The 137,229-nt window shown below is 43.8% G+C and overlaps 3 long non-coding RNA genes and 1 other non-coding gene across 6 annotated transcripts; 1 reads left to right on the forward strand and 3 right to left on the reverse strand.

Annotated features, from left to right (window-relative positions):
- The first annotated feature begins 3,595 nt into the window (after positions 1–3,595).
- Positions 3,596–103,199, forward strand: LOC140621608 (uncharacterized). 3 transcript variants are annotated; one of them, XR_012021355.1, is made up of 3 exons: positions 3,596–3,709; positions 101,975–102,757; positions 102,957–103,199. It is a non-coding gene; the product is annotated as an uncharacterized lncRNA (long non-coding RNA). The 3 variants fall into 3 exon arrangements; XR_012021356.1 differs by having other exon boundaries at positions 102,980–103,199; XR_012021357.1 differs by lacking the exon at positions 3,596–3,709 and adding an exon at positions 35,385–35,845.
- Positions 17,184–25,054, reverse strand: LOC140621375 (uncharacterized). Its single transcript, XR_012021086.1, has 3 exons — positions 24,764–25,054; positions 19,584–19,698; positions 17,184–17,313 (listed from the first exon to the last, which is right to left on the reverse strand). It is a non-coding gene; the product is annotated as an uncharacterized lncRNA (long non-coding RNA).
- LOC140621607 (uncharacterized) lies at positions 99,879–108,143 on the reverse strand. Its single transcript, XR_012021353.1, has 3 exons — positions 107,698–108,143; positions 102,030–103,083; positions 99,879–101,448 (listed from the first exon to the last, which is right to left on the reverse strand). It is a non-coding gene; the product is annotated as an uncharacterized lncRNA (long non-coding RNA).
- Positions 108,144–117,385: 9,242 nt separating this feature from the next.
- On the reverse strand, positions 117,386–117,490 carry LOC140621875 (U6 spliceosomal RNA). The gene has a single exon (XR_012021594.1). It is a non-coding gene; the product is annotated as a U6 spliceosomal RNA (small nuclear RNA).
- Between the last annotated feature and the right edge of the window lie 19,739 nt (positions 117,491–137,229).

Genomic DNA, 137,229 nt, shown 5'->3' on the forward strand with positions numbered 1-137,229 from the left:
GAAAGAAGGCTCAGCCCATGCCCTGTGGAGACTCCTGAATTTGTGTCATCCCCACGTCTGAGCCACTCCCAGCACCTGACACATTTTCTTTCCTTTATTTTCAGAACATTCCCTTTGAAGTTCTGTCCCTTCTTGTCATTGTTCTGTCTCCCGACTTTCTCAATCCCCACCCTGCAGTGCAGCATCTTGCTTAAAACAACTTCAAGAAGAACAACTTTGAGGTGTCTCCCTTTATGTTTTATTTTTTTTTAAGATTTATTTATTTATTCATGAGAGACACAGAGAGAGGCAGTGACATAGGCAGAGGGAGAAGCAGGCTCCCCGCAGGGAGCCTGATGTGGGACTCGATCCCAGGACCCCGGGATCATGACCTGAGCCAAAGGCAGAGGCTCAACCCCTGAGCCACCCAGGCGTCCCTCCCTTTTTGTTTTAATGCTCAAACTGGCCCCTTGTCTTCCTCACCTCACCAGTCCCCAACAGAGCCCAAACCAGCTAGTGTTTGTTTTTCTTTTTTTTTTTTTAAGATCTTATTTATTTACTTGAGAGAGAGCAAGAGAGGGAGAGAGAAAGAGAGTACAGAGGGAGAGGGAGAAGTAGACTGCCCGCTGCGCAGAGAGCCCAACTCCACTCCCAGGACCCCAAGATCATGACCTGAGCTGAAGGCAGATGCTTAACTGACTGAGCCACTCAGGTGCCCCCCACCCAGTGTTTTTTATTGGTCATTTATCTTTTGCTTAATTACATCAGCTAACATTTTTTGAGCTCAGACTCTGTTTCTAGCACATGCATCACTTAGCTTAATTCTGACAGCAGCCCAACGAAGTAGGTGCCTCAATAAACCCAACTGTTGAGATGAGCAAATTGACTCCTGGCAGGAGCCTGAAGCCTGAGGCCCCACGTGAAAGGAAGGTGGAAGATGGCAACTCAGGCCACCTGGATCCCTGTCTGAGCGAGTGAGTCCTCTGGGGAGCCTGCACCAACATTTTTAAAACTTCTAATCCTACCATTCAGCATTTTTGGTGGTTTTTACCATCCCTCACCTTCTGTCTGCAAGGACAGACCATGGTGGAGCTCCCTGGTGCTGGGGTGTAGGTTGACATCACAAAGCCCCCTGTCCTCACCAATATGTGGCCCAAGGAATAGCACAGAGGGCATCAAAGAATAAGATGTTGAACTTGCTCAGACGTTTCTGTGCAGATATCACACCTAACCCTCGGCTGGGTAATTTTATTATTAGTCCCATTACAGTTTTTAAATTGAGGCAAAATTCATACGACCTAAAATTAGCCATTTGAAAGTGAGCATTTCAGCAGCATTTAGTACATCCACACTGTCATGTAACCACCACCTCTGTTTCTTTCCAAAACATTTTCATCACCCCCAAGAGAAAGCCCGTATTCATTTAAGCTGGTTACACCCCAGCCCCTGGAAACCACCAACCACTTCCTGTGTCTATAGATTCATCTCTACTGAATACGTCATATAAATGGAATCCTACAACATGTGGCCTTTTGTGTCTGCCTTCTTTCACCTAGGATCATGCTTTTGAGGTTCATCCATGTTGTAGGATGTTTCAGTACTGTTCCTTTTTTTTTTCCTAGTACTGTTCCTTTTTATGGCTGAGTAATATTCCGTGGTATGCATACCCACATTCTGTTTATGTATCTGTTCATCTTGGATGGCCACTTGGGGTTCCTCCACCATTGGGCTATGGTGAATAGCGCTGCTATGAACAGTTGTGTACTGAGTATCTGTTTTGAGCACCTGTTTCCAAGTTCTTCTAGGTGTATACCTGGTAGTGGATTTGGGTCATATGGTCATTTCTTTACTTCTTGAGGAACCGACCTGTGCCATTCTCAAAGCAGGGAATCTGAGGCTGAACGAAATGATGAATTGTCCAAGGTCAGGTGACTGCAGATGACAGAACCAGCGCTAGGACCCAGAAGCTCACACTGCTGTCTGCAGGTGAGGACACACCTGCAGACTGCAGGGAACATCATTCATTCACTCACCAAACATTCATCCAGAGCCAGAGCTTGGCTTTGTGGCAGATTTAGCGATAAGTTCCAGAAAGGAGCTTCCTAATGCCAGAAACTTCGGAAGCAAACAAAACAAGGGTAGTATTTTTAATCATAAGTCAACATGCCCAGCTCACACATAAATTCCATTAAGCCAACAGTCTGAGCACAGTGATGTTCTTCTTACATCTTGCTGCATGTTTTTATGCCAGTGTGGCGAGTTCATGCTGATCCTCCAAGAGCCCTGAGAGGTCTCCTCTCCCTTTTTCTGATTGTCTTTCACTGTCTGCATTTCTTGATTGACCCTGGGGACGGGCCATTGCATGCTCAAAGGCTTCAACACCAGGGTCTGGAAGGAAGACTTTAAAGGGAAGGGAAGGGGGTGGGGAACGGAGGGAGAGCTGGAGGGGGGCGCAGGCAGCAGGATTTAAGCACCCGGAATCTTATTTTCCTGTGGTTTCTAGGGGAATTTTCTTATGAAGAGGCAAATTCTCGTGTCTACCCCTGACCGTTCCCGGCTCACTGGAGCATTTTCTGTGTCGAAAGGTGACATCCAAAGGCTTCACTGAGCTGGCTTTGATAACAGGCTTGGGCTCCTCCTGGCTCCCCCCCCCTCCCCCCCCCCCCGCCCCACTGCCCGGCCTCCCGTCCCTGGCCCCGCTGGCCTGATTAATCAGAACCCTGCCAAGCCCACTGAGGAGGGCTCCCTGGCTAATCTAATCGCCGTCCCCACGCGGGACAGACACCCCCGCTCGGCCAATGAGACGCGATTGTGCAAGCTCTGCAGGCCGGTGGAAATTTCCATGCGCCCGCGGCGGCTGCGGCGGCCCCTGGCGGCGTCGTGCGCTCCGCATTCCGCTGCGGTCCCCGAGCCGGTCCCCACGCCGGGTCCCCGAGCTGCGCGGCCCCGCTGCCAGGCGCTTCACCCGAGCCGCCGCGCAACAAGCTGGTGGCTTTTTCCCCCCCCCCTTGTTCTCCCCACCTCTCTGCAAGAAAAGCTTTCAATTCTGCAAATGCACGAAAAGCTGGCGATGCCCGCGCGTGACGGGGGGTGGGGGGCGGGGAGAGAGAGAGAGAGAGAGAGAGAGAGAGAGAGAGAGAGAGAGAGAAAGAGAGGAGAGCACGGTCCTCAGCTCCCGTCTGGCACAAGCAAGCTGTTAAGTCCTGCCTGGGTTTCTCCTCCAAGTTCCCGCACCGGGCTTTGCAACTCAGTGCGTGTAGGGAGAATGAATGAACTGGCCACCTTTCTAGATCTCTCCTTCCGAGGACTCTGGCGACCTTTTTGAGAAGTGGCCGGTGGGTCCTAGAGAGCGAAAGATGAGGAGTTAGCGAAGGTGTATTTCTAACGAAGGTGTGGAGGGAGATGGAGAGGGCACCCAGGACCCCAGGCAGTAAGATCAGTGCCATCGCCCAGAGCCGCACAGACAATTCCAAGGCCACAAAGAAGGGACATCTTGCTCAGCTGCCAGTGCGGAGGAGGAGGAGGAGGAGGAGGAGGAGGAGGAGGAGGAGGAGGAGGAGGAGGAGGAGGAGTTGCAGATCCCAGATAGGAGGAGAGGAGTTGGCCAGACAGAGAAGGGGGAGGCGCTGGGGAGCCTGTGTTCCAGCCCTGGAGTGAGGCTGCTGGGCAGCCGGCTGCATTTCCACGAAGCTGGGCTGTGTTACCAGATCCCTATCTGTCTTTACTCCAGGTGAATTATTGCATTAAATCCACGTTATTCGGGGGGATCCGGGCCTGTTTCTGCTCCTTGCAATGTGAAAGGACCGACCTAGTGAACAGAGTCCAAAAATTAGAATGCAACCTTGCGGGAGAGCTGGTTCTGCCAAAAGACAATCACAATGGCTTCTTCTGGGATTGGAAGCGGGGGAGGGGGACCATGCGCCCTGAGCTATCTGCGAGGAAGGAAAGGGGGAAAATACAGGTTTTTCTTCCTAAAGGAGAGTATGAAGCTTCAGGAAGATCCAGGGAACAGAAAGAAGGGGCCACCCCCCTTCCAAAAGCCTGAGATGGGTGAACCAAGCCAAACATAGGGAGATAGAAAAGGTGGATGCCCCAGTTCCGCTAGGGGCCAGCTAGAGGTCCTGGAAAATCTGACTTTTATGAGTTTTCACCTCTGTAAAATCAGGAGAATAACAATTCCTGAAACTAAACTAAAATGAAATGATATCTGTGAAACTGCTCGTGGAGAAATATGTGGAAATTTTTACCCACGTATGCAAACAATATATAATCTATGTCTTTTTAGTTGAACCAACTGTGACAGAGAGCCATGGCTAAACTAATAGAGCAGTGCCTATATTAATGTATTCAGTAAATATTTACTGAGCACCTAACATTTTATGGGCATTGTTCTATGCCTGGGGAGACAACCCTGAAAGAAACAGCTATATCTGCTCTTGGGAAACTCAGATTGTGATGGGAAAGACAGGTCATAAAACAGATAAAGTTATAGACTATTTGAGGTGGTGCAGTGGCTAGCAGGAAAGAGGGGTAGGGACATAGAAAGTAGGGGAGTGATTTTATTTTATTATTATTTTATTTTTGGATAAAGAGTGCACATGCATGTGGTGGGGAGGATTGGGCAGGGGCAGAGGGATAGTCTGAAGTGGACTCCTTGCTGAGCTCGGAGTCCCATGTGAGGGTTGATCTCACTACCCTGAGATCATGACCTGAGCTGAAATTAAGAGTCAGATGCTTAACCCTGAGCTACCCAGGTGCCCTGGGGAGTGACTTTGAATTGGGTGAGTAGAGAAGAGCTCACTGAAATGTTCATCTTTGAGCAGAGACCTGACAAAGAGGCAAAGGGGGTAAGCCCCATGGATTTCTGGGGGAAGAACATTCCAGGTGTATGTGTGTGTGTGTGTGTGTGTGTGTGTGTGTGCAGGAGAGCCAGTGATTCAACAACGGGAATTGGGACTGTGACCCTCCCAGCTGGAGCAAACAGAAGGCAGGTACTGTCCTGGGAGGAGGAGGACGAGTGGGTGATGGGGATGAGGTGAGTGTTCAGACAGGCAGTGGACAGCTCTGCTGAAGATTTCCCCTTGGGTCTTCAGAGACTGTAAAGCAGCTCCATTTCTAGCTTGGAGACTGGAGAGCAAGCAGTGAGCCTTAACCGAAAGCCTTGCTATGTGTTCGAGTGTATGCTGGGGGCTCTGGAGAACACAAGGGAATTTAAATCAGACCCTTGCTCCGTGGGAGCCTGTGGTTTTGTCTGGAATAAAGTTGAGTGGCAAAAAGTAGTTAGTGACTGATACAAAAGAGTTCCTCACACTTGCTGAGTTGTGCAGATGGGCCCCAAAAGGAGGAAGAAACTGCAAGCTTTGGGAACCCCAGAGGTACCCTGGATTGTGAAGGGAACCTAGCAGGTGCTCAGTGACTGTGGATCAAGGGAGTGCCTGAAGTGAAGCAGAGAAAGTTTTGTGGCTAATTGTCTCCTCTCAGGTTGGGATGGCCTGCAGCTTCTGGCAGCCACTCCCAGGCACCCAGCCAGTGTTTCCAGACCACGGCTGGGGCTGCTGTGGATGGTCCTCCAGCCACGCAGTGATGAAAGGCCTCGTGAAGAAGGAAATGACCTTGGTGGTTGCTGGATGGAATGTTTCCCCTGGAGAAATCACAAAATCAATCAGGTGTCCAGGCCTCAGCCTCACTCCTTTCCTGGGCCAGCCCAGGGTCCTGGGGTCAGCTCCTGGGGGGAGGTGGCTTCCTCTGACAGGCTAGTTTCCTTTCCAGGTCTCTGACTCTCCTTTGATTTTGTAATCCTGTTCCGAGGTGTCTCACCAGGCAGAGAGGGTGATCAGGGAGAGAGAAGTTTGATGAAATTGGTTCAGAAAACCCCACAGTGCCGTGCCACTCAGAGCCCTTTGCAGGCCTGGCCAGCTGGCCCAGGGCTGACTCTCAGCAGCTCTAGAATGCAGCAGTGGTGGCCCCTCAGAGGCCACCCAGGAACCGGCTTCCTCACACAGGGGCCTAAGGCTCCTTTCTGAAATCAGAATCCTCACCGCAGAGTCTCCTAGCACTGGGCTTCCAGCTCTAGAATCACCCTTGACCTCCCTGAACAGGCCTGAGCAAGTCCTCAGACTTGCAGGGACTCACCCACCCCGGCTCTGTGCAACCAAGACAGCCACACATGCTTGTTGCTAAGCTCAGCCCAGTGGGAGCCAGGCTGCTCTGGTGACAGGGGAGGGAAAGAGAGGGGGCATTGCCCCATGCTTCCTTCTCATAGCTAAGCATTTATTTATTTCACATTTTGAGTAGGAAATATATCATATGATTCAAAAAACTAACAAATACAAAACTTGACACAGTGGAAAGTACCCTTTCCCATCAGCTCATTTCTCATCCCTCACCTCAAAAAGGTAGCCACTGTTCTTAATTTGTTTATCTCTAGATCTTTCTTTTTCTCTATTTTTTACACATACAAGCAAATTGAATATATATGCTTCTCCCCTTTCCAACTCTTTCTACTTGCTCCGTTAGTATAAGAGCTGCTGTTCTTTTATTGTTTTTAAGGATTTTATTTATTTATTTGTAAGAGAAACACAGAGAGAGGCAGAGACCTAAGCAGAGGGAGAAGCAGGCTCCCTGTAGAGTCTAATGTGGGCCTCTATCTCAGGACCCCGGGATCACAATCTGAGCTAGAGGCAGACACTCAACCACTGAGCCACCCAGGTGCCCTGCCACCTGCTGTTCTGTACCTTATTTTTTTCAGTTAACTCTGCCCTAGAGATCTTTCCATTGTGGTACATAGAGCACATCATTTTTCTTCTTAACTGATGCTTGCTTACTAAACAAAATGTGCCCCAACACATTTGTCCTCTATATGGACATTTAAGTTGTCTTTTGCCTTCACACAGTGCTGCCATGGATAACTTTCTAGTTCACGTTGCGCATGATTATGTGTATGCGGAAGGTAAATTCCTAGAAGTAAAATGGCTGAGTCAAAGGGTAAGTGCATCTCTAATGTGGACAACTGTTGCCAGATTACCCTCTACAGGGGGTATACCAACCTCTGCTCCCAGGAACAGCTCAGGAGAGAGAGTGTCTGTGTCTCCAGAGCTCCCCAACAGTGTATTTTCAAGTTTTTGGATTTTTGCCATTCTGATACATTTTTTAAAAATCAGTATGGTTTTAATGTGTATAATTCTTGTTATGATTGACACAGAGCCTATTTTCACATGTTTAGGGACCAAGTGTATTTCCTGCAAACTGTTCATATCCACACCCATTGGTCTTTGTCTCATCGGCTTGCAGGAGCTCTTTACGTACTGGGGAAATAAACCCTCTGTGATATGAGTTGCACATAGTTCTCACTTTGTCATTTACTTACGGGTTTGCTTAGGGTGTTTTTAAAAATTTGCTTGCTTTCTGCTGTGCAGAAGTTTTTGATTTTCATGTAGTTGAAATTGTCAACCATTTGTTTCATGGCTTCTAGATTCTGAGTCATGGTTAGCAAGACTTTCTTATCTCCCCTTTTTGTCTTAGTTTGTTTGATGTGTTTTAAATTTTAATATTTAAAGTATATGCAGTTGGGATTTATTCTAACATAGATATGAAGTCTATATATATAAAATGTTTATCAAGGCACCTGTATGTTCAGTTGGCTAAGCATCTGACTTCATCTCAGGTCATGATCTCAGGGTCCTGGAATCAAGCTCAAAATTGGGCATCCTGCTCAGTAGGGAGCCTGCTTCTCCCTCTTCCTCTGTGTACACTCTCTCTCATTCTCTCAAACGAATACATAAATAAATGATCTTAAAGAAATTACCTTGAATCAGTAAAAAAATTTCTTTTTATATTTTTATTGGAATAATATTTGCAAATTAACACTTGTAAGTTAAGGGAAACTGACATAAGGCAAAGTCTTCCTGTCTCAGGACATGATATGTCTTCTAATCTATTCAAGTCTTATACTTTTTTTCTCTGCTTTTCTTTGGGGGGGGATAGGGGGTTCACTTATGAGTGTTTAAAAGATTATGTAGGTCTTGTATGTATCCTGTGAGGCTTACTTTTAATTATTTTATCTTTTTTATTGTAAGTGAAGTATTTTCTTACATTATATTGCCTAACTGATTTGTTTGTATAAACAAAAGCTATTGACTTCTGTAGATTAATTTTACATATCCTACTATCCTACTGTATTCTCTTATTGATTGTAGTAGTTTTCACACATTTCTCTTGGGGTTTCAAAGAATAATACAAATCCCCTGCGAAGAGTGGTAGTTGTACCTAATTTTGCTCAATTTTTATACTTTCAATTGTGTTCTTTTTCTAGTTGTGTTGGCTAGTACCTCTAATACAAAATTAAATAACAGTGCAATAGTGAGCAAACACTTGTCTTATTCCTGACGCAAGGGCAAAGACTAGTATGTTTTGATTGAGTGTGTTTTTGGTTTTGAGGTTCAGATATATATTTAAAACATATCTATTTATTTATCATGCTATTGCCCTTGAAAAATAAAGGATGAATTGTCAAATTTTGTCACATTCTATTTGAACATGTATGAAGATGATGACATAATTTTCTCCCTCGAATTAAGTGGATTTCCATAATATTGAATCATCTTTGGATTCTTGGAATAAGCCCCATATGGTCCTGTTGTGCATTATTATCTTCACTCACTAATAAATTGTCTGATAGTGTATTTGTTAACATTTTTAATGATAGTAAAAGTGCACAAAACTTAAGTATATAAATAGATAAATTAGTGCAGGTGCATATGTAGTGGGTATATATGTATATATGCAGTATATGCATAATAATCTGCACATAAAAGTATGAAAAACTAATAGATGAGAAAAATGAATAGTAAAATATGTGATTAATCCTCAAAAAGGCAGAAAATGAATGAAGGAGTAGAACAGATGGAAAATAAAAAACAAATAGCAACATGGCAGGATTTAATGTGACTATATTGGTAATTAGTTGAAATGTACATGTAAAACACTCCAATTAAAAGAATAAAGCAGTCAGACTGAATAAAAAGAGTTGAGACCCAGGCATATAATGTTTCCAGTGAGAGCAACTCAAATATAAGGGCAAGATTAGGATGAAAGTAGAGTATGAAAAGGTTATACCACACAATACTAGCAAAAAGAATTTTGATTGGCTGACTTAATAATTAACTACACTTGAGGCAAGAAGTATTAGTAGAGAGAAAGCAGATGTTTCATTATGATAAAAAGGTCAATTCAACAAAAAACCCAAGATTCTAAAATTTATATAAATTTAAAGCACTGAAAGAAAAAAACTATCAAACTAGGATTTTATATCCAGCAAAAGTCCTTGATAACATAATTTCAAAATAGAAATTAACAGAATTAAAGAAATAAATCAAAAACCAGAGCTGAGAATTAAGCATGTATTTTCCTATTCCATTTTATCATCCATTAGCTTTTTTTGTTTTAAGTTTTTATTTACTCACTTAAGTAATCTCTACACGCAATGTAATGCTTGAATTCACAACCCCTGAGATCGAGAGTCACATACTCTTCCAACTGAGCCAGGCACCCTATCTTTACTTAGCTTTTTGATTATACTTCTTTGGGGAGTCATTGGCCTAAAGATTTCATTATGCATCTCTGACTTATTATCTTTGACCTTAAATTGGTACATTTTTTTTTAAGAGAGGGAGGTGGGAAGAGGGGCAGAGGGAGAGAGAGAATCTTAAGCAGGCTCCATGCCCAGCATGAAGTCATACATGGGACTCCATCTCACAACCCTGAGTTCATGAGCTGAGTGGAAATCAAGATTCAAATGCTTAATGGACAGAGCCACCCAGTGCCCTTAAATTGGTACTTTTAGGTACTTTTATCTCTTCATTAATAGCATAGTAATCTTACAACAGCATAAGTCCATTTACTCCATCCTGCACTTTTGGGTCTTGTTGTATAATTTTATGCATATGTTATAAAGCTCAGAGGATCTTATTATTATTATTTTGGCTTCAAACAGAAAATATCCTTTCTCTTTTCCTGTGTATTTATTCTTTTCACTGTTCTTTATTCCTCTCTGAAGTTTTGTGCTTTCAACTGGGAACATTTTTCCTTTACTCAAAAAAATGTCCTTTAGTATTTCACGTAGTGCTTCTCCACAGGGGATGAGTAATTTCAGGGTTTGTTTGTTTGTTTGATGCCTGAAAAATTTTTATTTTGCCTTTATCTGAAGGACTTTTACTGGATATAGAATCCTAGTTTGATAGCTTTTTTTTTCTTTCAGTGCTTTAAATTTATCATTCCATTGTCTCATAGCTTTCACAGTTTCTCCCAAAAAAGTTAATCATCAGTTTTGCTGTTGTCCCATTGAAGGTCACGTGCATTTTTTTTCTGGGTGCCTTTAAGATTTTCTCTTTGTCATTGATCTCCATTGCTTCACTTAGATGTGTCTAGATGCATTTTTCTTTTTATTTATCTTCTTGGGGTTCACTGACACTCTGGATCAATGAGTTGACATCTTTCATCAATATTAGAGAATTGTTGGCCATTGTCTCTTAAAATTTTGCTTCTGCCCTTATTTCTTTCCTCTCATGACTCCAATTATACATGTAATAGATCTTGAGACTGTGCCTCATGTATCACTTGTGCTCTATTCTCTTTGTGCTTTATATTAACTTTTCTATTAATCTATTTTTGAGTTTACCAATCCTATCTTCTGCTGTATACAGTCTTCTTTTAAAACCAAGCTCTTAAAAAACAACAACAACAACAAAAAAAAAACCAAAAAAAAACCAAGCTCTTAATTTTAGCTCTTGTATTTTCGGTGGTAGAATGTCCATCTGATTATCTTCACAGATTCCATTTATTTCCTTTAACACATGTATCATATGATTTTAGAAGCACAGAGGCTACAAGTGATATCTTCCAGAAGTGAGAGTTGCCTTTTCTTTCTGGTGAAAAGCAGATTTCTGTAGTCTGATCAGAGACTGAGGTGGGTTGGGGCTGGATTCCAGTTTAGGAAGATGCATTCCACCACTGGTTTGAAAGTCTTGCCTTTTGGAGGTTTGAGCTAAGCAACCACTTCAAGCAGGTTAAAATTTGGCTAATGTCTTGAGGGAAAGACTGGTCGCATGTCTGGCAGTCTCCATTTGATGGGACTGTTACCTAAACACCTATAAGACTGCAGGATATTTCTTTCTGCCTTTCTAGCCCAGCCTCCAGCTTTCTGGGCATCCCTGCCCTCCCTTAGAACTTAGCGAATGTCTCATAAGTTAAATTAGCCTTGTGTTTTGGACTTTATTTTTTTAAGATTTTATTTATTTATTTGAGAGAGGCAGAGCATGAAGAGGAGGGACCAGCAGACTCCCCCCTGAACAGAGCTCAATCTCAGGACCCTGAAATTATGACCTGAGCTGGAGGCAGATGCTTAACTGACTGAGCCAGCTAGGCACCCAGCAGGTAAAATTATTTTTAAAAATATTTTATTTATCCAAATATATATCAAATATTATCATTATAAATATTATCAACATATGATCAATGAAAATTATTAGTGAAATATTCTTTTTTTTCTCTTCATAAGTCTTCAATATCTGGTGTGTATTTTATACTGACAGTGCATCCAAGCTTAGACTGGCCACATTTTAAGTGCTCAGTTTCCATGTGTGGCTAGTTGCTGCTGTATTGGAGAGCTCAGCTCTAGAACACTGTCCTTTTCATCCATGTTTTCAAATGTATTTGAAAAATTGTTTTTATAACACTGGACAAACTACTTTTTAGATGATTTGTTTAATTTCCATGGTTTTTCCAGTTGTTGGATCCATTTCATCTTATTTCATATATTTGCCCTTTCTCTCCTCTTGATTTCATGAGCCATAAATTTGTACATTTTATTATTTTGTTTTTCCAAAAAACCCAACTTTTGAATTTATTAACTAGTTATATAATCTTCTGTTTGGTAATCATTATATTTTAACTTTTTATTAATTTTAATTAATTTAATCCTATCCTTCAGGTTATTTGATTGTTTTTTTCTAACTTATTTATTGTTATTTCCTTCACTTATTTTTATTTTTTGTTTGTTAATAAACCTATATAAGGCATATGCATTTTCATTGCATACTGCTTTAGCTGTATTGCTGTAAGTGCTCACAGTTGAGTCTTCCTTATTACCATCTTCTCTTGTTCTGTGCTATCAGTTTGTATTTTTTTCCTTTGACTCCACAGTTGTTTGAGAAAGTGTTTAAAATTTTCCAGTAAGTAAGGGTTTTTTGTCTTCAGATTTTTGACATTAATTTCTACATTGTCATTAAAGAATGTTTTCTGTTCTGTTTTTGTCTTTTGGAAATTTTGAGGTTTGTTCTGTGGTCACTTGAAAAGGAGATGTTCTCTATTTCTCTAATTTATTATATGATTTAGTTCTCCTTTAGCCTTGTTCATTTTTTTCCCACTTGCCTTGTAAAGCTTTAAAGATTGATTTTTCTCTTTGTCTTTGGTATTCTATAGTTTCACTATGAAGCGTGTAGGAATGGATTTATTTTAATTATCATTCTTAGATTGTGGTATACTAATTTAACTGAGGGTTCATATCTTACTCCTGTATTCAAGATCTATGCCTTATGTCTTTGAAAGTTGCTCAGTCCTTTCCTATATGTATTGAAAATTTCTCTTAAATATCCGTTGGTTTTTCCCATTTAAATGATCACATTTCTCAATTTCTCTCTCACATTTTCCATCTCTTTATTTTTTTGAGGCGTGTTGGGTAATTTCCTCTAATCTTTTGGTTTACTGATATTTTCCTCATCTGTGGCAGATATACCACATCAATTCCAGTTTCCCATAGGAAGTTTATATGTTTTCTTTCTCAAACTTCTATCGGATCCTTTGGCCATCTTCCCATTCTATTTTCATTCTGGGCTTATGTTAATGTTTTCTTCCTTTATATGTTTAAATATGTTAGGTATTTCTTTTATATCGTCCTATTATCTTTGGTTCTTGATATTCAGCTTTTCCCAACTGTTGCATCTGTGATTTTTCCCTCATGGCCGTTCATTTCCTCATGCAGTTTATTATTTCTGTTTATCTTCAATGTGGCTCATATTTTTATGGTAAGTCCCAGTTCCCTGAGTTTGAGGAGGACCACCTCTACAGGACAGTTTCAATTTTTCTTCCACCAGGACCCTTATGGATTTCTTTAGTAACTGAACAACTTTTGACATTGATGTGGCTTAGGACCACTGTGCTAGGCATATGGTGTGAATTTATACTTGTCAACAGTGCCAGCCTGGGTGTCTGATTTCTACTATTTTCTCTTTCTTCCTCAAAGTCCAAATAGATGACAGTTGTCCTTGTCCCTTCTCAGACTGGTGGGGAGAATGTTTCTAATCCTTGGTGCTCATTTCATGTCTGGAGCAGTATTCTGTGAAACCCAACCCTGAGTTTTAGATCAGCAACTCTGTATGAACATTGAATCTGTACCTCTCAGCCGGTATCAAGTCCTGGTTTCCAGAAGTATCTCATCTTGAGTTCCCTCTATCACTTCAACTTTTCTTGCCTGGGAACCTGACTATGAATAAATCTTTTTCTTGTTAAGTTTCATCTGGAAATTTTTATCCATTTAAAGTGGGAGTGAGGGATTTACCAAGATAGTGACCAGAATTTCACAAACAAAATTTGAAGAGAAAATTAGTTTTTATAATAAGTTAAGGACAATGGTGGAATAGAATTCAAAATTTTCTTGAATTTTTAAGATATTCTGCACACTAAAGAAGTTTTGCTTGAGGCAGAGATTTGGGCCAATTTCCTTCATCCCTTGAGGTTACGTGTTTGTTCTGTTTTGTCATCAGGGGTACTTCTGTGGAAAAGTCTGAGAAGCATTGCCCTGAGATGACCTTGACTGCTAAAATGGAAATCACTCTGTGGGCAAGTCCCTGACATGTAAATTAACACCCAAGCTGCAGAGCACTTGCCTGGCTCAGTGGTCTGCATCTATTGTTTTGCCTAGGCCTGCCCTAAAATGTCAGGAAGGAGATCTTTAAAAATTATTATTATTATTCATGACAAAAAATTAAAACATTACAAAAGACTGTAAAGTAGAAAGAAAAAGAGCCCCAACCAGTCACCCCTCCCTCTCCCTCCAAATCCCTAAAGACTGCACTGCTTACAGCTTCTCATGGACTTTCCAGAAATGTTATGTGCACATGGGTTCTTTTTTGTTTTTAGCACAAATAGGATCATAGTATACTTGCTCTGTATATTTATTTAGTTCTGTTACTTATTGCTACCTTTTGAATGTGTTTTCCTATGAGCACATGTAGCTGTACCTCATGTTTTCAGCAGCCGTAGGGATTTCCCATACATCGATGATCCTCCATTCATAGACAGTGGGCTTACATCCCATAGTTTTGCTATTTCCAACAACACTTCAGGAAGCGTACTTATGCAGACATCTTTTTGTATGTGTGTGAGCAGAACCTAGAAGAGAAATGTGGGCCAGAGTTTGGTGCATTTAAGCCTTTGATGGACAGGCTTTCCCAAAGTGCAATGCACACTTGAACTGTCACCAATGGTGGGAGATCTGCCTGGTGGTCAGGACTTTAAGGAGCTGCCAGATTTGTACCCTTGACTTGGCATTCCCAGAGAGTTTAGGGATGTTGCCCCCAATTGAGGACAAAAATATGGTTATTGATACCAAGATCAGATGCTTCTCGTTTTTGAAAAATGTGGTTGCTAGAGTTGCTTTTGGGATTCCCCAAATGGAGAGCAGACACGGGTCAAAGGCCAGAAGGGCAGCATAAAGGACAGTGGATGAAGAGTTCTTATCACTGAACTCTTCAACTGTATTATTGGTTTTGATAAGTAACATATTTCACTACACAAAAAAGTGGAAAACGTGAAAACACGCAAAGGAGTTAATAGGCTGCTAATGTATGAGCAATGAAATAATACTATTTAAATAATTATTTAATCTGTTAAATAAGTAAAACTACCTTGTGGGGGAGGTAGTTGGCACACAAAATAGGTCATGAAAATAATTCTAGCACTGAGACAAACTATATTTGGGGATATGGCCCTTCATTCTTGGAAAGTAGTTGCTAAACATTTTAAATATTTCTTCTGTGTGTATTGTATGTGTGTGAAATTTGAGTGTAAAGATAATGCAAAGTTGGTTTTTGCAAATGGTCACCAAAATTTGCACTTGAACTTGATGATTTCTAATTCTTTTAACTTAACTCTGATGAATTTTTTTTTTTGCATTAGTTTTTGGTGCCTGGGCAGTATGGAAGGGATGTGCCATCATTCATTTAGCTAATCCAAATACCATTAGACATTTTGGTAATTTCCAGCATTGCAATTTCCAGCACTATGGTGAATATTCATGAGTGCAGTACTGCTTTGCACACTTCTTTGATTATTTCCTTAGGAAACGTTTTTGAATGTGGAATCACTGGTTCAGAGGTCATGTACGTGTTTAAGTCTTTTTGCTCTATTTTGCCAAACTGACCTCTGGAAAGATAGCATGAATTTATATTGCGACTAGCAGTGCATAACAGCAGCAGTGCCCCATTTGGTATTTGTTGACCATTTTATGAAGAGAAAAACAAAACAAAACAAAACAAAAAAAGAAAAAATGAGTCTCATTTTTTAACTTTACTTTTTTATGATTAGTGAGTGGTAACATTTTTATATGTTGTAAATTTTATGTCCTTTATGTATGTGTTCACTTAAATAAATTGGTCTGTAAGGGTTCATAATAAAATAAGGATAATCAAACCCTGACCATATAGGTTGCAGATATCCTATATTTTTCAGGGAATTTCTTGATTATTTTTTGAAAGAGATTTGACATAGAGTCAGGTCTGTCTCTTCCCTCTCTATCCCATGAGCCAGCTACAGGTTAGCAGCTGTATTTCTGCACAGGATCTGGAAGCCCAGAAGCTGAGAAATGCTGGTGGGGTTCTGGGGACAAGGCTCTGTTAGCAGAGTCTGGTCATGGACAACTGTCATTCCATAGGATCACAAGGCAATGGGAGCTCTGGGTAAGGTTTGCTTTACCTCTGCCTGCATTGCTTGTTGAGTGTCTTGCTGTGATTCCCCTCGAACCTAGTGATCCAGGATGGAGGCTGCCCTGAATGCCCTGGGATGTGGAGCATATTGTTTCCACATTCCAAGCTGGCCGCTGTGATATTGAGCCTCCTTCTTTGTCCTTGGTGGATGCAGGGCCAGCAGGCTGTCTTTTCTTGGTTTGTCAAATGTTTCCCTGCACCTAAATGTCACTTTGGGCACTGGGACCTTGGATGTTGTCCTCATTCAAAACCCATTCATCTTTAGTCAGCAGTACTTGAGTGGCATGGAATGCAAAGGCAGCTGTTTTCTTGGTGGGGGTCATTATTAGAATGCCTAGAATTCCTGCAGCCGTCTTGATACCAGACAGAGAATGAAGCCCACACCAAAAGCAGAGAGAGAAAAGAACTGGGTTCTTGTTGACATTCTTGAACCACTTATTCAACTGGCCCTGAAGCTCCCTACAGGGAATATTTATGATATAAAATAATACATTCCCATATTGATTATGCTGGTTCCAGTGAGGGTTTCTTTTATTTGCGGCTAGAACCTCCCAGAGGATGGAGTAGTTATAATGCCAAAACCCCATAAAGCCCACAGCTTCTTAGCGTGTCCCAGGAGCAGTATCTGAAAATGCACAGTGGCATTATTCATTTGCAAATCTTCTCTGAGATGAAATTTTGTTCACTTTCTCCTCTTGTGAACCAGTGCTCCCACCTCTGCTAGCTTCTTTTTTTCTATTCTCCTGGCTCCCACTCTTCTAGGAAAGTCCAGAAGACCCTTCCAACAAGTGGATGTCTCCCCCTCAGGTTCCTGTTTGTGAGGAAGGATGAATCACTGCTTGTTAGTTGGTCCCAACTCACTATAGTGGGGCGGGGGGGGGGGTGCGAGGGAGAAGCTCACTACGGGGTGGATGGCTCAGTAGTGGAGGTGACTTATCCCCTCAGGGGATGGCTCGCTAGTGGAGGGGTAACTCATTGGTGGGAGGGATGGCTCACTAGTAGAGGGGGATGGCTCACTAGTTGAGAGGGTCACACACTAGTTAGGAAGTGACTTATTATTGGGAGAGATGGCTCATTGGCTGGGGAGTAGCTCACTAGTGGGAGGGGCAGCTCACTAGTGGAGGGGCAAAGATTTCCAGCTGGAGAAGACTTGAAGAAAACCAGTCACATTGAGTGTATCCGGTTGGCAACATGGATGGTATTGTTCTCCAGGACCCAGTTTCTTTCCTTCTCTATGCCTTGTCATCCTTGGAAATTGGCCTCATCCTCCAGCTGTTTTCAAGATGGCAGCATCAACCTGAGAAATAGCATATTGAGGAATGGGGGACATTTTTCCTATGGCTTTCCCTCAGGGGAGAGGACCTTCCCATCCTGCTTTACTGTACCCCCAGCTGCAGGTTCTGTTCATGTCTTACTGGCCACCAGTGTGTTGCAAGGTCATCATGAGGAAATCACTCCACTAGAATGGAGGGCTGCTTCCTGAGGAGGCCCAGCCTTGGGCTCACAGCTACATGGGAGTGGGGCAGATGTCTGAACACAATGGGCATACTTTTCAGAGGGAGGATGGGAATAATAGATACTGTGACAGTCCAGGGTGCCGTCTATAAATATGATTTGCAGAGTTTCACTATGTTCCAGGACTTGATCTACAATATTTCTAACACCCACCTCAACCCCATGAGGTTGTAGCATTACCTCATTTTACAGAGGCGTAGACTGTGCTCGGAGGTTAAGATCTTTTTTTTTTTTTTTTTTTTTTTTGATAGTGTTAACCAACCCTTTTTCTAAAATGCTGTGGTAATAGAGTTTGTGAGTGGGCAGTTCAGGGTATAATTTCCCAGGTGGTGAGTGGAGATCAGCCAAGTGCAGTGTGATGCTCTCCCACCCTTTAGTCAAGTCAGGAACTCCCGGGGAGCAGGCTCTCCCCTGGATGCTCCTCACCACGAACCGTTGAAAACCACTGTCAGGCAAGACAGGCCTGTTCATAATAATGGGAAGGCTTGCCAGGTACAGGACAAAATTACATCGGAGAACAAGTCAGGCACAAACCTTTCTAGATTGACATGTCTCTCCACCCCCACTCCAGCCCACTCAGGGCCACCCAACAAATGATGCCCTGGGGCCTTGGCATGCAATTAAAAGTGAAGAAATGCTTAATCAAATCATGCCACTTGAAGTGAGTTGGGCTGGAAAGAGAATGCTGTGGAGCGTTGGCCACAGTGGAAATTTACCAGGCCCAAGCCGACACCAAATACTCCCAGGTTGTTTTGAAACAGATACCGTTGTGTTCTGTAAAGTTCTGAGATCCTTTTGCAAATATTTAAAAACCTTTCTATTAACAACGATTGCTTTAGGAGATCACACACAGACATATACACACGCATCTGCACACACACCTCACTCCCCCTGCTCCAAAGGTTTCTACTGTGTGCATGGGGAAAGCAGAAACCCACAGCAGGCACTGCAGGCACCCCGAGCATCTCTTCAAACTGGCTGAAACCCATGAATCCCCTCTATCATCTGTTGAGACAGCTCCATTAAAAAAAAAAAAAAGTTTATTTATATTTTCCCCCCTCAAAAATGTCATGACTAACTTTCCATTCATTATCAAAATATTCTTTTGCCACTAATTTCCCTTCTTGGTTAAAATAAACAAAGAAGCAAACCCTGTTGGCATTGCATCTTAGGATGCACTCTGCTGTAAACAAGAGAAACTTTTCTTAACAGATCTTGAAGAGCCCTCCCGTGAGAATTTCCTCTGTTTATCAGCTTCATGTGGCACAGAGGGCAAGCAACCATCATGAAGTGCAGGGGAGAGGGGAAGCTGTCTCGAACATGCCAGGACTCAGCATCTCCTCCTTCAAGGTGATGCTCTAGTTTCTCAGGTCAGGTGCTTCCTGCCCCCGTGTCCAGCTAAGGGCGCAGAATTGAGGGACCTGGACCTTGGGACTGGCTATTGTATATCCTCGGGCAGTCCTTTCACCTCTCTGCCACTCACTTTTCTTACCCATAAAATGAAGCTGTAGGATCTTATGATCCCCAAGCCCCCTCTAGCACTGAAACTTTAGGATTCTAATCCAGCAATGTCTGCATGAAAAGAAGGGGGGACTCTTGACAAAAACAACAACAGCAAAATCTTAGTTTTTAGGATTCTGGAACATGCAGTGAAGAATCCTATGTGAAATTGAAACATTTCATTTTTGAAAGGCGGAATACAAGAGAAGAAGAGAAGTCAAAAAACTAACTCACCCAAGGCTTCCTTTCCAACAACACAGCTGAAAGCCTGCCCCAATGCCCCAAGGATACCCTGCTATGCACACTTGAACTGTCACCAATGGTGGGAGATTAAAAAAAATCTGCAAATGGAGGAAGAGGAAGGGGGTACAGAACACCCCTTTTTAACTGCCCTGAGCCAGGAGGGCAGTTCTCAACCCTTTAGCTTCACTTCTATTCCATGACCTAATCTGAATGCCTACCTGTGAGGCTTCTAGAGAAATGTTGAGGGGTCTGAGCGTGGGATGACTCTCTTGACCGTAGAGAAGAGCAGAGGTCTAAGGAGGGACTTACCTTAAGGGAAACCAAGACAAACCATTGAGTCTTTCTGTGGTAGATGTGACTGTTGGTAGATGAGACCCTGCTCAGCATCCATTAGGGTCTTCTGGGCTGGTCTCCTGGACTTGTTCTACATGGAAGGGATGTGGGGGAGAAAGAGGGGCCACTGTTAGAAAAAGTAGGGGCTTTTCAAGATTGGCCAAAGGGAGATGTTGTTGTCTCTGCTGAGGAAAGTCCCTCTTGGGGTGTGATGGCAGCAGTGATGTATATGGCCATGCTTATTGGAGACCCCCGATGTATTGTGAGATCCTGTAATGGGATTAGGTCCTGCAGCTACAGCAGTGAATGTGAGATGCCCTGGGGGCATTTAGAAATGCGAAGGGACTTGAGGTGGTGGAGGCTTGGATTTCTGTAGTACTACCAGGTGGGAGCTATCATAGTCATCCCCCTAAATCAGGGTAGTGTAGAGAAATAAAGATGAGACTGATGATGCTCTAACAGCCATGCCTCAGTCATGGCTTCCAGTTCAGGCCAGGAGATGGATGCTTGTGCCAGTTTCAAGGGAAATGAGAACAATGAGGATGATACAGTGCTGTCTTCCATAAATCTAAATTCATTTAATTTAAAAGACTGTTCTCTATTTTGAGATTATGTCTTCTCCAATTTTGGTATTTAAAATGTCCTTTCTTTTTTGAAGTGATGGCACTAGGTGATAGTTTTTTTAGAAATGTCCTTATTTGACAAAATAAAGAATTGGCAAATCCAGCTGATGCCTGTGGCCAATTCTACTGGTTTTTCTCTAAGTATTGGTTTTCCCTTTTTCCATGCCAAAAGAAATGTAAGGGGGCATGCGACCACCCAGAATAAAGCCTACAGTTCCCAGTTTTCTTTGGAGCTAGGTGTGGCCAGCTATTGAAGTTATGGCTAACGGGATGTTTGCAGAAGTGATGCCTGCAATTTCTGGGTAGTGTCCTTAAAGAAGGGACTTGTCTGCTCCCTGCTACTTTACCTCCTCCTGAAGCCTGGAATATAGGCATGGGGTTATCTGGGACTATGCAGATGAATGCATTGAGAGTGGCAGAAGAACCGGACGGAAGGAGCCTAGATGCCCCCAAACCATAGCATTACCATTTCAGCTCAGGATGCTTATGTAATGTGAGAGAAATGGACTTATATTTCATATCTCTGCAGATAAAATGAATCAGCATTTACATGATATTTGCAATAATGAGAATAGATGAAATTATCCAGGAATAGAGAGTAGAGGGAGAAATAAAAGAGCCTAGAATGGAGCCTTAAAGAAGCATAGTAGTTATATACAGGAGGAAGAACCCTTAAGGGGACTGAAAAGGGAAAGCCAGAGAACTACGAAAGGAAAATGGTGGAGAAGAGGCAGTGAAAGAATATATTTCGGGGAGGAAAGAGTTCCAATTCCAGTGATGCTGAGAGGTCAAGGAAGAAGAGGCCCAACATAGCCATTCTGTTTAAAATAGAAGTAATTGGTGGTTTTATCAAGGATTGTTTCATTGAAGTGGTGAGATGAGAGCCAGGGGGAGGGAGTGAGGAGTCAGCAGGGTGAGAGAGAGAAAACGTGCTCAGAAAGTGTGGCCATGAAGGAAAAAGCAAGAGGGTAGGAGCTGAGAAGAGAGGAAGGGACTTCTTTTGTTTCTCTTGTTTTCTTCTCTCCTCTCCTTACCTTACCTCATCTTACCTTTCCTTTCTTTTTTTATTTTTTTCCTTTTAAAAACTGCAGAATCCAGGGCACTTACCTACAGATGGGAAGGACCCAGAACAGAGAAGAGATGGAAGGAACAGGAAAATAATACCTACAAACAGTTCCAGGGTAGATGGGAAGCAGGGGAGGCAGGGAGCATCTGCAGAGGAACTGGCCCTCAGCAGGAGGACAGAGAGTTGGGTGCAAACTCAGCAATGGATGTTAGGCAGTTCATTCTCTTTTTTCAGTGCAGTAGAATCCAAGGTGGTCCATGCATCTGTGGGATTTGCCTCCAGCAGCACTCTGCTGGCTGGGGGTGGGGGGCAGGTGGAGAAGATGGATGCTCATGTTCATCCAGGGTTGGAATTTTGCTAGATGGGTGGGATGTGAGGACAGAGGAATAAGAGAATACATAGTATTTGGAAAAGAGTAATTAAACGAGTAGACCATTGAATCTAAGCAAGATAGAATGGAACCTGAAGAGAGTGGAAACAATGGACAAGGAATATCTGTAGAGGTCATTGATCAAAAGACGCCAGTGGAGTTGAGTAACAGATGTAGTAGGATTATGGAATTGAGGGGAAAGTTAGGATATGAGGCTACAGAGAGCGGGAGCACTTGGGTTTGAGATTCAGAGGTGGAAGAGCCTCGAGTGTCAGTCAAATCCAGAAGAGCATGGGAATGGGAGCTGAGGAGGAGGAAGGAGGAGGTTACTGGAGATGAGAGGACAAGAAGCCAAGAGGCTAGGATTGAGGCTGGGCCAACTGTCAGGATTCTGAAGCAGCAACATGAATGGGGGTGGAGAAAGTTGTGAATCATTTGCTAAATATTGGTTGGATGAAGAAATGTACCAAACAAAGTGCAGAAATGACCTAGACTAAGGCAAGGAAAAGACCTGAATGACCTTAGCCTCAGTTGAGCAAGAATTTGTAAAATCATGAAAGAAATGTTCTGGAAGTGACAATGCAGAGCAAGGAAGATATGAGCCCAACTCCTAGTCCCAAGGTCAAGAGATAAGAATAAACAGTTTCCATTTGGAAAGTAGATAAAGTATCTCTCTCTGGGTCAGCCAGCAGCAGCCAGCTTAGTCACCTTAGCACTTCCTAGGAAGCCTTTAAAATGCAGATTCCAGGGCCCCATCCAGGCTAATTAAATCTGAATGTTTAGGGAAAGTGCCTGGGCCTAGAGCTGCCTTCATAGGCACAAGTCCCACTAGGCCCAGCATTCAGAAGAGCCCCATGCTTAGTTTAATGCAATCTTGAAATTCTTAATAACTTTTGAACAGGAAACCCTGTGATTTCATTTTACACTGGGCCTCCCAAATTTAGGTAATCAGGCCTATTTGGGTAGCAGTATCCTTTAGAAATCTCCTCAAGGGAGGGGCACCTGGTTGGCTCAGTTGATAGAGCCTGTGACTCTTGATATTGGTGCTCTAAGTTCGAACCCCACATTGGATGTAGAGATTACTTAAAAATAGAATCTCCCAACAAATTGAAACCACAATGAGATACCACCTCACACCTGTCACAATGGTTAAAATTAACAACTCAGGAAACAACAGATGTTGGGGAGGATGCAGAGAAAGGAGAACCTTCTTACTCTCTTACACTGTTGGTGGGAATGCAAACTGGCACAGCCACTCCGGAAAACAGAATGCAAATTCCTCAAAAAGTTAAAAATAGAACTACCCTGCAACCCAGCAATTGCACTACTAGGTATTTATCTGCAGAATACAAACATAGTGATTCGAAGGGGCACCTGCACCCCAAAGTTTATAGCAGCAATATCCACAATAGCCAAACTATGGAAAGTGCCCAGATGTCCATCAACAGATGAACGGATAAAGAAGAAGTGGTCTATATATATATATGATGGAATATTACTGAGTCATCAAAAAGAATGAAATCTTGCCATTTGCAACAACGTGGACAGAACTAGAGGGTATTATGCTAAGCAAAATTAGTCAGAGACAGACAAACACCATATAGATTTCACTTATATGTAGAGTTTAAGAAACAAAACAGATGAACATAGGGAAAGGGAAGGGAAAATAAAATAAGAGAAACAGGGAGGGGGGCATCCATAAGCGATGCTGAACTCCAGGAAACAAACTGAGGGTGGCTTGAGGGAAGGTGAGTGGGGAGATGGGGTGACTGGGTGATGGGCATTAAGGAAGGCCCTTGATGCAATGAGCACTGGGTGTTTATGCAACCGATGAATCACTGGATTCTACCTCTGAAACTAATAATACACTATATGTTAACTAACTTGAATTTAAATAATAAAATAAAATAAGATCCCCCTCCCCCAAAGATAGAAAGAAGACCCCTCAAGGGATTCTAATGTGTGGCTACAGTTGAGAATCCCCAAGTTAAGCCAAGAGTTGGAGGGAACACATGAAGAAATGTATAGGGTGCAGAGTATAGGGTATAGGGTGGCAGACTGAGTGGAAGGAAGGTGGCAGAGGGTATGAGGAGGAGGGCGCATGTGTACAGAGATTCCAACACTAGAGTTATGCTTGGTTCCTTGAAGAAGGGTGGGTGCTGGAGCCTACCAACTTTGTCACGGCCTGAAAGAGGCACGCTGGTGGGGTATGGGGCTGGACAACCTTTGCCTTGCTGTCTTCTGGGGAGTGCATGGGCAGCTGGGGAGGGGGGCAGTGGATAGAAGAGCCTATGTAGGGGTAGCGACAGGTGTGAACAAGCTGAGCTGAGGCACTGTATGACTGTCTGGGGTGCTGGGGCCGGGTGGGTGCAGACTGTCCAGGGCTCCTCAAAGCTGCGAGACCCAAGATGTTTGGCTGGAGGTCTAGGTTCCGGAGCCGCCATCACATAGATGGAACATGGAGCAAGGCCAGACTCAAGTTTCGAGCACTCACAGTACTCAGGGAGCCTTACAGAGACGGGGCATGTCCATGAGAATCTTGCTTTCCCCTGGGAGTCTGAGAGGAAGTGAGCAGAGCTATGTAAACCGAGACAGGGCTCTGGGAAGAGGAGGCTCCCCAGAGAAACGAGCCACGAACACAGGCGCCACGGGGTCACTTGTCAATGAGATGTTGGTTGTTTTTCTAAACTACAAGAGATAAGAGGTGGTGAAATCTCTCAGCTTCAGCCCTTTAGTATAAATATTTCCTTCAAAATCAACCCAGACAAGGCTGGGTCTCAAGGAGAAGCCAGGTACATGAGCCCCATTGTCCCATCTCTGGGAGCTCTGTCCGGGGCTGGCCAGGTGCATCTGAGGCTCCTGAGGCCCCTCCAGAAAGGATGCTGACCTAAGGGCAAAGGAGAAGCTGCCAGAGCAAAGCTTTTATCAGTGGTCATGGCAGCAGCAGACACCATTGTCACTCTGCCCAACTCAAACATGGCTGGGGAGCGGGAGGGGTTGGGAAAGGTCGTCTGAGTGGAATATCTACAGATTTGCCAGAGCAAAGCTAAGCACTTGATCCTTTAGGAACGGCTGAGGCATGAGGGCAGCTTCTCACCTGGATACTTTTCTATCCACCTTGGCCTCATGAGAGCCTAGCCCTTCCTGCTCGCTGGCCGTCGGCGTCTTGTGGTCCAGGGGGATCTGTTCCAGGAGCAGCTGTGGTTCCTCTCCAGGGGTAAGGTTGAGTTGACCCCAAGTGTAGTCGGGCTGATGGGTGGCTGTCCAAGCGGTGAAAGTCCACCTGCCTGTTCTCATCCAACAACAGAATCAGGCAGCCACGTAGGGAAGACCCAGAGCATGCTGGAGAAGGAGGTGTAGTTTCCAGGGACACAGGCCACTGTGAATATTCCACTCTCCACGGAAAGGTCCTAAAATTATAGGGGGCCACTGAGAACTGCTCTGAAGTCTGACTCTGTATTTTAACTTGGCCAGGGATAAAATGGTCAGGACAGTCTACCCTACTAGTGGGTTGGTTGGGTGGTTGGCAAGGGTGATACCCTTTGGCTAACCCTCCTTAGTACTGAAATTTCCTTAAACCACTGTTGGAGAGGATGGGCTCTCCCTGCCTCTGCCAGGTAAACCTAGACACAGCACGATGAATAAGGTTCCATCTGCTCTCGACTTCAGGCTGACGCTATCACATACCTAAGCGTGCGGTGTCCAAGAACTTGGGTGTCGTGCTTCTCATGCAGCTGATTCATCCCTGTGTACACGAAGGAGTGTTGTGTGGGGAGTGGGCTCATACCTCCTGAGCATCTCCAGGGACTTCACTTGTGACCCATCCCCTACTTCTCACACATTCTCCTGTTACCCCCAAGTCCCATAACTTTATCCCTTCCTGAAATCTCTCTCCATTTTTTTTTGCCTGACAACCTTGCCCTAACCTCTTTGCTCCAAAGAGCTTCTTGCTTTGCTGGCTCTTTCCCACCTAATTCTGCCTTTGAGTTAGAGGAACGTGGGGGGCTTCAGATTAGGAAGTTGGGGAAAGAAAAGAAGGTTCTGGATTCTGGAAAAGAGTAGACTGTCCCCCACCAGCCACCTCCTGACACACGCACTCAACTGTGGGTGCTGAAACGTCCTGCTCTTCAATGTTAATTTGCTGAGATTTGCTGAGCTCAGGAGGCCCATACTTCTCAAGAATGTGTCTCCTCACTGACCTTGAAATGCATTAAAAGGTCACTTTCTGCTCTCTGAGGATTTTTCCCCTTCACTGCAACAGGTAGGGGGAAGCCATCCTGACAAGTTCTTTTCCAGGTGGAAAGCTTCGTGGCTTTGCAGCGTTGAGAACTGGCTCCCTCCTCTTTTGTGCGTGGGTCAGTATGGCTGTGTGGCGCGCCTGTGCACATGGGGAAGTCCTCTCTGGTTCTGACCATTGTGTGTCCCTTCCTGGCAGGCAGTGTCAGTCCTCCTGCCAAGCACACAGAGTCCTTCCCTGATCTGGGGAACTAGAGCACTTTATCCCTGGGGCATTTCCTGGTTCAGAACACCTCTGATGTCTCCACTGCATCTGTTTCTGCCTCAGGGTCAGATATCGGGGCTCCAGCACCTCTGGTCTGGGTGTGGGTGTTGTCCTATGTCTATCTGCAGCCCTTGTCCTAAGCCAACAGTTTCCAAACTTTGCCCTAAGTCAACAGTTTCCAAACTTTTCTGATTATGTCCCCGTTTAGTAAAAAGTTGGAGGGGAGGTACATATTCTCCATATGTTTACTTATAAGCCACGCACTCTGTAGATTATAAAACACATAAAGTTGAGGTTAAAAGAAGGAACAAGATGACATAAACACGGTTTTAAGTGTTGTTACTTGCGGTGGCTTTGTATTACCATGAGTTATTACCTCAAGGCAGAATATGAATCTAGATTTAGGAGTTCTTGTTAACAAAAAGGGATATAAATGCACAATTAGAATAGTCTTCTTGTTGATTCAGAGTCATTTTTGACCAGCCTCCTGTCAGTTCTGATCAACTCCCCAGGGTTTTTATGGTGCCATGGGTGAGGGGGGTCCACCTGTAGGGGACAAGTCAGCTCTGCTTGACCCTTTGTTCCCTGTCCATGCAGCCTCAACAGTATTTCCAGTCAGGTTTTTTTTTTGGTAGTAATCCTAAAACTATTCATTCACTTTGTGAGAATCGATTCCCTCACAATGAGATGATCCAAGTCACAAATCCACTTCACTGGATGCAGGCAGAGTGTTCCTAGTCTCATTCCGCCCAGGAGCTAGCTCCTCCATCAGGAGGCCTCAGATCCTACATGTGAGGGACTAAAGTCAGAGACCTATGCCCACCTTGATATTAAATATTAGAACATTAGCTTGCTAGAGTTGCTGTCACAAAGCACCGCGGATTGAGTGGCTTGAACAATAGAAGTTTACTGTGTCACAATTTTAGAGGCTGCAAGTTTGAGATGAAGGTGTCAGTAGGGTTGGTTCTTCCTGAAGGATGTGAAGGAGCATCTGTTCCTAGCCTCTCTCCTGGCTTCTGGCGGTTGCCAACAGTCTTTTGGTGTTCCTTGGCTTGTAGGCACATAACCCTGATGTGTCTTCATCTTCACATGGCAGTGGGTGTGTGTCCAAATTTCTCCTTTCTGTAAGGAGAATTAAGACCAACCTTAACAACTTCATCTTAACCTGATGAGCTCTGTAAAGACCCTGTCTTCAAATAAGATCATGTTCTGAGATGCTCGGGGTTAGGGCTCTAACCTATCTTTTCTGGGAGCAACATCATTCAATCCATAATGATTAGTAAAACTCCTTATTTTCTTGCTTTTAGGTAAAAATAAATAGAAGTAGAAGTTCTAATGGCTTCTTGGATGTTATCCCAGTGGATTATGCTCTGGTGCACCCCTGAGGTGTGTGTACTTTTCTTTGGAGACCACTGCCTCATGAGTTTGGTACCTCCTCCTCTTTTCTTCATGATCATTCACCCCCAGTTCTCACTGGGGGCAAAGAGAGTGTGAGTGTGTAGAAGACAGGCCTTGAAGAGAGCCATTTGGAATTATACAGATTAGTTTAATGATGGACTTCTGGCATCAGGATGGCCAAGTGAGCCACCAGCAAGCCTCGTCTCCCTTCTTCCAAACCTCAGAAATAATAATAAAGACAGTTTTAATGCAGGCATAACTTCATTCAAAAGCAAAAAGACAGAAAGCAGTTTAGTGGTTCTTCAAAATGTTAAACCATGTGACTCAGCTATTCCACAACTAGGTATATGCCCCAAAGAGTTGAAAATGTTTTCAAACAAAAACGTGCATGTGAATATTTATAACAGCACTATTCGCAATAGCTAAAAGGTGGAAATGACCCAAATGTCCATCAGCTGGCGAATGGATAAACAGAATGGGTCGATCCATACAGTGGAATATTACTCCACCATAACAAAGATTGAAGTACTGGTACCTCTCATATCACAGAGAAACTTTGAAAAACATGTTGAGTGAAACAAGCCAGACAGAAAACGTTGCATATTGTATGATTCCATTTAAATGAAATGTCTGGAATACTTCTATGGGGGTAGAAAGCAGATTAGTGGTTGCCAGGGGCTGGGGGCAGGTGTTGTTGGGAAGAATGGGGGGTAGTTGCTTAATGGAAGGGGTTTCTTTTATGGCCATGAATGTGTTTCACAACCAGATAGAAGTGATGGTTGCAAAATATTGTGAATCACTGAATGGTGTACTTTAGAGGGGTTGGTTTTGTGTTATATGAACTTACCTCAATTAAAAAAAATTAAAATCAAGAAGGGGACGTCTTGGGGGAATCCTTAACCATAAAGGGCTTGAAAGGCACTGTGGGGACCCTCTGGTTACAGGTGAACAACAGCCCCAGGAGGAAGCACTGAGTGATACCTTCCAGTGTAGTGACAACCCTGCAATTCATTGGCCAGGACAGCCTCTACCAAACTGTCCATGGGAAAAGCCTAGCAACAACATGGAATTTTTTTTTTTTCAAATCAAATGACTTAGTATTGTCTGCTGTTCAGAGATCTAGAACAATGTCAATGTATTAGTAACCATGACTTATACGACCCCTTCATGTCTTCTCTATCTCACTCCCAAACCTTAAAATCTTGTATTGTTAAGTTCCTCCTGTTTTCTTTGGAATGCAGTTCATTGACTTGGAATGACTATAATCTCCGGTGGAGAATAACATGCTTACTGGGTAAATAGCTCCTTCTCAAAAGAGCTGCAAAAAGCAGATTATGTGCAAATTCAGAGAATGCTTTTTGGTGCCAAGCTCTGGTTGGATTTGAAAGGTCCTGTCAAGTTTCAGATTCACAGCTTGACATTTACATGGTTATTTGTGCCACTTATTAACTGTGGTGTGTTAGTAGCAATCTAATTATGACTGCCATCTTCATTTGTCTTGTGAATGACAAGAGGAGATTGCTTTGAGACAAGAGTTCACCCTGGGATGTTCTTCTTGAACACATCTGGGAAAGGCTGGGGGTCAAAAGGGCTGATGGCTTTGGCATGAGTTCCTTTTTGGTCTGTTACGTTCTTGAAGCTTTTGCCCCAAGAACCCTGGTTGCTGGGCATTTCTGCTGTTCTGGGTCCAGGAAGAGGCAGAAAGATATGCTCTTGGGACCTGAGAAGCTGCTCCAAGTGCAATGTCTTGAATAGCCTTTGTTTCTAGGAGATTCTGAAGCACACAGATGGAAGCTCTGCCTTTCTTTAAGGTGGTTCAGAAAGCCAGCCTAAGTAGGGAATTGTGAGGAGCCAATATCCTGCTTTTTGAGAAATTTGTTCTAAGTTTTTACATTCTGACATTAAAAAAAGATCTTGAGCTGTGATTCCCAGCTTTGTGCCTGCAGTGCAAAGGGAATCTGCTCTGTTCTAAAGGGGCCTGGCCTCTCCAAGCTTCCGGTTATAACGGTTGCCTTCCCTCCACCTTCCCCACTCTGTGGGGCTGTAGGCTGAAATGGTTCCTGAAAGGTGGGGGGACGACTCAGTGGTGGGATGAGAGAGAGAGCACAGGCCAGCAGAAGAGAAGATCTATGGGATCTTGGCTCAGAATGAACTTCCTCCAGCTCCAGGTGAGCTTCTCAAAAACAGATTGAATCCTGACACTTTGCAAGAGAATCAAAAGAATAAGGAAAGCATATCAGAAAGTAAATAAGGGACCTTGGACCATATGAGTTTCTAGACCTGACACCAAAAGCATGATCATAAAAGGAAAAATTGATAAATGTTGCCTCCTTAAAGTTAAAGCACTTGTCTCATTGGGTCATAAGACCCTCTATAAAAGATGCATCCATCCTGTTACTGCTGGCTGGGAATGGCTTTGTCTCACACCCATGTGATTTCACTGCGTCCCTCACAGCCCTTGGAAGCCTTTGGGGAAGACTGTAGGGAAGGGAAAATTGGAATTGACTCACATTTTGCCACCTTCTTGGAAAGAGACCTATCCTCCTAGTATCCATTTTTGTAAAATCAAATTAAGTTGCTGATTGATACTTCCCCTTCCCTAAACCATCTTCATTGTTTGCTGTCCTTAAGTTCGGATGCCATTTGCCACACCCCTGATGTGGTGTGGCACTGGGTGAGAGTTTGGAGCAATGACCACCTACCTATCTAGAGTCTCTGAGACTTCAGATATGTGCAGCCATTTGCATTTCTGCCAGGCAAGGAGTTTCTAAAAAGAAAAAAAAAAAAAAAAATAGGCAAGACAAAAGTCAACTGAATGCCCACACAAATACATCAAACTGGGTTTTGACAAAGGAGCAAAAGCAGTTCAATGGAGGAAGGATGGCTTCAAAAAATGGTGCTGGAGCACTTGCTGTCCACAAGCAAAAATACCAAAACCAAGACCAAAACCTCCAACCTCTACCTAAACCTTACACATCAGGACTCATTATTGTTACTCTTACTCATTATCACATCTCATACATGTTTACACAAAAAAATCACTCATAATGGACATGGGCTTAAATTTACAATGTAAAAAACAAAGCAAAATAAAAAACCTTCTAGGAAAGAAAAAGGAGATCATAGGGACCTAGGGCTAGACAAAGAGCTTTTTGGACTTGATGTCAGAAGCATAATCTGTAAAAGGAAAAATTAATAAAATCCTCAAAATTAAAACCTTTTCCCTGTAAGGAGAATGGAAAGACAAGGTATGCCTGTAAGAAAATACTTGCAAAATGTATATCCGACAAAGGACTTATATCTAGAATATATAAAGAACTCTCAAAACTCAATAATAATAATAAAAAAAAAACCCCTAAACAACCCCATTAGAAAATGGGCAAGGACATGAACAGACGTTTCACTAGAGAAGATATGCAGAAAGCAAATAAGCAGAGGAAAAAATGTTTAACATCGTTAGCCATTGGGAAAATGGAAATTAAAATTAAAACCATAATGAGATATCACTATCACCTTTTAGAATGGCTAAAATAAAAACCAGTGATAACACCAGTTGCTGGCAAAGATGGGGAGAAACTGGATCTTTCACACATTGCTGATGGGAATATAAATGGCATAGCCACTCTGCAAAAGTCTGGCAGTTTCTTACAAAACTAAACATGCACTCACCATATGACCCAGCAATCACACTCTTGGACATTATCCCGGAGAAATGAAAACTTATGTTCACACACACACACACACACACACACAAAACCCTCTACGAAAACCTTCATAGCAGCTCTATTTGTAATAGCTTCAAGCTGGAAGCAACCCAAAAGTCCTTCAATGGGTGAATGGTTAAATAAACTGGTACATCCATATCTCTGTCAATTTCCTGCTTGTGATAATATATTATAGTTATGCAAGATGATGTTATCATTGAGAGAAACAGGGTGAAGGGATCTTCTTGAATGATTTCTTACAACTGCATGTAAATCTACAATGATCTTAAGTCAGTTTTTTTTTTTTTAAATGTTATATTGAGAAGTCAAGTGGATCAGATCCTAAGAACTAGAGAGCCGTGGCACCAGGACTGGACTCTCCGAAGCTCTCATGAGGCAGACCGCAGAAGATCCGGGAGCTAAGGAGGAGGAGCCTTTGCTTGAAAAGTGCAATTAATAATAGCATTGCCTCTTAGGATCCACCAGTTATTCTCCTTAGTATTTACTTAAATGAGTAAAAGAGCTTAAGTCCATACAAAAACCTACACACGGATGTTTATAACAGCTTTGTTCATGATTGCTAACACTTGGAAGCCAGCACGGTGTCTTTCAGTGGGTGAATGGATAAATAAACTGTGGTATATCCATACAATGAAATATTAAACATTGCAAAGAAAAGAGCTATCAAGCCGTAAAAAGACATAGGGGAATTTTAAAGTGCATATTATTAGATAAAAGCCTCGTTCTGAAAAGGCTAGATACTGTATGGTTTCAACTGTGTGACATTCTGGAAAAGGAGAGACTGTGAGACTGGAAAAAGATGAGTGATTGCCAGGGATTAGGGAGAAGGGAGAGGAGGATAAAGAAGCAAAGTGCAGAGGATTTTTAGGACAGTGAAACTACTCCCTGTGGTACTCTAATGGTAGATACATGTCATTATACATTTGTCCAAACCCACAGAATGCACACCACCAAAAGTGAACTTTAGTGTAAACTATGGACTCTGGGTGCTAATCACATGTCCATGTAGGTTCATTGATTGTAATAAGCATAAAACGTCTAAAAAATAAAGCCTATTAAAGATAATAACAGCACTGCCTTTATTAACATCTTCACACAATTCAAGGTGCTTTTAGGAACATTTTCTCCTTTTAAGGACCATCCTCAAGACCGTGCTGTGGGGTGAGTGGAAGGCAGAGGATGTAAAGTGAGAGTAAATGCTGTGCAGAGCACACCAGCAAGGGGCCAGGCAGTGGGCAGGAGGTGCTGATGGGGCCGGGGACACACCTGGCCTCCTAAAGGCAGGGATGGGTGAGGAGAAGACTCCCTGGGGCTCACTGGTAGGGTGAGCGGTGGATGGGGTCCTTGAAGCTCCAGTACAGGCAAACCAGATGGAGGCAAGGAAGAGAGGTGTGTGTGGTTCAAGAGAGGGAGGACCAGGGTGGAGAAGTGATAGGGGTCTACTAGGATTCTCTTTCTGTCACTGAATGCCGTGCTAGCATGTCAGTGGGACTGTGCAGTTTACCCAGATTAGGAAGGGGAAAGGGAAAAGCAGAAAAGGGAATTAGGAGTGGGGTCAGTCCAAATTCAAAATGGAAAGGGTAGGAGTCGGAAATCTCCGATGGATCCATTAATTAACCCAAAACTTCTGTGTACTCTGGAGACTTCATATATTGCCAGCGAATGGGAGAGAACATGGTGGGAGGGATTTTTTTCTTGGCGTCATGACTTCTAGGGTTGTATGCCTGCTGATTTCCCTTATGCATGCCTTCTTAAATGATCTCTTTCCAAGCACTTGTTTGGGGCACACGGTTGGGTACACAGGCCTGCCAGCTCTTCGTCCTGGCAGAGAAAGCTGTCTCCCTCTTGTGGTCCCTTGGGGAAACCACTCCTGGCATCTGGGACCTTTGGAGCTGGAAGGGCCCGGCTGGTACTTCCAAGCAAGAGGCACAGGCAAGTGGACACTGAAGTCCCAGCTTGGCCCTTGGCTATTTTAACCCAAAGTAGACTCAGAGGAGGCCTGAAAATCAGGGGAAGTGGAGACGAAAATGAAGCAATGGCAGAGGGGCAGAAGATTCTAGAGCCTCATGGGCTGAGCAGGTGCTGCTGCTTGGTAACAGGGGGAGCAATGTTTGGAAAGAGGAATGCTTTTGTCCTCCAAGTCCTCTTTTTGTGGGTAACCCCAGCGCTCCCCCAACCCAAGATGACTACAAGCATCCTCCTGTACAGTGGGGCAGCAGATGCCCACGCTTTTGTGATCATAATGGTCTTCCTTTATGGGGACAGTCACAAAGATTTGAAAAGGCAATGACACCCCAAAGACCTGTGGTTGTATCGCCCCTTCTAATCTTGGATCTCAGTGATGTCTGTTGAACTGAGGTCTCCTGAGCAGACCTGTTGACTTGGGGTCACGTGGCATGGGTGGCCAAGGGCCCAGCCCTCCTGCCTCTGGGGGCAACCCACTGCCAGCCTCCTCCTTATCAATCACTGCAAAGCAAATCGGAGGTTAAAGAAGGAAAGAAGGTGCTGATGCTTGGTGAGGAGAGAGGGAGATTTTGGTGAGTAGCAGCCCCATTTGAAACTCCAACGGGTCAGATCAGATGCCTTGGGAAGTAAGTCCCCTCACCTCCAGGGCTGAAGTACTGCCCCTCTTGGTGGCCTCCTGCGTTTGGGGGGGCCTTTGATTTCCACGGGGTAATGGCCCAGGGCCTGTCTTTCTTACCCACTGACAGTGGTCTCCCTTCCTGGGCTCTCTCCAGCAAAACACAGCAGTGCAAGGCTGGCCCGGCTCTGCGGCTCACTGTGATGCGCTCAAACCCACGAGGGCCATGAACCAGAGGCTCTCGCCTGTCTTCATACCTGCTGCCTCTAAGCCCGAACTAGGATGTTTTCAAAATCTCCATTTTGTTTTTGAAATTTCTTACTTTCCTTAGTTTTTCACCTTTTATTTGGAGACTTTTCAAGTGTGCAGAAATCTGTGAGAAGAGCACAGTGCACGTCTGTCTGCCCTTGACCTGCATTTACCAGGAGTGGCATTGGCGCGTGTGCTTTTAGCGCTCCTTGTGTAGACCTATTATGTCATTACCATTAGTTGCTGAACCATTTGAGAATAAGTTGCAGACACCATGATCCCTCATCTCTGAATACTAGTAATGACTAGTAATAACAATAACTCATTGTTAAATCACAATATGTTTATGAAGTTCAGAAAATTGAACTCTGATACAATACTGAATGTAATATATAGCCTATATTCACGTTCCACCAATGTCCCCCAAAATGCCCTTTATACCAATGTTCTGATCCCAAATAAAAAAACTTTTATCGGGACGCCTGGATGGCTCAGTGGTTGAGCATCTGCCTTCGGAGCAGGGCGTGATCTCGGAGCCTGGGATCGAGTCCCACATCGGGCTCCCTGCGAGGAGCCTGCTTCTCTCTGTGCCTCTCTCTCTCTCTCTCTCTCTCTCTGTGTGTGTCTCTCATGAATAAATAAATAAAATCTTAAAAAAAAAAACTTTTATCCTTAGTGTCAACAGGTGTTGAAAAGGTGGATCTGGCTACACACACACACACACACACACACACACACACACACATTACACACACCACACAAACACATACACACCACATCACACACGCTGCATACCACACTACACACACACTACACCAGGCAAACATATTACACATACACTATACACACTGCACACATCACACATACACACACCACATCGCACATACCACACATTTCACCACACACACGCACCACACTGCACACATCTCACACCCACGCCCCACACCCACACCCCATACCACACACATCACACATACACACCACACAGACCACACTACATACCACACATACACATCACACACACACATCACACACACCACACAGATTTAAGCTTCACTGCCAAGTATGCTCCCTATAAGAGGATCTTAACGTATTTTTTTTGTATTTATTTACTTTTTATTGACAAACTGCCTCCCTCCCATGCTGGGGTCTTCTAACCAGGCTCATTCCTCCAGCTGCTGGGAAAGGGGCTCAAGGGGCCATCCTGTCTCGCTGGCATGCTGGATGTGGGGTGGGGAGGCGGGGAGGATGGGCTTGAGCAGACCACGAGGCACACCCATCTTCCTGCAGGAAAGCCTTGCTCTCTGATTATCAGTGGGCAGCAGGGAGCTTTTGCTTTGGACCCACCACCATCCTCCTAGGGAAGAGGCAAACAGAGCTAAAGAGGACCGCAGGGGTCAGCTGCTGCTCAGCCTCCCTCTTCCGGTGGAGAAGACAACGGAAGTTCAGAGAAGTGAAGCAGCCTGGCCAAGCTCCCTTAGGCACCACGGGGAATGGGGATCAAGCTGATATTTTTTCAGGCCATCCAGCTGTTTTACAGACACCCAGATCTGGGGAGCAGGGAACCTAAGGACAAGAGGGAGAGCATATTCCCTGGAGAGAAGGAGAAGCAGAGGCCGTGAACAAGCTTCTCGAAAGATGAAGAGGCAAAGCTCCAGATGTGGTGTAGCTCCCCTGACGTGAAGCAGCTGGAGAGCTGGGGTCAGGCTCATCAGCCCTGAGGAGGTGAGTCCATGGGGAGGTGTTTCCCACTGCTTCATGGTCTCAGTGGGCACCCTGGCAGGCGAGGGCCTGGAGGCTGTTCATGCCCCCTTGTCTGTCCCAACTTCTAAGTGATCTCGGTTTGGATGTTCTACTCTGCTTGGCTTTCTGTCTAGGACTGGAGTCTGCTGGGAGGAATTTGCCATAATCTGCTATTCTTGCTTTCAAAGTCACCAAGGGACGCAGACAGGAGACATATGCTCAGTGTGAACGAGACATCACAGCTAAAATCATCATTTTTCTAGTTGCAACCAATTGGATTTTACAGGACTAAGTAATTAGACAAAAAGTCATAAGCGGACAAAATAAGAGCTTTCTGCCAAGAACCCCTCTGCTTCAGGGTTTGAGGTTGGAATCAGCGGCCTGATTTATGGGGATCCTGTTCCCTGGGAATGCAGAACCCTGTGCCAGAGTTGTAGGGCTTCATTCCTCCTGAAGACAGCCTGGAGCAGAGACTGTCCAGGCCGCATCTGTTTTGCAGATTAGGAAAGACACACAGAAAGCACACTATTGTGCTTCTGCCACTCTCATGGCTCATGATGGCCTGAGTAAAGTGTTGATGGCCAAGCATTAACATGCAGCGCACACAACTTGGCCTTCCTTGGAGAATCTTCTTCTTTTTCAAAAAATACTTGAATACCATATTTAGAAGTCCATGACTACTAAGAGGGAAGTTTGGGCAAGAGGATCCCTCTTAGGGATCCGATCCTCTTTCCAGGATAGATCTTCTGTTTTTATTTTCAACAACAACAAAAAATAGCATGAATAAACTATACACATATCTTGGGAGTTTACTGTGTGCCAGACACTGTTCTGAGTACTTTACCTATTGTTTTCGTTAGTCCTTAGTATGGCCCAATGAGATAGGTCCCATTTTAGAGATGAAGAAACCGAGTCTCAGAGAGAGTGAGAAACTTGGACAAGGTTTCACATAATTAGGTGGCACAATCAAGATTCCAGCCCAAATAGTCTGGCTCCAGAGCATACCCTTAACCACTGTTCTTTATTTTTCCTTAACACATTCATCATTTTAAGTCAGTGTGTGTTTGCTATAGACTGACTGAATGTGTCCCCCACCAAATTCACATGTTGAAACCTAATGCCCAATGTGACGGTGTTAGGAAGTGGGGCTTTGGGATCTGATTAGGTCATGAGAGAGGAGCCCCCATGAATGGGGTTAGTGCCCTTATAATAGAGACCCTTGAGTGTCCCCTTGCCTCTTTAACCACATGAGGATTTGGCATGAAGATGGTTGTCTATGAAGCAAGAAGCAGGCTCTCACCAGACACCAAATCCATTGGCACTTTGATCTTGGACTTCCCAGCCTCCAGAACTTTGAAAAATGAATTGTTGTTTCAAAGTCATCCAGCCTGTGTTACCTTTGTTATAGCAGCCTGAATGGACTAAGACCGTGTTAGAGATGGGCCTGGGCTGGGCTTTTCTAGATGAGTCTTCTTGTGTGTAGATCTGATGTAACCTTTCCAACTTGCTAGGACATTGTAGAGCATTCTGGGGATAGGACTGATATTCAGTGCCCTGAGCCAGGTAGGTAGCATGGCTTCTGGTGGGGGCATCAGCACTGCCTTATGGAGGAAATGTGAGAAAGAAGGAGAGTGGAAGGTAGCCTCCCAGATGTCCCTCATGATCCCTGTCGTCTGGTAATCCCTTCTCCTTCAGTGCATGCTGGACCTATCAACTGACTTCTAACAAATAGAATATGGCAGAAATGATGGGATGCCACTGTGGAGATTATCTTCCATCTTGGCTGCTCCCATTCTCTTGGATCACTCATCTTTGGAGAATCTAGCTGCCGTGTCGTGTGGTAGCTCTGTGCCATATGGAAAGGGTGAGGTCTTTCAACAACCAAATAAGTGAGCCTCAAAATGGATCTCCTCCTCCCCACCCCCCTCCAATCAAGCGTTTGGATGAAACCATAGCCCTGGTTGACAGCTTGACTGAAACCTCATGAGGGTTCTTGAGCCAGAGGCACTCAGCTAAACCACATCTGGATTCCTGACCAACAGAAATTGTAAAATGATAAACATTTGTTGTTTTCAGCTACTAAGTTTTAGGATAATTTGTTACACAGCAATAGATAATTAATACAAGGAACATCTGGCACTCATCTCCCTCAGGTGTCCCTGAAGAGCTCTGATGGAAAAAGGCTTGGGCAATCTGTGGGTTTTCATCAGCCCCCATTGGTGTGTCCTGGATGTGCCCTGAACGTGTAGGTGTTACCTGATGTCTAAGGGCTGGCAGGAAGGAAAGCTGTGTTTGGACTAACCAGTGGGGTATGGACATCTTGCCTGCACATGCTGGGCATGGAGGAGGAGACAGACGACTCAGGCTCATAGGAGCCACAGCCACCCCAATAAGTTTTAGTGCATACTCTTCCTACCCTTTTACCCTGATTCTTTCACCAAAAGTGGAATCTGTCAGAAAGCTTTATAATATACACAGCACTTCTATGTACATTCTTTCTTGGGTTTTTCTAGTTATCCTAGGAAGCAGATAAATAAGGAAACTGAGCCCCCCAAACTTGTATAACTCTATATGGTTTACAAGTTCGCTCATATTCATGTTCTCACCCAAGACATCATGTTCATGCTTGGGCTCAGAAGGGTTGAAAACCCTGCTGGTGGGCACCCGGGTGGCTCAGCGGTCAAATGCCTGCCTTTGGCTTGGGTCATGGTCCCGGGGTCCTGGGATTGAAGTCCTGCCTCAGGCTCCCCATAGGGGGCCTGCTTCTCCCTCTGCCTATGTCTCTGCCTCTCTCTCTGTGTCTCTCATGAATAAATGAGTAAAATCTTTAAAAAAAAAAACAAAAAAAAAACTTTACTTGAGCCAGGACCTGAACACAGATAAGAGACACAGAGCCTAAAGATAGCTCCCTCCTGCCCCCTGCTTGGTTTCTAAGCCCCAGTATACCTCTGAGCCTCTTCCTGCCCATTGAGGACCACAGAAGAGGTTCTTAGGAGGGGTTGAGTGGAGAGGGGGAACTAAAGAATTAGGCATCCCTTCAGAGAGAATTCTTTTTTTTTTTAAATTGGAGTTCAATTTGCCAACATATAGCATAACACCCGGTGCTCATCCCGTCAAGTGCCCCCCTCAGTGCCTGTCACCCAGTCACCCCAACCCCCTGCTCACCTCCCCTTCCACTACCCCTTGTTCATTTCCCAGAGTTAGGGTCTCTCATGTTCTGTCTCCCTCACTGATATTTTCATTCATTTTCTCTCCTTTCCCTTTATTCCCTTTCACTATTTTTTATATTCCCCAAATGAATGAGACCATATAATGTTTGTCCTTCTCCAATTGACTTATTTCACTCAGCATAATACCCTCCAGTTCCATCCACGTCGAAGCAAATGGTGGGTATTTGTCGTCTCTATTCAGAGAGAATTCTTTTTTAAAAAAAATTTTTTATTGGTGTTCAATTCGCCAACATATAGCATAACACCCAGTGCTCATCCCGCCAAGTACCCCCCTTAGTGCCCGTCACCCAGTCATCCCAAGTCCCCACCCACCTCCCCTCCCACTACCCCTTGTTCATTTCCCAGAGTTAGATGTCTCTCATATTTTGTCACCCTCACTGATATTTTCACTCATTTTTCAGAGAGAATTCTTAAAAATGCTGAAACACCATAGAAAAATATGCAAAGGAAAAAAAGCCCTCCCCCAACCAACCAAGGAAAAAACCTCTCAAAAACACAATTAATTTTTAGCTATAATTTAGGGACAATAACATTATACTTGACTTTGAAGGTTTTTATGAAGGTTAATTAATTAATTGATGAATCAGTTCATTAAATATATGACAGAATGTCTTCCATGTGCTAAGCATTATTCTGGATACTTGGAATGTAGTAGGAAACAGGATCTAGAAAATTCCTATCCACATGGGGTATATTAAATTCTAGTGGAAAGATCTGCTTATTCTATAGGAGCTAAAAGTATGTTTAGTTTTAATTCATGTGTAGAGGTGGGCTACTTTTTCACTGAACTGTATGCCATATATACTCTTCCACTGGTTTTAGGAATTTACATATTAAATTTTTAAATTGCTTTAGTTTACTTAACCTTATCTAATTGTTGGGCATTTTGACCATTATGACTAAAGCTGCTGTAAACCATTCTCTATAAAAAATTTTCAACAATTTCTTCAAATTATTTCCACAAAATAAATTCCTAGAAGGAAATTACTGGGTTAAAGATGTATTTTTGACTTTTGTTAGATTATATCAGATAATGCTCCAGGAATGTTGCATCAAACTGCATAATCAGTAATGTTATTTTTTAAATCCTCAGTATTGCTAGCATTGGATTTTTGTCACTTAGTTCCTTTTTTTGCTAATTTATATGCTCAAAATGGTATTTTACAGTTGACTTGAATTTTATGAAGCTGAATATTTTTCTTTCAATGTCATATATAGAAATCTAGTCAGGCTAGGTAAAGGTGTGGTAATAACATCACAAAAATCTTAGTGACTTAAGATTTCTTAAGGTTTAATAAAGGTGATAATAAAGGTTTATTTCTTGCTCATGGCTACATTTTCAGTGTGGGTTGATCAGAGATCTTGCTCTTCATTGTAGGAGCCAGACTGGTAGAGCATCCACTATTAGAAATGTTGTTGACTCCTGAAGAAGTGGAAGAGAATAACAAATTATGTTTAGGTCATTAAACACTGTGGCCTAGAAGTTACACATGTCATTTCTTCCACCATTTCATTGACCAAAGCAAGTCTCATGACCATACCCTACTTCAAGGGCAAGGGATCTGCAATTCTATCATAGTCCTAAAAAAAGATTCAGAAAAATATGAAAGAATTAATGACCACCACGTCATGATTTATTCTTTGTGTTTTTTCCTATATAAATGGACTATTTATTCTTTGGTTACTTTATGGGAGGCATTGGATTCTGAAAAAAAAAGAAGCATAATATTCTTTATTTAATGCTCTTCTCTGAGAACATTAGACACTCATGTCACCATCCCACAGAATTCTTCTGAGGTCCCCTTTCCCCTTCCACCAACTCAAAACCTGCATTAACCTGGAAGTATTTTTGACTTTGTCTTCAGTTTCTTTTTTGCTAAGTCATAATGACGAACTCAAGAAGTGTCCAGTCATCCTTTCCTCATTCTCAACAATGGGGCATTGTTCTCTCAGGTATTGCCTATAGCTTTGAGACTAATTGGTGTGGAGCCCAAGGAGTTACTTTGAAGTGATCGTTTCAGTGGATTCAAGGAGTGATTACAGGATAGTGAGTTACTTGTTCCTTTTCAAAGGCAAGTCAATTTGACTTCATTTCTGGTTAACCCAGTGCTTCCTTTGATGACACCCATGTAGAAGAGTGTTACTAAAAACAATCAAAGCATATTTGTACTCCAACTTAAATACTATTTGATGTATTTTTTGTTATCTGACTGAGAGAGTATGGTTGTTTCAGGTAAATGCAGACCTAATTTTCCTTTTAATATAAATCTGATAACTTTAATGAGTTGACTCTTGTATTTCTCACCTGATCGAGTTCCTTGTATAAACCAACTAGAAAAGAAATAATTAAGATAGAGATTTAGTTTTCATCTGGGATAGCACCTTTAAGAAAACTATGCTGTTCTTAACAAAGATCACTATGTGCTGGTTTGAATATCCCCATTTGGGGAAAAGGGTCTCATACAGAAAGAGGTGTGAGTCACTTGTGGTCAGGTAATTACGTGTGTGGGGGAATGAATGTGTGTCTGGGAGACTGCACAGATACTGGTAACAAGTGAAGCCAAGAGTCTACTCCATTATGTCATTGATACACCCCTGCTCAAGAGGGGCAGGTTCTAGGGTACATCTCTTGCAGTTGAATGCTGGGAAGTGCCTGATGAACCAGGCATGGAAGCGTTTCTGCTTGGGCTAGTGGGCTTGACAAAGGACAAGGCTCTCTTCTATTTACTCTGGGGGAGGCCTGGGAGCCTCATAAAAACTCACAACCCTTCATGTCTCACCTAGCCCCCAGTGATTCTTAGCCCTTGCCACACATTAGAATCACCAGGGAAGCTTTGAAAAATACTGACATCTGGGACTTATCCCCTAGAGATTCTCATTCCGTTAGTCTGTGGTGAAGTCTGGGCTTCTGTATTTTTTCAAATTGAAATCCAGTGAAGCACAAATGCTTCACATTCTTTCTGTGTCCAATGTATGAAAACATACATGTTCACCATCAAACATCAAACAACCTAACTTTGGGGCATTTGTTTTTCATACTCATGAGAAGTAATTATTTCAAGTTCATTCTTTTTTAAAGATTTTATTTATTCATTCATGAGAGACACACACAGAGAGGCAGAGACAGGCAGAGGGAAAAGCAGGCTCCCTATGAGGAGCCCGATGCGGGACTCGATCCCAGGATCCCAGGATCATGACCTGAGTGGAAAACAGACTCTCAACCACTGAGCCACCCAGGTGCCCCGAGAGCTAGTTATTTCAACCCTTTCTCCTAAATTCTGTGTAGTATCTTGTGTGGTGGCTCCCCCAAAGGATGTCCATGACCCTTTGACTGTGACCTTATTTGGAGAAAGGATATAACTAAGTACAGACAGGCAGCTTGAGATGAGATCATCTGGATTACCCAGGTGGGCTTTAAATCCAATGAGAAATATCTCTGTAAGAATAATAAGAAGAGAAGACACAGACACAGAGAAGAAGGGATGACCATAGGAGATGGAGGCAGAGGTTGGAGTGACAGCCACAAGCCAAGGAATGTCTGTGGCCACCAGAAGTCGAAAGAGGCAAGGAAGTAGTCTCTCCTAGGGCCTCTGGAGGGAGCACAGCCTTGCCAACACCTTGATTTGAGACTTCTCCCCTTCACAACCACAAGAGGATAAATTTCTGTTATTTGGAGTCACCAAGTTTGTGGCAATTTGTTATGGCACTCACTAAATATGTCCCATGTCCTATTTCCTTTTTTCTTTACTCACCCTTCCTTTGGCTCTTTCCAGGTGTCTTTTGGCTGTTTTCCAGATAAAGTCTATACTTTTTCTGATTTCTCTTCATTCTCCCTTGACTAAGGCCTCCTGACACCACAGCAGCAGCAACATGATGCTGACCCGTGGATATGGGCTCCAACAAAGACTCTGGCTATTGTCTTGCTTATTTTGAACATTCTTCTTGGAGTGGTTCACATTTTCTCTTCACAGGTTTATCTCTCTACCTGTGCCCTCAGATAATGTCTCCTTTATCTGTTTTCCCCAGGGTCTTTGTAGTACTAAGTTGATGCATTGATGTATAGAAGCAAAGGCAGTAGAGATAGAGAAAAGGAAAGGGATAACCCTAGGATATGCAGCTAGGGCCAGAACAAGTTTTATGGATCAAATGCATGATTTTCAGCTCTTGAAAAGCTATTTGCAAAAAGGATCTTGTTCATTGCCTTCGCGGAAGGGCACAGGAATGTTGGGGCATCAGAATCTGAGAATGTTCTAAGTCTTCAGAGTCTGGGAATGCTTTAAGTCTTATTTCTTTGGTCAGTCCTTTTATTGTATCATGCAGAAAAGTAGCTCCTCCTTCAAATAGCTCCTCCTACTAAAATGGGCAGAAGCAGAGGGGAATGGAAGCAGCTGTGTTAAAACACGGTCTTCCTGAGTATTCACTGGCTTTGAGTGAAGTTTCACATTAGGCTAGTGTCTTGCCTGGGATGCCTAGTGGTACCTGCAGATGATGATGTGAAAGAGAAGAGGGCCTCTCAGTAGGGTCTTGTGAAGGTGTGGGTTCAAGAAGGGTAACCCAAGCAGATCCAAGGATCAGAGCTAGGGGACCCAGGGCAGGAAGCAGAAAGTCTGTAGAAACTATGATGATCAAAAAGGACTGTACAGGTCCCAGGATCTTCTGAATCAGTGAGCCAGTTCCTGGTTCCAAGTAGTGCTGGAAGGAGAGCTGGCTTGGTTGGTGCAGGTTTCCTTTCCTTTCCTTTCTTTTCTTTTCTTTTCTTTTCGTTTTGTTTCGTTTCTTTTTTTTTTAGTAACTCTTGAATTTTATTTTAATGAACTTTTAATTTTAGAACAAATCTTATTTTAAGATATGTAAAAATATTGTAAAGATAGCACAGAGAGGGGCACCTGGGTGTCTCAGTCGGTTGAGCATCTGACTCTTGGTTTCAGCTCAGGTCATGATCTCAGGGTCATGAGATTGAGCCCTGCATCAGGCTCTGCACTCAGTGGGGAGTCTGCTTGAGATTCTCTTCCTCTTCCTCCCCACTCCTCTCTCTCAAATAAATAAATCTTAAAAAGAAAAGAAAAGATAGCACGGAGAGTTCCTATATGCCCCATACCCAGTTTCCCCTATCACTAATATCTAATCTGAGTATGAGTATGAATATTGGTCACAATTAATGAACCAATATTGATGCATTCTTTTTAACTGAAGTGCATACCTTTTTCAGATTTCCCCAGTTTTTCTTTAATGTCCCTTTTATGGATCCCATCTAGGATCCTACATTTACATTAATTGCTGTATCTTTATGTTCCTCTTGGTTGTAACATTTTCTAAGACTTTGTTTTTGATGACTTTGACAATTCTGAGGAGTACTGTTCAGGTATTTTGTAGGATTTGTATGATGTTCTCCTCATGATTACACTGGGGCTATGGGTTTTGGGGAGCTAAATGCCATTCTCATTACATAATATCAAAGGTACACTAAAGGTATCGATATGACTTATTACTGTGGATGTTAACTTGGATCATCTGAGGTAATGTTTGTCAGATTCCTACACCGTAAATTTACTTTTTGTCTCCCTTTCCATACTGTCCTCTTTGGAAGAAAGTTTCTGTGCACAGTCCATACTTAAAGAGTGAGGAGTTATACTTTGTCATCTTGAGGGTATACCTCATTCTGTATAAATTACTTTAAATTCCTTCACAAGAGATTTGCCTATTCTCCCCCATTTATTTATTTATGCAATCATTTATTTATAACAGGATGGGCTTATTGATATTTACTTTGTACATTGAGTTATAACCCAAAACTGTGTTTCAAATTTTGTTGCTCAAATTTTTCCAGGTTTGGACATTGAGAACTCTTTCAGTTTGACATAACCCCAACAATGTGAGTTGTTTTTTGTTTTTGTTTTGGTTTGGTTTTGAGTACTTCCTTACTTTCTGGCACTACAAGATGTTCCAGGATCATCTTGTATATTTTCTGCCCCTGTCTTAGAATCAGCATTTCTCCAAGGAGCCATGGTCCCTTTTATTGGAGAATGTTACTATAAACCAAGATCTGGATGGCCATTGCTTCTGGTCTCTTAGTTGACAGAGTAAGAGGAATATGTGTGTATACTAACTTGTGTCTATACACCTAGCTACAAATATTTATACACACATAACCATCGGTATCTGTTTTAAGCTAAATATGAGTTCATACTGATGTCTCCAACTCTACTCCATTACTACATAGATTATTCTAGCCTCCTCTTATTTCTTATCTGTAACTTCCCACCCCAAAAGTAAGAAACTCAACTCTCTCCACATGCTATCCATTTACTTAACTGCCCAATTCCAATATACATAGATAGTATTTTGAAAGTCATTAACTTGTTCCCTTATGTGAAATAACTTTATTAGATGGAATGCAGTGCGGTGTCTATGTACATTCCTCTGGCTTTTAATCTTACAGACTCTACCCATTTCCAAAGTTTCTTAGGTCAGCACTTTATTCCCCTACTTCTGTTTTTATCTGGGATCTCCTGACCTCTGAAATTGATATTTTGTTCCAGCTTATCTAGAAGAATACCAGGGAAGGATTTAGACTTGAACCAGAGTTTTTGGTTAGAATAATGGGATACTTTGATCATCAGGGTCCATATTAGTTGCTCAATCTTACACCAGTCATGCTGGGGTTGTCCTTCTATCCATAAGGACATCATTTCTATAGAAAAGGAGCAATTCCCTAAAGGAAATATTGGGACAGATAAAAAACACAGATGTCCACAACATTCTACTCCTTAGTCCCACAGCAAATACACAGATCCTTCTCATATTTATGGTTCAAAATATGCCTCCTTCTAACAAAATTTATATATATATATATATTTGCCTAAAGTCAAGCTAAAGCCCACACAATTACCATATCCAATTGCAAATCCAGGGTCCTGGCTGATGAGGTTTCTTTTCTTTTTTCTTTCTTTCTTTCTTTCTTTCTTTCTTTCTTTCTTTCTTTCTTTCTTTCTTTCTTCATTCTTTTAAAAAATATTTTATTTATTTATTAATGAGAGGGAGAGAGGGGGGTGGGCAGAGACACAGGTGGAGAGAGAGGCAGAGAGAGAGAAGCAGGCTCCACACAGAGAGCCTGACGTGGGACTCGATCCCAGGTCTCCAGGATCACACCTGGGCTGGAGGCAGGCCCCAAATCACTGAGCCACTCAGGCATCCCTCTTTCTTTCTTTTTCTAAGCTTTGGATATCACTTCTTATGGTCAAATACCCAGAAATATTTGGATTTTTAAAAAGAAGAAAAAACAGACTAATACTTAACCAAAGAGATTAACCTTTAATGGAGAAATAGCAAGGAAGATTTTCTGAGTCAGGAAACGTTCATACATTTGTAGTTCTCTTCACAAAATTCTGCATAGGTGCTCGACTACTCCATTCCTATGTTAGTCAAGTCCAGTGGAGAAAGCAGAAAATGAAGGCTATGGATTCATGTGTTTTGGGGACATTCGTTTCTACTCTCAGAATTACTTAGTATATGTTCTTATTTTGTCTATATACAGGGTTCACTTACCAGTAACTCAAACTCAGATAAGTATCTTTTACTTTTCATCACAGTTTCATTTAGTAATCACCTTGTGTTTGTTAAGAATTTTGTATTTTTTCTTTAGTTCTATTAATCTCAGTTGAATTTCAAAGCATTGAAATGAAACTATGTCAAATTGTTTACTTTGAAAACCTTTAAAAATGTCAATGAACTGGGAATATTAATTGGCACAGAGTGTCTTCAAAGGCAGAATGAGATACAATATTGACCATTGCTAATATGATAAGACAAAAGTTGACATTAATAAAAGAATTGTAATAATTTACCATCTATTTGATCTCTGATGCTTCTTAGCATACTATAAAGTACTATAGAATTAAGAAAGCTGTTATAAGTTTATGAAAGGTAATAATGCTCTGTTTGCAAGCAGAGCCTCTCAGTAGTTGAGTCTTTATCAATTCCATTTCTTTAAAGATTCTGGTATTTAACACACACACACACACACTCAAAGTTCCCCAAGTGGTAAAATATTTTAACCATTTCCATTTAATGAATTAATCTTTTTAATATAAAAATCTGAGTTTAATATAATTGTCTCACTCATAAGATTGATAAAAAGACAGAGGTATTACAGTTTGTGTGGACCAGTATTAGGACAAACATTTAAAATCAGGCGGCTAAACATGGCCCTCTCTCAATTCTAATAATGTATTACTATGATATATAAGCCTATCTAGAGATAATGTCAGAAGTTTCCATTTAAGACTCTTTATAGGTATGAGATCCTGCACTCTCTGCCTTCTGGCTTCCTGGCTTCCCTACAATAGACAAACTCTGATGAGTAGCCCATTGTAAAGCTCAATCTCTTCATGCCTCTGCTAGAAAATCTTCAGTAACTCATCATTTCTTAGGTTTCTACCTATGGTCTTCCATAATTTGGCTATCGCTTGCCCATTTACCCTTATTTCTCATTTATTATCCTCCCTCTATTCTTAGTTTTTCTTTTGACTGGAAAACCATTTCCTAGTTTTGACTAGCAGTTCCTAAGGGCAACGGCCCCATCTTGTTTATGGCAAACATCATAGTGGTTATAATCTCTTCCTAAATATGAATGAATAAATGAATGTGTACTTACTCAAATTCTACCCATTTTTTTCAACACTTAGCTTGAATGATACCACTTCTAAGAAAACTGATTCCTTCATCTGGAACTAACTTCTACCTTCAAGCCCTGTGATTTATAACTCCTTTTGTTACACAATTTCTACACGCATATATCCTTTGCTAATGATCTATGCTCATTCATCTTTGAAAACATGAAAGAATAGGAAGAGGAACTTGGAAAATAAAAATAAATAATAACCAGCTGATCTGATGTCTGTAACACACATTTGCTTTTCTTTTCACAAATGACAATTGATCTTATCCTACCAAAATTTGGTCTCTTCATTATGTTATCTCTTTTTTCTTCTTCTTCTTTCTCCTCTAACATAAACCTATCAATCTCTTTCTTTGCAGGGTCATTTTCATCAGCATTCAAACATATTCTTATATTTATCTTCTTAAAAACAGTCCGTGTTGATACTACATCCTTTTCTGATCACCACCACATTCTCTCTGCTCCCTTTTACAGCAAAATGTTTTCAGTTGTCCATGATAACCTGTCTCTACTTATTCATCTTTTATCCTTTATGCATCTCATTTAGATTGGGTTTACAACCCATTGCTTCACCGTGGTCATTCCTATCAGGGTCATCAGTTTGATCTTCATATTGCTAAATTCTGTGGTCATTGTTTTCTGTTTATATTCAAGCTCAAAGAGGCATTTAACATAGTTGATTATTCCTATTGAAATATTCTTTATGTTGGCTTTCATGACATCATACTCACCAGATTTATTTCCACCTTTTTTACTACTCTCTAGTAATGGAGATAAACTAAATCACAAATAGTCTCAATTAATCAAAAGAAGGAAGTAAAAGAGGGGAAAAAGAATAAAAAACAGATAGGAAAAATAGAAATAAAAAAGGAAGATGGTAAACGAAAATTCTAGCACATGGATAATCGCATTAAATATAAATGTTCAAAAAAACCCCAACTAAAAGGCAGAGATTGTCAGACTGGATAAAAATGCAAGATTGCACCATGTGCTTCCTACAGTAAACTCTCTTTATGTACAAAGACACAAATAGGTTAAGAGTAAAAGGATTTTAAACATACACCATGCTAACTTTCACAAATACAGTGAAAACTGAATTTGCTATATTAACATCAGACAAATTAGACTTTGGAACAAGGAATATTACCAAAGATAAAGGGGAATTCATAATGATAAAGCGATCAATTTTTCAAGAAGAAATAACAATTCTAAGTGTTTATTCATCAACAATCAAACTTCAAAATACATAAAGCAAAAACTTAACTGAAAGGACAAACAGATAAATCCATAATTACAGTTTAAGACACTCCTTTCTCTGTAACTGGTGGGAGAGAATATCAATAAGCATAAAGAACTTGAGCAATATGTCAACAAGGTGATATAATTAACATTTATTTTAAAATGCTCCATAACAACAACAGAATACTCATTTTTAAAATTTGCACATGGAATATTCATTAAGATAGGTCATATGTAGGGTCATAAAATAAGTCTCAATAATTTTTAAAAAAGTGAAGTCATATGGATTTTGTTCTTTAATAATGGAATTAAATTAGAAATTTATGACAGAGATCACCCATGGAGAGCATGCTGAAAGAGAGAAGATATGGTCCAAGGCTAAAACTTACGGAAATACCAGTATGGTGGTTCCACAGGAGGAGCTTTTGAAGAAATCCAGTGAGAAAAGGTCAGAGAAGACTAAACAGAACCAAGAAAGATGAGTCACAGAGCCAAGGAACAGAGCAATCCAAGGAACTACAATGCTAAATGAAGAAGTATCCAATAAAATGAATGTTGAAGCAAATCCACTGTGCTTGAAGACATAGAGATTAGTGGTGGACCTCAGAAAGAGATGATGTTGATGAAAAATGGAAAGTAAAGGCAGTATCTATCCTTTTTCCAAGCAAACCTCCTTACTTCTTGGGAAAGCCAAAAACATAAAAACAATGCAGTGGCTGGAGGGAGGGTCAGGGTCAGAGGAGGGATTTTTTTTTTTTTTTTTTTAGTTTGTTAATTTGTTGTTGTTTTAAAGACAAGAGAGATTTGAACATGTTTGTAGACTGAAGATTAAAAGCTGGTAGGAAAGGAGTTGAGAAGGGATGGAATTATGACCATAAGTGGGGGATACACCTTGAATACAGAGATGAGAAGTAACAACGTAAGGATGAGTGAAAATGTAGACCAGTTTGCTGGAAGTTGCTATACAGAGCACCACCATTGACTCAGCTTTTACCTTTATGTTGATGACTCTCAAACTTTACCCTTAGCCCTAACTTTTGATCTCCAGACCCAATTTCTAAGTGCTCTCTGGTCTTGTTCACTTAAATAGACCACCACTTTGCATTTACACATATGAAAACAAACTTGTATTCTGTTTGACAAGTTCCCTTTCTGTCTCCCCTCTCTTCCCTTTTCCCCTCTCTTGAGTCAGGCGATTAGAACTGCAAGTCAGCCTGGTATGTGGCATATCCTAGCCTTAGGTCAAATAAAAAGTTGGGCTCCACTTGTCAAGAGCTACAGGTCATGGAGTGGGCTATTGATGCGTATGGGTTGGATGTAGGTGATGGATCATAAAAGATGGGTTTTGTAAACAAAAGTAAAAGATATGATGACAAATCAAAGCCAGCCAGGTTACCCCAAAATGTCACCAATTCACAGAGGTGAAACAGGAAGGAGAATCTAGGTAGAAAACAGCAAGATGAAATTTTGTGCAATTAGAGGGTTTGAGGGTAGGAAGCAGATCCTGGAGGAAGCCCTGAACTGGTGAAATGCTGGATACAAACCCTTACCATGGTGATACTTTGAACTTGACCATGCACATAGAAAGAGTCATTAAAAGCATGAACATGGGGCAGCCCAGGTGGCTCAGTGGTTTAGCGCCGCCTTCAGCCCAGGGTGTGATCCTGGAGACCTGGGATTGGTCCCACATCAGGCTTCCTGCAAGGAGCCTGCTTCTCCCTCTGCCTGTGTCTCTGCCTCTCTCTCTCTCTCTGTGTCTCTCATGAATAAATAAATAAAATTAAAAAAAAATAAAAGCATGAACATGGCATAGACTCCCCAAGTTTATAGATTGAAGGATCCATCATTCTTCTACACCAGCCTTGGAATGTGGACTTTCCCTTGATTGTTCTTTTCTTTCCTTCATCCCCATCCTATCACAATTTATTTTTGAGCACTGGATATTCTTCCTCTACCATGTCTCTGTACTCTGGCCCCCAAAGCATGCATCTCTTTTTTTCTTGTCCTCTCACCAACCACTGTCTAGATTCCTTACACCTTTTGTTTCTAGTGAGTTTAGAAATGTAAAAAAAAAAAAAAAAAAAAAAGATTCTCTCATAGTTTTCCTGCTCTTGGCAGACTAGACCTGGCTAGAGGCCAGTAGTAGCAATGTGCATGAAAATGAAATATATATATATTATATATATATAATGATGAAGAGAAACACTGATCCAACCCTTGGAAAATAACTCTCCTGAAAGTTGTCTAGGTTTATATTCTGGGCCAAGATGTTGATTGTTGTTTATTTGCTCTGAGCCAGACATGGTGGCCACAAGCTGCTTGGCTTTCCAAAGCTCTCACAAGGCATTATAGCCCTGCATAGGCCCCCTTCAGAGAAGATTTAATTAGGGCAGACAATATTAATGTTTTGGCCTGAAGACTGCTATAGTCACTCTGCTTGATGGTGAGTTCAGGAGTCATCCATGCTGGGCCATGACCCCACTCTGTTGCCCGCATTGGTAACTTTAAGTTTCATAAATGCTTGGATGTGTAAGCCCTCAGAAAAGTATCCTCTTTCCTCACTTACCTCTACCACATGGGATCACCTGTGGTTTGGGGCCAATGTATTAATAGCACTATAAATACAGCTCAGAAACTGGTCATCACTTCTCTCTTTGATATCACCTTTTTTAAGGACAAAAACCTCCATTTTGTGGTAGACATTGCTGCTTTTGACATACAGGAGTCTAGAAACAGGGTCTTGTCAAAATTCAGTTCAGATGTGTGGCCACATTTATTCCAGCCTTGGCCCAGCGGCAGCAGAGTATCTGTTACAAATAGTTAAGCTACCAGTCACATCAACCAGCAACTATTCCTAGCCTCTCTGCTCACAGAATTAAACTATTGATACATCCTCATGTCCTCACATTCAAGAAATATAAAAACCTGTGAGAGCACTTATTGATAATGACTCTTCCTGGACCCTAGTATAAAGGGACAGGTATCCCAACCATTGTGTGAGAAAGGGAGAGAACTGTGACCTGAGGGTTGGGTGATATGTGCTGTCATGGAGGCCCATGTAAGGCAACGGAAGGTGGCAACATGGCCTGTCACTCAGGCCACTGAGGAATGCTGACCAACCTCAGAGACAGAACTGGCTAGGGAGAACAGCACCCCTAACAGAGACAGCCCTGAGTTTCACTGAAAGATCCAGCTGACCTTTGGTGGGGGACGCATCGTGGTTTAATTTAGGGGGCAGAGAGACTGGAAATAATTTCCTTGCCTGCATGTGACTCAGGTAGAGAGAAGACACAGTTCTAGGTCTCAAACTCCTGTCCCTAGGTTTCCTCAACAGTGATTCTTAAAAAAAAAAAAAAAAAAAAAAAAAACAAAACAGTGATTCTTACTAGTGGTACCACTTCCCTAAGGAGAGTGTATAATAATGCGAGGGGGGGGGGGCATTTTAGTTAGTCACCATGCTGTGGGTGTTGGCATGAGGAACTGAGCCAGGAGGCAAAACAGTCAGCAAGGCCTAGGACCGTGGCACCCAACAAAGATTCATCTTGCCGGGATGTCTCCCTATGAGAAACACACATGGCCTTCCCAGAAAGCTCCCATCAAGTCAGGACAGTCTCTGTATTTTGGAGTTTCAATATGGTGTCCTGCCCCTGTCTTTGCCTGTCAGACCACAGAGCTCTGAGCTCCTAAAGAGAAGGCCTCGCCAGCTCGGCCTGCAGGGGTTGGCACTGGCCAGCTAAGGCAAACCAAGGGCCCGTTCAGTTCAGCAGCTCCTGCAGTTGACAGTGACCCCAAGCCTTCACTAGCACCGCAGCAAAAAATATCTGTAGTAGAGATTGCTCCTCTGAGAGGAGAACTGAATTCTACAGCAGGATTCATGATGAGGATGGCTTTAGAGGGCTGGGTGGGAAACAGTTTTAATTCACTACCTGTAGCTCTCAGGGAACAGAGATGTCTCCTGAAATACGAGTTCATTCAGCTTTTAGAAGGTTCTAGAAGTTTGCACTACCAGGTTTTTCTTCCCTAGGCACCAACCCAGTTGCTGGTTGGTCAGTTTCTTGAACCAGAGCAATGGTATTTTGACAATGGCTAGAACCAAGCTTAGACATAGAGGTAGCAAGATTCTGGCTCCCTTTTTAAGTTTTCTTCTTCTCTTCCCCTCTCTAAAGGTAAGAGCAGAGCCTGCCCGTGGTTTGCTAATTGTCTTCAAGTGAAAAGCCTGTTTAATTCAGAAGAGATTTTAGACTCCCAGGGGCGTGACGCCCATCATTTCACAATGGAGAATTATTTTGTGGTATTTATTTTACGATTCCTGACCCTTGTTCTAAATCTTGCCGGTGTGTTTTCATTTAAAATGTATTAACTGAAACTTGGCATCGTGACTTGGCTCTATTAAGCTCTACAACAGCTTAATCCAGATTTTATTATACTGGGACTTGAGTATATGAACTGTAATATGGGAAATGCTTGGGGATAAATAAAGTAATTTTGATACTTACTATGCGTTTAACTCTTCTGGTGCCCTCTTGGCAATTAAACTGGAGTACTTGTGGTTGGATTTCAACATTTTCTAAATGTTGTGACAGTGACTGTTAAGCCTTCCTGAGACTGGGGCTAATGGGATCTGGGGTAAATAGCAGACTCCGTTGGAAGTTCTAGGTTCTGTGATTGTCATTCATTAGGCTTGTCTCGTGAATGTGGGGCCTGATGAAGCAACCTGAAGAAAGCAGCCTCAGTCTCCACTCTAAGTTCCGGGATACTCAGATCTGCTCACATCCTTACCAACTATACTTGGAGCTCCTGTGAGTTATTCAACCTCAGGGATTGCAAGTGGACCTCTTGACCTCCCCCTCAGACCTGCTCCTTGACTGTACACCCCTTCTGGAAGTGGAGCCACCATTTAATCAGTTGCTCCTGCAACTCACTCTCCTCTAACACAAACTTCTGTCTGCAGTCCATCCACTTCTCTCCATCTCTACTCCCCCATCCCAGGTCCAGTGCCAGTACTTCTCACATGGGGTACCCATTAGCCTCCTACTTGTCTTCCCATGACTGTTTGGGACTATGTTCATCTGTGGCCTTCTCTCCTACAGCTAGGGTAGTCTCCTCTAAGTAGAAACCAAAGCACTTTACAGCCCTGCTCCAAAGCCTTCAATGGTTTCCCAGTGCACCGGCTTAGAATTTAAGTCTTTCATGTATCCCGAAGACCCTGAAGAATGTGTAAGGTGGCCACCTAGCTAGGTCCTCTCTTGGATCCTGTTCTAAGTCCTTCTGTTAATCCATCAAAATCTGTGTGTTTGTGATTCCAGGCACTCTATCTGGAACTCCCAACCACATTCTCCAAGGAGATGCAGGTCTGCTCTTGTCTGCTGTTCTTTCTGGACCTCTGGAGACCCCAGGGTGCATATAATGGTGGGCTTCCTCCATGAACCCTCAGCAGCTATGGGTACAAAGCCCTTTGTCTCAGGCTGACTGCTGGAATTAAAGTACTTTAGACTCCTTTTCCAGGACATAAAATAAAATGTGCTTAATTGTCCCTAGATGTAATGCAAATAATTTATTTGCTTTTAAGTTTCCATGTGGGCCTAGAGAGTTTGTATGTGAAAGAAATATTTACTAAGTTTGTAAATAATGTATAGAAAGTTAGAAGGGAAAAGAAGGTGAAGGTGGGTGAAGGCTGTTTGCTTCAGTGCTGCTGGCACCTACTGAAGGAAATCTGAAAGGTCACATTCTAAGGCCATTTTCCTCTGTTTTTGTTTTGTTTTCTTTTGTTTAGAACAAATACTATACTTTTGAATTTAGGATAGCAGATTTGTAAACCACTAAGGAGGGAAAAGCAGATGTTTGAAAGAGATGTACAAAGTCTTTTATCACTAGTCTTTTCCATAATGAGCTGTTAAGAGCTAAGACATACTTCTGGAGAATCTAGACAGGCCCCTGGAAGCCCAATTGAGCTTGATCCACCCAAGACCCAGCTAGGAAAAATAGAAGGACATTTCTCCCAGGCCTACCCAGTTGGACGGAGCCTCCTCACCAGTTTCTCAAGCACCTCTTTATTGCACTGTGCCTCTGAAAGTGGAAGGGGAATTTTCTTAAGAGGTCTTCTAGTTTGGCTCCCTGGCCTCAACAGGGGAGCTAAGAATAATAAACACCTTGTGCACTTGGATCCAGAGAAGCTAAGTGACCTTGCCTAAGGTCACACAGCTAGTAAACAGCAGAGCTGATGCTAGAACACAGGCCAATGTGGGCCAGACCTATGATGTTAACTCCTATGCCGTATCTTTACTTCCTAGTCCATATCTGTGTAAATCCATGGTTCTCAACATTTCTGTGTTGTCATATTCAATGCTGAAGTGATGTGCTTCTCCCTGTTGTTTCTCCTTTTTCCGAAGTATTGCCCACCTCTTCCTTCTTCCAATCTGTCTACAGGCCAATATGAAATAAAAATGTAGTAACTCTCTTTTTAGAGAACGTTCTAACCCCTTGGTCCTCTGTCCCACCTCCTTTGCCCATCATAACAAGGTTGAGAAACTAAAGCATTTAGAACTTCACAACTGCTCACCAGGCAGAAAACGATTCCCTTTCATTTATTGTGCAAAAATATGCCCAAAATGTGGAACATAATCTTCTCCATTCCCAGGGATACTGGCCTGGATTTCTGTTAGCAACATTATTTTCTTTGGAGCCTTATGCACCTATACAGAAGGATCTAATTATGTTTTAGCAAATCTCAGTGAGAAAGATCTAGTGTAGTAGGTTGATCTCATTTCCAAGTCAAGATCACATGGAAATTGTATTCCACTTTTAAGCCATACAATCTTATTATATTTTAAATGATTTCATAAACTGTTTGAAATTCTTTCAGCAACACAGCAAGCTGTATAAAAATGTATATGCAAACACACATATGTAAATCTGAATATATTGAGAGGGAGCATAGAAAACATAAGGTACTGGGGTTAAAACCACAGAGACAGGACATGAAATGGTATGTCCTCTTGTACCTTCCTTCATATACTTGTGCTAGCAATCAAAGAATATGTACCATTTTCCCACCTGAACCAAAAGTAATCTTAATTAGGGAACCACAAATAATGTGAAATGTGATCATGCCTGTGATCCACTAAAGCCACTCTTCTACTTTCCAGGTAGAAGGCTGAAAATTCTCAGGACCCCCTCCATCTATAGGCTGCATGCTATCTGTGGGAGCATGAAGAACACATCTGATATCTTGCCATAATGGTGCATTTCCCTAATAGGGAATGACTAGTTTACTGCCTCCTGTAGCATAGAGTTCATGCAGCTACCACCCTCTCCTGTGAATTCAAATGGGTAGATTCGTGAATGGTACAGATGGAGAAATAAATTAACTTTAGAAAGGATGCTGGCATTGATGCTCCTGGGACTGAACTTCATCCAAGACAGAAATAGTCTTTGTGCTTTCAAAACTGGGAAGTCTGATGCAATTTTACTCTCCTTGTCAAATGGCTGGATGTTGTGCAATGACCATGAGGGGGAAATGGGAAAAGCATGAGCCATTCAGGTGGCTTGATATGAATAACTTGAAAATGAGGCAAATTATCATGCCAGGATTTTCTATTAAGGTATCAGAAGATTTTTTTGGAGTTTGAAATGTTGACAATTGGATTCTGTGCCCAAACAAATTGTCTATGAAAGGTTCTTGCCTGCTTGCCTTCCTCCCTTCCTCCCTTCCTTCCTCCCTCCCTTCCTTCCTTCCTTCCTTCCTTCCTTCCTTCCTTCCTTCCTTCCTTCCTTTTCTTCCTTTCTCCCTTTTCTTTCTTTCCCTTTTTTAAAAAAGATTATTTATTTACTTATTCATGAGAGACACACACAGAGAGAGAGAGAGAGAGAGAGGCAGTGAGAGAGAGAGAGAGAGAGAGAGAGAGAGGCAGAGGGAGAAGTAGGCTCCATGCAGGGAGCCTGACATGGGACTCGATCCCTGGTCTCCAGGATCACACCCTGGGCTGAAGGCGGTGCTAAACCTCTGAGCCACCTGGGCTGCCCTCTTTCCCTTTCTTAAATACTTACTGCATATAAGCTAAGTGATATGGTACTAAGAGAAATAAGACATGATGCCTACCTTCATTGACTAATGGGGGAGATGGATGTGGACCCAAATACCAATTCTACACTTGATCTTAGCCAAAAGGCTGAGAAGTGATACCAACTCTAATATTTGATGGTATGTGCTGTGATTGTACCCCCCTGGGGATGGGAGGGACATTTATGTGTGCATTTCTATTTGAAATTACTTATGTGTTTATGTTCCATTTCTTCCTACTAGAATACCAACCTTTTGAAGGCAGGGATTAGCTTTATTCATCAGCATATTCCCAGTGTCTGGGAAAAAGCCTCATTAACAGTAGGTTCTAAACAAAGATGTGTTATGAGCACAGGGCTGCAGAAATGCTGAAAAGGAGGAGATTGCCTACAGCAAAGATGGTGATGAGACTCAGAGGGAGGATGTCTTGTATGAGAACAGGGCACAAACGGCAGTGTCTCATTGGGTAGAGAAAGTGAAGCAGACACATCCCTGGAAGAGGGGACAAGGTGGGCAAAGACTTATACGTGTGAAAAAAACTTCAAATGGGAAAGTTAGGGCAGGGAAGTCATGTTTCAGGCTTAGTCGATGAGGAGCAGGAGAGGAAACTTTATCAAGAAAGATTGGGCTGGACTGTGAAAAGGTCTAGAACAAAGTGAAAAATAATATGAATTCACTGAGTTGTTGGAAGGTTAACAAAATCTTTTCTTAACTATTTGGGATATAGAAATAAATAAACTCTGTGTGTGTGTGTGTGTGTTCACTGAGCATTTCACACATAGTAAATAACTAACAAAATTAGTTTCCTTGTATAGCATGCCAAGGAATTTATCCTACAGTTATTAAAGTCACCCCCTGCCTGAGGTATTTAACAAGGGGAGCAGCACGATAAGATGGGTATTTTGGGAAGCTCCAGAAAATGCAAGAGGCTGTAACAGGGAGGCGAGGTTAGACTAGAAGTTAGAAGTGATAATGACCAAATTGAAGTCAAATCTGTTTGGAGAGAGAAGGTTTCCATTCAAGGGATATTTAGGTGGTAAAGGAATAAATCTTCATATCCAATTCAATGTGGAGAGGAAAAAGGAACTGAGGATGACATCAAAATGCCTTTACTGCATTTATTATTGTCTGATATGACAAAATATATCTGGTTTTTGTTTGCTTGTTTGTTTTGTGCACTGTGTCACCCACTAAAAGTGAACTTGTTCTTTTTTTTTTTAGACTTTATTATTTATTTGAGAGAGGGAGAGTGAACGAGAGAGAGAGAGAGAGAGAGAGAGAGAGAGAGCACAGGCAGGGCTCGATCCCAGGACTCAGAGATCATGACTTAAGCCAGAGGCTTAACAGACTGAGCCATGCAGGTGCCCCAAATGTGAGCTTCTTAAGGATTCTGCCAATTTTGCTCTCTATTGTATTTCCATAGCCTAAAACTGTGCCTCTCTCCTAGTGAATACTCAATTAGTATTTGCAAATGAATTAGTGAATGAGTGAGAATGCTCTTTGCCATAGATCAGATAAGGAAGGCAGGAAAAATATCAAGTTTGGATGAAGAGGTTGGAAAGAAGGCACAAAGATAAGGATCTCCAGTTGGGTGGAGCTGCCTGAGGTTCTGTGAACCCACAAGAAAAGCCAAGATTACAAAAAATAGCAAATGCTGGAATCATTTTGAAGTTGTTAACATGGTGGTGATGAATGAGATTGTTACAGAAGATAAGAAGGGGCACAGATTTAGAATGAAAACCTGGGGCACACTAATATGCAAAGGAAGACGTGGAACCAAGACAAGAGATGAGAAGGTGCGTGGGAAGTGTCAAAGGAAAGTCCCGACAGTGTGTTGTCCTAGAACCATGGCAGGAGAAAGCTTCGAGAAGGCTAGTGTCAACCGACAAACCCAACAGCACAGTAGTTTAATGGTTCAAATTTCAAGGGAGAGAGCTATTGATGTGCTAGGGCAGGATGTTGGCTTGCAAGTCTGGTTTGCAAGACCCAACTGTTGACTTTTGTGGAATTTTGTGAGCTATCATTAAAATTTAAAAATTAGATTTTATAAGCTTACCATTAAATATATTTTATTAAAATCAAAGATAATAATTAGTTTATTATTTATTTTCAAAGTTGTTTATTTATTTTATGTTTATTATTTATTTTATTATTTATTATCAAAGATGCTAATTATTTTATTACATTTTACTATTGTCTGTGTTCTTGAGGTTCTTTGTGTCTATTGAATCTGTGTGGTTTTATTTTTTTTTTTTTTTTTTTTTTTTTTTTTTTTTTCTGTGTGGTTTTAATGTTGCATAGTGGCATGATAGTAACTGTCTCCTCTCAGCTTCGCATTCAGTGATGTTGGTAGCATGAAGTCAGCTACAGTAGGAATATTTACACCATGGCAATTGGCAAAGGAATTAAATCAGGGCTCTTCTCCCCACACAGCTGGTTATTAAACATTTACTATTTACAATGGCATACCACTGCTTAAATGGGGGGGGGGGCAGGGAAGGATCCAGTGTGAGGTCCATTTAGACTAGGGAGGATGGGAGTAAGAAGCCATTGGAGAGGGTGGTGGAGATGCTGGGGACAATGGTGCTTGGATGAAACATGGCTCTGAGCAGGTGGTGGACTGGGTCCCAGAGCCCAACTATGGGGAGGGCCTATTGTCTGCTGACATGGCGTAAGTTCCATTTAAATATATAACAAGATAATGAGATTTTTTCAGCCATATCCTCAAGGAGACTATGGTTGCTCCATTTAGTCTACTTTTCTTTGTAGAGTTCAGCTTTGAGCATTTACAAGTTTGTCTTGAGTGTACTGCCATATTGCACCCCCCCCCCCCCAGTGTGACAGACCATCAGCCTATTTATTTTGCATAAACTCTCTTCCTTGGCAAATTGCTAGACAGGCAGTTATTTTGTGTGATAGACTGCTTCAGTACGGACAGTTTCAATGTAGTCACTGGAGATCCAATTCAAATGCCATCCTTAAATCAGTGAAGTAAATTCCTAGAACAGATTGCCAGAGGGAACTTAGTATTTCTCGATCTTTTTAAGCCCTGCTTTGATTTTTGATAAACATGCAAAGCTCAGGCTCTTTAAAAATTTTACTTGAGGGGCACCTGGGTGGCTCAGCTGGTTAAGCATCTGACTCTTGATCAGCTCAGGTCTTGATCTCAAGGTCATGAGTTGGAGCTCCATGTTGGGCCCCATGCTGGGCATGGAACCTACTTAAAAGAATAATAATAAAGATATAAAAATATTACTTGAGGTTCAAATTAAGCATAATCTTCCCCACTCCATAAAAACACTCCAGTGTTTATAAACTACATGTGCCTGCCCCTTTACCCTCTCTTCTCATATTGCCTCTCTCCTGGGAGGGGAGTATGCGACCTGCCAGCTGAAAGCTACCGGATTTAATACCCTGAACAATGACGTCACGCAGGTCCATCAAAAAGGCAAGGTGCAACAAAAGCTCCAATAACTGAAGCCCCACATCACTAGTTATTTACCTCACATATCCTCCCACAGAAGCACGCAACTTCACCTGTTACTCTGTGTGCTGGTCTCTTTCTCCTCTTTCCCACTTAGGATGCTTTTGCATGATACTTGCCAGATTTCATAATCATCTCTCCAATTGTCCTTCCTGGTGACCATTTACAATTCCATTATATTAATAGAACGCAGTCTGCCTAAACCATTTCCTCACAGTTGGGTACTTGGGCTGTCTCCAATTATTCACTTGAATACACAGCAGGACTCGAAACATCTTTTTACACATGTGTTTGTTTCCTTGGAGTTGTTCCTGGGGACATTTTTTTTTTCCCTAGAGGCTCCACCAGGTCAAAGAGTAGAATGATTTTTATGACTTGTCCCTTATTGCAAAATTGCTCTTGAAGACTTTTTTTTTTCTTTTCAGTTTATGGTGCCACCAGCAAAGTTTATTGAGCCTGCTTCCCCAAAGCCCTGCCAACAAACAATTTTGCCATTTTTATTCATTTCTCCTGTTGTTTTGGTTGCAGCACAATTCCACATAGCTAAGGAGATGGGGTCAGAAAATAATCTCCCCCTAATTAAAGCCTGCTCCAGGTATATGTAGAAGGTTTTACTATATATTATAAAGAGTTAAGAAAGATTTTTATCATTCAAGTACAAAAGTGAAAAATAATGTAGGGACACAGGCTACCCTTTTAAGTTGTTAGAGACAAAAGAGAGATAGCATCAAAAGGCAAATGATGAAGTACATTGTAGAGCAAATGAGAAGGTAGATGTTTCTTGTTATTATTTTCAGCCCTTTACGAAGCAAAAGAATTGCTGGAATTACTAAATTTGGGGATCAACCTGTAGAGTAAGCTTTGTTTTTACTCTTCCTGTTAAATATGTTAAATCCAACACTATATGTGGGATATTATCTTTTCTCCCTACTTGGCTTGAGATCTGTTTTCTCTCTCAGTAGCAGTAATGCAAAACAAGAACAATGAAAATGCTATTAAATTGGGGTTTTTTTTTGCATTTTTAAGAGCGCTCATTATTTACATAGCAGTCCCTACAGGCTGCATGTGGGTATCTCTGGCATTCATAACAAACAACAGACATATACAGCACATTCCTTTAAGAAGACGGCTGTATTTATACTTTATTATTTTTGGACATTTAAAGCCAATTTCCTCTAAAGGGACACGACTTGCATTTTTAGTTTCATGGAGAATCTTCTCAAAGGAAGCAACTGGATTCAATGCAGCTATCGGATTCTTTCACAGATTGCAATGTTATATCCCTGCGAGAGACAAATGTCTCCAAAGGCTGCATGTGCTGTGCTCTACCTCTAGTTGCTTATTAAGGTCTTAACTTCTGTAATCTCAGCTCTCTCTTGTTGTTAACTACTGAGAAGTTATCTGTTATTTTTAGAACTTGTTTAGCACGGTGAGATTTCCTAATACACATTTACATGGGCTGACTGAGATCCTCTTCCATCTTTGAAATAAAGAGCCTATGTCTACAAAAGCAACGTGAGGTGCCATACTGGGGCACATTCCAAATGACCCAGCCAAGAGAACAGCTTCTGCCTGAAATAGAGGAATTTGTTCTCTTGATGGGATGGAATTAAATTTCATTATTGTTTTCCTTTCTTTCTGAGAACTTATTTTTTCTCTCTTTTAGCTTATTCAACATCCCTAATGCATTTGATACACACTTCCCCATTGGAAATTGCCCCACCTTGGTATCTCTGACCTCTTTCTCTGATTGTCCTGCTCTCCGGTAACTTCTTATCTGGAATCTATTGTGGCTCTTCTTCTTCCTCCCCCCACCTTCCAAATGACAGTAGGCCCCAACACTCAGGCCTTCTTTTCTGTGTGTATTTCTCCAGGGAGTTCTTCCGTCTCAACGCTTCTTCTACTGTCTCTGGACAAAGACTCCTGAATCAGCATCTTCTAGTACATTCCTCTTCGCCAGGCTCCAGTCCCTTACCTCTTAAGAGCTGTCTACAAGTCATTTCTATCACCACATCTTCCTGACCGTGCTGTCCGTCTGGCAAGCGCAAGAAAACACCTTCCTCCCCAGTATGCTCCGGTCAGCGAGTTCTCTCAGCTTTAGCTCCTCTCAATCACCTAGACCTACCTTAAGTATCTTTGGCCCTTTGCCTTTTCCTCAAATCCAGGCACCAAACTGTGCTTGGATGTACCTCAAAATTTCTCTCACATTAGTTTTCCGATCTTGGTCTGATTTGCTGCCTTTATATTCTGCTCCCCTTGCCTGCACAACCTGTGAGCTGAACACCCCCGTGCCCATCTCTTCCCACATCCCTCCACCCTGCCCATCCTCTCAGACTTCCCAAGCATCATGGTAGCTGCTTCCTTGCTTGAGTATTCTCAGTGCCTCCCAGTCTAGACCTCCCAGTTCTGTGTCTTTCCTGGACTTTATAATCTGGCTCCAAGAAGCAATGTTTCTTTCCCTCTAACCTCCAACACAAAACATTCCCATGGGCTGATTGCTTTGTCGTAGCTACATAACAGTGTGCTGTAACTGTCTGGTACCGACTCGCAAGAGCTAGTATGAAATTTTCAGGAAGTTTTGGGGCCAGTTAGATGCAGCTATTATTAAAAAGTAAATTGTATAAACCTAAATAAATTATGTTTAAAAAGTCCTTAAAACTCATGAGTTTCTAATTATTTTACTCTTATCCGTGCTTTTGAGATTATTTATGTTGCATGCGGAAATGCTCTATGATGGTGAGCTAACACACATTTCTTCCTAATTCTGAATTCAGTAATCACACACTGGTATCTAGGAATCAGCCATGTTCAGAATATTTATACCGCGGAGATTGATAAATGCCACAAATAGTGGTTTGTTTCTTTTCCTAAGAGAGGAATGTTGAACATTACCCAGCATTCTACTGTGCTCATCCCCTGTATATTCCTCTGTCTGGGACTTTCTCCCCCCCCCCCCTTATCTTGCAGATCTTCACTTTTTCCTGCAATACAAAGTCTTTACTCATCTATAAACACCAGTTAAACTCTCCTTCTCCATCACACTTCCTCTGACAGTAATTACTTTCATTGATCTATTTTCCACCCAAACCCTGTGTTCTTCATATCCTGAAGGAGACAATCTAGTACTTAATAGGATGTTTTGCATTAATTTGGCTTACTTCGTTGATTCAATCATTGTTAGGTCGATGTGTTCCTGTAGAGCCTAGTATGTGCCATGCCTGGTGCTGGTTTTCTTTCTGGCCTTGCTCACTTACTGCCTTTGACTTCCTTCCACTACAGCTTCATGCACCTTGAAAGTCACCAACCACTTGACTTCAACGTCGCTTTTGAGTCCAACACAAAGCGGAGCCTAATGGGGGCTCAACCTAGATCCATAAGTTGATACAACACTCTATAAGTATTAGATGTCCAAGGATACTGATGGCGACTATTGCTGAATTTCAGGGGAAAAAGTGCCTTGGTTCAAGTTGCTTGAAACTTTTGTTTCGAGTGCTGAAAGTTTCAGCGCCTCAAGTCTCATATCAGGGGATGGGGAGATGATGATGAGGTGTTTAGGAGGCCTGAGTGCAGGACCACGTGACCATGGTCACACCACTGTTCAGTTTCTATACTCAGATAATATTATTTGTCCTGCTTACCTACTTACTTGGTTACTGTGAGGACCAGAAGAGGTAAGTATGTACAAGTGCTTTTGCAAGGGTTCCTCTAATGTACAGACCAAGAGCCTTTACAGCACCCCCCCAACCCTTTACTATATCCATGCCATGTTCTTTCCTTCAGCCATCTGTAAGCAAGAACAAAAGGACTAATCTGTATCTTCCTGATTGCACACCATTTCCCCCATTTTTTCCCTAAGATAAGGAGGCAGAGATGCCAGGATTGATGTCCAAAATGAGATTAGAAAAAGCAGGAGCGTGGCACACTGTCATTACCAGTATCAAGCAGTCATGGCACCATCTCCACAGGTTTTGGTGGCATCATAAAATGTCCCTCCATAAATACATAGATACATCCATATAGGTAGCTGATTTTTGATGCTTTCAACCATCCTGTGAAGTGAATAGGGCAGGATGATAATGATGATGATGACTAATGATTCCTTTTTTATGGGCTTCCCCAAAGACACATGGCGGCTCAGTGGTTGACCAGGATGAGAAGCCAGGTTTCTTGTTTCCAAGCTTAGCATGAATTTATAAGCACCCACTGTCCCTCTCATCTGTTCAGCAGCACCACTCAACTTTGTGCCTTTTCATGAAGGTTTCTGTCCAACATCTCTGTGACACAAGGGAAGGAACCTACCCTGGGAGTCAGGGGGTGTTATTTGAAGCAAATGACTTTGAGCTTCTCAACCTCTTTGTACCCCGGAGATGGATGGCATCTGTCACAGGCAGTGGTTGCGCTGCTGCTCATTGTACTCGCCTCACAGGGCTTTGAGAGGCCAGAAGATGGTAGATGTGATCATGCTTTGAGAACTAAAGCTACATGAACCAGGACATCATCAAACATGACAATGTTCCGTATTTTTAAAGCAGCTCCTGGAGAAGTTGGTGAATGAAAGCCATCCCTGTGCCAGCATTTCTTCTCTTTCTGTGGTTTTCCCTGACTTTTCCTGGCTGCATCCTCCATACAGAAGGCATTGAGGAATCCATACAGTTGTTTCTTTTCTTTACAGAGTCTCTAAGAGTCATGGCAATTAATCTGAAAACCTTTCTATCACTTGGCCAAAAAAGATCAGCCATTAGATTGGTCACTTGTAAGACTATTAAGTCTCATCTGTCCTTTTTTGCCTCCTTCTGACATTGAAAAGATACTAACTTGTCCCTCAAGTTCCTGTCAGAATTGCAGGGTCTATTCTCTTGTGGTGTCTTAGGATGGTTGCAGTCCCTCACTGGACAATTTGAAGAGTAGGAAGTGGGGGGTGAGTAAATGTCCAGTGGAAACACGAACAGGCTTGGGCTTCTGGTGGGCCCATTGTTATTTGCTGTTTTACTCTTCTAAGAATAGGAGCAAATCAGACTGAGGCCAAGCATTTGCTGGAGTGTCAGTTAGTACTGACTTTATGAAATGGGGATAGCTTTTTTTGTTTTTGTTTTTTTTTTTGTGTGTTTCTGTTTTGTTTTTGCAAACTACTAATGTTCTTTTACCTTTTGCATTTTTGTGGGGAGAAAAATCTTCCCAGTTCTCCTTCCTTTGTTGGCGCTATCCGTTCCCCCTCAGGGGAAGAAGTTGGGAAAGAGTCAGAGTTGCCCTGTCAGGATTAAAAGGGAAAGAAGTTTCTGATATCCAAAATAGGATTTTGCAGCAAAACAATAGTTTTGAAGACCAGACTTCGCAGAAAGGGAGAGGACTTTGAAAATTCTTTAACATACCAGGAACTAAGGCTGGAGGACCCATATCCTAAATTTTTTCCATAATTATGGAAGAGATAGACTTCAGCCAGTGACAATTAGGCCTTGGGGCTTGCAGTTCCAGGGTAGGGGAAAGATATGATAGACGGGAAGGGAGCGCTTAAGCTCATCCTACATAGGCCTTACATTGTGGGTTTAGGAAATAAATGAGAAGGAAAAAGACTGGGTCAGGTACCAAAGATCTTGCTCACACACTTCTATCCCATGGGACTTCCAGAAACATCTGGATAGGTGAGGTAGCCCCACCCCTCAAGACTCAAGGCATGTTTTCCTGGGTGTGTTAAAGGGAGGCTTCTGACCTCTAGGAGGAACCCTGCTTCTCATCATTTCCAAAATGGCAGGGGAGAACTGGCAGCAGGCTGACAGAGGGGAGGCAAGAGACTAAACCCCAGTCCTGTGTGTGCCCTCACAGTCACAACCCCAGAGTTGGGGGGGCGGTGGGGGCCTACTGGGTAAGCTGAGGGAACCACAGTTCAGGACTCTGGGAGGAGACTGTTTCATAGACTTCTCCTGCATCAGCCTGGGAAAGACATCAACTGAGTGGGTCAGAGGGACAGACAAATAGATCGGCCCTCCCCAGCTATCCTCACCTTCAGTGTGGAATGGGCAGCAGATGGGCCTGGATGTCTTTGAAGAAACAGGCAGAAGCCAGACAAAAAATCTGGCTAGGGAATGCTCTCCAGTAGGGAGGTCCAGAGATGCCTTTCCCTGTCTCTTCAAAGTCAGGAGAGCCTTACCTTTCCTCCAAACACTTAGCTGCTATATTGGAAAGAGGCAGAGCAACAGGGGAGGAAATCTGAACCATCCTAGAGAGACTGTTAAGATCAGCCGTACAGAGAATTGAACTTTGAATAAACTGACCAAATGTTTGCATTGAAAGGAGACCACTTAAATTGGAAAAGTCTGAACTGTTGTTAATGGCCAGGCCTGGTTGCCTCCACTGCCCAGCAGGGTGGGGGCTCAAGACAAATAGCAGATGAAGTTATATAGAGAAAAATAAAGGATCGTTTCTTTGAGCCTCTGTGTTGTAATGTGAATAAATTTGTGGCCTCAATATATTTGCCTTCTCAGTCCCCTCTCTGCCAGCAAACATTTCTGACAGAGATCCCAGTCTCCTGCAAATTTCTCTGAAAAATCGCAACTACCTGACTGGTGTTTCTATGCATAGTTAGTACTGTCCTGGGATAAGGTGAAGAAATGGCCTGATTACTGTTTTCTATTTGAGGTTTCCATTTTCTCCTAGCTGGCAAAGGTTAGCGAGGGTGCCTGAACTTTTTGCTATTATAGTCACATGTTCCCTCCGGGGGGTTAAGCGAGGAGGATATTTCCACACAGCTTTCCCCAAGGCTCCCCCTTAGCTCATAAATGAGGAAACTTCCATGACTATGCCCTCCTATCCATCCTTTTTACCATCTTCCTAGTGTGTTTGGTTAGGACTCAGAGGATTTGAGTCAACCCTTTACTAACTGAAGGCTTGAGGATCCATGAGACGTATGCATCCTGTTTCTTGGACTTCTATTCCTGCTAGGAGCTTTCTGTTTCCCATCCACACTTCCCCTGGGCAGGTCTGCCCTTCTCTTTTGTCCCACTCCACATGACTGGATGGGTGGTTGGGCCAAGGGCCTCTCTTGGGCATGGACATCTCTTTTCAGAGGTTGGAAGGTGGAGTAACCAGGGCCAAATGCTTCTGCAGGAGTTTGATGGTCTCTGGTTTAGGTGTGACCCTAAAACTATCCGAGGGAAGTCGGTTATTCTCTATCCTGGCATCCTATTTATTTCATTCATTGCAATTATCATGAGATGTGCCTTCCTTATATGTTCATTTGTTTACTTAAACAAGAGGGAGGGGCCCTGTGTGCCCTGTTTATGGTTACATCCCTAGTACCTGGAGTAGTGCCAGGAATACAGTTAGTACTCAATAAACATTATTGAATTAATGTGTTGAGGGACAGAGGGAGTGACACAGGCATTAGGGAGTGGGGTCGAGTAAATGCATAAGATAGAGGAAAGGAAGAAGCTGAGGTGGCACCCTGATTCGTAGCTTGACTTTGCTACTTCCTAGAGCCCTCATATACTGAGGGTGAGTTAGTTCCCTCTCTAAGCTGCGGTGAAAAGAGGAGAGTTCTATCGTAGTCTATCTTCTACACACATGACAGATATTTTAAAAAATGGCATAAAGTTCATATTCGGTGTTGGTGTTGGTGATACCTTTGTTAAAACTGATGAGCCTACGTTGATGACAGGTGTGATTTTACTACCATATGTCTACCAACCATTTGAGGCAGGCTAGCCTGCCAAGAAACTTCTGGCCAGATGATTGAGGAGTGGCGGGAGGGACCATGCAGACTCACTTTACTCAAGATGCCATGAATCCCAGATGCAGGCAGGCGAGCTTCGAGTCCAGTTGGTTTAATGCCACTGTGAGACTCCCATCTCAAGGAGCCGATGTGGCGTCGTCCTTCAGGGGACTTGCTGTATTAGAGAGCTGTGTGACTCCTCTCTACTTCCAATGCTAGCATTTGAGTGACAGCAGGGAGGCAAGCCACGGAGAAGGTGGTGGCCCAGCTTCTCTCCTATGCCGGCGGTGTCTGGGCTGGCGAGGGGAGTGAGAGAGCCTTCTGGTTGCTGTTTGATGTACTGGGTTCCCGTGCAAGATTCAGTTTGAAGAAGGTTTCCATAGTAGAAACCATTTTAAAATCTTAAAACCACAAAATTACATAACTTCTCCAATTTTTTCCCATTTGTGACGTGACCACTTTACAATCCTATACGTCTCCAGGGTGGCAGCAGTTGAGGGCAGAGTAGCTTCTCTGAAGAGCACTCTAATGCTATTTATAGCTCGTGGCAGTCATTTTACCCCCTCTAAACTCCTGAAGAGTCTTCCTACTGAGTTACTTTTCTTTTCCCCTAAAGCTACATGCTTAGTGCTGAGGAGGCCACGACCCACGGATAGCTAGGGAGTAAAATAGCCTGTCCACCTGCTAGACTTCCAGAAAGGTCCAGGGTCATTTCTCAGGGTGACTGCTCACTGAAAGCTATGCCAACACCTGGAAATACTCTGTAGTGTGTAGATGTAGTATAATATGGATGTGAGGAAAAATTGAGTCCCTAATTAGTTGAAAGCTTGCACAGGCCTCCCAAGAATTCTGTGGTAGAACCATCTGGATTTAGTCCTTAGTCCTGGGATTAAAGGTACAGTTGGCTCTCATTCCAGTATTCCTGATGGAATATCAAGATATTGCTATGGATGCAAAGCGTAGAGTCACAGGTGGTTTTAATGTGATTTTTTTTCTTTTTAATATTTATTTATTTATCTATTCATGATAGACACACACACATACACACACAGAGAGAGAGGCAGAGACACAGGCAGACAGAGAAGCAGGCTCCATGCTGGGAGCCCGATGCAGGACTCGATCCCGGGACTCCAGGATCGCGCCCTGGGCAAAAGGCAGGCGCTAAACCGCTGAGCCACCTAGGGATCCCCTTCAATGTGATTTTAATTTTGATTTTTTTTCCTGATAAAATGGGAGTCTCTTTCGGATTATGCACATTTACACACATGAATCCTACAGAGCAATGCCTGACCCATAGCTCAATAAATGTTCATAACACTGGTCCGCCAACCTTACGATGTTTTCGCCTGGGTTGAGGAAGCATAGGAGCAGTTTGGTAGACTTCGGTCTTCGTTTGCAAGGCTGGGTGAAAATGATTTCCAGGTACAAGAATTGACAAGCCTGAAGTAACTTTCCCCATGGGCAACTTACGTTTTCCTGGCCTAATAAGTGGGAATCTTGATAAATATATTGCTATGTTGATTATGTGGGGGCAGAGTCACTAAGCAGTGGGGTAAGCTTAAAGCTCAGGCCTCAACCAGATATTTTAGAAAGGGCCCCTTGCCCTTAGTTTAAGTCAAAATATATTCAGAAACCCTCCCACCCTCCTCTTGCCAAAACTCAAGGGCTGCCTCGGAGATATTTATGCCCTTTGGGAGAATCTGCCAACATACAGTTGTCTCTACTGGGCAGTGAGACTACTGCGGCCCCTCTGTGTCGCCAGCTCTGGTTCAGACAAGACGGGCCTGTCTTCTGCCTCCGGGACTCCTGGGTCTCAGCCAGATCCCGGGGTGAGCTGGGGAGTGAGGACGGGGTGGGGTGGACTGCTTGGGGCTGGAAGATGAATGGTTTCATCAGTTTGACAGGGGAGGAGGGAGATGGGCCGTGGGGCTTGCAAAACATCACATCTTGGCAAAAATACTTTGAAAAACAGGAGATTCCTGGAAAGCAATAATGCTGACAGCGGAGAGCGAGTCCGGGGCCTGCCAGAAAGTGGAGCAGGGCTTTGGTTGAGATGCCGAAGAGGTGCTGAGTCTGAGAACAGGCTGGCCTCTCCTGCTGTCTGCAGGCCTGTTTCGGCTGCAGGCACTGCTGTGAGCTCCCTGTTCACGCAGCATCCCCTACCTGCACGTAGAAAACTGGCCTCTGCTTTGGTCAGAAACGGGGCCCTGCCTCCCTCTCTCTGCCCCGGCCCAGCTGGCTCCCACCAGCATCGGGTCCTGCTTCAGGCTGTGCCCTCCACTTCTGGGGTCTCCCTCCGACCTGCTCGCAGCCCAGTCATCTCTTCCCTTCCAGGCTCAGCTCAGGCACCACCTTCTCCCCAGACCTTTCTCACCCAGGCCTCTGGCCCTCTCCTCCTCTCAACTTGTACTACACACAGCCCCACTTTGCAGTCCTGGCTCACAAACAGCGGTGTTCCTGTAGATGTTGGTGTCCTTTTTGTCCTTTTAGAGTGGATTTCCCGAAATGTTTCAGCTCATCTGTTGTGAGGATCAAAACAGTTCTCTTCAAACAGCTGCGTGAAGCCTCCGATAGGCTCTGGCTGGCGCCTTGGCCCTTCTCCATATGGGTTCCTCCGTTGGGCCTCCTCTATCCTGGGAGATCAGAGGCCCTCAGGGCCGGCCCGCACCTGGTACTGGGCTCCCCATCAGAAACAGGAGCACCACAGACACCACGGCCCTGTCTGTCGGCTGGGGTGTGTGAATGCTTTGGGAAAGCATCTCCTCTGAAGGCTGGGGCGCCGTGGCTACCAGCCAGAGTAGGTGATCGGCACTCACAGTTCAAGGCACCTGGTGACCTCCCACGACCAAGGGGATGGGTGTCTGCATAGGTGAAGATAGGGATCTATCCACTCGCGATTTCAGACACTTCCTCCAAATGACCTTTCTACCAGAACTGTGACCCAGAAGCAACTGACTTTGTCAGACTTTCTCTGGTCTCCAGCCCCTGCGGCTTGCAAGGAATGTCAACAGTCGATAGCCTGGCTGATGGGTAAGGAATAGGAGGGGCGGTTGTGTATTGGGTGCATGCTGTGCCATGTGACTATTATAGACCGAATTGTGTCCCCTCCAAAAGTCATAGGTGGAAGGCCTAGCACCCAGGTCCTCAGAGTGTGGCTGGCTATATTGGAGATGAACCCTTTGAAGAGGTGATTAAGGAAAGTAGGTCATGTGAGTGGGCCCTGATCCCTTCTGACTGGGGTCCTTATATGAGGAGATTAGGACACAGACACATAGAGGGAAGACCATCTGTAGATGTTGGTGTCTTTTTTGTCCAGAAGACAGCAGCCTACAAGCCAAGGAAAGAGGTCTCAGAAGAAGCCAGCCCTTTCAAGACCTTCACCTTGGGCTTCCAGCCTCTAGAACAGTGAGAAAACATATTTTAGTCATCATCTGCAGTACTTGGTTATGGCAGCCTGAGCAGACTAAGACAGGGACATGTGCGTGTGCCTACATGAATAGTCCTGAGGTGTCCTCAACAATCACATCCTGAAAGCTCTGTAAGCAACTCAGGTGCCATTTGCCTCAAGACTGCGCTCCTCCTGGCCTCCCGGGGCTGGTGATGCCAGGTGAGGAATTCCACAATTCCAGTGTTTATGATCCCGTGTGGGGACCCAGCTAAATGCAACTTTGTTCTATGTGCCCATGAGACCCTGCTCAGGAACAAAGATCAGAGACCAGGGGAAGCTTGGACCTGGCAGGTGATGGGGACGTAGGGCCATTTTGTCCTTGAGATGAGCTGACTTGGCCGATGGTGGAGCAAGGGTGTCTGGGAGGCCACCGAAGCCCTGTGCAGCCCCAGGATTCCCCTGACACAGACAGGAAAACCTGGGGCAGCCCCAGAGTGAAGCAGCCCTGGGGACTGATTGCCAGGGTGGGTTTCCCAAGGCTTCTGCGGAGAGCTTCCGGAGGCTGAGGACTGGGCATTGTGACTCCACCCATGAGGTCCGGGGGCGGGGAGGCAGTGAATCTTGCTGATATTTCTTTCCTGTCAGTGGCCTCTATAGCAGCTCAGCCCGGAGCTCACCCCAGAGTGGAATGGTTTGTGGCCCTGGCACAACACCGACGGTTTCAAAGATTGTAGTTGCAAAGATTGAGGCAATTTGTTTTAATTGGAAACCTCTAGATGCATTTCCGGCACTGATATTCCCCAGATGACCCCCTCTGCGGACTGGGAGCTAAACAAGAAAATGTGTGGGTTTCAGAAAACCTGATGATTGGAGTTTCAGACAAGCCCCGTCCCGGAGTTCTGCATGTGTTAATGCGCAGATGAAAGGCCCCGTGTGACTTGGATCTACAGAAACTGTTAATTCTAAAAGGCCTTCTTTTGGTCTTAAAAGGTGTCCTTGAAATTACTCCCAGGTTTTGGCCCCAACTGACTTTCCAGTCAAATATAATTGGCCGAGTTTAGAGCACAGCTGTGCGGATTTTGAAGTTTGCCTTTGAGAGTTCAGTGCTGGTGAGTGATCTCAATGATGACATGTGTAGAGAAACCAACCAGAGCACCAGAGGAAGGATAATGGGGTGCATTTTGGAAGATACTCTCATGAGGTAGGCCTGGCGAGCACAGGAGCCCAGAGCTGGTTCCACACAGCAGGGCCAGGTCTACAGGGGTCCATTCATTCCCCTCTTTGCCACCCCCACTTGCACTTTTGACTATTACCTGTACCTGTGGACGGCTGGTGGATGAGATGTGTGGTCCATGGCCATGAGCAGGGAAAGCTAATAGACTCCCAGAAGACCCGTCCCCTGCCCTGAGCCTCATTAGTGTCTTGTGGTTTCCAAACGTGCCAGTCGGCCATAGATTTTCAATGTCACGAAAAGATCTATGGGTGGCATGTTTTTCCGCACGCTGACGACAGTGCCCTGTCAGGACCTCAATGTCAAAGTCACGAAACTCAAACATATATTCTCTTCCCCCGAGTGGCTTTTTCTCTTGCAATCCCTGTTTTTGCCGATGACCCTGGCCAACCCCACAGAATCCCCTGGGCCGCTCTCCTGCCTCTCACTTCTCCTCATCTAATGAGGTGCGCCCCATTCCAGATCTGGCACTCTCATTTCCTCTCTTCCCTTCCAGATCCTTCCCTACTGTCCCTCTTCTGGAGACTTTCTGCTGCCTCCTCACTGGTTTCTGCATCTCTAAGTTCTCCTCCTAATCTGCGAGTTCTCGAATTCAGTATACATCAGCATCTTAGAGGTTGTTAAAGTGTTGCTTCCTGGGCCCCTTCCCTAGAGATTCTCCTTTTGCAGGTGTGGGACGTGGCCTGGGAAACTTAACGTGTATTCTAACATGCTGCTGGGGCATTCTGATCCACTTGGTAGGGGACCACGTTTCGAGAAGTTCTGCTTTTACCTATTTGGCCCCTGTGGTCAGGGAGGTCTTCCTGTGGCCTAGCTGTCATTGGGCGCCTCCTCAACTCCGAGCCATCCAAGGCCCCCGTTGCCTTGAGCACAACCTACTGGGTCAGGCTTTCAGAGCCTTCCGTGTATGGGCCCCAACAGGATTTCTGGTCTCATTTCCCACTTTTCCCCTCTAACTGTGTAGGCTAGCTCAGTGGATTTTAAACTCATTTAAGAAACTGAATCCAAAAAAAAAAAAAAGAAAAGAAAAGAAAGTAAAAAAGAATCGATTAAAATAATTAAGTATTAGTATTAGTGCAGAGTCAGTATTTTTTTAAGGCTTTAAAAAATTTTTTAAAAGATTTTATTTATTTATTTGACAGAGACAGATGAAAGAGAGAGAGTGCACAAGCAGGGGGAGCAGCAGAGGGAGAAGCAGGCCCCCCACTGAGCAGGAAACCCAACACGGGCTTTATCCCAGGATCCTGAGATCATGACCTGAGCTGAAGGCTGACACTTAACCGACTTAGCCACCCAAGTGCCCCTAGAGTCAGTGTTCTATATGAAATTCAAATTTACATAAGTGGAAGCAGGGACCAAAGATTTTTTTTTTTTAATTATAGAGGGCACACATGTAAAATTAGGAAAATTCAATTATTTGCTGTGGTTTGGGAAAAGACTAGTATTGGCATTTTCAATGTTACATGAATAGCAATCGAGTTAGTGCAAATCTGGGGTGTATAGTTTAGGGCCTAACTAACCCAGGCTACTTGTTTTTGAGTTAACATGAGGGGCACGTGGGTGGCTTAGTCAGTTAAGGGTCTGCCTACAGCTTGGGTCATGGTCCCGGGATCCTGGGATTGAGCCCTGCATCAGGCTCCCTGCTCATCGGGGAGTCTGCTTCTCCCTCTCCCTCTGCCCCTCCCCGCCACTAATGCTCATTCTCTCTCTCTCTCAAATAAATAAATAAAATCTTTAATATGCCTGAACGCGAAGGGTGTGGGCTTTGAAGTCAGACAGCCCTGGATTCCAAATGTGATTCCACAATTTACTGGCCCATGACCTGTGGCCTAGCCTCTCTGAGATTGTAAAATAAAGACAGTAATGCTCAACCAGGGGTAGGCTGGGAAGGGGATTAAGGATAATGTAGAGCTGAGCCCACAGTCACTATTGATGAGCAAAGGAAGCTCGATGTGGTGGAGAGATGGCTATGGCTTAACCCCGCAGGCCAAGAGTAGCTCTGAGCTGGAGGATGCAGTCCTCTGTGAGCCCTGGGAGCTTGACCAGCTGGCAGAGTAGAGAAGGGACCAGAGGAGCATGCTGCGGGGAGGGGGGAGAGAGAGGGAGAGAGATTGGTTGTTGCTATGGCAATGAGCCCCACAGAGGGGACTAGGGCCAACCAAGAAGGCAGCAGTGAGCCAGGTGGCAGCCCAGGGCTTTGGAAAGACATTTCAAACTATTCCTTCTCCTGCAAATGCTCAGGTTATGGTAGGCCTCAGGCCCATCGTGGATCATTTAGTAGATGATAACAGGTAACACAGAAGCAGTTCATGGCTTCAAATTATCCTCTCAGCTTCCATTCTCTCCCGGATTCAATCTGTTCTTCATAAAATCGCGAATAAGCTTCTGAAACAGAAATCTTATTGGAACCCTTCCCTGCCAGTCTTCCTTTGACTCTCTGCTGCCCACTAGTTTTCAGGTAAAGTCCACCCCCATTAGCATGACCCAGGTGAGGTCCTTTACGGCTTCCTTCCTGGCCATTACCCTTAGAAATATCCTTACCCTAAATGCAACAGCCATGTAGAATTATTTGTTCTCAACTTTTGATGCCTTCGTGCCTCTGCACATCCTTCTTTCCCTCTGCTTGGAGGGTTCTTCCTTTTTCTTCTTGGCAAACCCCCCCCCCTTTTTTTCTTGAGTACTCAACTGAAATGTTACCTACCATGAGAATTCTTTTCCATTTCCTTCAGAAAAATTAAAATACTATTTTCCGCCCAGCTTCTATGGTACTCCCTGTGTACTTCTAGTTAAGCCCCTGTCACTGGATTCTGTAAATGTTTAGTTTAGGGTTGTTTTCTCCCCTAAGTGAATGCCTTCTCAGTATTCAGGACTCAGCCCAAATGTCATTTCTTCAAATCCCCAGGTCTAAGTAAGGTTCGATCCTTTGCTCTGCTCTTTTGGAGACCTGAATCTTTCCTTAAGGGTCTCCGTGTAACTGCATGTTCATGGGTGAGATTACCCAACCAGTACCTCCTCCCCTCTGGACTATAGGCATCAAGAGGGCAGGTATCAGATTTATCATTGAATCCTCAGTCGGTAGCACATTATGTCTGGCACACAGTAGGAGCTTGATAAATGTTCTTTGAATATATGAGCGAGTGAATGTATGAATGAATGGTTGAAGTGCTCCTCCTTTGGGTAACAAGAGGATCATCAAATCCCTTATTCTGGAACTGCTTTCTTTTTGGTTGAGTTTTTTTGGTTATAGTTTTCTTTAAGTTTAAGCATAAAGGGGAATTTATTGGAAGGTTATTTGGCATGCCATGTGATCCAAGGAGGAGTTGAAAAGTCACACTTAAGGAAGATGGTACCTAGGCTGTTTTACTGATGTCAACCCCAGGAGTTAATAGGCCTTTTCCTCCGGAACTATGCTATTAATATGCTTAGTTCTCATCTCCTGATGTCTGTTACTCTCATTCAAAGTCCACATTCCCAGAGGAAAGAAGCTGATTGGCCCATTTAAGTAAAAGATGTGTCCCCTCCCCCAGTCAGCCCTGAAGAGGCAAATTCATGCTGTATAAACAGGGCTGCCAGTCGCCCATTCTTGGAGTTCCCAGAGAAAAGAGTTCACCATGAATGAAGGACAAAGTTACTGAGTCAGGTGTGCAACCTGGTCTTCTGATTCATACCTGATATTATTTCTTCTCTCCCCCCCACTCCTTTATATAATGTCTATTGTCTGTAGCAGAGCAGCGTATGGAGTTGGGAGAAATGATGTGATGGAATGGAGGGGAGGGATGAACATCAGTTGGAATTTAGGAACACTCTGAACAGTGCACCTTTAGCATCACTTTCTGCATCAGGTAAGATAATGCTAGCTCCCAGGAAACCAATACAAGAATGTATTTGGGCACAAACACAGTAGAAATTTCTTTCCTGCTGTCCTAAAATCTCAAATATGTTCCTGATCTGCTGGTGCCTCTTCTCCAAGAAGTGACTCAGGGACCGAGGCTCCTTCCATGCTGTGGGTTTTCCATATTCAGTTTAGAGAAGTGTATTTGCATCAAGTCAGTGGAATGGGAAAAAGAGGATGGGACCTGGAAATGATGCCCAACACTCCTGCTCACAGTCTACAGGCTAGAACTCAGTCACATACCACATCTAATTCCAAGGGAGACTGGGGAATGGAGTGAGCCTGTGAGCCCAGAAAGAAAAGGAATTCAGTTTGAGAAGCCGCTAGTCCATCTACTAACTGTTTCCTGGACACGACTTTTGGCTGTTTCTTCTGGGCAGTGGATGAGTGTGCTTGTGTGTCTAGTTCTGCACTGTGCTACCAAGGGGGGCATGTCTGAATGAACAGGAAAGTTGCTATATGTTGGTGTTGGACAGCCAAGGTCTGGACTTCTGGGGGCTTGTTCAACTACACGATGATCTCACTCTTTCTAGAAACTGTTTCCCTAATCTATGAGATTGGGTCCCCATTTATCTTGCTGATACTACATGACTAGGTTATCCTGGCCCCAACTGGTCGACATAGGATTAGACACTCGACTGGCCACCCAGATCCTCTCATTTGGGAATTTGAAATTAGATCAGAGACTCAATCTTGGAAGTTGGCTGTGAAGTCATCTTCATGGCAGCCCTGGGGATGAAGACCCTCAACTCTCTGCAAGGAAGGCCCCGGAAGAGCTGGGCCCTGGCCTTCCCATGGCTGGTTGTTCGTGGCTTCCATGGCTTGGGGGAATCTCTACTCCCAAATTATTTAATGTCTAAGTTATTCAAATTGGTGGCTATTTCTTGCAACCCAAATAACTTTAATCAGTAAAGGAATTTAATGTTTATCTTGGACAAATCACTTCAAAACCACAGATTTCTCATTTATAAATTGAAGATAATTTTATCTGCCCTGCCTATCTCTCAGGACTGTTAAATAGAATAAAGCACATGAAGCACTTAAAAAAACTGAAAAACCATACAAATATAAGTGGGGGCTATTTGTCTATAGCAGGAAGAGTTTCAAGAGCTTTTTTTCCAAGTATGAAAACGAAGGTTTTCTTTCTTTTTTAGCTTAACTTTAATTGCTTTGTGGTCAAGTTCTCTCAAGAGCAGGAAATCTCCATAGTTTGAGGTTTACTTTTCTTTTGCTAGATATGTAATACTTTGATTATTTCTGACACTGAAATTACCCACGGTTTGCCTTTGCCAAACCAAGCCCAATTTTTGTATTATTATTGCTGTTAGAGGCCATATTCAGTGGTGCTGGTTGAGAGTCTGAATCGAACAGTTATTCTCAACCCATCACACCCAATGCCCTCTTTTTATACTATCTCTCATTCCCCTATACTTTTCTGAAATGAAACTGTTAGTTCACTAGGGCTGCCATAACAAAGAACCATAGACCTCGCAGCTCACATACCAGAAATGTGTTGTCCCACAGTTCTGGACACTGGGAATCAAAGGTCAAGATGTTGGGGTGTTTGGTTCACTCTGAGGACCTTGAGGAGAGGGTCTGTTCCAGGCCTGTAGCCGGCTGTCTTCTCCCTGTATCTCCTTATATTGTCTTCCCTCTATGCGTGCCTGTGTTCAAATTTCCCCTTTCAATAAAGGCACACTGGTCATATTGGACTAGAGCTTCCCCCCGCCATGACCTAATTATTATTTGATTATTTTTGTAAAGACCCTATCTCCAAATAAGGTTGCATTCTGAGGTTCTGGAAGTTAGAACTTCAACAGTGGAATTTGGATGCTGGTAGGGGGAGGAGACACAATTCAGCCCATAACAGAAATGAGGGACACAATTCAGCCCATAACAGAGATGAATCTAATCTCTGTATGTGGATTATATTTTAAATGGTCCACATAATGCCCTGACTTAAAAAGAAATGGGAAGTAATTTGTAGCAAATTGTATGTTTACACGGGTAAATGCTCCAGCAAGAGTGAGGCAGAAAATGTAGGGCCCAAGTCAAATACTTGGGTGTGCAGCCTCTGTTTGAGAGCAGCAGATAGGATTGCAACCTGCCACAGGCGACTCAAGTACCATGGGGCACTGTCGGTAGTGACATGGTATCCCAAATAGCGATTGACTCTTTACAAAGAACAGTCTTCCCTCAATTTATATGGGAGTCTCACTCCTGGGTAATTGCAGCATATTTTAAACCTTGCAGCAAATACTTTGTGTTTGCATGTAAAACAAACAGTTTTTATCTCTGGGAAGCTCTGGTGGAACATTTGGAAGTCAGCAGGATGTGGGATCACTCTTTACTACAGGGGACTGTCCCAGGCTTTGCAGAATGTTGAACATTCTTGGCTTCCACCAAATAAATATCAGTGGGACACCCCTGGTCATTGAGACAAGAATACCATGAGAATTTTCATAATGGTTCTGACCCATTGAGAACCATGGGAGCAGAGAGGAATCCAACAGCCCAAGGAGAGCGACTGCCAAGATGAGGGATGAGAAGCAATGGGGGTGCACTGTGCTCCATGCTGAAGGGACCATGTTTGTTTCCAGCCAGACACTGGCATCCCTGATCAAGAAGGGCAGGACCAGTGCTCTCCTATTTGTCATTTTGTATGCCTGGGCGCAACTTGGAAGTCACAACTTGTCTTTGTCACGGTGGTATGTCCAGAGCCCAGCCTAGTGCTGGGCACATAGCAAGCATCCAATGTTAGTTTGGTATTGTTGAATGGCAGTCTTAAAGTGGGGTTGGATGAGTTGGTGTGAGAAAGTTCCATTTGTTTGTTTTATGTTTATTTGTTCACTTACATATTCCTTTGAAAGTTATTGAACTATGAGTTCACATTGTGCTAATTCCTGGAGAAACCCAGCAGTGAGAGGTAGTCCTTGATTTCAAAGTGTGCAGTCTAGGGGATCCCTGGGTGGCGCAGCAGTTTGGCGCCTGCCTTTGGCCCAGGGCGCAATCCTGGAGACCCGGGATCGAGTCCCACATTGGGCTCCCGGTGCATGGAGCCTGCTTCTCCCTCTGACTGTGTCTCTGCCTCTCTCTCTCTCTCTCTCTCTCTCTCTGTGTGACTATCATAAATAAATAAAAAAAAAAAATCAAAGTGTGCAGTCTAATGAGGGAGAGAGATCTACATGCAGGTCCACTCCAATGTGGTGTGAGTTAAGTGTTGGGAATAGTGGGAACAGAAGAAAAGGGGCACTCTAGCCAGGCTGGGATGAGAGGTAGAAATTCTGGTAATTATCAGAATTATATAGCCCCAAGGAGTGATGTGCTGCTGAGCTACTACTCTCCTTCTTGATGGGGAAATAAGATAATGGGGAAGTAGAGGAGGAACCCCAGTTTTGCAGACAAAAGATAGGTCATAGGATATCTTTTGTGCCATTTGTGGCCCATTGTAGGTCCTGATCCTCCCAAACTTCAGCCCGGGCCTGGAGCTCTCAGATCCTCCTCACCCCAGTTATACTTCCTTTCCTCTTCTTTTGTCACTCTTCCTGTCTTCTTGGTGTAAGCTCTGCCCTGAGCACAGGAGAACAAATATTCAAGGATGGTGGATCCTGGGGGCTTAGTCTGGCTTAGGCCAGATTGAAGAAGCCAATCCTTTTGGGAGTAGCAACAGACTCCTGCTCACCACCACCCCCCCCCAGACAGTCCCCTAGGCCTGTCTCTTTGGAGACCCTACTTATAAAGTGCTGGTACAGTGTACTCTACCCTCTGCTGCCCACCCCCCTCCCATCTGTCTTCTCCTCATTTGCCCATGCTCCCAGCTGAGTGGACCATCGTAGATGTTTTCATTCATGTCCAACCTTCTAAGAAGGAGTTCTGGATTCCAGCTAGAATATGAGGACGGAGACATGCTTAAATGCACTCCTAATGGTAACAAGAAGAATTGAATTAAACAAAAAAGCTTCTGAGTGGGGTCCAGGGCCTCCATAAAACATCTTTGTGCTGGAGCTGAGAAGAAGACTTTGATGAAGGAATGATGAAGGGAACAAATGGGAAAAATGTGGTCCCTGCTCATCCTCTGTGAGTCTGAAGGCAGCAGAAACACTTCCAGGCATTATTTCTAGCCAGGGAAAGAGGCTAAGCAGTTGTCTGGAGCCAAAGACTGCCAGGAGTAATAAGAAAACCCTTTAAGTGAGCTTTCTCCATCTGTTTAGTTTCTCATGCTGAAAAAAGAAGAAAAAATATAAATAAATGATTCAGAGAAATGTCACATGCAATTACCTCCGCCAGGGAAAAATAAACAAGGCTTCACTTCATTAGGAAGGTTCTCACGTGACTGGTACCTTCCGGTGGTCTTCAACATTATGAGCTTCCAAGTTCAGTTGCTCAGACTCAACTTGGCTGAAACTTGGCTCTAGCAGCCAGGTGGGGCCATCTCTGGGGGGATCTAGTGCACTGGGCATCTCTCTCTTTCTCTCTGCTCAATCACATTGTCCAAAGATGAAATCAGGTTAGAGGGAGCATCTGGGTAGCTGAGAAGATGAGGAGTCAGTAAAGGCCCTGGCCTGTCTAGTATACTGGTAGGAAGGTGGGAGCTTACTCTGTGAGCACCCATACTAGCCTTCCATTGTTTTTAGCACCAGTCGCCCTAACCAGCTGGCAGTCCCTCAATGGGATCCTTGAGAGCAAATTACAGCATGGCCCCCGTTGGCAAAAACAGTAATGTGCCATGCCCTTGGGATTGATTCTGCCCAACAAGATCAGAGCAAAGAAAGTCGGTTTGGACCTTTAACTTTAAAATTGATTTAACTTTAAAATGGTGAGAGCATTGCTCTTATTAGCTTGCAGCTAACCTTGTAAGCCTCCAGCAGGGCCAGGAAAGTTGGTCATTCAACAGCGCTCATAAAAGCAATGTCCTTAAATTCTCTCTGCAAAGCACCCAGCCCAGGGTCTCATGCACTGATCTTCAGTAAATGGGATTTATAGATGCTGAGTAATAAATGGGGATTGCTTCTGTGCAAAGATCTCTTTCCCCACTGCCACCAGAGCAGACTATACCCCAGCTTTTCAGAAAAAGCCTATGCCATGTACCACCAGCAACCTCAACATTTTTGTTCCATGTATCATGGTTTCTTCAAAGCTTTCCTTCCTTCTCCCCTGCCCCTCATTCTTTTCAGAGGAGGGTGAGGAGGCATAGGTCTTCATCTCTCTACTAATGAGACCCTAACCTCGGTCTTAGTCACATCTACTCCTTTCTTATTTGGAAACTTTCTCCAACAATTTATTTCCTCTTAAACTCTCCTTCTCTGCTGCTTTCTTCTTCTTTTTAAAAAGTATTTGTTTGTTTATTTGTTTACTTATTTAAGAAAGAACACACATGCACACAAGTTGATGGAGGGGCAGAGGAAGAGAACATTTAAGCAGACTCTGTGCCGAGCAGAATCTGATGTGGGGCTCTATCTCACCACCCATGAGATCATGACCTGAGCCAAATCAAAAGGTGGATGCTCAATCAACTGAGCCACACAGGCCTTCTTCGTCTTTATCAACAAGTGTCTCTGGCTTTCCCTTCACACCTTAATCTTGGCTCAACTAAAAATGTGGTTATTTTGAACTTCACAAAACCAATCTATCCTTCCAGTGGGAGAACAATCTCCCAAGCAACTGAGACCAAATTTTGGAGTCATTTTTGATTCATCTGCCTTCCTTGTGTACCTCTTGCATTCAGCCCTTCTTTTCCATTATCATTGTGACAAACCCAATTCAGATGCTTACTATGTCACACTGGACATAGAAATAATAATGGCTGTTTATTAAGTGTTTATCATCTGCCAGGCACTGTGCTGCATGCTTTATATATATTATCTCACTCTTCATATAAATCTTATGAAGTACCTGCTGTTATTATCCACTTTTTTTTCAGATGGGTAAATTGAGACTTAGTTAATCAAGTAATTTACCCAAGGCTAATAGAGCTGACAAGTGGAAGAGTCAGGATTCACAGGCAGGTCTGCTGACCCCAGAGTTTTAAACTGTGATGCTAGGCTCACAATTGTGGTTGCTTCTTCATTGGTCTCACAAACACACAGGGCCTCCTGTGCTTCCTCTAGTCTACCTTCTTCACTGTTACCAGAATGATCTTTCTAATGCCCCAATGGGACCACATCTTTCCTACTCACAATTTCTCATTGGTGCTTCATTGCCTGCAGGAAAAAGTCTAAACAACTTGGCTTGATATTTCAAAGCCAGTCCCACCTAGAGCCTTATACTCCTTCTTCTCTCCTTTTCAGCTCTTTTTACTGTAATCTTCTCTTTTCTCCAAAGTTAAGTGCAAATGTAATCTCCATGGAACATTTCTGACCACACTAACTGAAACGATTGTTCTCTTTGCTTAAGTTCACCTTGTGCTTAATTTGGACCCATGGTGCGTGTGGTGCTTGTACCCTGAGCTGATTTATAATATGATGACTTGCATACCTGTCTTATTATATTATTGAGGTAAGGGATATGTCTGTTTGTTTTTACAACCCCTACAATATCTGTCAAAATGTTGCACACCAAGGAAGGGTATTAACTGAGGTAACATTGGCTGCTGTGACAAATACTCCCCAAATATTGGTGGCTTAACACAATGAATTTTTTAATATTATATTTATTTATTTGAAAGAGAGAGAGAGAGATAGTGAGAGAGAGCGTGAGTAGTGGGGAGAGGGAGAAGCAAAGCTCCCCACTCAGTGGGGACGAGAGGCTCAATCCCAGGATCCTGAAATCATGACGAGCCAAAGGCAGACACTTAACTGACTGAGTCACCCAGGTACCCCCCACAATGAATGTTTATTTCTGAATCTTGTAAAGTTTAGTTGATGACAGAGGGGGTGAGAGTGGTGCTCTGCTCCACATAGTCATTCAGGGACCCAAATGGAAAGAGACACCTCCATTTTCTTTTTTTCTTTTTTTTTAAGATTTTATTTATTTATTCATGAGAAACACACACACACACACACAGAGAGAGAGAGAGAGAGAGAGGCACAGGCAGAGGGAGAAGCAGGCTCCATGCAGGGAGCCTGACATGGGACTCGATCCCGGGTCTCCAGGATTAGGCCCTGGGCTGAAGGTGGCACTAAACCACTGAGCCACCCAGGCTGCCTGAGACTCCTCCATTTTCAACATGTGGCTTCCAACTTTGCTTTGGGCATTGACAACAAGACAGCAGATGTAGTAACAGAGAAAAATGGGGGCAGATGGCCTGGTGGGTTTCATGGCCTAGGCTTAGAAGTGACACATTCCCTTGGCTAGAACTCAGCCTCATGGCCACAGAAGCCATAAAGAAAATAGCATTGTGTGCTAGAAAGGAGAAGAAATGGAGTTCTGGTGAAGAGCTAAACAGTCTATATTTGTGAAATGAATAAATAATATATTGCTGTTGATTTATCAAGGAAGTGAGCTAAGAATGGTCATCTCCAAAGTGGGACACACACACTCTAGGATGTGCAGGATGATCTATTGGCACAAGGAAAGGTGTATTAGAACATGTTTTTAAACATCTAAGATAATAAGAAAGAACTTCAGTGTTGCCAGCATTGGGCATATGAAATGACACTGGTGCTTATAATTGGTCCTTATGTCAGCTCTTCCCATGTCTCATCCAACATGTGAGTCATCTTGAAGGAAGCGTCAGCATCCCCAGTATGCAGATCCATTCATTCATTTTAGTTCAGGGAGATTTGGCAAATGCAAATCATGTGAGCTTAGTTAAGTAGGTTTATGGTTCATATTATCTTGTTTTTTAATAAAACCAATCCTTGCAAAGTGATCAAGCAGCTTTAAATCTACCTACAGAGAAATTGCTGGTTGTAGACAATACTAGTAATGAAAGCAGTAGTAAACCATTAGAAAAAATGTAAAGGCCAACCCTCTGATGCAAGCAAGCTCTTTGCTGGCCACGTTAGGAGGCAAAATAATGATAATCTCATCAGTTCTGGCAACAAGTGACCAAAAAAAAAAAAAAAATTGAAATGACCACAAAAATAAGATTTATGTCATCTCATTAACGATGTATCCTAAGCTAAATGGGTATTGTAACCGGGGTATCAAGTAAAGTTGGTATGAAGCCAAAACTATGTGCAAAACATTTAAACACTTGCTATCTGGAGTATCAAACGTCTACAATTTTTTTTAATGTTTAGAGCTATTCACTTACTAAATCCAGTGCTTTACAAAAATCACAATAAATTTGATAAACATTTGGAAGCCCTTAAGGGCTTATTCAAATTTCTTATTTAATAGTTTCTTATTCAGTAGTAAATGGGAAAAGCTACATACTCTGGAAGAGACACTTGTCACTCCTGTTGCGGGCCCAACAGGGGGGAAATAAGACATGGAACACAAGTCAGCGACTAACTGAAAATGCGTCTGTTTGCCAGCACACACTGTTCACAGGTGCATTGAAAACATCACTGAAGACTTAAATAAGTACGAGAAGAAATTAGGCAGTGTGGGAGGCTTGCGATGTGGTTGAAGTACAGATGAATCACATCCAGGACAACTTTCTTTGTGAACCTCTAGAAACAGGTGGCCTGGAGAAGATATTTTTAATGCGAGGTGACTTCTGTAACAAGAACAATGTTTTATGAGACAACAGAATTAGCCTAACCCTTGATATGGCAGCCAATATGACCCGAACGTAAAAGGAATCCCAGGGTAGCCCTACAGAGACAGATCCAAAGGTGATTTTCATTTACTACTTCCTTTGCAGGCGAGTTAGCACCGGGAAGAGGTTGTTGCTGGAAGGTACAGAGTTTTAGAGGACAATGCTGATGAGGCCAATTCTTAAAACAAAATAAAGCAATAAAACAAACACCAAAAAAACCTGTACAATATGTGAGACTCTTCCGAGTATTCCGTAATGGAAGGGGAAGTATCATAAACACATCTTGTATCGTGCAGAGGCTTACTGATTATCTCTTATAAAATACTAAAAAGCATTTGTCCAACTTGGAGAAGAGGCATCCGGTTGCTTTTACAGTAAGATTAGTCTTGCAAATTCAGACACTTTCTGCAGCCTGTGGCTGTCAGGGGCCTGCTAGCTGGCAGAGATTTCTGAAGTGATAAATCAACATAATCTGCAAAGGTAAAGATGATATTTTACCTCCGAGTAAGAAAGTTACTGATTCTCAAGAGGAGATCATGCTATGGAGAAAGCATTTTGAAAACAGATGTTTGGAAATATTCCACGACTACATAGTAGTGTTGTCAAAAATGATGTGTTACCTATGAAAACTCATATCTGCACATTTTTTAATAACAGAAACTTCTTTTTTAACCTGTTCCAAAATCTTCCAGGGGAAGTATTTCAGTGAGTTTTTAATCTGTTGGTTAAAAATATCAAAAAGCCGATGTCTTCCGTTTAGATCACAAGAAGATTCTGTTGTATCAGGACAAAAGAAAGTTACTAGTGCCATTTCAAGAAAACCATCATGGTTGGTAAAATGAATGGAACGATTCCTGACACAGTAAATACAAACACACATGTACATCTTCCATTTGGTTCTTCATATTGGGGCGGTAACCAATAGCCAGGCCGGCCAATAAAACCACTTCTCTAAAAACAGGCTATGTGGTTTCATGAAGCATAAAGCTAAGACTTGCAAAAATGATGAAGTGTACTACCCACCTCTCTCTTACCAAAGATATATTTTCAAGTATTCTTTCATTATCGGTCCAAATTTTATGGGAGACCAGGGGCAATGCTTAATTTAGTTGATAAAATTCTTCCAAGCATTGCAATCGCATGTCTTCCTGGCATCGCTCACTAGGTGATGATGAAGGGTCATGAGCGCAATAACAAAGTTTCTGAGTGATTTGAAGATTTTGAAGGATAGATGAGATCAAATCAAGATAAGAAGGTGTCATTTAAAAACACCCATCCTCTGGCTTTACCTGTGCTCAATTAGCACTTGAATAATGCCTGGATTGGTAGATGAGCTGGTTGGGGGGAAATGCTTGGCAGAGTGTCCTTTGACCATTCAACATTTATTAGTTCTCCACCACCTGGCAGGCACTGCAGGTACAAAGACACCTGAGACAATGGCTTGCCCTCAAAGGACATAGAATCCGGGTTCCACTGGTGATTGAACATGACAGTTGTGCCCCAGTGCTGATATCTAAGCATCTTTCCTCCTCCTCATTTCCCCCGACCCCACCCCACCCACCTTTTCTCCAGTGACGATTCCTTTCAGAAATTCTTTCAGTTCCCGCTGTTGTGCTCTACGTTTCCTGAGAGGAGCTGGAGATAGGTCTGTCATTCTAGAATCTTGAAACTTTACCCTAACTAATTAAGGATCTTCTAACAGTTCAATTAATCCCATCTGCTTTCAACCTGAATCTTTTTCTAATCTAGAGATTCGTATTTCCTGGCTCTTTTGTCATTTTGCTCACAATGTCTTATTAAAATCTCATCTTGAAGTTGTTGACAGCTCCCCTCTTATCTTCCTCTGGTAGGAGAATAGGGCGATACATTAAATTGGCATAAAGGGCCATGATATTAAACAACTGTGATTTGTGAGCATTAATTGTGTTCTAGGTCATGGGCTGAGCCCTTTACATACAGTTTTAAATTTAATCCTCACTTTAACCTTTGAACCTCTCTGGGGGAAGTTCAGCTGAGAGGGTTATCTGTTGGCCCAAAGTTATGCAGTTGGAAGGTTATAGTCTATGTTGTGGGACTCCAAAGCCCACAGTCTAACCACTATACTACCCCATCTTGCCTCTTTAACTATACACCAATCCTCCACGTAATACTTACATTAACTAAATCAGTCAACAAATATTTTCAGTGGTGAGGTGCTTCTAGACTCCCCTACCATCCAACCAGTGGGTCACAGTTTTGCAATTCAAATGGGAAGGAAAATAATCTTCAGTTCTACAAACTCTACCCTTGATATTCTTGTTAGACCCCAAGCAGCTGTGCCCCCCTCTCCACCTACTAGTTCCCATTTCCTTCTATCCCCTTTGCTGTGGCCACACCAAACTATTTTCACTCCTGATTTGGACTAAGCCACTCCTTGATGGCCAGCCTCTACAGATGCAGCACGTGCTATCTCCAGCATGCTCCACTTTCTTCCTTGTCTGTTTCTTGAACCCTCGCAATCCTCAAGACCTCGTTCAAGGGCCCCATCCTCTCTGAGACTGTTGCAGAGCCTGATTTCATCCAGCTCTCAGCAGAGGGGCTCATCATCCTCTGTGACCTTGTATCTCTATTAGCACACACTGTCCATCAGCATGCTATACACACACAGGCTGTGTCTGTTCAGTGTTTCGATCCCAGTGCCTACCATCTGGCCCTCAGAGGTAGTTAATTAGTGTCAGCTGAACGAATGAATGAATGAATGAATGAATGAATAAAAAGTATGGAATGGGGACAGGGATGGAAGAATCTGGGAAGTCTCCTGGCCATCTCTGTAGCTGGAATGGTTATGCATTCCAGAACTTTGCACAAACACTCAAGTAGAATTCAGCCAGCCAGGGTATGTGGCGGGTCTTGGAGCAGGGGAAGAAGAGAGAGATCTTCCCTGAGTATCCCAGTGTTGAGATCCCCCCACAACTTGGCCTGAACCCAAGGCCAGAAATTCCAGAAAGCCTCCTAATCCCCTCTACATAGCTTCAGCCCAAAACAACAAGCCTGTTGTTTTTAGGCTCTAGGACACTGGGAAAAAAATATAGGGGAAAAGTGAGCTGATCACACACCTACAAGTAACACTTGCCTGGGGTGGAATGTGGAGCTGGTTGCTTTTAGAGCAAAATATTATGGGCAAGAACCAGCAACAGTGCAGGGAATAGGGAGTATTAGATTCCTCTTGCTGCTGTAACAAATTATCACAAACCCAGTGGCTTAACACAACACTAATATATTGCTTTCCAGTTCTGGAATTCAAAACCCTGGAATCAGTTTCACTAAGCCAAACTAAAGGTGTTGGCAGGGCTGTGTTTGGTTCGGGAGGCTCCAGGGAAGAATCCATTTCCTTCCCTTTTCTGGTTTCTAGAGGCTGTCCACATTCCTTGGCTCACAGCCCCTTCTTGATCTTTAAATTTTATCACTCCTTCTCAACTTCTACCCTTACATATTATCTCTCATTCTGATCCTTCTGCCTTTCTCTTATTAGGACCCTGGTGATTGTATTGGGCCCACATGTTTTTATCTTGGAGAATTTCCCCTTGCAAGATTCTTGATGTAATCACACCTGTAAATTCCCTTTACCAGATAGGTAACTTTTTTTGGTTCCTGAGATTAGGATATGGACATCTTTGAAGAACCATTATTTTGCCGATTATAGGGGTAGGTTCAGAGGAGTTCATGTTCCAGTTCCCCAAGTAACTTTGTGTGTGTGTGTGTGTGTGTGTGTGTGTGTGTGTAAAGGAAAAAGGAAGAACAGACTAACAAAATGAATACAGCCTTCAATATAAAAGAAAACAAATCAGTTAAATATTTATTTTGGCTTACTTCTAAAAAAACAGGGAAAAACTGACTTAATGTATAAATAACAAAATTAACTTTGGTTGAACTGCAACTTTTTCACTGACTAGCTGTGACCTTGGATGACTTATTTAATTTCCCTGATCCTAGATTTTCTACTAAAACCAGAATATCAATACTTACTTCCCCAACTGTTAAACATGAGAAATTTTTAAACCCTGCAAATCATAGAAAATAATTCCATTTCTTCAACCCTAATATACTTTAATTGCACTAACAAAAAAATAAAAAGGCATATCCAGGGGGTACCAGCTCAGTTGGTTAAGTGTCTGCCTTCAGCTCAGGACATGATCCCAGGGTCCTGAGACTGAGCCCCAAATTGGACTCAGTGGGAGTCTTCTTCTCTCCTTCCCTCTGCCCCTCCCCCTGATCATGCTCTTTCTCTCTCATTCTCTCTCTTGCTCTTAAATAAAACCTTAAAAAAAAAAAAAAAGAAAGAAAAGCAGATGCACACAAAAATGTATAGGGCTTAGCCAACTGCATAACTGGGCCAGAACTATAGCAAATATACCCAGTGTGATTGAACATACAATAGGAACGTTCTCAAGAACATTTCCTAATATTTTAAAAACGTGTCTTTTTTTATTTAAAAATTTATTTCAAAAAAAATTATTTCCAGCTCTATGAAGATATAATTGACATAGAACATTATGTAAATTTAAGGTATACAATGAGTTGATTTGATACTTATATATTGCAAATGATTGCCCCCATAGCATTAATACTTCCATCATGGCACATAATTAGTGTTGCATTTTTGTGGTGAGACATGTAAGACCTACTATCTCAGCAACTTCAAAGTGTATAATACGCTAATGCTAACTCTAATTGCCAAGATGTACATTCGATTTCCAGAATCAGTCATCTTCTAACTAGAAGTTCGTGCACTTTAACCAATATCTTCCCATTTCCTCTACTCCCAACCTCTAGTAGCAACCATTCTGCTCTTCTTTTCTGCAGGTTTGGCTCTTTTAGATCCCATATATAAGTGAGATTATACAGTATTTGTCCTTCTCTGTCTGGCTTATTTTCACTTAGCATGGTTTAGGAGTCAGTGGCTGTCTGTGGTCAATAGAGAAAACTCATGCTAACCTAAAGATTTGGGAATGGCAAGTATAGGTTTGCTGGCTGGAGAGGTCATGGTGGGTGCACTGCCATATTCTGACCAAGGTTGTGAAGCATCCTGTGGAGGACAAAACTCATAAACATTCCCATCTGGGTTTGGTGGACTCAGAAAAAGCAAGTACAGCAAGGGAGGATTGTTGCCTGGGAAAGGAAAAATCATTGGTTTGCAGCCTAGAGGTCTTCTGAAGTGATGTCTCTTGGTGAGGCTCAAACCTGGGACTGTGGTGTACATTCCCTGCATTGCTGTTCTAAGTCTTCTCTGGCTCTATAGCATTTCAGATGGTGCCCATTTCTTGTGACTTGTTATCACGCAGCTCGGTCCTCAGGGGAGACATTCACATCCAGCAGAGGGGTGGCGTTGTGGATGAGGATGGGCCCAGCTGTGGGCAGGTGAGAACACACATCCCTGTGTGGGCTCTGAACATTTCTCCTCCCCCTCCTGTCATCTCCTGTCACTTTGTGCCTCTCCCTTGGAGAACAGTGCTTTGTACATAGTGATTAGTCATTGTGAAGTAACTGAAAGACTTCTTTAAAAATTAGGATTTTAAACTACTGTAGTGGAAAAAATGATAAATAAACCCAACGGTTATTATTCTTTAAAGAGATAGTATGAATAAAACCTAGACTTTCAAACACTAAACATTCATATGATGGCCTTTCCGTAGAAAGAAGGGGATGACAAGTGCAGAAGTGGTCGCTTATCTCCCCTCTTCATGTTCCTCTAACCCAGCCTTGACTGAGCCTTGTTATCACCCTGAGAATGTTTAAAAAATACAGTGCCAGGGACACTCCCCAGACCAATTAGGTCGGAATCTCTGGGCACGAGCTAGGGCATTGAGATTTCATTTTAAAGCTCCCTAGAATCATTTAATGTCTGGCCAGGGGTGAGAACACCAGTCCTTATATTCTAACTTCCCAGGGAATGAACTTCCAGAATTGAATTCCCAGTCCCCAGGGGCCACATCTCCATGGTGTTTACTGCTTGGTCCAATCCACCAGGCAAACGTACCCAATCTGCCCCTGTTTCTTCCCCATCAGATTTTCATCAAAAGCCTTGAGAGAGTACCAGTGCTTGAGAAGCAACCTAGAAGACTCCAAGTCCATGACTATGATGTCAGGAGAGAGAATGGCCTCTTGGTGGTGTTGTCAAAGGAATTATCTAGCTTCTCAGGGACAGGTCACCTGGCAGCTGGCCTTCCCTGGCATCAGTGATCCTTGGGGACCAGTCCCAGCTTCTGCCTAACCAGAAAGGGGCTTATGCAAGGGGCCTCCTGACCCACCTAACGCCTTTTCCCTTCATCCTGTTTCCCACCTTGACTGTTTCCTAACCCTGATCCGGCGAGTGCTCACCCTGAATGGCCCCTACACCCCCTGCAACTGTCCTGAGCTCTGCCTTAGACAAAAAGACTCAGATTCAGGTCAGCTTTCTGGACTCAGTGTTCCTTGCTTCCTGGACCTGAGTTTACCTTCTTGTGGGGAGTCCCCTGGGCGTGGGGGGCTGCCTGTCTTCCAGTTCTGGTTGTCTACAACCCTCTCATTCCCCCTGCTGCCCAAACTTTGCTCATGACAATTATTTTTCTCAATTGCCTCATGCAAGGTTTCCGCGGGGAACCAAATCTGGTCCCCATAAATGTGTGGTGAGCTTTAAACAAATATTCACAGTGGCATTACAATAATGTCCACCAGATACAGCTCCAAGGGAATGGGTGGAAACTCAGAGTAGATGAGAATGTGGTTTCCAGCATCAGTCTTTTAAGTGCATAAGTATCTTGGTGAGTGGTAAAAGAACCCATTATTTATTTTACTTCTCCCTCAGCTCAAGTTGAAGACTTTTTGCCTCTAAACCATGAAGATGTAAATTACTGTGGCCATTTTGTGGGCTTTCCTATTATAAAAAACCACTTGTTTTCATGGTGGTTCAACATTGTTATTTTGAAATTTTAGGTGAGAAACTCGATAAACTCCCAGGATTCTTTTTTTATGCAAGTGGGATTTTGCCAAGCTTGGGAGCATCAGTCAATCCCTACCCTTAAGCAAATGGTAAAGAACCTACCTTGAGCGCATCTTGCTGTCCACCATGCATGTTCTTGTTGGCAGCAGGAAGAGGCTGCAGGAAGTCCAGACACTGCGTGGGGAAAGATTTTCGAGGGTCCTGGCCCTGGGAACATACCTTCAATCCTTGCTACTCAAAATGTGGCCCAAGGACCCGCTGCATCAGCTTCACCTGGGTAATTGTTAGAAATGTAGAATCTCAGAATCTACCCAGGTCCACTCAGCCAGAATCACCAGGTTAACAAGATCCCCAGATGGCTCATGTGTACATTCACAGCTTGAGAAGTGGTGTTCTCAGCCTTTTCCTGGCCCCTTCTTCCTCTCCTGAATTTTACTAACCTGTGCCAAAGAAGCATTTGGTCCACATAGCCCCTTTCATCTAAAAGCTCAGAAGACAGTGAGTCACCTGGGTCTAGTGATTTGATGTCACCTGGGTCTCAGGTTGTGGCCTTGCCTGACAGGAGAGCTACACTTTGAAGAGGGTGGGTGCAGTTGGGGCAGGCTTTGTGTAGGTATGCCCAGGAGGTAAGTGTTTCAGCAAGGTAAATAGAGAAGATATCAGCCCTCCTCTTCTAGTGTCCCACATTTGTGAAAACTTTGGCATGAATGCTCTGTTCCCTGCTTGCCCCTATCCCATGCACCTGCAGTGCAGAAGACTCTGGGCCAAGGTTTGTTAACTCAAAATCTCAGTACCTTCTTCCCCTGTTGGTGTAGTGGGCATTACCAAAACCATCATTATCCCAGAATTGTTTACAACGAAATTGACTGGTTTTTAAAAAATATTTATTTATTCATGAGTGACAGAGAGAGAGAGAGAGAGAGAGAGAGAGGCAGAGAAACAGGCAGAGAGAGAAGCAGGTTCCATGCAGGGAGCCCGACGTGGGACTCGATCCTGGGACCCCAGGACCACGCCCTTGGCCGAAGGCAGGCGCCAAACCACTGAGCCATCCAGGGACCCCCCGAAATTGTTTACAAAACTTGCTTCTCCACCCATTTAATGGCTTGACATTTGGTTACCTGACTCCTTGGTAGTTCCTCTTCAAGGAGAGACAGAGTGGTGGACGGGGTGGGGAAGAGATGCAGGAAGAGTTACGACTTAGCTTTGCCTTATTTGGGTGGTTCAGATATGTCAAAACAGTCCCCCAGGAGATTTTTAAAATGCCAGTACCCAGGCTCCTTACAGACCTGTTAGGTGGGAACCTTTGGGGGTGAAGCCAAACAGTGGCATTTTTTACAAGCTCCCCAGATAATTCTAATAGACCGCCAGGGTTGAGAACCTCTGGTCTCAAAAGATAGTCAAGAGCAATGGTTCTCAAACTTCAGCACACATCCAAATTGGTTGGAAGACTGGGCTCAAGAAGTTACATTTTTAACGAGTTCCCAGGTGATGATGCTACAGCTGCTGGTCCTTGTTCTGGGACTAAGCATGAGAACAATTGGTCAAAGGATCTGAGTGAAAATCTTTGCTGTGCTGCCAATTTGCCATAAATATGAATAATCACTTGAAGTCTTCTCTTTGCTTTGATGGTCTACAACAGGGGCAGGCAAACATCTTTACGTAAGAGCCATATAATAAATATTTCTAGCTCTATGGGCCATATAGTCTCTGTTGTAGCTGCTCATCTCTCTCACTGTAGTACAAAAGTAGCCATAAATGATGTGTGAACAAATGGTGTGGCTATGCCCTATTAAAATTGCATGTAGGTAGCAGGCAAGATTTGGACCATCAACCATAATTTGCTGACACTTGTTCCACACTTTTACACACTTTTACTATCAAGGTACCTAAGTGAAGATTTTTTTAAAAAGATTATCTAATTTGGTGCACCTGGATCTAGGGGTGGATATCTCTCATTGGTCCTGTAAAATTCATGGCTATTACCTTTTTAAATATTGCCTCTTCCACATTTCCCCACTCATCTCTTCATGCAACTCTCATCTGGTAATATGTTACATTTTCTCCCTTCATCTTTCATGCCTCTGAACCACTCTTATATTTTTACCTCTGTTTCTCTGTGCTGCATCCACATCTACTTTTCATTTCTGACAGTCCTTTTTGGCTCCTTTTCAAATCTGCTTGATGTATTTTGACGCCTATTATATCCTCATCATACACTCAATTCCCTCATTCATTTCTTTAAGTATCTTTACATAAACCAATTTCACATTCTCTGTTAGTATTTCCAACATCTGCGATCTCTGCAGGTCTGATTCTGTGGTTTATGATTTCTCTTGATTTTCACAAACGGCAGCTTATTTCTTCCTGACTTTGGTGAATTTTAATTTTGAGCTCATAGTCCTTAAAACCCTATCTGTGATCATTCTTTGAGGTATTGCATTTTTTTTTCTATCAGATGCATGCACTATCAGATAACAGTCCCAATCTGTTATCACACAAAATAAATTGCTGACTTTAAGAGCTAATCAAGTAGTATGAATTTTGGCGCACTATTTCAGAAATTCTCAGGAGACATTTTTCTTTCCTCTTGTATCCAAAGGGCCTCTCAGAGTTGGTGGTCCTGGTTTTATGTGAGGGGTTTCCCAGTCACCTTTTTACCCTGTCTCTGGTGCCTGAATGACCCATTAAAGCAGGGGCTAGGTCACCAAGAAATGGCCATGCCCCCATAGGTAACCACTACCTCCAGCATTAGCTTTCTCAATTCATGCTTTCTCAAAGTTTCTGATCTCTCAAGAATGCCTTATTCTGATGCTGGTTCAGCTGTGCTTTAAAATAATTATTTTAATTAATATCATCTCCAGCTTTTTAAGTAGCCTGTTTAGGGCTGGTGTCATATTACCAGAAACATCAGTAGGTAGCTTCCTTATCTCTAAATGGAAAAACCAACAGAACCAGGACAAAATGCATTTTTTAAAATGAATCAATCGGTAATCTTTATATTGTTCTCTGCATTCTCAGGGCTATGCAGTCATCGTGCTACTGTGCAATCTGAGGACAGACTAATGAAATGTTTTCCAGATTAGACTCGGTTCATAATATGAATCTATTTCATAGACTTCTTTTTCAAAATGTACTGTATGGAATTTGTGGACTTAGCACTTGTAGGTTTGAGTTTCCCTGTGTGATTCAGAAGGCCCATATCAGGTTGCAATTTGTCCTTTTGCTGAGGCATCAATATGAACCAACTATTCCATGAGGCTCGTAGTGGAGACAAATCTTTTGGCTTTCTGAGTGTGCCTAGCTCACCCCCAGAATCCTCATCCCAGGGCACTATATGGATCTCCTCTCCTTGACTTGCACTACAAAGTAAGTCTTTTGAAATTATCAAACAACAACAAATCATTTTTGTGTATGTGAAAAATGGTCACCAACTAAAAGCTAGACGTTTTGTAAAAGTTGAGAGGCAGTTAGATTGTGGTGTGCATGGATGTGCAGGAAACACTTAACTCCCGATGGAAATGTGATTCGAGAAGACGCCAGGAGCTTGTACAAATTTTCCACATTCTTGAGTTGGGGAATTCTGGAAGAATCAAGAGTGCCATCCCATGAGGATTTCAAGTGCCTACTGCATATTAATAAATAGCTTCGTGAAAAATAAAGTTAAGCAGAAATGCTAAGTTTAAAAAGAGTCTGTACACTTTGGCAGTTTCTTACAAAACTAAACATACTCCTAACATACGATCCAGCAACCAAGCTTCTTGGCGTTTACCCAAACGAGTTGAAAACTTGTGCCCACACACAAACCTGTATATGAATGTTTATAGCAACGTTATGCATAATTGCCCAAACTCGGAAACAACTAAGATATCCTTCAGTAGGTGAATGGAGAAAATATGGCACATCCAGACAATGGAATATTATTCAGTGATAAAAAGAAATGAGCTATCAAGCTATGAAAAGACATGGAGGAAACTTAAATGCCATATTATTAATGAAAGAAGCCAGTCTGAAAAGGCTATGTACTGTATGATTCCAACTATATGACATTCTGGAAAAGGAAAAGTATGGAGATGGAAAAAGATCAAGGGATGCCAGGGCTGGGATTGGGGAGGGGGATGAATAGGCGGAGCACAGAGGGTTTTTACAGCAGTGAAACTGCTCTGTGTGATACTGTAATGGTGGATACATGTCATATATATTTGTCAAAACTCATAGAGTCTTCAACACCAAGTGGTAGCCCTAATGTAAATTATGGACTTTGAGTGATAACAATGTCCACGTAGGTTCATTGACTGTAACAAATGTCCGATCTGGTGCCAGATTTGATAATGGGGAAGGGGAGTGTGCATATGCAGGGACAGGGGACATATGAAAATTCTCTGAACTTTCTGTTCAATTTTGCCATGAACCTAAAACTGCTCTAAAAAAATAGTTTATCAATGAAAAAAAATAAAATAAATATGAGGCTGCAAAATGGAATGCATATTTACCTCTGCTGCGTCTTCAGTGTAGCTGTTACCCCCCGAGAGAAACAACCCTCCTGAAATCACACACGGGGTCTTGGTCTGAGTGCCGGCTCCTCTGTGTGTCTCACCTGGCTGGGGAAGTGATCTCGGGTCCCAGAAGGGAGGAATGAGCAATGACATCCCAGGGCTTGGAGAATGTGGAATGAAATGAGGACCTTCTCCTACATCCGTGAAGGAGAGAAGGGAACAAGAAAGGAACTCAGGCCATGTGGCATCTCTTGCCTTCCCCAGAATGGCCAGGGTGCCTTTCTGGGAAGGCTTGTGTGTTGGGCAGAAATCTGTACCTCTGGGAGCATCAGAATGAGCGGGGAGGGGCTGGACAGGCAGCCGGAAGATCCCACCTCTGGCTTCTCCTGATTCTTAGTGCAAAGCAGGACCTCCACACAGGCACACACTAACATGTGCAACAAGAAATGCACAGATGAAGACAGATGGACAGCGTACATTGATGCTCACCTGCCCGGCATCTGCTTGCACAGTTACGTGTGCACATTCCGAGTTCATGTCTATTATAGATACCCACGGACAGATGATCAAGGCAGCTTACCATTCTGGAACACAAGCGGTAGCTGCTGATAAACATGTTCTCTTGATGGCCTGGGGAGTTAATTGTTCTAATGCACATCCCCAGGGAATGCGACAGTCTTCCAGAACAATCAGCCCTCTTCCCTCAGTCAGCTGCAAGTGGTGGGACTCTGCCTGTAGCCGAGACTCCCCGTATGGTTGCTGGCAAGTGCACACATGTGTTCATGTCAGTCTGCCTGCAGGCGGCTTTCCCACCCACGCATCTTCAATGCCCAAGGCAGGTTGTAATTTAGCGCTGTCAGCTGATGACACTCACTTCCCTCTTGTGACACTGCAGGCGTTTGGGGGCAAGAACGTGCTGCCTGCAGCTGCCCGAGAGGGTCAATGACAGGAGTGGTGAAGGAACTGAGTCATGCTGGTACCCCCCGGGCCCCAAAAGCTTGGCCCTTCTGACTTGAAGCCTGGCTCCCAGTGTTGCATAAGCTTCCTGGAGAGATCAGCAGTCGTTTGGGACACTTCTGCCTCTAGGCTGCACATGGAAGATCTCCTAAGTAGAAACAGCCCCATTTGCACACTGGCAGCTGGAATCTAACTGAATGTGGAAAAAAGCTCAACAGAGGGCTCAAACCAAACAAAAAATTAACCAAAACAACACCTTTCAAGTTTAGTGAGGACTACAAAACTATTTTGAAAAACTTCTGGTACTAATAGTCTTAAAAAATTGATTTAAAGACTCTTCTGTTGAGTTCAGAAGCAGGGAGGCTTTCAATACTTCCATACTTCTAAAATTCTCTACTTCTTTTCCTTATAAAATGACCTTATTGAGCTGTTTTGCAACTGTGATGGCCAGAATAATGGCCCCCAAGGATGTTCACCTCTTAATCCCTTGGACCTATGAATAGTTACCATACATGGCAAAAATCAGAAGTGATTCATCTCAGGGTTTTGAAGGGGGAAGATTATTCTAGATTATTCAGGTGGGCCCAATGAATTACAAAGGTCTTCCTAAGAGGAGGAGATGTGAGGGTGGTATCAAAGGCTGGAGTGATGGCTGTAAAGATAGAGAAAGGAGCAAAAAGACAAGGAACACAGGTGGACTAGACACTTGGAAAAGGCAAGGAGATGAGATCTCTTCTGTAGCCTCCAAAAGTGTGGAGCACAGCCTTGCCAGCACTTCTATTTTAGCATTTCTTAGCCCTCTTCACTGTAAAATAAGAAATTTGTTTTAAGCTACTAAGTTTGCATTAATTTGTTTCTGCAGCAATAAGAAACTAATACAACCTATGGTGAGTGATCAGATCATGCCTGTTAGTATAAAAAAGGAATGATTATTTTGCCAAATTAACTGTTCCTGTGGATCTTCATACAGGTTCCTTGAATGCCTTCCTTTGTTCTGGTGGGCTTATAGTAGAATTGCTCAAATAGTTTTCACATATTCATGCTAAGTGAAAAATCCCTGTTGGGAGGCTTAAATCTAACTATCTAATTACAATCATCTTCACCCATCTTTGCTGGGGATTATCCAACTGTATGAGTTTTCTAGTACTGCCAGTACAAAGTGCCACAGATTGGGAGCTTAAACAACAGCAATTTATTTTCTCACAGTTCTGGAGGTTGGAAGTGCAAGAGCAAGGTATCAGCAGGTTTGTTTTCTTCTGAGGCCTCTCTGCTTGACTTGCACATGGCCACCTTCTTGCTGTGTCCTCACAGGGTCTTTCCTCTGTACCTGCCATGTATGTGTCCAAATTTCCTCTTCTTATATGGATGCCAGTCTTATTGGATTAGGGCCCATTCGAAAATTACCAAAAGGCAATTTGAACTTAATCACCTTTTTAGAGGCCTGATTTCTGGTTGCTTCCCTATGTACCGGGGGTTAGGGCTTCAACATATGAATTCGGGGGGAGCACATTTCAACCCATAACATCTGCACTAGGTACAGGTAGGAGAGAGTCTATGCCAGCTGAGCAGATAAGACTGTGCAATGCCACTGAAGGATTATTCACCATAATTCCATATTTTTTCTGCTTTGGTACAGTCAAGTGTACCATGGTATGAATCAATTGAAACTGTGTCATTTTGTCACTTTCTGGCCCACAAGGAAATGTGTCGCAGAGACCATTCAACTAAGATGAGGACAGGTCAGCTCGGAGTGGTAGAAACAATCGCAGAAAAATCTCATGGGGTTGGGAAGTTGGGGGTGGAGGGTAGGGAGGGCTGTATAAATGCGATTAGATCCCTACTTCACACCATGCACTTTACACATACACCAGATGTGTATGGGTTATATCTACATGTGAAAAATATACTTCAAAACCTGGTAAAGAAAATAAAGGGCCATAGCTACATGATCTTGGAGTAGAGGAAATCTTTTTTTTTTTAAAAGAAGAATTTACAAAGCCCCAACAATAAAGAAAAAGATAGATATATTTAACTATTTTAAATTTTAAAAATCTGTGCAGAAAAACATAAACTTCTACTGGCAAAAGATTAAAAACAGACTGGGAGACACATTTAATAGACTAGGAATTAGTATACAAAACACATAATAAGGAAAAGTAGAAAAAAATGAATTGTCAGAAAAGGAAACATGAATGGCCACCAAATAAGGAAAACAAACAAGAAGATCCTCAAACTCAGAGAAGGCAAAGAGAAACAACAAAGGGAGACCATTTCTCACTCATTGTATTTGCACAATTTAGTAGTCAGGCTATCGCAACTGTGGCAAGATTGTAGAAGAAATGATAAATCGTTGCTGGAAATATGAATTGGTAGAGGCATCTTGGAGAAAAAATTGGTGGCATGTAGGAAAATATGTTTACCCTGTGCTAGAAATTCTGCTTTGGGATAGCACTAGACAGCCTCCTGCGTGGTGTCATGAGCATCTTGTACCCAACAGGCTGGTGCAGCATTTTTTTGTGTTGGCAGGGGAAAAAGGAAGTGACCAAAACATCTCCCAGTATAGGAATAAAGAAAATGTAGTATTCTCTCTGATGAAATACCATACAACAATTTAATAAATAAAATTGATACATAGTAGCATTAATAGATGTTAAAATCATAAGGTAGAGGGTAAAAGCAAGATGCAGATTGATGGGATATACACAGATAATGTACTTGTGTTTTAAAAACCGGACCAGATAGTCTCTGTGTGTGTGTGTGTGTGTGTGTGTAACAGATACACATCTATCTAGAAAAATATTTTTCAAAGAAATGGAAGGATACGTGAACATTTGAGTCTCTAGGGGAATGTGAAGAGGGATGGGTCAGGGTTGGTGGTTTGAAGGGCATTAACTAATTCTCTCTCCTCGGCTTGCCCTTCCCTTCTTCTCCCTCCTTTCCTTCCTTTCTTCCTTCTTTTTTCTCCCCCCAGAATTGAAACAAATAAGAAAAAAAAAGTTAACATTTATTCATTTTAAATTGTGGAAATATGGAAGTTTAATTTCTTTCCTTTATTTTACTATAATTTTTAAATCTCAGAAAGCAGAAACCAAACCAAAGAACCTAGTATTTCTATAAATAAAAAAATAATAATTAACTGTAAAACTCTATTAAAAGAAATAAAGGAATACTCAAACAAAAGAAGAAAAGTATTATAGTAAGTTTGCTGTGTTCTAGAGAGTAGGCCAACTTCCTAATAGCATAAACCAACTCCTCAAAGTTGGGAGTGCCCACTGGTTTTTGAGTTGGAAGGAACCAGAGTGATCATTTACTGCTGAACCCCCTTTTTTCAAACTTCCTTCACGAATGATCTCCAGTCTCTTGAAATACTGTGGTGAGGGTGTCTTCTTCTAGTACCAGCAACTAGCCCTACTGTTCTGAAGCAAGCGATTCCATGCATTTTTCAGCAGCTCCAACTCTTGAGGAAAACGCTTCCTAATCTTGAGAAGAAACCTGTTCCTCTGGACTCCAGTGCTTGGTTCCATCTCTTCTTTCTGGAGCAACAGAGGTGAAATCCAAGGCTTCTTTAACAGGAATGTCCTTCAAAATGTGAAGACAGCTATCTTGCATTTACAAGTTTTTATACCTAAAAATATAAAGGGCTTTTGACGCAAACGCAAACATGTGAGCATCACATGGGGACATCACCATAAAACTCTAACAGGCTGTGAAATTGAGCTTTTAAAATTCTCTTTGACAATATGGAGGAAACTAACCTGACAGCACAGAGAGCTCAGGCCGTCCCAGATAGTGAATTTTTCCTCTGGACTTGGAGGCAAAGGAGTCCCCCTCTTCCACCCCCCCACCCCCCCCAAGTGCATAATTGATGAGCAATCCTTATCAAACTTGAAAGGACAAAGATACAAAGGGGAACCGGATGCCTGGTTAGGAACTGATACCTCCACAGACATGAGAGGAAGCCACATTATCTCCTTATTAACAGCATTGTATATTTTATAAGAGAGTAGCGATGCCTTGCCAATTTCAGTGCCAACGTGAGCTAACAAAGGGATCCAAATACTGCCTTAGGAAAGTTTATCTTAAGGGGAAGGGCCCCTGGAGGCCCGGACCCCACGGTATCGATGTTTATTGGTTGGCTTCTTTTCCACCAGCTCGAGAAGTGACCAATGGACAAGAGAGCCCGTTGGCTGACGCCGTCCGAGTTACCTGAGATGCCGTGTATCACCGTAGCGGGAGGGCGGGAACGTGAAGCTCAGGTTCCCACCGTCGGTGATGACGCCGGGTCTCCAGCTCCACTTCCTGGAACTCAGTAGGCCTCCATTTTGTTCTGCTGCAAACCTCACCACCCTCGGGCACTGAGGGCATCCAGAGCAATGATAAAAATAGCTAATGGCTGGAAGCAACCAATCAAAACGGACCATGGCTGCAATGCCTTATGGGAACTTCCGGCCGGATATCCGGCCGCCGGACAGCTCCAACCAATCAGGCTCCGAGAAGCCCTTTCCGAGGAGAGACCCCGGAAGTGTCGCTCCAATCACGCGGACTGGATTGTTACGTCCCGTTAGATCTCCCTGAAATTATATTTTACGCATTAAACCTCTTCTTTTTAAAATTTCTCTTTGGGAATCACTTCAGTTGGTCTTTCTTTCTTTTTTTTTTTTAGATTTTATCTATTCATGAGAGACACACACAGAAAGAGGCAGCAGAGACACAGGCAGAGAGAGATGCAGGCTCCATGCAGGGATCCCGATGCGGGACTCGATCCCTGGACTCCAGGATCACGCCCTGGGTCGAAGGCGGCGCTAAACCACTGAGCCACCCACGGGTCCCCAGTTTGTCTTTGAATGCAGACGAAAATGAGGAAGGAATGGGAAAGGGATGGCTTAATTTTTCTACGTTGTGAGATGACTGACAAAGCTCCATCCTTCTCTAAGGTGGTTGGGCGGCCTGAATTGAGGGAGGGGGTGTAAGCATCCTTTAACGCCCTCCCCATAGCTCCCCAACCCTATAGTTCCCTCTTCGGGGAATGATGCCTTCTTAAAACCCCGCCCCCATCTCCACCTGTTGCCATCTCACCCCAGAGCCATTTCCCTTACAGCTTCCTCCACGCAGTCTTCCTTTTCTCCTTACCAGATTCCATCTGCCCCTCCTTTCAGCTATAAGTCTGTTTTCTAAGCCTGACATGGTCCACGCGGATAAAGAAATCTTCAGATGGTGCTTCCCAGACAGCCGTCCCTAACTCTGGGGGTGTTGTGACCACCTACAATGGAAAATAATTATTTCACAACCTTTCCCTTACTGTCTCTTCACCCCCCCCGCCCCCACCCCACATCTTGCTGTATGTTTATTTGTTTTTGACTAGAGTGAATTAAAATCAGTTTTGTTTGGAGGATTTCACAACAGGCTTTGACATTTTTGGAGATACAATGGAGAAAGATTGAAGACGAATGAAAACCTAACCACCGTGAGCATCTCACGAGTTTGTGGGGCTTTCCCCCTTAGTTGTGCAAACTCAGTCCAGTGGGATATAGAAATGAGCGCTGCAGGAAGGCATTTTTCTGTTTGCCAAAAAACAGTGGTGTTGAATGGCTTGAGAGACCACAAAATCACATTTCTCCACTCAGCACTGGGAAAAAATTATAATGGGAAAGTATATGACCAATTCACATCACCTGGGTCCACTATAGCCAGAGAAAAGGGGATTCCAACCCAGTCACTAATATGCATTGGATTAACTTGCTGTGGGTGTTTTTCTGGATCTTTCTGTTGTCTTTTGATTCAACCACATAATTGCTTAAATTAAGCAGTGGAGAGTGCCTGGCTCCTTAGTTCTTGGGCTGCTACCCCTTGAACTTGCATCGTTTAGATTAAGGAAGAAATGAAGGCAACGCAGGAAGGTTCTCGGTTGGGATTGCTGTGGGCATTAACTTTAGTGTCAGTCCCAGCTCTGCCCCCAGCATTTCAGGTGCATGAGGTCTGGCTGGTTTCTCAAGAACTTCCCTGGTCTGATGCCCACTTGAGAAGTTTGTTCTCCAAAACTCAAACCTCAATAATTATAAAAACTTATTGGAAATGTTTTCAATATTTTCAAGCTGAAAATATGCCTATATATTTTAAACAACCCCGAAGGGATTAAGAAGGGGAGAGTGTCAGGGCTGGGTAAGAGGCAGCCTCGTGCTGAAGGCCCAGGTGGGAAAGTGCCAATGTCAAATTATTGGATGAGATTTCTGAGCAAGAATCAAATATTTTAGTCCTCCAGCATTTGTGGAAATTATTTTAGCAGGGAGCAGTGGTGGCACCAGGACAATGATTTGTTTTCTCAAAGTCTAAATTGGGAAACTGTAGGACTCCATGTTTACCTTTTCATTACAAATTTAATCTTTAAGATATTCTATCTGAATGATGAAAAGCCAAGAGGTAGAGCTCTGTATTTTAAAATGGCAGGGGGTCTTGAAGACCCCCCAAAATTGCTTAGTAATAGATCAGTGATCTCCAACCTCAAATGACTTCCACATATATAAATTGCAAGCCAGAAGGAGACAGTAAGGAGAAGAACAGAAGGGTTTGTTTGGAGAGTACCACAAATAATTATAAGTTATGGGAACAGAGAGGAAAATAAGACATGTTGATTAGAAACACCAGGATGAATTGGCATTGATTTCACTGTACAATAGAAAATTTGTTTCAAATTTTCTTCCAACAGATGCATAGCATGGTGAGAGAGGAATTAAATTTTATTCCAGGTTCAAGTTTAAGTTTGGAAATGAAATTTGGGAAGGTATGCCTCATTTCACAGAAACCAAGCAACTTTCTGAATACTCTTACATAAGGTGTCCAGTTGAGAGCTGATTTGATTATCTAGTAGCTGTAGGCTCAGAAAAAATTGTTCTCCTGCTTTTTAGTATATGTTTAGCCCTTTTTGTTCACTTGCTGATGCATCCTAATATTCTTCCCTGTGAATCTTCGCACGTCCTGCCACAGTCTGGTTCTAATAGCAGTCTCAAAAAAAAAAAAAAAAAAAAAAACCCACAGAAGTTTCCATAAAGCCCTTGCTTGTTATATGGCTACGGAACACCAAATCACACATTCTGCTCACTTAAGTTGCAGCTGTTAATTTTCCTCCAGGTCCTTAATAACTGGAATAAATACAAAAGTCACATATATTATTGCTCTCTCTCTCTCTATCTTTTTATTATTTCTCTTTTTAAATGAAGAGCTGGTTAGCATCATCAAGTCTGCACTACTTCCTTAAAGTGGGATTTGACTGCTTCTGGTGCTGACTTTCTTCCCAGAGTCCATTTGGTCTCTTGACCAGGGAGCCCTGTCACTCAGCTGGCCATGGGCTGACCCCTGGGCTGACCCACAAGGCTGGCCCAAGGCAGAACTGGCAGGTGGGCATGGCTGTTCCCCCAGCTCCCTAAGAGGGGCCTGTGTCCTAAGCATGTGCTCACCCTGGGCTCCACTGGCTCTCTCCTGGAGCCACTGTTTAAAAACCACTCATAATAAAATAAAATAAATAAATAAAAATAAAAATAATAAAAGCCACTCAGACCTCACCCCATTGGCCTTCTTCTACCCTAATCTTCGACCTGAATCATAAGTGTTCCTGTGACCCTGCTCCCTCAGAAAGGTCCCTGCTCATGGACACCTACTCCCATGGCGATGCTCAAGAATCTCTACAGGGCTGATGTGCAATAGCAGAGAGCCCCTGGCCCACTGCCCACAGTGACTTCTCTGCCCCTGGGGGCTCCCCTGGGCCCTCAGCGGCCTCACCTCCTCCTGCCTAATTGTCAGTATATCCCTGGGCCCCACAAAGAAGATGGGGCAACCTGCTAGAGGGTAAGCGATGCAGAGGATCATGATTGGGCTTACTGATGAGTCCAATGCCTGGTACGTAATCTGCACTCAGCAAAGTGTTGTAACATTGGGGGAATCCTCTTCCTCTTTTTCTCCTTCCTTCCCTCCAGAAAAGAAGACATGGCTTCTCTCCTCATCAGGGATGATCTCAACCTGCCTTGTCACTCTCTCCTCCAGAAGCCTGGTCTTCCCTGGTTTCCTGCCCAGGATCCTCATCTCTATCTTTCTCTTACCCTCAGCACCACCTCCTCTCTAAGTGGTATTCTCTTTCTGACCGTTTTTCCCCAAAGGTTGGAAACTTGTTATTATCAGGGTAGATAGAAGTACTTCTAGAAGGGGCAGGAGCTCTCACGAGGAGATAAGGAGAAAACAAAACAACAAATAAATGATTTCAGTTAAAAAAAATTGAGATTTTTACAGGCTACTCCTGAAAAATTAGAAGGCCTGCCAATCCCAGACCAATGGATCCCCGTATCAACCAGCATCAGTTGTTCCCTTCCAGAAGACCTTGCACTGGACAGATGCAACAGATGTCACCTCCTGCATACTATTCTGTCAATGGCCCTGACATGCTTTTAAATTTTGTTTACAAAAATATCACTGGCAGGACGCCTGGTGGCTTAGTGGTTGAGTGTCTGCCTTTGGCTCAGGTCATGATCCTGGGGTCCTGGGATCGAGTCCCACATCAGGCTCCCTGCATGGAGCCTGCTTCTCCCTCTGCCTGTGTCTCTGCCTCTCTCTCTGTGTCTCTCATGAATAAACAAACAAAATATTTAAATACACCGGCTACCTAATTCTGATAGACAGACATGCATTCCAGTCCCTGTTTGTAGAGCTAGAGGTTCTTATGCTGAACTTGGCAGTGGGCTGTTTGCATGACCAGTAGAGAGAAGACAGGGAGCTATTACTGAACTTTTTAGACTTTTTCCTCCAATCAAGTGGGACCACCGCCAGCTCCTCTCACCTTTCTCTCCCGACCATCTAACCAAAACTCACCTGAATTTCCCCCCAACATCCAGAAAAACCACACTCCAAAAGATTCAGAGCCAATGGAGACAAAGATGCTTTGTCGATGAAGGATTTACTGACATATTTCTGAGAGATTAATTGGCATCAGGACATGAAGAGGGACTGGGTGAAAAATGCCCTCTTATAAAAGATGTATTTAAAAACCTGATTACAAACATAGTTCACATTCATTGCAGAAAACTCAGGAAACACAGAGAAGCACAAGAAAAGAAAATTAAAACCACCTCTACCCTCACACCTAGAGAATACACCTTTCATTATTTTTTATTCTTGTAAATGGAACAAAACACATTCCAAAGATCAGATCTTATGGTAACCCCCTGTGCTGCATCATATTAGACACATTTCCTCGTGTTACTAAATATCACCTACGTATAATTTTAGGGATGATTTTATACATCGTATTCTATTGGGGGAATGTATCATAATCTAGGTAATCATCTCCTATTGTCAGGCATTGTTTCCAATTTTCTCCTAGCTATGAACATCCTTCCTTGCTTGCATATATTTTCACATGTCCATGATTATTTATTAGATAAATGTCTAGAAGTGGATCAGTGAGTCACAGGTACGATTTTTTTCAAGGCTTTTGATAGTATCATCAAATTGTCCTCTGGAACTGTATTCTCACCTGCAGGGTATAGGAGTGCTCATTTCCCCAAATCCACACTACCTGGAAAACATGTCCTTATGGGTTTGGCCGATCGACAGTTGTAGCACTTGGCATTTAACAATAATATGCCAATAGCCAAGGACCAGACACTGAAAATGGTGGGGAGAACAGAGGAAATCTCTGAGAACACAGAAGGGCTCTCTTACAGAGGAGGAAAGTGAGACCCAGAGAAGTAAGTGATTTGCCCAAAGTCATACAGGTAATCGGTTGGTGTCTTATTGATGTTGGACTTGAGTGTAGTCACCGGCCTGCAGCACAATGACCAATTCTGGTCACAGTGTGGGATCAATGAGTTAACAATTATCCCAAGCTTACCTGACTTCCCTTGCCCCCTGCCATTTTGAAGCATTAAATTTAGGCAGCTGCTCATACTGGTCGTGAAACGTCATGATGACCAGAAGTTCTCTAGGACCTCAACACTGGGCCAGATCCTCTTCGTGGTTGCTCTTCAATATATATCCTGAGTCTGATCAAACCTGCACACAGCGAGCTGTGTATCAGGCTCAGATAAGGGCTAGGTGGTCTGTGTAGGAGCAGCAGCCTTCCTAAAAGCCTCCTCGAAGAAGAGCACATGCGACAGTGCCTCAGGTTCAAGATGCGTGACTTGTTGCACTGGAGGCAGCTGGTCAAGTCCAGACTAGCACTGTATGTGCTGCCTCTGAGCCCTGAAAGCTCTCCCGCCTCATTTCTCACAGCAGACTTGGGGAAATTGTGGCTCCTCCCTGGCCCTTCCGGCAGTAGCTCTCTAGGTGCTCCACACTGCCACCCACGGTTGGGTGGTGGATCTCTTCCCTCCCCTGACTTCTGTGACATCACCACTCTTTTGGTTTTTGTCCTACTTTCTTGTATCTATTTCAGTGTGTCTGCTTTAACCTTTAATCGTAAATATGTGGCACAGATCTCAGATCACAAACTCAGAGATGTTCGTTATTTTAATTTTCAAAACAACCACTTTCACACGCTATTTCAAGCTCTTATTTTGCCAGATAATGGAAACTGAAATGTCAACGAACTTGGGGTCATCTCAGATGCTCCCACTGCCCTGTTCTCCCCTTCCTCTGGGGATTTTATGCTGAGGGGAGGTGCAGGGGTCTGGCATCTGGTTACCACTTATCATCCTTGGGCACATACACACGGCACAGCCTGAGGCGTCTGTCGTTCCTGTCAGGTCCCTGTCCTCAGCAATGTATGTCACCACAGTGTCCTCCTGGGCCCCCCTGAGCTCTTGTCAGAGTTGGCTCTCTCTATCATTTCTGGGCTACTCAGGGACACATGGAAAATATCCAGCTAGCACTCGTGTGGGTGCAGGGGAACTGTAACATGTGACTGGGCCATTTGCCTGGTGACATGCCACCCAGCTTTTGCTCCTCCAGTACTCGTGCTTGGCATGGAGGCACCCCCTCCCCTTGGCTTGCCTCCTTTCACGAATGCAGAAGTAATTCTTCCTAAAGAAGAGTAGCACCTCACTCCTGGATTCCCCACACCTCTTGGACATTTCTGCCATTCCTATCCTACTCCACACCCCACCTACGCCTTGGCTGGGTCAGATTTTAAAATCCTGACTTTGGGATGCTCCAATTTAGAATAGAAGAAGTAGCTAGTGAGCAGTGATACTAAAAACACTACTTCTAACACATCATGCTGTTGTTGTGCTACCCGTGGATCTACTCTCAACCCTTGATGGGGATTTGACCCCCTGACATCCTTTCCAAGATGGGTCTCAATCAGCTCCCGTCTGCTGGTATCAGTTCTGCAGGTTTCCACTCTCAGCAGTTCCCCAGATGTGATGGTACTTCCCGGGCAGCACGACCAAACCAGAAATCCACTTCTATCTCACTTATTACCTTGTTCACACCCGCAGAGTAAGAGGACATCTCCTGCCTCCACCCTTACTTGATTTGCTAAGGTCTACCCTGCCACCCTGTCTCCTCTTTCATGGAACTTTCCCGACTACTTTGTCACTCCCCTGATGGCTTCCTTCTCAAGTCCTACAGCACATATTGTCACTCACATCTCACTGAACATGGGCTGCTTAGTATGTTTTTGTGAGATATTGACTAAATCATGACTTTCTAAGGGGGCAAGGACTCTGCCTCTTTCACTGCTGTATTCCCAGGACCTACCTAGCACAGTGCTGGACACACAGTAGATATTCATCAGACATTTTCTTAATGGATAAATTCTGTTAACAAGTTCTGAGCCTCATCAAAAGAAAAAGTTGTGCCGTACACCTTTAGAGAACCCCAGAGCCTAAAAAAATCCATGGTGCTGAGTGTGTGTTTGTGCATGATGGGGATGGTGAAGTAGAGAAAGGATACAGAGGTCACCCTGGAATTGAGAAAGTATTTTTATGGAAGTACCAATACAACATTCTCATTACTGAATACTCAGGCCGGCCATATCTGGGTCCTCATATTAACTCCTTCCTTGACAAAAGCTTTGATTTTGTGTGTTGGAGTATGTGTAGCATAATGGCATCATTCCACACATGTCTAAAAACAACCAACCAAATAACGCACATGTAGTGAGTACCTAATTTGTGTCTGGCACTGGGCTTCTAGAAATGGAAAAGGAAAAAGAAAGGATGATTGCTTCTGGAGAAGTGCTTGTCTCCCAGAGGTTACAGTCTAGTTGGGGAGTCAAGTCATGCACACCCCAAATAATAACAGGGCAAGAACTAAGTTATACATCAGGTACCAAAAAGAAGGTCTAGCAGCTAAAGAATTAGGAGATGAGAAATCCCTGGAAGAATCAATGAACGTATCACAGACATGAAGGGACTTAGGTTGGACCTTACGTGACAAGGTCACACGGGAATGGCCTTGTGAACGCCCAATGGCTTTAAGCATAAAGAGAAACAATATTGCTTGTGCTTAATCTAATGCAAAATTTATTAATCTCATAAGCCTATTAAATATTTTTCTTCTAAAAATCCAAACACCACTTACCCAACCAACAATGTAAAACTTAGGAATTTCCAAATGAAAACATTCTCTGATATTTAAACGTGATTACAAACTCCGTTAATCAAATTTGCCTAATCATCCAATTAAAATCACAATTCCACTCTATTGGTTTCTTTTGCACACTTCAAAAAAAATGTGTATATTATCACAATGCTAATGACACTTTGTTACAATTACACTTAAAACAAGGATAAAAGTTCTAGTAGCATGGACCTATTTGTTTCTTTATTATTTTCCACTTATTCTTATTTTGATCCATTCCTGAGATTTCAGTGACTCTACAAGATAGTGATTTCTCTGCCTTCCTAAGATGATAACTTATCAGAACCAAAGTCAAGGTATCATCTCAGCCTAGTCAAGCCAGCATGTTCTAGGTTCTATACCAACTGATTCTTGTGGGGATATAGGGTATGGTTACAAAAACCAAGAACATTTAAGTCCAAAGTTTCTAACTGGGTTCCTTTTTTGTTTTGTTTTGTTTATTCATGAGAGACACACAGAAAGAGGCAGAGACATAAACAGAGGGAGAAGCAGGTTCCCTGCCGGGAGCCTGATGAAGGACTCGATCCCAGGGTCCTGGGATCATGACCTGAGCCGAAGGCAGACCCTCAACCTCTGAGCCACCCAGGTACTCTGCTGGATTCCTTTTTATGATGGAATTTTGATTTTTGTGTTTGCAAAATCTCCCTCTGAACCTCGCTACATCCACCCTACACCCTCCTCCACCCCTGCTTCCGGCCCTGAGGGCCTGACCTATACGGACTCATAGATGGGATGGAAGAGACTATCTTCTTGTTGGCTTCAGCTAGCAAAGTGCTCAGCCTAAGATTAGAAGCCAGCAGTGGGGCGGCACCTGGTCTGACTTCTCTGGCCCCTCACTGTGAAGCGGTTTTGGCAAGCTGTGTCCCTCATAGCTCCTCTCAAGGTGGCCTGTTCCACAGGACCCTCCTGTTCCATGTTCTAGGGACTGCTTCTTCCTTCAGCCAGCCTGGTGGATGGAGGAGCCAAGATAACACCAACACGGCAGTCCTCCACCACCCTACAGCCAGGGCACACCTTTGTAATTATCTCCTCCTTGAATGATCCCCTCTTGCCAGGCCCCTTGTTTCCTGCTGGGGTCCTGGCTGTGGTCTTGGCGGGGATTGGTGATGTGCTTGGATACTCTGGATGCCCCAGGGGCAGGTAACTCTGCCCAGCTTGCCAAAGGCAGGGACAGGAAAGACATGTCAGAAGAAGGACACTGACCTTGCAGGATGGCAGCCAGTTTGGTCAATAGAGGGTGGACGGTTGACCTCAGGAACCTGCCTGCGTGGACACCCCCAGCAGCAGGGGAACAGGGGGCCCTCCCAGCAAAGAAAGACGTCCCAGATGACAAGCTCATTCAGGACCGAGGATCATCAGGACTGAGGTGATCCTCAAGGCAGAAATGACACCTTCCAGGATTATTGTGGACAACTAGCAATAAAAACATTCTTCAAACCTCTGCCAGAGGAAGTCCTTCAACACCAGGCTGTTGCTAAGCTGGATCCTCAGCATTGCCTCGTTCTTCCTTTATTAAATTGGCATCATCACTATTGTTGCCTGACTTCAAACCTCCTTTAGATGAGCTGGAGATTTGTGAGGTCGCATCCACACGGACACACTAGAGAACTAGGGCAATTATGCGGATAATTCAAGCCAGAGTCTGTCTTTGCTTAAATTCCATGATCACCTGAAAAGCCTGTTTTTCAGAGTATCTCCAATGGCACATTCAGACAAAAACAATTTTGTTTTCTGGATGACAGCCTCTGTCTTTTGGCCCTGTGACTTCAGCCCCAGTGGAAAAGTGATATTCATCATGCTCTGGTCCTGAGCCTGTGGAATCAATAAACAAGGCATCGTGATCAGGACCAGTAACAGGTCCAACTGTGCACAGCAGAAAAAATGGAGGGAGAAGAGATCTGCACAGGCCCCTCCGCCCTGCTCCGCACTCTGTGGACAGAATTCACGCAAGGCCGAGCAAGCTACCCTGGGGCTGGGCCCTGCCCCGCTCTCGTTGCCTTTCTGGGGTAATGGTCGTGCCTGCAGAAGTAAGTCTTCCACGGAGCCCTTTTAAGCAACCTGCACACATCAAACTAATGAAAACTTTGAGCCAGTGTTGGCTAGAAGCGATTGGCCACTTTGTGCAAACCAGCTTGGTGGCTATTACTTGAACTGTGAGCATAGTTGGGGAATGCGGGTGAAATGATTTGGAGCTTGCAAGGAAAGACCCATGGCTTTCCAGGGTGCCTGGAATTCTACAGTTAGATATGTGTTTCTTTAGCTCTTCGAGTGTTTTCCACCTATAAGAGCCTCACACTAAAATATTACTTCTAAAAGAAGGGACATTTCTAGATCCACTAGTGTGCTTACTCAGGGTTCATACCGTGCTGCTTCATTTCATCTTTATAATCTTCTCGAGAGAGAGGTGCTATTATCATCTCCATTATACAAATGTGAAGTCCCAGGGACAGAGAGGTTCAGTAACTTATCCCAAGCCACACAGTGAGTAAGTGGAGGGGCCAGGACTGAAACCAGGCAGTCCACTCAAAGTCTAGGGCATAGCTGCCCCTCTTTTCTGCATTCCTTGGGACAAGATGGGGTTTCTTTCAACTCAGAAGGAAAAATGGGTGCAGCAGAGCTGATTTGGAAGAGGTGGTATCTCAAATGGCAAGATACCCTCCGTTATCATGGCTGGATAACATTCCCATGATATCCATGATATCCTCCTGGTTTACCAGGAGGGGGGATAAGGGATCAGGGCAGGGGCCTTAGCCAGCAATGTCAAGGTTTTCTCCAGACTATTCAGAGTTCCCTGGAGGAGGTTAGCCCCTGTTGCTTTGGGTTAGGGAGTCTTCTCTGCCCAAGGGCCATGTAGTTGAGCCAACACCAACAGTAAGAGGGGAACAGATATAGACATGAGGAAGAACATGCTAGTGGGGCCAGACTCCATGTGACTGAGTTCTAGCTCTGCTACTTTTTAAGACAGTGACTCCTGGGAAAGGATAGCTTACCTTTTGTGGGACTCAGTTTTGTCACCTGTGAAATGGGAATGAGGGCAGGCACAGTACCTAACCTGTAGGTTTGCTGTGAGGACAGAATAATAAGCAATGGCCTGGCCAGAGTTGAGAATTCCGAGGCACTCCTCAGTGCATTAGGGTGGAGTAGAGTGGGCTCTGAGGTCTCTGATGGTATGGGAAGGGGCGGTGGTGGGTGGGAATGTTATCCAGCCATGATAACGGAGGGTATCTTGCCATTTGAGATATGAGTGGATCTTGAGGGCATTATGCTAAGTGCAATTAGACAGAGAAAGACATAAACTGTAGGATTTCACTTAGATACGGAATCTAAAAACAGCAGAACTTATAAAAACAAAGAGTAAAATGGTGGTTACCAGGGGCTGGCAGTGGGGGGTGGGCAGTGAGCCGAAGTGGGAAATGTATTTAAAGGTACAAACTTGCAAGTAGCAGATAAAATAGTCCCAGAGATCTAATGCACACCGGAGAGATTATAGTCAGTAATACTGTATAATAAAGTTCAAAGTTGCTGCGAGATTCGATCTTAACTCTTCTCACCACAAAGAGAAATGGTAATTATATGACAGGAGAGAGGGGCTAGCTAATGCTCTGGAAGTAATCACGTGGCAATATATAAATGCGTCAGTTAAGCATGCCGTACGCTTCAAACTTCTACAAGGTTGTATGTCACTTATATCTCAATAAAAATGGAAAAATTAGGTTTTTAAAAAAGGATGTTGGCTGTGAGACATGGTCCACTAGTGAAGACAGTGGGCTCAGGAGAAGATGGTTTTGTAATGTCAGAAAGAAGCCTGTGTGTGGGAAGGGAGAGACTGAGGAAGGGGTGACAGGAAGGTCCTCCGAGGGGAGGACAGACAGTAGACCAGGGTTTAGGTAGAGAGCTGGCCCTGGGGCGAGCCGTGCACGCTGCTTTCCTGAGGCCAAGTGCAAGGAAGAGACATCAGATATGGAGAAAAGTAGTTCTTGAAGATGGAAAGCTATAGCTGGTATAAATGAAGACAACTCTCTTTTCAGGGCCACAGCCTTCTCTACACTCCTGAGGGTGAAGTTATCAGTCAGGAGTGAGAGCATCGTGTAACAGTTGAAAAACATTAATTAAACATAATACCGTACATTTATCTCTGCTGGTACCATTTACCAATTTTTTGTTGTGTCTGTCTCACTCAGACAGAGAGGCGAAATATGAACTAGCTACTGTGGTGAGCTAACTTTGCAGGGCTGGAGTGTTTATAGAAAGATTTATCCAACTGGGCAGAAACTCTGTGGCCATCAGACACTGAAGGCTAAGAGGGTCTTTTCATTTAGAGATATTAAGGAAGAGAAGTGGTATGCGGCCAGGATCTAAGCCAGCGTTCGAGAACTCTGGGGCGGGGGGGATTCTAATTTATCAGACTGGAGGTTTAAATTCAGAGGTGGTCAAAGTCCAGTGTTTTCGAAGACGAGCAAGCTAAATGTAGATCAATGGCCAAGACTGTTGGTGAAGGATGTAACCCATCATTACGTGTGGTCACAGTGTCCCCGGAAGCCCTACTGCATAACAGAGGGTTCAGTATGTGAACCTTGCCTCTCCAGCATGTCACAAAGCACAGGTAGGAGAGAAGACAAAATCAACCAATACTTAAAAAAAAAAAAAAAAAAAAAAAAGCATTTCTCTGGGGGAAAGAAAACATTATATCAGGGCAAAATCACACCTAATTTCTTAGAGTTTGACATGAAGATGAATAGCTTTGTGGATATAACTTATATAGACCTTCAACAAACTTTTGTCTTGTCAATGGAGGCTATGAAATACTGACTTTCTGTGAAATTGATGAGGACATAAAGTCATGAAGAAGGGATTGGTTTAGAGATGACAAGCCCCGTGATTGGGCCCCCTGGAAATGGGCAACGTGGTGGCCCAGAGCCTGAGATCTCCAAGGTTGCCAACAACGCCAAATTCTTTCGTAGTAAATCATCAAATCAGCAGAGATTCTATGAGTGATGCTGGGGAGAGTCCGTAAGTAGCATATAAACACTGATCGGTCTCTCAAAGTAATAATGTTAGCATTCACAATTATTTAGTGAATGCCCGTGTCAGACCCTGCCCCAGGTACCCTGTCATCTGCGAGCTTAACTCTCACGAGTCCTGCAAGGCAGATATTTTTATTTATAGATGAGGAACAAAGAGGAGACAGCTCCAGGGTCCCTGTCCTTTTGACAGTATATTAAACTGCTAGGGTCCCATACAAAATATGACAGATTGGCTGGCTTAAACGTCAGAAATTTATTTCACACGGTTCTGGAGGCTAGACATCCAACATCAAGGTGTCTGCAGGGTTGGTTTCTTCCGAGACCAATCTCCTCGGCTTGTAGATGGCCATCTTCTCACTGTGTCCTGGTGTGGTCTTTGTTTCACGCACGTGCACCCCTGGTGTCTCTGTGTGTGTCCAAAATTCCTCTTATGAGGGCTCCAGTCAGCTAGATTAGAGCCCACCCTAAGGGCAGCATTTTAACTTCATTGCTTCTTTAAAAGTCCCACCGCCAAACACGTTTGGAGATACTGGGGGTTAGGGTTTCAGTGCATGAATTTTGGGGGTACACAGTGTTGCCCAAAGCAGACAGCAAGTAGGGTGAACTTTGGAAAATGATGCCATTGGCATGGCGGTAGAGTCTATTGGACCCTCCCACCCTGAAAGCAGGGAAGATGTATTCTCTTTAATGTCAGACCCTGGGCAGGGGGCAGGGGGGCATGTGGGGAGGTCGGAGAATGAGGAGTATCTCCCCAAAATAAGCTGCAAGGAGAGCGAGGAGAACGAGGAGAGAGAGGGTCTCACCCTCCCCTCTTTCCTATACACCCTCTCTTCCATCTCAAGTGAAATCTTGAGTCTTTTATACAGGTCAAAAATGCTGAATTCATTTTCTTCACCCTAGGGTCTAAAATACAGAGTTGAAATAAGAGACCCAGCCACCCTGCACCCCACTCCAGGGCCAAATCAGATGGATGGAATCTGCTCCAAACACAACATCATTCCATAGCGCATAGTTGGGGTAGAGCATGTGGAATGGGGCTAGAGTTACTTGAATTCTTTTCGAGGCTGACATGTATGCAACCCCGGACACAAGAAACTCTCTCTCTGCATTCAGTTTGCAGCAAAGTAAACAATTTGTAGCAAGTCAACAGGGTGTCCGTTGTGTCCAAGCTTGGCAGACCCAGCTTCAAAGAGGCCTTTTGTTGTAAAGGATATTTAAAAATTCTTCGTTAGCCGTAAAAAGTTATTTAAAAACCTCTTTCCCAGCCACCCAAATACCTCTCGTTAAAAAAGAGACAAAAATAAAACCCCCCACAACATTTGTGAATAACAAGGAATGGTCGTTCATGGTCCTGACTTCTAGTCTGATCAAGTCGGTAGGGTTTATGGAGCACATTGGGGTGCCCTTCCTGGGCGATGCGCAGAGAGAGAGGAAGAGGAGGGAGATGGGCTCTGCCTATGAGGGAAGAGAAGAAGACATGATAGAGGTGACACAGTCTGCAGGGACAGTAGAACTCCCGACATGTACAATGTTGCTTGGGAATGATTTGGGGTAAAAGGCAGGGCCATGGCCTTCCACAATTCTGGGGGCTATCTTTTATCCTGGCAAAGCTGAGCCACTGATCTAAGCTGCAGTATGTGTGGAACCCCTCCAGGGGGTAAAATCGAGATACACCTGGGCCAGAGGCCTCCTCTAGGGACGCAGGAGCGGCCCTAGCCCAAGCACTATCAAACCATCAGTGGGACCCCAAATGCTCCCATGGGCACCGTGAGAGTCATCCCTTGTGCTCTGTCCTCCAGGGCCCAGCAGACCCCATGACCCACCTTCCCGGAGGTGGTGGCAGGCTGTTCCACAGGGGTCCTGCAGCACCTCTTGTTGGGTCTCCCCATATCCATAAACATGCCTCACTACTTCTTGGGGGGCTCACAAGAAGCTTCTGCTGGCCGGCTGCCCATGAACTGGTCAAGATGGAAGGAACGCTCAAGTCCCCTAAATCATGTCCCTCCTGGTGCAGGGGCCATGCTAGTCTTCTCTGTATACTTCCAATTTTAGTGTGTGTGCTGCTGAAGCAATCACAGTCACGTCCTTCCTTCTGGAAGGAAGGAGACTGAGACCAAGAGAGAGAGAGGCCGGTGTCCAAGGCCCCACAAGAAGTGAAGAACAGAGCTGGGTGAGTGTCACTCTCCCTCCTCCAAAGCCTCGTTGGCTTTGTCACTGTGACCCCTGTGTCCTCTCCTCTCAGCTAATGCCTCAGTTTCAACAATTAAAATTGTGATCCTTGATGTGAAGGCACCAATTCCCACTACAGTGTAAATCATTTAATACTTACCCTGTGATTAGTGCAAGGGTAGTTGGATCTCATCCCTTCTTAGGAGCAGATTTTGGCAGGCGAGAAGGTGAGACTCTGAGCCGTTCTTGTTGGTGGTGGAGGGGGTGTGCCCCCCCCGCCCCCCAGGAAGATGGGCAAGAAGCAGGGGGAGGGCAGAGAGGGGCCCAAGACAAGTTTGCACACTACACAATATTGCCTCCATCTGGCCTCGCTTGGATGGTCTGGATGATTTTGATATTATCCAGAAGACTTAGGATGCTGACCAAAGACTTCTCCAGATGCTCAGAAGTTGTACTTCCAAGCATAATTCTTGGCTCTCTGAGAACCACAAGTAATTGATGACACCCCCCGCCTTTTCCACATCCTATTCTTTCCAGCTCCTGAACAGATAGATTTTCTTGTTTGTAGACTCATTCATTCCAGGCTCCGCAGTAATCTCAGATTTGACAAACGCGAACGCAGTGTGGTCGCATTCATCCGAGGTCACCTGGTCCTCATTAGGGCCATCGGAGGAGGCCAGGGCCTGGTTTTGTGATTCGCGATTCCTCCTCCACGCGGGCTTGAACGCTCTCAGCAGCCTTTTGTTGTTTGCATGAAGGCCTTGGAGGACTCCGCCGGGCTCGGCTCAACATTTTCCACATGACTGATGGCATTCAAAGCTTTGCAATCCCAATAGGCAAATTTCTTGACTGGCTTTGTTTCTCGGTGCTTCAGGTAGAATAATAAGGCTCTCTCTGCCAGGAATGTCAGTGTGTGGTTGGGAAGTTGGCATTTTTCTATAAGGAGGCAGGGAAGCCAATTGGTGGGTGCCTGGGTGCCTGGTGCCAACAGTCAGAAAGGTTATTTCAGTATTTCTCATTCTTAGTGAGACAGAGATGGTGTGTCTTAGGGTTAGGGTGGGCCAACGGAGGAAGTCTTCCTGGGGGGCGCATGCGATTGTGAGCCAAGCCATGGTGAAGCTCTGCTTCATGTGCTCTCCTGAGGCCATGTGGGGGCTGGGTTTGGGATGGGGTGGAGGGTGTTCTGGGATTTGTCTTCCATTTCTGCAGCTGTGAGAATGGCTTGGCCCCTGCCAAAGCCTTTTGTTCCATTTTTCTCTTGCTTCATTGGGACATTTCCGGAACCAAATATGTTCAACTGGTCCTCAGCTTTAGGAGGTAATTGAATATCCAAATGCTGGTCCTTCTATTGTCCAATGACCAGAACCAGCTGAAACATCCAATTTTGCAAAACATTATGCTCCAGCCTTTTCCCTAATTATCTCTTCCAATTATAATGTTTTCATATCCCTTTCTTGCTGAGGTGAGTGAGAAACCCACATGAATTCTGCGAATTCTTATATTAAACTCCATTCTTCATGCACCCAAATCACATTCTCTTAGGCTGTTTTGTCCCACTGTACTTTGACATGGATTCCAAAGTCTGCATCTTCCTGAAGAAAGACTATTGTAATTATTATTTTGAAATGGACACATTTCTGAGCTCTTGGATCTGAGCCTGAAGATAAACATGGGTACTCAGGGGCCTTGAAACCCACACTCGCTGCTTGCTGATCCTTGCAGGCCTGTTAGATCAGTGCCAGACTAAACATAAAGCTGGCACTCCCTCCCTGGGCCAACACTTTGGGGCTTTTGTCAACTGGGCAGGAGTGCAAATCCTTGAAGATACTCTCCATGGAAAGCCTGTTTCTTTATGTCCTTTGGCTCAGACCTTGGCCATGTTGGCAATGTGGCCTTGAGCTGCCCTGGGATGCCTTGACATTTCCTCATTTGGGCCTCTGGGGTCTTTGCTCCAGCTCAGCTGCATATCTCAGGAAGAAAGAAGGAGGGATGACCATGGTTCTGTTTCTTGGCCTCTAACATTGAGAAGAAGCTTTGGGGTGAGGAAGAGTCCCAAGCTCCAGGTCTTGGTCAGCTTCTGACCGGAGAGGTAGAGAGGAAATCAGAGAGATGGGCTTTGGAATGGCAAGGAGGGAAGAGGTGATGGCAAACAAGAAGGGAGTGTGAGTTTATTACCCCATGCCAAAGATATATCTGGTGTTATTTGGAGTCACTGAACACCTGGGAAGCTGAACCCTTTACCTAGTCAGGTACCCCCAGATATGCAAATGCATTAGCTCTGCAGCCACACGTGGTTTTTGGAAACCCTATTTTGTCCAATGTGACAATGTTCCTGTCTCACTGAGGATCATTTACCACCTCTTGAGCTGCCCCTGGCAGATCCTGGCTCGGCAGGACAGTCTCCTGGGTGGTGGCCTTCCATGATTCTTCCTATAAAGGCCACCTCCACAGTCCTCCCCGCTGCTTCTCCTACTAGCTTCCCTTAAGCTTCCTATAGCCCTATCTTGTTCCTCAGATCAGAGAAGAAGGGAGGAACCCTCCTATTCAGAGTCTCCTCTTTTAATTCTCTTTGGTTCTTAACCTTGACCAGTTCCTTGTCCCCCCTGGGTGACACTGCTTCAGTGGCCTGCCTTTGGGGACTGTTTTCCATTGCCTTTGGAAAGAAAACCCAGAGGGTGAGCCAACTTTCAAATATAGAATGTATTCCTGAAATAAAGGAATCTCAGCATACATTATGACTGGAATGATATGGAAGGTGGACGGAGGGAAAAAAGAAAGAAGCTGGGATGGGTGGGGGAAGTCCAAGTCACCCATCTTGTCTCAGAAGAACCTTGGCTAAGTCACCACTAATGCCATCCTGAGGTTGTCATGGAGACCACAGGGTTATAAGGTCCGGCCTCCTTCCTTTGAGGGGGCTCCTAGGCAGGCTGATGGAAACAATGGGCATGATCTTTTAGGTGTCACCACTTACCCTGAAAAGCTGCCAGGAGCAAAGGCCCAGAGGCCTTCCCCAATGAGCAAATTCAGCACACTCTTAGCTTACATTCCTTGAGTGTAGGAACCATGCTTCTTCACCTCTGTGTATCAATGTCAAATACTGTCCCAGGCTCAAAGTAAAAGTGTGAGAAGTGCTTGTTGGTCTGAGGGAGCTCAGACTGGCCAGGACCTAGATGTGAGAGGCTGAACCAGAAAAATAGGACAATTAGGCATTGGGTCCAGAGTTGTGCATGTCTTTAGACATTGGTCAAGAGGATCCATAGATAAATGAGAATCATTAGAAACCCATTAAAATATTTTTCTTTGTCAGTTTTAAAATGAGTACTCATTTTTACAAGTGAAACAATGCAAAGATATAGGAAGAAAAAGTTGTATCTCCCTTCATATCTCTTCATCCTCTTTCATCTTGGTAAGGATTTTTTTTTTTTTTTTTTGTCCTTGGAATTCCAAGATTTCCCCAAGTTATTTCTAGGTGTGTGTCTTTAAAAAAATAACCCTGTCTGGGACTTGGGCCTTTCAACCTACAGTCTTAAGTCTCATATCAGACCATGGAAATTTTCTTCTGTTATTTGTTTAAATATTACTCCTCCTTCATCTGTTCTTCGTTCTCTCTCTCTCTCTCTCTCTCTCCCTCTGGAACTTCTATTATTTGAACATCATATCTCCTTTTTTGTCCTCTAAATCTCTTACTGTTTCCTCCTGATTTCCAAATGTTTGTGTTTTCATATTATAAGCCTTTCTTCTGCTTGATCCCCTAGACCTTTAATTCACTGATAAGCAGTGATCATCTTCCTTTCAGTTTATTTCCCAAGTTTTTAAAATAAAAAATAATGTTCTTTTAGTTCCTAGAAGTCCTTTTCTTAAGCTCTGTGTCCTCTTGAGCATTCTCATTACTCCTTTGTTCAAGCCTCTTCTGTCCATCCTGCTCCAACAGGGGCCTCTTGGGTTGAAAGCTTGATCTTTCTCCCTCTCATCACAGACCCTTAAATGTTCCTGATTCTGTAGTCCACTGGCAGGCAGATCAGGATAAGCACATTTATCAAGCAGTGGCAAAAGAAGCAAGTAATGGAAGATTCAGCAGTTTCTGCTTTTAGCTGTCAGCAGTAAACCAACTGGTCAACCACAGCTCTACAGATCTGAGAAGGGCATCCTCTCTTTGAGCTTCTGGGATTAGGGTCTAGATCTCAAAGAGGATGGAGGATTGGGAAATTATGAGCACAGGTAGGAGAATTAGCTTCCTAGAGGAGGAGAATATTCCTTTTTCTGACCTGCAAGATGGGCAGAGAAGCAATATAAATATTGACCCTATACCTTTGTCACTTCATGGGCAGTAAGTTAGGGGAGTTCATGGTCAATGATAGAGATGGACTTGGGTGGTTAGAGGTGAATGTTTCCTCTAACTCAAAAATAAATAGCCACTGAGCTGTTGCCTTCAACCTCCCAACGTTTTCATTTGTCATGGTCAACTCAAGCTGGTGGCTTGAGCACCTCTTCTTTGTCTAATGCTGTCAGGTGCTCTGAGGAGTGAAAAAGACTCAGAAGGAAGAGTTCCCACCCTAAGACACTTCCCTGTCCTTCAAGGACCTATTTAGTTACCACATCCTGAATTCTCTCTCCTGTGAGCCGTAAGGATGCTGTCATTCCACTTGTTCTCTCTTCAGGTCTCAGGGAGGATTCTGCAGCTTCCTAGCAGGGGAGGTGGGGGGAAGGTAGATCATCCACACAGATAAGGTGGTGCAGGGTAGTGTGGCAGGAAGGCCTGAGGCTATAGCATTCCTGAGCTGTCCTTGGTTTACCTGTCTGTGGTGAATGTGAGACTCAGGAGGAGCCAAAGGCTGGCTGGGATAAGGTGGGATCTCTGAGAGGAAGGCCCAGGAGAAGTCACAGCCAGACCTCAAAGGGAAGGCCAAGTCACCAGGAGCAGGTGGGCTCTGATGGAGCCAAGGAGACTGACCACATGGCCACGGCTTTTGGCCACCATTTCCAGTGTGTGAGGCTCAGCCAGCAGACAAGGGATAGGGCCCAGGAGTCCAGAGAAGGCAAAAGTCACCACACCAAGAATGCTGAGATGTCCCCTTTTGCCTTGAGGTTACAAAATCACCGCCACCCCATATTCTCAGAGGCCATGGAAGAAAAATCTTGGAGACTTAGAATTTGGGTTTATTTTGTTTTTCTTTCTTTCTTTCTTTCTTTCTTTCTTTCTTTCTTTCTTTCTTTCTTTTCTTTTCTTTTCTTTTCTTTTCTTTTCTTTTTAGAAAGACTGAACATAATTAAGAGGGCTTTTAAAATTTAGGATCTAGGTAATAAAGCAGATCAGAGCAGTAATGATCAGAAGGAAGACAAGTTCTAGACAACATAAAGGAACTTGCTTTATTTCCTGCACCTCCAGGTTATACAAGGAGTTTGAAAACACACACACACACACACACACACACACACACACACACTTTCATGTCTTTTGATTCTTTTTTCTAACCCCACTGGTTAGAAGATGACCCAAAATTTATAGGAGAAACCACAAGAAGACAAACAACCCAATTAAAGCATGAGTAAAGGACTTGAGTAGCCATTTCTCCAAAGAAGATACACAAATGGCCAACAAGCACATGAAGAGATGCTCAATGTCATTAGTCATCAGAGGAATGCAAATCAAACCCACAATGAGACACCACTTCAAACCCACTAGGATGGCCAGATTTTTTTTTAAATTTAAATTCAATTAATTAACATATAATGTATTTTTAGTTTCAGAAGTAGAGGTCAGTGATTCATTAGTCTTATACAACACCCAGTGCTCATTACATCACGTGCCCTCCTTAAAGTCCATCACCCAATCACCCCATCCCCCCACGCGCCTCTCCTCCAGCAACCCTCAGTTTGTTTCCTATGATTAAGAGTCTCTTACATTTGTCTCCCTTTCTGATTTCATCCTGTTTTATTTTTCCCTTCCTTTCCCTAAGATCCTGTTTTTTCTTAAATTCCACATGTGGGTGAGATCATATTAGAATTGTCTTTCTCTGACTGACTTATTTTGCTTAGCATAATACCCTCTAGTTCCATTCATATCATTGCAAACAGCAAGATTTCACTTTTTTGATGACTGAGTCGTATTGCATTTCATATATATATATGCATGTGAGTGATATATATGAATATATATACACCACATCATCTTTATCCATTCATCTGTTGATGGACATCTGGACTCTTTCCACAGATTGGCTCTTGTGGACGTGGCTGCTATGAATATTCGGGTGCAGGTGCCCCTTCGGATCACAACATTTGCATCTTTCGGGTAAAAACCTAGTAGTGCCATTGCTGGGTCACAGGGTAGCTCTACTTTAAACTTTTTGAGGAAACTCCATACTGTTTTCCAGAGTGGCTGCACCAGTTTGCATTCCCACCAACAGTGTAAGAGGATTAGGATGGCCAGATTTTTTTTTTTAAGGGAGGGAAATAGCAAGTGTTGTTGAGGCTGTGGAAAAATTAAAACCCTCCTACATTGCTGATGGGAATATAAGATGGTAGAGCCGCTGTGCAAAAGTGTTGGTGATTTCTCAATAAGTTAAACATAGAATTACCATCTGACCCAATAGTGCCACTCCTAGATGTATACCCCCAAAACTGAAAACAGGTGTCCAAACACATTCTTGCTCACAACTATTCACAGCACATTTTTCACAATAGCCAAAAGTCGAAAGAACCCAACTGTTCATCAACAGATGAATAGATCAACAAAATATGGTCTATCCATACCATGGAGTATTATTTAGTCATAAAAAGGAATGAAGTACTGATATATATTTTACAGCATGGATGAACCTTGAAAACATGATGCTAAGTGGAAGAAACCAGACACAAGAGACCATATACTGCATGATTCTATTTATTTGAAATGTCCAGAACAGGCAAATCCATAGACACAGAGAGCAGATTAGTCGGGGGCTGGGAGGGAGGGGAAAAAAAACAGAGGGACTGTTTAGTGGGTGCAGGGTTTCATTTGGGGTTATAGAAAGTTCTGGGACGAGATCATGGTGATGGTTGCACATTGTAAAGATAATTAATGCCACTGAATTATACACTTCAAAATTATAAAATTTGTGTTATGAGCATTTTTACTTTTAAAAATGCATAAGAGAGGTGTCATAGCTGGAATATATCTACCTCATATTAATAAAGCTCGTACCCATTTGGTGCTTAATTGCATTCTAGCATTTTGTGCAGACACTCTCATTTGGTCCTCATAGCAATCCTAGAAGGTGGTGTCATTCTGCCTGTTTGCAGGGGAGGGCACAGACCTACAGAGCTAATGTGACTGCCCAAGTCCCAGGGAGTGTGACTCAGGAACCCAAGCAGTGAGGTAAGGAGTGAGGGGCTGCTAAGTCCTCCCTCCTCCCTTAGGATATTAGGTAAGTGCTCTGGACACAGCACCAACTTGTCATAGCAGAGGAAGATCCTCCCCATGTCATTGGGCTGAGCAGCAGGAGGTACTATTCAGACTCTGGTCTCTGATGAAACATAAAACAGGGGTAGGAAAGGGCATCTGGAAGGAGACACCTTCTCAAAGCCTGTTGGAAGGAAGCCCAAGGTCACAAGGACAATGGTCCATGAAGGAGCAGCTGGTGTTACCTGGATTGTGAACAAAGGGCCTCTTCCATGGAGAATGTGGGCCTGACCCAAAGGATGCCACTTCTTTCTTGTTTCTCAGCTCTGGAAGCTGGAGTCCTCCTTCCCCAGCACTACACATTAGTTCCTACAAAAAAAGGGCCCAATCAGACCTTCTGAGAAAGAGCGGTGGGGTGACACATGGTAGGAGGCCACAACGCATAGGCAGCTGTCTCCTGAAAGGATGTCAGGTCGGTGGCCAGCTCTGTCCCTGCTATAGCAGACCAGGGGCAAAAACACCAGTCGGGGAACAGCTTCGAGTGTGGGTGTGATGAGCAGAAAGGATATGACCTTGGCATTGACTGTCCCAGCCCTGGGCCACCGTGCCTGGGTCCCCAGTGAAATCCCATCTAGCATTCCCTTCTCTGAGAATCATCGTCAGAGCCGGCTCTTTGGAGGGCAGTGATAAGGATTCTCTGTTTGGGCAATAATTGGCATCAAAGCCACAGTCTGTGGTAGGACATCACTTGACTCCTGTCCTTGCAAAAAGCCTTCTGATGAGATTCTAACTTTGGCCTCTTCTGAGTTACTAAAATAGAAGTGGCAAATAGTTTTTCATCTCTCATGCCAACTCCTATTCATTGTAATGGCTTCCTGGGGCACAGGGTTGAGGATTCCAAGCTCATGTCTAAGGCTCTGTAGAAAAGATGACCGCTCTTGATTAGTGAAGTCTGCAATGGGCAAGCAGCAGAGGCGCCACAGTGGAGGTGGCTGGCTCCTCTACTGTCCACAGTATAGGTGGATGGTGGCTCAACTCTGGGTTGCAATAAGCATCTTTATCATCATAGGTATTCTTGGAAAGAAGTCCAAGGGCATTCATGCCCTAGGAAATTTCTGGAAGTGATGACCACTCTCTTCCATTCCTGAGGGGTGGAGGGGGGAGGGACTCCCAGAAAGACTCCTTTCTTCTCCATTTTTTGTGCTCCTGAGAAGGGCAACGGGTCAAGGGCTATTTCCTCCTCTTTCCCCAAGGAGCGAATTGATTGTTGGCCAGAGGGGCCTCTTTCTCCAAGACTGTTCTGGAATTCTTGTTTGCCCAGGGCAGCTGCAGCCACACACTTCGCCTCTCGTCATGGAAAGCTGAAGCTTCTCAGAGCCCAAGCTAAATACTGGCTGCGCACAACATCCAGTTTTCATGAGCCCCTGGTGAATTGAAACCCAGAAGCCAGCAGCACACCTGCCAATTATTACAGTTAATTCTATGCAGGCTTGAATCAGGAACCGAGACAGAGAGTTCTGTTTGCTGCCGGGGGGTGAGGGGGGTGTGCAGGGTGGGCAGGCAAGAGTGGCTGTGGCCATGGGCTGTGAATGCCCCTGTGTGTGCCCGAGCCGGTCCTGGCAGCCACCGTGCCCTCCCTGGCACTGGGCGCCTGGCATCCAAGTGTGACTTCGGTGGGGCCTCCTTCTTGACTGTGTCTGTGATCAGAGATGTTGATGGTCCAGAACTTTTCTTCCTCCTGCTGCATGCCTCAGCCACCCGCTTCCCCTGTAAGGACTCTGTGAAGAACCCTTCTGTTTATTTTTTCCAAAAAAAAAAAGAGAGAGAGAGAGAAAGAAAGAGAAAGACACTCAGCTTAAAACTGTGGGGTTTTTTCTGTTGCTTTTACTCCTCTAATGCATCAGCTTAGGAGATCCCATTGATTTGGGCAGAGGACAGTCACCCTTTGTTCCCTGGAAGCTCGTTTGGTGGTGGGCCACTGTCAGGTTCTAGCTTGTTCCTGCCTGCCTCAAGGTGACCTTGAACCTGACTGCTCCAGGCTCTCTCTCCTAAAGTGTTTCCAGGCCTCTTTCAGTTGGTTAATTAATTCATCTGTTCATTAGTTCATTTGTTTCTGTGAAGCCAAGTAACTGGACTGGGCATTGGGAAGACAGTGGAAAAGAAGACAAATTCTTGTTCTCCAGACTCAAGCAGGGAAACAGACAGTAAGCAAATAATTACAGAATTATTGAATACCATCCTAGTAATGCCAGGAGGGGATTCATGGGGAGCCATGGCACAGTCCCAGGGATAAAACCCATCTCTACCCCACAAGAAGGGGGTGAGAACACATAAGACGTTATAGCAGCACCTGGTGTGTGATGCAAACATATAAGAAGAGGACTTGATCCAGACAGAGCAGGTGCTATCAAGGATGTTGTCCTCAACTTCCTTGGGCATTTCAGGGGAGACCAGAGTGGTGATTAGGATGAGTCGGAGAGTAGATCTGGGTGGGCCAGACAGCACGTCTCAGGAGGAGATAGAGTGTGTAAAGGGCCCCAAAGTACATGGCTCCTCCAAGCCTGGAAGCCGCGTGAATGGGGGCCTTCCTCTTTGGGACTCAGGGAGTCTATGGGGGTGATTAGCAGTGGTGTGGCACCTCTGCAGCTGCTCTGTCTTTTGTCCCATGGCCCCTGGATGTTGTCTTCCCATGACTCAGAAAGACAAGCCATTGGCCAACTTGACCGCCCATGTTGGACACTATGCCAGGGCCAAGGTTGGTGTAAAGATGATGAGACGCAGATACTGAGCCCAAAGAGCTCACTTATGAGTGCAGTGGATGGACCCAGGGATGGGTGACCTCAGTGCCCAGAGGAGGGAGTCATGATCACTTCCAGCTGGGGAGGGCTGAGAGACTATCCGGAGGGGAAACGTGCACTGACCGCTTCTAGAAGAACAAACCTTCCACTCATGAAGAGAGGGGTGCAGAGATGAGTGCCCGAGGGCATGGTGAGTGGAGAGCATGTTGCACTGAGCTGCACTGTCTACTGACCCTAGGACACTCGAGCCTCTTTATTGACGCAGGCAGTGGAACCACTCCTCTCCTGGCGGTGCAGGAGGGGGGCTTTACTCCAAACACTGCAGGAGAGGATGCAGCCGGGAGGGGCTGTGTCCTCTGGTCCCTCATGAGACCCTCTGGGCTGGTCCCTCGCAGATGAAGAGCTCCATCCTCAGTGACCCACAGTTCTCCCATGAATCTGCAATGTGCCCACCCTTGGAGATTTCTCGGCCAGACAACTAATCTAATAAACCTTAGACCTGCCAGGGTCCCAGGGTTCCTGTGCTCTGTGCTCCCCTCTGGCCCCGGCTGTAGCACATGTCGCCTCATTGTGGCCCGGCTCCCCGAGCCACCTTAATCACACGGTATAAGCATCTATTTTAGTTACATAAACAGAGTTGTCTACATTTGGATCCCGGGGCTGGCTGCAGGAATTTGTAAACAGCATGGTGTACGAGGCTTGCAGCAAGTTGCCAGGACGCGCTCCTTTCCCACTGCCTGTTGTCCACTTTTCCCTTTTATAGAGAGTCTGGCTGGGAAAGAGAGACAGAACTTATTTGGGAATCGAGGACAATCTCTCCAGCAAATTCCTTTCTCCCACTCCTGCAACCACTACCTCCTCTTCTGAAATGTTGAGGTCTGGTGCAAAATTAAAACTGGTCTTGAGTTATGGGTTCCTCCTAAATGCTAGCTTCTCATAAATATAAATCCAAACCCCACAGAAAACAAACTCGGGGAGAGCTGATTCCCAGAAGGGTAACCAGGAATTTTGAATTTGAGGCAGGTTCTAAAAACTCCTGGACACTGATGTCCCTATCATAGCCAAGACCCTGTGTGACATCGTGACGTCCATCTTTCGCTCCAAGCCGGAGCTTGTAGTAATGACATTCTTGAAACCACAGAGAAGCAGTAGCTCGAGGGGGGAGAGGGGCATTCATTTTTTTTTCTCTTCATTTAATAACCATTAATGAAGCATCTGCTTGGATGAGATGCTGCATCTGGTACTGCAAGCCTTAGGAGGGGTATGACACAAATCGTTGGCATCAAAATCCAACAAAGGTGGAATTTCAAGATCCATCACGATAGGTCTGGGATGGCAGGGAGAGTTGAAGTTTACTTGGTACACATTTGCCGAGGGAATCATGAATAAGGGGGTGGAGAAGGAAGCCTGCTTCAATGACTGAAGTCAAATCTCAATCTAAAATTCAACGCAGGTGAACTTGTGCTCAAACTTACGGCAAGGATCACAAACCATCCCACTTTGCCTGGGGTCGAGGGCATTCCCATGGATGCAGGATGGAAAAGAATTCCCAGACAAACGAGGATAAGTCAGACTGCTTGTTGAAACCTCAAAGAAAAGGGAATTAGGGAGGAGAAGACCTGACTAGGAAATATGTGAATTAGGGAAATAAGAGGGCTCTGGGAGCAGAGGCGTGTAAGAAGCACTTGCCTTCCCCCGTTCATGTTTTCATTCGGGAGAACAAAGGACCAGAACATAATTCATCCACACAGGAAGAAACAGGGCAATTAGGAGATTATAAGGAGTTGGGCATCGCAAGCAAAACAAGAGGACTTCAGTTCTTAAAATAGCCCTAAACAAGCTCGGTAGTAAACACAACTGCAGATATGTTTGAACTTCGTCTCCGCAGAGAACTGCAGAGAGAGGTTCATGGGTTTTAAGCATCCAAAATGCAGTAAGGGCCTGGAACAGTTATCTGTTTCTCAAGAACGTCCATATTTGGAAAAGTTGAAGTTAGGATAACCAGCAATTTTAAACAGTCGACGTTTAGGGCAAAGGTTCTACATCCTACCTAGATGTGGCATTTGCTTGCTTTTTTGCTGTCGAGTATAACCCTTGCAGTAAGATGTGCAGATGTTAACATTGATGGATTTTCTTTTTAAGAAAGCAAGGATGTCTGCTATTTTTTTTTTTTTTAAAGAGTTTAATGTGCTAGAAATGCTATAGTTGGGCTGGTGATAGGAGAATCAGCAGAGGGCTTCTGTGAAAAGTCTAGCTGGTCCTCGCAGAGGGAAAGGCTCCGCATTGGCGCCACTCGGTGTCCACTATGCGAATTTCAGGTATAAAACCCAGGGAGAGGCATAATTGCTCAGAAAGTGACAGGAAAGGCCACTTTGATCACCCGAAACAGTATTTTATGCACTCTGTGTAAAATAGCGACCTACATCTTGGTCTTTTATCCTGACACTTTTGGGTTTGATCATGACTTCCCCAGCCGTCTTTCCTTATCTGTCGGACGGGGCGTATTGTGCCAGCTTTGCAGACCGGGGTAAAGACCAGAGGCCCTGAGATGTAAAGCGCCTCGCACGTTGCCTGGCACACAGTAGGTTCTCAATAACTGGAAGTAGCTGAGCTAGAGGCAATGAGTGTTGACAGTATTGCTGGGCGGGAGGCCGGCTGAGCCTGGGAAAGTTGGCTGTGGGCTGCAACGTCAGATTGTATTTGAACTTCGGTGCTGTTAGTAATTTCCTGAGAGAAGACAATGCATTAAGAGCCATGTGAGAATTGGAAAGTGCAGCTGGAGCCTGGTTTCTTCAATGGCAGCAAAGCGCAAGGTCAAGTTTCCTGGGTGAGATATTACCACCACCACCCCCTGAGGCTTGAACAAGGCTCTTCAGTCCTGCCCAAACTTTGACAAGTTTCCAGAAGTGTGATAAAGCGGAGGCAGCTCTGCCTGAGACGGGGACACAGAGGAGATGGTGAGAATAACAGAAGAAGTGGATGAAGGGACAAGGGATGGTCAGGTCCCTCCTTAGCATCTGGCCCCTTCCTATGCAGAATCAATCGGCTGGGCCCCATAACCTATAAGGCCTTGTACAGTTCTAATCTTCTAGAGTCCTCAGGGTTCATAACTCCAGGTACAAAACATAGAGGTTTGCTGGTGGAGGATACGGAGCAACTAGAATTTTCTCTCATTGCTGGTCAGAATGTAAAATGGTACAGCATCTCTGGAAACTAATTTTGGCAGTTTCTTATCAAACTAAAACATGCATCTGGGATCTGATCCAGCAGGTGCACTCTTGAATGTTTATCTCCGAGAAATGAAAACTTAAATGCACGCCCAAATCTGCACATAAGTGTTCATAGCAGCTCTATTCACAATAGCAAAATACTGAAAACAACTCAAAGACCCTTCCGCAGGTAAGCAGGTGAACATCTGTTTATGTTCTAGAGTCCTATTCAGCAGCTAACCATGGACATACACAACCCACATGGATTGCACAGGCATCCTACTGAATGGGGGAAAAAAGCCAGTTCCATGAGGTTATGTACTGTGTAATCCTATTTCTAGAACATCCCAGAAGTGATGGATTTATGGAGAGAGCAACCAGGGAATAAGGGATGGGAGAAAAGGGTGCACGTGGGCAAGGGGGGAACATGTGAAGTTTAGTTCCTCAGTGGTGATGGGACAGTTCTTACCCTGATTTTTGTGCTGCTTCCACAAATCTATGTATCAGATGAGGTTGCATCAAACCACTCCCCCACCCCACCCCCCAACACAGATGAGTGCAGGTAAAAATGGTGAAATCTGAATTTGGTCTGTGGACTAGTAAACAGCACTCCATCAATACCAGTCTCCTGTTTTTTTTTTAAAAAGATTTATTTATTCACAGGGGAGGAGGAAGTGGGGAGAGAGTCTTAAGCAGACTCTGTGCTGAGCACTGAGCCCCTCATGGGGCTCCATCTCACGACCCTGAGATCAGGACCCGAGCCAAATCTAAGAGTTGGACACCGACTGGAACCGACTGAGCCACCCACACGCCCCTGGTTTCCTGGTTTTGGTATTGTTTTATAGCTATGTATGATGTCACCATTGGGGGAAACTGGGTAAAGGGTAGGTGGGACTCGGCATTTTTGCAACTGCCTCTGAGTCTATCATGCTTTCAGGATAAAAATAACACAAAAAGATGTATATGGAATGGTTGTATTCATGACTCTCTAAAATAAAAATTAAAAAAAAAAAAAAAAGAAATCAACCCCAAGCCTTGCAGAGGGCTGTTGGCAGGGAGGGCCGGTGGGGAGGAGGGCTCTCCCGCCCAGAGCAGCACGTGGCCGTTTTTATCAGCTACACAGAATTGCTCACCTCCGGACTCAGTAGCTTTATGAGTCATGCACGCTTGACGGCGCAGTGGGGACACAGTGTGGTTGTTTTGAACACCGCAGCCTCCGATTTAGACTTTGTTTCTCTAGCCCTAGCAGAGGGGAACCTATTATAAACACCCTGCCTGTCAAGCTTGAAAGACCATAAAAGAGAGAGTGGATGTTGGGAATTCACCAGAGTGGACAGCAGGTGCCCCCCAGCCATCCCTTTCCTGGATACTTGGTAAAGCTGTGCTTTCTCCTTGAGGATGCTAACTGAAAGCGGAGTCTTTCTTTTTTAATTTTATTTTACTGTAGTAAAAACATTCTGCATGCGCTCTTCCTTCTCAATGATCTTTAAGTGCATGATGTAGCATTATTGACTCCAGGTACCAAGTTGAACAGCAAGTTCTCTGGAGCTTTCTCATCTTGTTTGGCGGAGACTTTATATGCCCGTCGGGTGGTAACTCCCCATTTCCACCTCCCTCCAGTCCCTGGCAGCCACCGTTCTACTCTTTGATTCTCTGCACTGACTACTTTAGACATTCCATAGAAGTGGAAACAAGGCAGTGTTTGTTTTCTATGACGGGCTTGTTTCACTCAGTATAATGTTCTCTGGGTGTATTTGTGCTATCATAGAGAAGCTTCCTCTTTTTAGAGGCTGACTAATGTTCCGTCGTATGTGTCCACCACACTTTCTTCATCTGTTGATCTGTTGATGAACTCATAGGCTTTCTTCATGTCTTGGCTGTTGCGACTAGTGCTGCAAAGAATATGAGAATGCAGACATCCCTTCGAGATCCTGATTTCGCTTCTTTTGCATAAATACCCAGACCTGGAATTGTTGGATCATAGGTTCGTTCTAGTTTTCACTTTTTTGGAGGAATGTCCACACTGTCTTGTGTAGCGACCGTACCATTTTGCATTCCCACCAACAGTGTGAGAGGGTTCCCGTTTCTTCATATTCGCACCAACATTTGTCATTTTGCTTTTTTTTGATAGCGGCCATCCTGACGGGTCTGAGGTGAAGCAAATTCCTAAAGCTACTACTAGCTTTGGAAACCAGCAGAGGCCTAGAGATGGTTTTCTCCAAGACCAGGCAAGGAATCATGGGTTTGTTCTAAATTTTCAAGGACACAGAGTTCTTAGAAAAGATTTTGTATGGGAATAGGTGCTTCCCAGGGAGTGCCTGGGGGTCTCTTCTTGCCCTGGAGACTTTTTGGCCTGGGCTTCTGTCTGAATTAGACATAGAAGCCCCAGAGAAACCCCACTCAACACTAGTGCCCAAATGAATGACTTAGGAATGAGGAGAGATGTTGCCAATAACACATCTGGAAAGAGTTTCATTGGATGCACTAACAGGACCTGGTTTCTAAGCAAAGATAGACCTGATTCTTGGCAAAACCAGAAAAAAGACCCCTTCCTCTGTCCTCTTCTTCACGTTGATCTGCTTTTCCCAAAGCTTTCCCCGGCTCCTGGGAGTGAACCCCCGTGGCTGTCCCTTGGGTTCCAGGCTTCCCTCCCACCCTTCTGCCTGGTTTTAATTACCACATACCTATGGCCCACACGCTGAGGATTCTTATTTGCTCTGATTCTCTTTCTCACTGAAAATCATCTTTGTGGGGGGCATCTGGGTGGCTCAGTTGGTTGGGCATCTGCCTTTGGCTCAGGTCATGATCTCAGGGTCCTGGTATCGAGCCCCATGTTGGACTCCCTGCTCAGAGGGGAACATGCTTCTCCCTCTGCCCTTCCCCTTCCCCCTCCACTACCTCCACTGCTACTTACTGTCTCTCTCTCTAAAATAAATAAATAAATAAATAAATAAATAAATAAATAAATAAATACTTTTTAAAAGAAGTGATCTTTGTGAAGGAACTCTAGTATAATGGCAAAGTGTCATTTCACTCTGGATTAATGTCCCAGGGAAAGACACTACTAGTGATTCTGGGATGACACCTGCCCTCATGCACTCCATTCTGTCTTCATTTTCGCTAATAGAAGTTGAAGATAGTATCTCCTGTCATTTGGGCCCAGGTCATCTATCTTTGTGTACTTTGGGCCTCCCTGAAGTCGAGTCATGTCAAGGAAAGTAGAGCATGATGAAGCTGAGGTGTCCTCTGGCATTCTACTGTGAAGTAGGCCTCCAGTTTCTTGCTGGCCAGAGTCTCATCCCCAGAAGCTGGAAGCCTACAAAATTGGGGGAGTTCCTGGGTGAAGGCTCCATCTGTAGAGGATAAACTTTAACAACACCTAGTTTGCTCTATCAAAAGCAGCATCTCAAAAGCATCCTACCTCCTTCATTGTGAAACAAAAGAAGCCCCACATGTTGGGGGAGTGGAGCCTTGATGAAGCCATATTTGTTGGAAATGATCAAGCTTCTTTTCGACTTAAAGAAGAGAGAACATTTGAGTAACTCCTCAGTCAAATGGTGTCACTGCTTTGTCAGCTCTTCTAATATTCTGAAGCTGGGCACAGAGAAATTAGAAAATCAGTGTGCAGCTGCATGAAAGTACCAGTGGTTTCTCAGCACAACCAGCTCCAGCTTTTCATAAAACCGTTAGGCTCGTGCTAAAACCATCAAAGAAAACTTCCTATTTTATAAGTCCCATTTGGAAACTTCACTTTGGAAATTAATGCTCTTGCAATGAGGCAAAGTTTCTTTTCCAAGTATCTTTTTGATTGGGAGAATAATCTTGGTACCTTGTAAATAGATGAGGTGGTGGGTTTCATCGGTTCTGGAATTGAGAATTGAAGTCTTTTCCGAGTTTGGGAAGCACGGAGAGCTTTTGTTCAGCCAGACTTGGGAAAAGCAGTACAGACCAAGCTCTTGCTGTCATGGAGCTCAAGCTTTAGTTAGAGGCAGGAAAAGTAAATAGCAAGCAATAAAATAGGAGAAGTTCAAAATTCAAAGATGTTCCGCACACAGAGTGCAAGCTGTGCACAGACCCCATTCCCACTCTAAGTCAGGGCATCCTCCCACCATGCACTGCCTGACCTATGCCACAGTACGTGGCAGCCCTGCACAACTCAGACAATAAAACATGTTACAAGGAAAATAAAGTAGAGTGACTGGGGACTAGGGTGGGTGCGTGCCAGGGTGACAGGCTGGGACAGCAGGAAAAAACCTGAGAAGATGTCATTTGAAGTGACAAGAAGTGAGCTGTGCTAAGATCCAGGGGAAGAGCATTCCAGATAGAGGGAACAGCTGATGCAAATGTGCTGCAGTCAGCTGAATAATGGCCCCTTGAGGACCTCCACACTCTAATCCCTGGGGCCTGTGAATATGTTACCTTATGTGGTTAAAGGGACTTTGCAGTTGTGATTGAATTAATAGTCTTGAGATAAGAAGATTATCCTGGATTGTCTGGGCAGGCCTGATACAATCACCAAGGTCCTCAGAAGAGGAAGGTAGGAGGGTCAGTTAGAGGTCAGAAGATGTGATGGTAGGAACAGAGGTTGATAGGGTATGAAGAAGGGCCACCATTCCTTCCAAGGAGTTAGGGCAGCCTCCAGAGGAAGTGGTTTCTCTCTCCAGAATCTCCAGAAGGAACCACCCTACCCACACTTTGGACTTTTGACCTCCGGAACTTCAAAATAATAGATCTGTGTTGTTTTAGGTCACTACGTTTATGGTATTTTGTTACAGCAACAATAGGAAACTAATACAGATGCTACAGTGGAAATGAGAAGAGCAGGGAGGCAGGATCAGGTATAAGAGGAAGAAGAGGTCAGAGAGACCAAGGGCTAGGTCCTTTATGGCACCAGGCATTCTGGACATTATTCTGAAGATGATGGTAAACCAGTGGAGAGATTTACTCAGAGAATAGCATGTTCTTATTTATGTTTCTAAAAGATCACCCTGGTCTGGTCATTCTTTAGAAGTGGATGAATGGGTACAAAGAGTGGAAAGTTGAAGACAGTTAAGTCATGACACAGCCATGAGCCAGCGGAGGTTTGAAGAAAGTAAACTGACTTGGGATGTGTGTTGAGGTATCAAATTAAAACACAAAACCACTAGAGCAGTAGCAAAAAATAAAAACAAAAAACAAAACAAAATAACAACAAAAAAACTGAATGTATTGCTTTCCAGGCAGAGGAGACAAGTTCAAAATGTCTGTACAAAAATGGGAAAAAGTAGGTTCAGGGCAACAGGGAGACATTACAACTCAAAAAAGGTCAAGATTCTGAGAACAGGTATCTGGTTGGCTCATAAAATGGGGTATAATTCTTCTTTGCATTTGGCTGTTACATTAGTTGACATAACAATTCAGCCTGTTTTTCAAAGAGGTTGGGATGGGCTGCTAAAGTTTTGGTGGGGGGTTCAATGTCACCAAGGAGGCAAATTCATATACCCATGCTCAAGGCTTGGAGTGAGTTTTCTCTGATGGGAGGTAGTCAACAGTATTTGCTAATGGAGTGGATGTGGGAGTGTTGGTTTGCAACCCTCCAGGGGCTTTGCTCATATAACCTGAAACTAGCCCCTGTACTCAGAAGGCGGGGAGAGCTCAAAGAGGAGGTGGTCACTCTAGGCAGGTAGGTGGCAGTTATAAAGTTCCAAAGGGAACCTCCATATGAGCCTTGCCTCGGGTGGCATCAAGATGAATGGATCCCTATACCTGCTTGCCAAATTTTAAAAGTTTATAAAGAGGCCTTAACCAGGTCTGGACATGTGCAAGTGTTCTCAACACCACATCATTATCTCAAGGCCATGTTCTTGGAGCAGCCTCTGGGAGAAGAAGAGGTGAGCAGAACCCACATTCCAAGGACAGGGTGGGGTCTGAGTTGCCTCCAAGTGTCCCTGTCCAGCTCAGAGGTCAGTGAATGGTCACATCTTCCCTATGACATGCCCCCACAGGGAGATGAGGAAAAGAAAGGAATCAACACTAATTCTTAGGGTTTGGGCCTAGCTAACTGGGATGGGAGGATGGTAGGGCCACTTTGCTGTGATGGAGCATAGGTAGGAGCAGATTTGGTGGGAGAATTAAAAGTTCTGTTTGGACATTGAAGTTGAGATACCCATTAAACATCCACATGGCGATGTCAAGCAATCATTTGGACATCTGAGTCTGAAGTTCAGAGTAGAAGACTGGGCTTGGGATATAAATTTGCAAGTCAACTACATAAACTTG

Source organism: Canis lupus, chromosome 30 (genome assembly GCF_048164855.1).
Source record: "Canis lupus baileyi chromosome 30, mCanLup2.hap1, whole genome shotgun sequence".
Classification (NCBI taxonomy): Eukaryota; Metazoa; Chordata; class Mammalia; order Carnivora; family Canidae; genus Canis; species Canis lupus.